At 38.8% G+C, this 136,213-nt stretch overlaps 2 protein-coding genes across 2 annotated transcripts; one reads left to right on the forward strand and one right to left on the reverse strand.

Annotated features, from left to right (window-relative positions):
• The first annotated feature begins 642 nt into the window (after nucleotides 1–642).
• On the forward strand, nucleotides 643–69,649 carry LOC124163855 (G-protein coupled receptor Mth2-like). Its single transcript, XM_046540959.1, has 7 exons — nucleotides 643–2,708; nucleotides 48,356–48,697; nucleotides 53,964–54,561; nucleotides 59,781–59,859; nucleotides 62,329–62,501; nucleotides 63,428–63,599; nucleotides 65,099–69,649. Exons 2-7 carry the CDS (start codon nucleotides 48,356–48,358, stop codon nucleotides 65,964–65,966), a joined length of 2,232 nt encoding a protein of 743 aa, XP_046396915.1. The 5' UTR covers nucleotides 643–2,708; the 3' UTR covers nucleotides 65,967–69,649.
• Nucleotides 69,650–74,922: 5,273 nt separating this feature from the next.
• LOC124164102 (mediator of RNA polymerase II transcription subunit 4) lies at nucleotides 74,923–85,602 on the reverse strand. Its single transcript, XM_046541273.1, has 6 exons — nucleotides 85,457–85,602; nucleotides 85,065–85,179; nucleotides 84,842–84,961; nucleotides 84,567–84,738; nucleotides 78,488–78,610; nucleotides 74,923–75,674 (listed from the first exon to the last, which is right to left on the reverse strand). The coding sequence occupies exons 1-6, from the start codon at nucleotides 85,525–85,527 to the stop codon at nucleotides 75,481–75,483; spliced, it is 795 nt and encodes a 264-aa protein (XP_046397229.1). The 5' UTR covers nucleotides 85,528–85,602; the 3' UTR covers nucleotides 74,923–75,480.
• Nucleotides 85,603–136,213: the final 50,611 nt, after the last annotated feature.

A 136,213-nucleotide genomic window follows, 5' to 3' on the forward strand; every position in this document is an offset into this window, starting at 1 on the left:
GCTGAAATTGCAGCATTGTTTAGTATGGTCATCATATCAAATTTCGTATAAGTAAATCAGAAAACATTTGGTGAAATTATGAACGATTTATTGCCAGGCGTTTATTTAATAGAGGTCTGAGGAACTGAGAGCTAGCCCCCACCATTTCGACATTAGGAAAGTAAAATTAAAAAAAAATAAAAAAAATTAAGTATCGTTCTCTAAATTCGTTCAATGAATCAAGCGGCTGACAGCGATAATTTTCCATTTACAGTATTATAATTCCTATTAATTTAAGCATAAAAAGTCTTGAGGATGACATGAAAATCCATTTGCGTCACATGGATCTGATGTGGAATTGCTCTTCAGCCGAACCAAATCCAGGTGATTTCAATGTTTCAATAATTTTTTTTAAATCAAAATTCCCCGCTACTTTCCTTCAAATGTCCTCCTATCGGAAATTCCTATCCGTTCAACCTACTTTGAGGTCAAATCCTTCGATTTTCCGTTCATGCAGTTCATTTTTTGCGATTTCAGTGGAAATTTTTGAATCGTTTCATTCGGTTCATTCCTATGAGTCGTTCATATGGAATGGTTCATTCATGAACGACCTCTAATATTCGGGCAACTTTCCCGTCGTTGCGGGAAGAGCTTCATCGCGTGTCTGCGGTCGAAGAGGTCGCCCCTCTTGACGGCCGATGCCTTCCTCGCGGACCTGCTAGTGCCAACCGGCGGAAGAGCCGGCGGAGCTGGACGACAGTCCGTCGCATCGCCCCGCCTTTGTTGACATTGTTGGAGGCCAGGATTTTTGAAACGGAGCGACCAAACTTTGGCGTTATTTGACGTGCAAATCAAATGTTCTCTATCTTCGGGTTGCGATCGTGTTTCTCCTCATCATTGATCCAGTTTCCGCATTGGGATTATACCCTGGTGAATGCCGAATCTTCGTCGTTGGTGCTATTTTTAAGTTCGTGCCGTGGAAGAGCGAGTCCATGTGGAAATGATTTCAAAGCTCCTGGATGTATGGTACATTGATAGTCATCATTCCGGCTTGCAATCGTGTACCTAAGTCCAGATTCCGGATAGGTTAACGTAGGAGTGAATGCTGAATGTACCGCGTTGTTGACATTGTTGAACATAAGCGTTGATTCCATGGGATCCAGCCTTTCGTGCAGTGTCTTAATGTGCACCCTTGTTTACATTGTTGACTTCGCGTTTGTGAAAGGTGGCTAAAATTGCTTTGAGTCCAAGTGTACATAGTTTCAAATCCATTTGATCAACTCTTTGGTGACAATCATCACTATTGGGAGAAATTGAGTTTCCTCCGTTCTGTGCTCCATCGATCGAGGGATTTTACACGGATATGCGGACTGAGCATCCACGCTTATGAGTTGGAGACGTAACACAGTATCATTTGCGCGATTCAAGGGATAAATCTTCTCTAATCTGCTGGATGTCATTGATATTCTACTCTTGAGCGTACAGTTGTGTACTAGTGTTCCTTCCTCTTCCACAAAATCATGCCCAGACAGGAACAGAATCATCAAATATTCAACGAACACATAGTTCCAAATCAATTATTTAGCACTTGAGTGGTGGTCAGCACTGTGGAAAAGTTGAGAGCTCTTGCATTCTTGCGTTTTTTCTCTTTCCCAGACCTGCTAAGATGAACGGGTGAATGTTGCATCCACGCCTTTGTTTACATTGTTGACGAAAAAACTTCTGGAGACAGAGAATCGGATGGTGGTTACCTACACCCATGACAGAAGTTGTAAGTCACTTGGATGCACTCTTTGGATGTAATAATCACTCAGGTAAAACTTTTTGACGCTGTTTGTGGCATAGACTCCATTTTTGACGTCGTATTTTGGAGACGGATCATTCAAACGACGCAATTCCACGATTACATCGTTTTAACAACCATCGTAGCAACTATTCATCATCATCACTTTGGAGTACATTCGTGCTTAAATCCGTCCTATAATCCTGTTCCTGGCCAGAGATTGTGGACGAATGACTGTTTGATCCCAGTAGTTGCAGATATCGTTGAAAACCTATTTAGGACGTGGTGCATCGGAACAGAAGTGCTTTGCGTATTTTTCCCCGCTTCTATTGGATTAGTACTGACATGGATTTTATGAAACCGACGTGCAATAGTGTCACAACTTTGCTCACTTCCCTGACACTGTAACCGGACAAAAGTTATGAACAGGTTCCTGACTCATCCGCATATTTGATAGTACCGGCACTATTTTATAGGAAATTCACTGTTTCAGTATTGAAGAATTTGAATTTCATTGGATCAACAACTTGAGGGAGATAATAGCTCTGGCGCGAAGCTGTGTTTTTGTTTCATCTCCTCAACGATTCCGGAAAGGGGTTATGGACGCGCGGAATTTTTCATCCACTCACCTGCATACATCGTTGATAGGAATTTTGGAAACGGTGTGTATCGAAAAAATGTGCCATTCCACGTGTAAATAGTGTTCAATCCATTTGTTCAACTTTATCCAGTGGTAAACAGGTACAGTGGTCCCAGCTTGAAATTGGTATTTTTTAGTTCCTTCTTTCCGCGTTCCGGACTGATTTATGGACGGATGACACCAAGGTGAAATCTTGTGTCCCTCACGTGTTTATTCTTATCCTCTGATGACATTTTGGCTGCTCGAAGGACCTAGCTGGAAGCATTGAACGCCGTTGAGCCCTTAACATCTCCGACTTGGAAATTGGTGAGTGATACCAACCGGTTCCACGAGTACTGCCGCTGTATTGTATCGCACAGAGTTGTATTCATTTTTTTTGTATATCATATATTTTGAAGATATAATATTTTAGTCAATGCGAAACCGGTATTGTAATAACCACGAAATCTGCGCTTGGAGACCGATTTTGGCGGCGTTCACGGACAGTTAGGGCTTGAATGATAGTATCGACTTTTTTTAGTAACTTTTATGCCGAGAGAAAATTCATCATTTTTCTCACGGCAGTTTTTTTTCCGCACGGTAAGCCATAAATGGGTGCCGAAGTTCTCAGAATTGTATGGACGGGTAAACTCCAACGAGGAATTTTTAGCGATTTTTTCAAATTTCGTCAATATTACGTATATTCTACTAAAATAACTAAAACGTCCGACCTGAGCTTAAGGAAGCAGCATTCGCTGCATGAAAAATTAACGCTATTCAAGCTAGCATTTGATGTTCAACGCCTTACTCCAGTGCTGGGCGTTTTTTCCAAATTATAGAAATTGTTAGTAATTTTACTGCAGTACGTAGGAAGTTAAAATAAAAACTTCCATGTATAAAACTCTACGATATAGTAAAATTTCTACGCGTTAACTCGTCTAGAGAGCAATTCTAAGTAGATATCCGACGGTAATATTACGACGGAAATATAAAATATGATCAAATTCAAACACGTAATTCTACGTTTCCCGCAGTTCTACGAAGTTTCGCGAGAACGTTATATTGCGTCATTAGCCCTCCAAGTGTTAGCCGTGTTTTCGGTCAGATTTAGCGTCTGATAACTCTCTAATGTTTTCAAAATAGATTTAATGTTTGCAGAATGAAATTTTATAGTTTTATCCCCCATTTAAAATAAAAATAAGAAGTTTGGTCAAATTTCTCGCAGTTGAATGCGACTTTGCAAATGTTGCCAAATTAGGGGGCACGCTATTAGGAAGTTGCTCCACTACGAGTGGGCGTATGTGCAGAATTTATTATGGCATGGTGGGCAAAGGACATTTTTAAACTGATGACGCTCAAGGGACTTTCCGAACTTTCGTTTACAGACGGCAGAAATCTTGCTCAGGTTTCCCAGCTCCACGGAATAAAGAAAATTCGCGGCGGTAATTTTTTATTACTCCACGCCCTACTGGCATTCACTTAATTTACTCACGTTGCCCAAGGTCGTTGTCAAAACAAGAGGATATAGCGACTTCCTGTCACGGAATTCAGCTCCAACTGGTTAAGCGATTAAAGAGGCAATATTTTATTTTTATTGCAGGCAATATGCAGGCGTAATTTTAGTTTGTTCACGTGTCCCGGAATATATTTCAATAGATTTTCTCGAACTCCGAAAGTACGAATGAGAGAAGATGAAGGTTGAAGATTTGATCCCGTTTATTACTTAATTTTTCTACTAAATACGAAAGATATGTATAAGATTTAAAGTGAGAGTCATCGATGGTTTTTTCAATTCGATTTCGGGATTTCACCGGTGAATAATGATTTCTACCCCCAATATATCGTCATATATCCATATCTGAGTCAACCTCAACCATTATTTGCAAGGATCAAATATATTAAAAGAAATTCGGCACCAGTTACTAACAGTGATAAACCGACATTCAGTTCAAAGAACCGGCAGTATTTCGATGCAGGCTACGCCAGTTATGGTTCTTGACAGCAGCTCCATAAATATGAAGCATCCCTACGCTATGTGCAAGAATGAATAGAGTTTTGGTATACGTACAATTTATTATGTTCCATTCCTTGATTTATAAGGTACAAGAATTTTGGGGATTTACATTTTTCCCACCAAATTCTTTCAATGCTTTGAGCGGACTATACTATACATTAAGTATTATTGTCTCGAATACAAGGATCAAGAACTTTGCTATTTCCACATAATATTTTATTAGCACCGACCATGGTTTCGTTACAGAGTAACATTATCAAGGTGAAGATTTAGGTAAATTGACAGTACATATATAGCAGGAGCCGTTGGTTAGGGGGAGGTAAGGGTTGGGATTGGAGCTGGGTTTGGCGTCACTGTAGGTGGGGTGGGTGGAGGGGTGGATGAGTAAGGGGGAAAGTAGAGGAGGGGGGAGCGAGAAGGGTAAAGGTGGTCGTTAACAAGGTATGAGTCCCTGTGGCTTAAAATTTCAATTCTTCTAAAGCGTCTAATCTCCGTCATTTCTTCTCAAAATGCAGAATGGTAGGGATGAAGTCACTAATGTGCCCTACCTAAATCTTTACCTAAATCTTCACCTTGATAATGTTACTCTGTAACGAAACCATGGTCGGTGCTAATAAAATATTATGTGGAAATAGCAAAGTTCTTGATCCTTGTATTCGTGATATTATGGATTTCCACCAAGTTACGCCCTCTACGATTAATTATATTATTGTCTTTTTGTTTTCTTTTTCTGTTTAATATCTGTTGTGCACTTTAACAGCCTTTACCGAACTAAAATTATATTTAAATGTGTTTGATAAAAACTGGCCAAATCATCGGCCTATACCCTTAAAAAGATGTATGCTGAGAGCTTGAAGGTTTACTTTCACATTTCCCCATTTCCCGAAAATAGTCATTGAACATATTTTTCAAAGGAAACCGAAATCTTAATTCATTAAATAATTCGTCGGGTGGATGGTATCATGGGTGTGGAAGAAAACTATCTTTCGCAATCTGCCATTTTCTCGGCATTTTATTACATTAAAAAGTTACTGCTCACTATTCAGTAGTCTGCGACGTCATTAGCGTTTCGGTTAATTGATTGTTCGAAGGGAGAATAGCTCATTGAGGGAAAGATTCGCTCGCCAGACAATTAATAAAAACGACCCATTCTAGAGTGATGATCGAATCCGAGGATCAAGGGGAGAATCGATGATCCGCTCTATAAAAGGTCTTGACGCCATCAACTTATCTGCAGGAAAGGGTGCCGAATTTCCTGCACGAGTAGCTCGAGAAAAAGTCGACGCATTGCGTATAAGATGCGTCGCTATACGCGTAGTTGCCCGTTCACCGCGACGCACAGTGGGCTGAAATCGAATAAAAACTGGCCAAAACCGCAATACGTTTTTTTTTTAAGTATGGAGGTTAAAATTCTGCACAGTTGCTGTGTTGTGTTGTAATAATGTTGAATGTTTGACCAATACGATACAAAGTGGCGGACGCTGATTTTTTCGAATTTTACCGTTGATGTAGGATTATAAAAAAGATCACAGAGTTACCTCGAGATATTTCAACAAAGCCAATAGAGTGTGATTTTAAAACGGAAAATTTTGGATGCTTATCTTTCTTTCGTAAACCCAAACTCGATTGATAAAAATGAACGAGCCCATTTACACTTTTTAGAACATTTTGTGACGACAGTAGCATCATTTCGGTTCGATTAGTGTATTTTCACCTCAGTTGTAGCATTTGAAAGGAAATGGCTCAGAGAAACGTATGGTGATGAGGTAAAAACAAATATGGTGAGGAAAGTTTTCATTTTATCCTGATTTTCATGTCATGACCAACTTCATATCGTTTTTCTGACCAAATGAAGCATTTTTTTACTGTTGTTGATCTCTTCATTATGTCCACGAATTAGCTCATTCTCTCAACGATTCAATCCGAAAGATGGTTTGGATAGGTATCGGTAGAGCTCTCCCCCAACTAAGCTACGTGCATTTGCATATCGATGATTGACTGTAAATTGTGGGTACAAATTTTTATTCACCTGTCAAATCCCCAAATTGAATAAAAAAAAACAATCGATGATTTATCACTTTAAATCCTATTTCCACACTGATTTAAACGAACTCAGGGTAGAGAGGCCGGTTTCTTTTGCGTAGGTCACCTCCCATTTCGGGGATTTGAATTTGGGTGACCCAAGGCTTCACCCAGAATTTGAATCCGGGAGCCCGTAGATCAGCAGCCAAGGGCTCTTCGCATAGACAAGCGTCGCCATTAGAAACTGCATAAACTTTTTTTTCATTTTTAAATATACAATCGAAAAGATGGTGCGTGGAAAATCAAATTTTTTGCGTAAGTCGTCGAAATATGTGGAGGAAATTATTAATTATCTTAAAAAAATCAATATTTGCGATGGCGAAACTTACATAAAGGATATTGATCATCGTATAGGGGTATGTAGATGGCAAGAACCGAAAAGGAAGATCGCATAAAATATATGGAACAGGTTATGAATAATGTGAAAGAGAAGACAAATTTGGTGTGAAATGATAAGCTGATAGAATTATTGAGTGGAGAGTTACGTCAAACCATTATTAAGATTGTTGACAAAATGATGATGTTGATATCATTTCTCACCCAAAAAAAGCTCACTCATTCGGTGAAACGCTGAAGTCGACTGATAGGTAAATAGGTATCAGTTTCAATGTTAACGTGCAAGATAACTTCTCGTGCTATGGACGAGGAAGTGATGGGAATAATTAAGTGCCATAAACGTGCAGCACCTGTTAGTTCGCAATCATAATTAAAATGGACCATCTTGGTCATAAATACGTACAACCTTGGAGGGCACCATATTAACGCGCAACTTTGGCGTTCATCAATATTGACGCACTTCGGTTGATGTGCGAACCAAGGTCAGCGAGAAACTTATGTCCAAATTAATCCAGCCCATCAATTTATCATTAGCACTGTTCAAAAATCATGAGATTGATATCGCAGCTCTCCACTCATTTCTCGTCTCAGGTAGTTTCTTCACACATTAAGATTCCTTTTCTTACACATCCTTATTTACCAATTCCATACATTTTATCCGAAGTCTTCCTCTTTCATTCTTGCCAACGACTTGTTACTCGACGCATGTCTTCTACAAGGTACCGTGCATCGGGTGGTTGACACGGGGTGATTCCACACCAGGCATGCAGCACTTATCCTAGCCTTAATCAGAAACGCGCTCATTCGCCGAACACAACCCAGGCACTCAGGACAACGACACGCGGTCACACAACAAGACTAGGAGAGTACTAACGAACGAGCTCATTATCATCATCATCATCTTGAGTCAACAATCCTAAGATTGGTTTTACTCAGCTCTCAATTCCTCTCTCCTATCCGCTAACCTTTTCACAGCTACGTATTTCTTCTCTTTTACATCCTTTATAACAGTGGCGTAACTAGGAATACGCTTTGGGAGGGGGGATGATCGGACTTTGGGGGGGAGGGTATGAGAGGTGTTAGTGGGGGCTAGCCCCCGAGGAAACAGGGAGGTCAGCATAAATTTTTAAAAATAAAATGCCGGAATGTGCATTTTGCGTCATTTTGGCATGTTAAATTGAACTTAAAGCAGATGCAGATATTATATATGAAATCCAGACAAGATTTTTCAATATTTTTTTGATTTCTCTGAGGCTTTGGGGTGGGGGGGGGGATACATCCCCTCATCCCCCCATAGCTGCGTCACTACTTTATAACCTGCCCTATATAATAACTCATTCGGGGCCGTCCCTTGCCCTTCTTCCCTTCCACCTGTCCTTCTATGATTATTTTCATTTGGCCATCATGCGTCATAATGTGCCCAACTAAGTTGTCCCGTCTTCTCCCTAAGGTTATTGGAAGACTTCTTTTTTCTTCCTCTCTTCCCCCATTAATATTCCGGTCGATCCATTTTACCTTCGTCATTCTTTGGTAGAAGAACTTTTCGAATGCTTCTTTCATTGACATCTCTGCACCTGTCAATGCCCAAGTTCGCTCTCACAGGGAAGCATTCTCCAAATATAGGGTCTGATGAATTGTTTCCTTATTTCTATCTTCTATATTATTTCTAATGTATAGATGCCTTTTTCTCAACTTATACGCAACCAAACTAAAAATGAGGTTCCAAAATGCACAGAATTTATCAGAGAACATGCGACGGTATATCTTACTTCCTAAATATTGCTATTGTTTCCTAAAATTGGTTTTTAAATAATAAAAAAAAAACAAAAAAAAAAACAAAAAAAAAAACAAATACCGGTATATATTCCTGACGTTAACGGCGCACAAACTGATACATTTGTTCATTTGCAACAATATCTCGCATTCTTTAAATAACTTTTATCAAAATGCGGCTGATTCCACATTCAAGTCTCCTGTTGATACGTAAGTATGAGTCATCATGTGCGTTTAACAGAGGATAGTGTAATTACATCCAATATAGTGTTTAAAGAGGTCCTCTGACCTCAATTTGTACATGAACATTCCAATTAAATTTGTGAATAAGACCCTGCCTTTTTTTCAACATGTTAAAATTAGTAACGCGCCTATCCCTCTGTGGACCTGCATTGCAAAGAGCGGGGGAAGCCCGCTGGGAGCGGGCGCAGCACGCTCGTGAATATCTTATTTCAGCTGTGAGAAGATTCTATTTGTAGGAAGCCCTCTTTGTCTGCGCTCTTCTACTGACTCTTTCTTTCTTGCTTCGTCCATCGAACATGCTACCTTGCAAATAAAATAACTTCTTATTAATGGAAAAACGGGCATTCGGCGTAGAAGGAATTGATTCATGAGCTGTAACATGCCAAAAGAATTCTTGCAGATAGTTTTTACAAATGGAGTAAGTTATAAACTACCCATTCAAAGCCTATTTCATCCGATTATCATGCATTTAGACAGGGCTGATAAAATTATTCCAACTTGTGAAAATTATCATAAAGCTCTTTTGCCCTCATGCTCTTAAATTGCTTCCTTTTATTGCATATTGTTCTGTTGCAAGAGCACACTTACGGAGACACACATTGCGCAAACATTAATCCGCTGAAAAACTTTTTCACCACAATTTATTTTTCTTCTATATTACAAGTCCTTTCAATAAATTGCAATTTCGGGTCATGTTGAACGACTGAACTGTTCTGATGGAGGCTTCATTTACTCTATTATTCGTTTCAAACAATAGAAATGTGGCCTTAAACCTGTAAAATTCCTTATTTTCCTTGCGATGAAATTCACACCACTCGCCACTATCTTTGCCCAGTTGCGGAAAATCGTCAGCAAAAATTGAGTTTCGCAAGCAAAGCATTTTAAGAAAAAATAATCTTTTCCCTCGCATAATTACTCATCGTGGGAATGGGAAAATTTTCGTTGAAACCTCAGGGGCTCGTGAAGAGCTGGGGAGTCGTTAATCCGAGCTCTCAGAAAAGATAAGCACATGATAGTGACCTTGAAACAAAGAATTCTTAAGACCTTCCAAATCGAAGAGAAGACTTAAGGGAAGCCGGAATCACAATGTGTAACTAGTGGTTGAAGTCATATCACATGCGATAGTATTAAGTAAGGTCATTCATCGAAGACAGAAGAAGCGATAATGGAGACCTTGAAATAGCATTATAAGTCGGAGATGAGCCTTAGATTGTGATGACAAGAACACAGTGAGGGACTTACGTTGAATCATTCCTTTTGTTTACCAAATGCTATCGGTCTTGTAATAGTTATGACATATTTTAGTGGCCACTTAGAAATTTGATTTAAAATGTCCAGAAACCTGTGTCCAACGAGCGAACGTGTGTCTGATTAAGTCTATGAAGTGCTAGGTGGTAGTTTGCACCGCACCTCCTAGATGTAAATGAAGCAAACACTAGTTTTTGAATATTTGATCAACGAGCGACACATAAAAGCATCCTGATGGACAAACGCAAGATAATAGTGTCACACTGGCTACATGGCATATTGATTTTGGGTGAACGAGGCCTTAAACGCTGATTCACGGCAATATGTATGGAAATTAACAGCAGAGGATATAGGATGAAAATAGAGGGGAAGAACTTTACTACTAGTACTCATACAGGCAGGGGTCTTCAACCTTTTTTAATGCCCAAAATAGTTTATTTTTCTTGTGGGCCAAATATCGATTCCACATCGTCCGGAGGGCCGCAATGCTCCACGTCACTTTAACACCAAATCAATAAAATAAAAAGTAACATGTAATTTCAAAGTGCAATAATTTTTATTGGTTGAAAATTTCACTCAACCAATGTGATTTTTGACGAGTGAGTCGATATTTGGTTTTATTATTGTAGTTGCGATGCAATGAAATGTATTCTTTGTATTCTAGGTGCCGCAAGAAATAGGGTAGTTTCCTTCATCAAAGAAAACGAAAGGCATTGATTGCGATTCGTTACCCACCATCTCCATCTGGGAGCTCAGGGAATAATCTCTTAAAAATCACCTATTAAAACTGCTTATGGTCGGAAAGTTTTCTTCATTTGATAAGGTATTACTAATCCTTATTTAAGCCAACCCCTACCTGCTAGCAGGGTACTCTGCTACCTGCAAGCAGCCTGCATTGCAACGGCACATATATCCTCGCCCCAAGGTCACCTCTTACGGCGGGATCGGGAGTCAGAATGGCGTTACACGGGCTTCTCCCAGCATTTATACTTAGCCGTCGCGTTTTCGCGCGCTTGAAAAATTTCACTTTTCATTTAATCGCGAAAAATAGATATCGTCATTTAAAAATCTAAAAGCGTGAAATGCGTACTCTAGGAGTAATAATCTTTCGATTTACGCAATAAAAAATATTAGGAAACCACCCTATTAGCCAGCGGGCCGCATGCGTTCTGGGGGTTGAAGACCCTTGCTCTAAAGAGAAAAGGACGTGGGTAGGAAAATATTTCTGGGTAGGGGGTATTTCGCCTGGGGAAGCTGTAAATTTCGGGGGTGGGGAGGGGGATTAAATCATTCTCCTAAATGGAATCCCCTTGCCCTTTGGTTTGGCTGTCGAGAACTTTAATCTGCCACGAGAAACGTCTAAAAAATCTCAGAGAAACATCTAAAAAATAGATGTTTCTCTGAGATATCAATTCCGCCCTCCCTTGACCGGCTCATCTGTACTACAGACATTATATCTGCCTCGGTGGATCAGGTTTTTTCTTTTTTCGCGCGTGAAACTGAATAACAGAATGATGAGGAGACAGTACAAGAAAATGTGGTTGGTATTACGATAAAGGTTCAGCTCAAAGCGGCAACAGAAAACAAAATGGATGTCATCATTTTGAAACATTCGACAAAAGGATTAATTGATTAAAAGTGTGTTCTGGCAGAGTTATAAATCATATATGATGCTGCAAATGTATCTGCTGATATGAGTATTTATTACAACGTTTAAAGAAAAACTATAAATATAGATTTTAAAGAATTGAATCGTGATCAGCGTCCGTTTTCCGCAGAGTGCCCAAAGCTGTCTTGACCGCTACTGTCCGTACTCCGTACATTACCCTTAACCCAACTTTCCTGACTGCGAGCGTCGAAACTTCGCATTTTGCTGCTATGCCAACGGCAAGAAGTGGTCTCTCAGAACTTAAGTAGGTATATAGCTATTTATGTCTATAACCTATAGGCAGAAAACATCTTGATCTGTGGTGAAAAAAGTTCTTAGTTTGATGGTCGTCATTGGCCAAACCAAAAACCAACGTACGCGATCAAGCTCGTTGACTAAGCCTATCTCATGATGATCCCATACACTGGCAGCGTTCTCATAGTGAGAAATAACTAAGGAAAATTATCCCGTTTCTCTTACTTAGTCTTCGCATTCCCAGAAAATTCTGTCCGCAAAACGAACAACCAGCTACTGGTCATTTGCGGAATACAGACGTAAAGATTAAAGGACCTTAAAGTTAATGGAATAAAAAACTTTGTTGTATTCCACCATTTTTATTTTTAAATGGCACATGAGGAAGACGCCGTTGCGTCGAAATTAGTTGTACCTAAAAATAAATTGACGGAATACAACAAAGCTTTTCGTTTCGATAACGTTAAGGTATCATATACCTAAGGATGACGCGGCTGTGTTGAAATAAGTCGCATTTAAAAGTTAATTGATGGAATACAACAAAGTTTTTCGTTTCATTAACGTTAAAATTAACTTCTTCAAAGTTGAGCCTGATACGATGAAGATATTTGGCGGACCTTTTCTCGATGGTTTTCGACGGTCATGAAATGTGCTGAATACGGAAGCGAACCCCTGAACTTGTACGTGAAAAATAATCTTATGATCCAATCTTAAGCCTAGCACGTTGCCCCTGAGTCTCTGACGGCTACCAGCCTAATTCGTTTAAGAGCTGTAAAACGTGGGATGCGTTCTCTTTTAAAAAAAAACGTCTCCCTGTCTACTCGCATGAATGAATGTATATTGCCTGCGGAGAGCTTCTGCGAACTCATATCTCAAAATGGTGGTGGACGTTGTTTTGGCATTCACTCATACGACTTTACGCGCGCCTCCAGTCATCAAGATCGAAATCTTAGTCATCAGCGTTGACGAAAATATCGATCGACGGGACATGGCGAGTACAAAGACCACCCACCTGTCCGCGAGGGCGCCATGAGTGAGGTTTCGACGGGCAACAAATTTGCGGACTGAAACTGCGCCACAAAAGTCTTTTAAACGTCCGGTTTGTTTTCTGGTCTGGTTGAAAGAATTGTAGAATGTTTGTACTGATATAAAAAAATGCTAGTCGATAAACTGTTCCATCCCATTGAAAAGGCGTAACTTCGGAAACATAAATTTTTTACGGTTGAGAACACAGCACAAAATTCGTATTTTGCCCAGTCATTTGTTTGTCCTCCATTGATTTCGACCTCTCCGACGATATACGTAATGTGGTGGGCCCAGAAATGTATTTTTTTTCTCGGGATCAAATTTTCACCAAGCTGGAAAGTTTAATGCTCTAATTAGGGTCTCATGTAGGATTATTTTTCAAAATCAAATTATATTCGGCTCCTCTGCTCGGTCCATGAATTTAAAAATTTTGAGAAAATTCAGGATGTAGATGGAGGCAAAAACCTATGGAGAAAAAAATCTCTGCAGCTAAACCCATTTCCGCAGTAAATTAGGAATGAGTATAACGTTTAGTATTATATTTAAGAAGTTTTTCTAATGACTTTTTCTTATTATTAAAAATAATAGCTGTCGCTAACTCGTAGTTGTGTGCAAGTCCTTCCATGTCTCTCCTCCATGAGTATTCAGTTTTATGGGACAAATTTATCGAAATAGAAAGGTCTTCGACCATACACGTAAAAATGATATGCATTATTTTTCACCCTGTACCATTGAGGTAATTGGTCCCAAAATCAACCTGAAACACTGACGTCACGCTAGGCCGGTGCTAATACTTAAAAAATATCCGATTTAAAAATTCTGATGATAATAAAATTTATTTTATAAAAATCTAAATTATCTCTCTTGCTTCTACACCACAGCTAGTTACACCGCTTCCGATGAGAAATTTATTTAACAAAATTTTTCCACCCTTTAAATCACTCAGATTCCGCGGTAAAATACAGAGATGTGTCCCTTTTTGAACGTGGGAAGATTCAACAAAGTAAGATCTTCAACATACGAGAAGTCACCCGAACATTTGGGAATCTACCAGAAGCCTGACTGCTGATTCCCTAAATTGCTGCAGCGCACCATACACAAATGTTACAAAGGTGTATCCTGGAGTCGGCCTCTAAATGTGTTGTCACACACCGCGCATTTAATGGTGTTTACTTAAGTCGCCACGTGCGTCGCTGACTTACAAATCGATCTGAGTTTCTCGGATACATAAGATATAATTAAGGATTTAAATCGACATTTATATATCCATGGCGAAACAAAATCCAGTTTTAAATTTGCGGCCCGTTGGACTGACGTACACAACTCATCACATGTCAGGGTATAGACACCGCTTTTGTCTTCAGGATGCACTTCGTTACTGTTACTGTTTTAAAATCTGACTTCTTTCTTGACAATCCTCCTCTTCACCCCCCCCCCCCATTAACCTCGTTACCACCTGACCCAGTGGCGTAGCCAGGGGGGGGGGGGGGTTTCGGACCCACCCCGAAATATAAAAACACAATCTTTTTCCTTCATAAAAGAAAACAAAATATTGAAAAATCATGAATTTAAAAAATATTTCAACAAATGAAGTTTATTTGATTATGAAAAGTGTTAAAATTAGTTTAAAGCCCATTACTTAGTACCCTGTTTTTCAAACCTTATCCCCCCTAGTTTTGTACCCCCCCCCCCCCCCCCCGAACTGATTCCTGGCTACTCCACTGACCTGACCTATCCGCCTCCTCCCCCCTCCAGCTTTTATACTTTATGTTTTGACCCTCCATTCAACCAGCAATACCCCTCCTCATCATTTGCGTTCCCCCCCCCCCCCCCTCATTCCCTCTCACCATTGTTGGGTATATGTAAGGCTGGACGTTGTGCGGTATAAAAGTCGAATCTAGCGATTTGATCGATGGATTATTCTTCCTCATAGGATAATCCTCTAAAATCGCTGGCACAGTAATGGCTTTACCTGGTTTCGCTATTTAGTGGGCCCTTTTCGCTTCTATAGCGTTAAGGTGTTTTTCCCCGTCCCGTCTCTTTCAACCCTTTCCCCAGAGGCGTCGTCGGGCTCCTATCGTGGCGGCGCCTCATTCCTTTTCCCTTCCTCTCCCACCCGCCCCGGGTGATCGGGCGTATAAGTCCCTGACTTGGTTCCTGGCCCCGGTGGTTGTATCCTCGAAGGGCTCCCCTGAGCCCTCACATCTTATAAACGTCGAAACTAGTTGACAGCTAATAATACAAAAGTTTGTGGAATAGTACCTACTGGGTTTTGTTCCACTATGAACATCATCGTTCCACCAAGTAACGCCCAAATCAGTTGACATTTATTTACATGATGACGTGATCTACCAAATTCATAAATCTTCAGTCCTATTCATCGTAATAACAAATATCATGCTCCAAAATATTGGAAAAAAATTGCATCTCATTGCACTCATCTCCGCGCCGCGGACATTTTTGAAAACCGATTAAAATGCGACCGAAATGCTATAGAAATCAGCCTTCTATGGGATAGAATTTGGTCTTCTCAATGCAATTCCTTTGGCCCCATATATCGAGGACATTTAAGTAGAACATCGTTATTCCCTGCTTCCCCGGAAGCATAAATTAAAACACAGATGGTTGAGTTCGTATAAAAATTAATTGTTTTGATGAAATATTTTTGGGTTATCTAAGTCGCACAGATTACTAAGAACCCAATTCTGGTGATAAATAATATTAGCGTGCGTGGTCTCCATTCTCGAGAGTGGCAGACAGCTTGCTCCCAGCAATGTGTCTTTCGATGGTGATAACCTCATAGGGGTCCTCAAAAACTGCTGAAACGCATGAATGTTTCGTCATAGTGATGATAGTGGCTTATCACATGAAAACGTGTAGAGGCCCAGAAAAATCCATCTGTGTTCCGAAAATAAAAAAAATTAAAAATTCGTTTAAAAAGTTAAATTTCATTCTAAATCGACCCTCAGCACTAGAACTAGTAGTACGTATATATTAGTAGGTAATTGGATCATCCGAGTCTCAAAGCTAACAGCAAGCTATTGGAGGAGTACCGGAATATTACTCGTAGCGTAAGTGATTTAGCACCACCTTAATCCTTAGAATTTCTGGCCGATTAGGATGCAATAAATGCATGCAAAAGCAGCGAAATAGTATCTTAAGCTTTCCCGGCAAATTAATTACCTGAAGTAATTATTTTCGTGTTCTCCACCGGTTGAAGTTTTACATGACCGACGTTTCCGTAATCGTCTCGGGCGACGTCTATTGGGCTGATTAGAGTGACTAAGTCAAGATCACTTTTGACAGTGCCAAAAAGTCGGCCGTGAAAACTGACCCGGTGGAGAACTTGGGATATATTTTCACATGGCTATATAAAGCATTTCATATGAAAACAGATGGGTGTGACTCAGCTACGCCACGTTATCACTAATGCTGCACTAGATTCGATTACCGAAACGTTGGTTTTCACTAGCTCGACCCGGGGGAGAACTAATGAATAATGAATTCACTTAGCTATACATTTCAAGAAAGTATTGGGGAAAGGTAAGAGGCAATTTTAGTTCGTTTAGGTGAAATAAACTTCTCTTTGGTGAATACATGATTTTCTACCACCGCTACCGATTGATAGACACCATTATCCAAAGATGATTTATACCTGATAAATTCATAACAAAACGGATATACACGAAAAAAATATTTTCAAAAATTATTTCCTGGGGCTTCAGAGGTTTTTTTAAGGTATACTAATGAAAATATTCACTCAATTTCGACGGGAACATCAAACTCAAGAAATATATTTAACTGGTGCGTCACAGACGGGTAAAAAATTAAGGATGGAGGATGATTTATTTTCTTTACGTTCCGACATCATCATTCATCCGAAAGCTGTCCATTATCCTCCTCTTAATGTTGGCGCTCTCTCCAATTTCACAATTCAGATTTCGGGAAAGATTTCTCTTTCGTCCCTACATGCCAATTACGTTTGTGGATTTTTAAACTTTGAAGCCTTCAACTATAGGCGGGATCGTTCACCTTCTGTAGATACGGGTTTCGAAATATTGGCGAAAATACAATATAATTACAAAAAAACTGTATAATAATCGCTGCTGGTAAGCTAGACTTCTCCATATATTGATGTCATAACTTTTTTCTTTTCCTTTTTTCCACTTATGGAGTGTAAAAGAACAAGAAGTAAACATTAGTGTGGTGCGGAAGTGTTTTCCCTTTTTTTCAAAGTTGCTACAGTGCGGAAAAGGCGAAAAAAGTAAGCGGAAAAGGATCAAATTCGCCATTTTGGGAATATTCAAACGTTTTTAGCGATCGGAAGAAATTATACCTTTAGAATAATTTTTTATCGTTTTTTTTAATTATTCACCTATCACAACTTTTCAACTATCTTGCAGCTATGAGGTAAAAATTTAAACTTTTTCGCACCACCCAGTTACACTGAGCGTTTAAGAATTTCAGTTATAATTGTCTCGAAAAATTTAATATTTGAGCTTAATGAAACGAGAGCATTTATACCACTGTAGCTTCATTTGACTACAAATCTCCAGGAAGTGCTGTAAATACCTCAAAGGAAATATCTTTAAAAGCACGAATTGGCTTTTTAGGATGAGAAAAAAATTAGAATAGCAAAAACGTAGATAACGTGTTAATCAGATGGTTCCGATTGGCTGAATACGACGATAGCGCTGGTTTTAATGTTGGTTATTTAGATTGCAAATTTAATATCAACGATAAAAAAGTAGTAAGATTTTATATATATTTTTCACTTTGGTAACTGCTCCCACTTTCAATGATTAATTTTATCCTTTTGTCGAATTTCAAGCGTCTACTTAACCACTATAAAACACATTGTCATCATTATACCCGTGAAGTCAATTCTTTTCCCTTATTATGACGTCGGATACATAGAATTCATTGAAAATAAGTTTCCTTCCAACCACCATCTCGCTTTCTAGTACACTTAGATTACTCCTCAAAAAAGGCTTCTTTGTTTCTTGCAAGCTAAATTTTTGTTTATTACAACGTTATCCATATTACTCGTTTTTTAGTAACTCACGATAAAATTTCAGAAAACGTGCTTTTCAAAAATATCTTTGTTTTTCAATCGCGAATAACTAAATAAGTATTTATTTAAAAAAACTTCATACAACAATTTTTGCTAAAAAAACAGATTTTCAGGCTTATTTTAGAAAAAAATTACTCCGAGACGGGGTGGAAAACACACTGTAGATGATAGCACAAATCGGCGCTCTAGCAATAATATTTGCTTACACATTCTCTATTTATGTACACTATTTAAAGTCATTTGGCTTTTTTTCCAATAATTTGGAGGTTTTATCTAATTTTCAGCTTCAAAACTGGACTTTAATTGTAAAGGGAATTGATCAAGTAATTTTTTTATGATTTTCGTGCAAGAGAGCAAGTACCTTTTACAGAGTCAGAAGTAAATAAAATAAGTTTTCTCGTAGTTACCAAAAGTGAAATAACTGCCCACCCGCTTCAAAAATTGCTGCGAAAAAATGAATGAATAAAATGGCGTTTTCCTCGAAAGAACGCCGTAATTATGTAAAAGCTCGCCTTATGTTACATTTAGATAATTTCTTAGAAAGTTTTCTTTTTTTCTTTGTAAGATACAGTTTTCCATATTACAACGCTATTGATTACTAGTTCTTTTCTAGTTCTTGGTGGAAAAGCATCATAAAACGTGTTTTATAGTTACCAATTATACAAATACGTAAGTAGTTCTACCACCACTGTCAGTTACTATAGCAATGTTACTTATTGTCACAAGATTTTGGGTATGAGAAGTAGATAAAATTAGTTTTCTCTTAGAGTTATCATAAGAAAAGCAACTGTCGTAGGAGCGTCCCTTCGCTGAAAAACGTGTTAGCGCGGAAATAAAAATAAAATAAGAAAAAAATGGCGTTTTCCTTGAAGCAACGCCGCAGTCAGATAATATGCCTTACGAGTGAAAGTTATCAGCTAGGTTGCGAAAACATAAAGGGTAAACAAAATTGGAATATATGTACTTACCTTATCCTTTTCTTGAAGTATAGCGGTTGGAAAAGCGAGTAATTTAAGGATTTGCAGAACAATATTCTCGTGAAATTATTTCGATAAATAGCATACCGGAGACAGACCTTTTATTTACATCCACCAACATACAACAGGCCTTATTTTACCCACTTTTTTACGGTTTTCAAAACTACTCCATCATGTGTTAGAACTTACAATAGTGCATTAGGAATTACAATTATTAATTGGCTTGGAAAATGTTGAACAAAAATTAAGATTAAGAGTCTTTATCGCTTATTTTTTAATAAGGAACATTTACGTAGGAAATCCTTAATTTTGAAGTTAAATTCGCAATAATTTCGAAAACAAATGAGTCAAAAGGGAGAAAATAAACTTCGTTGATAAAACACGGGATGAAATTAATGATGGCGTAGGCAGTGGAAGTTTCGGAAGGCCTCACAATTGACTCCGCCAAAGCAAGCGAGGCTAGCCTTGACCTTCTGGAGACCCCAAGGCGAGTGAGTGGACGCCAGGAGGTAGGAATTCGCAGTGAAGCAGAGGAGTCAGAAATCTCACCTCTGCGCCTGATGCGCGTGTCGGAGGTAGCTGCCATAAGAGCCGCTACAATAAAGCTTGAATCACACGATCTTTGTTCCGTCCCTCTTAATGATCACTCGAGCGATCGCTTTTCGCGACCGGAAAGGTGATCGCTTGAGTGATCATTTTTCTGAATCACACGATCCCTACCGCCGTCGCTTTTCGCATCATTTCCGATATCACAGCTCGTTGTCATAGGAACCGCATCACGTAAATATATAGCGTTTTTATGTTAACCTACTCGCTTTTGCTCGACGGGGGGGCTCTGCCCCCCCAAACCTCCCCGAAAAAGGCCTGCAGTCTGTTATAGTAACTGTGGGAGGACTTACACTTTTTGTTTGCATTTGTTACTCGAGGATAGTTTAATTTTAAGTTGCCTATTTAGATATAAGCAATATTTCCACTTTCATTCTTTCAATGATGTTCTGCACTGATAAGATGTAATTAATCAGCAAACCCAGGAATTTATCATCAAAACTTACCCGGAAATTGCAAAGATCGACTTGATGAAACCGGAAATTAATTGATTGGTGATCCACTTGTTTTCGCTCAGTGATTCATGGGTCATTTGATTCATTCGGTGATTCGATCACTTTGAACGAATCAACTGCGAACGATTCATCACTAGCTGCTACTCATATCCAGTTAGACGCGTTCCAAAAGAGTGCCAATACCACGAATATTACATCGGAACGTTCTCCTGGCGGCCACTAAATGTGTGGTCATACACCGCGCATTAAAATAGGTTTACAAAGGTCACACCACATTCAAAATTATGGCGTGGTTACGTGATGAATTTATCCCCGTGGATACATGCGTAAACACATTCACCATCATAATTGTACCGTGTAAACGACCCAAATTGTGCAAATGCGCGAACGCGTGTGTACAGGAAATAGCCCCTGTTCCAATTTCGTGCATTAATTCGAGCAATTTCTCAGTCACGTCCTAGCACGATCATTTCCCAGCATTGAGCACGCTGCCCACGGGGATAGTAAGATGTTTCGAGTCGGAGATAAGGACCATCGGAAAGCTAGACCAGATGAGAACAGCAACGACTATAACTTGATGCTGGGGGAGTGCGCGGCAGATAAAATAGACGGATAAGATAAGGAAGTAGGAAGTCCTGCAGGGAAAACATTTTTGAATCACTGTATAAGGAAGAAAGACAGAAAGGATCAGCCAAATTGGGTAGGCCAAATTATTATTAAAGAAGTACACCGTTTAGGGTAGATTTATGGAAATTGTTGCATAATACTCCGGCCTGCCTCCCCTCCAAAATAGGACTTCCCTCTTCAGTGCACAGGAAGGCCTTATACTTTTCATTCTATCATTAACCCTTTCGAACCCAGAGCTACTTTTGGGAGAATTCAAATTTCAAGATTTTTCATCGTGAAAATTTGAAAATTTTGCACTCAATCAATATCGTAGTAGCTAAATTTTTAGTCATTACAATTAACACCACAAAATAATGTGTAGTTTAGATATTTCCTGAATAGAGAAGATCATTTATACATATTAGTTGTTGTTCAGAAGGAACATTGGGTTATAATGGGTGAAATATTATTCTCTTCCCTACCCTCTATTGCTTACAGAACCATCTTTCCTCTGGCACCGTTTTTAACATACCCTCCCCGATCAGTCCTCGGTAGGTCCATACCATCTGTCTCCTCCGTATCTCATCTGCAAGCTGCCTCTCCTCACCCATCAAGTCCAGCACTTCATGGACTTACGTCTTCATTTGACAATAAGACACAATGCCTTTCATTCTATCTAAAAATCCTATTCTCTCCCTTTCTCTCCCTCGTTTACCTAACATTCTACCCTCTAACACTATTTTCCCCTCATCTCATTTTCATCTCCATCATTTAATATATTTATGTATAAAATATCAAATTCCAAAATGCTAATAACAGTTGATGAAGTTATTTTGTGGATGGACTTGTTCTTTCAGAAAGTTGCAGACAGAAAGCAATTTTTATCTCTCTTTATCAAAATTTCCCGCATCCGATTTTCGATTCTTAGATATAAACAAAAAAAAAACTCGTTAAATATCTCGTGCTCATAAAGGTTATCATTAGTTAGGTTGGCACAAAATAGATACGGTTAAAATTAACTGTCTGCGAGTGAAAAAATCGTAGAAAAATCAATAGCGATATTTTATTAGTTCCGCAGTATTCTCATTCATCGCGAGAAAAAACTATTTCGTGTTCATACATTACCAACCCGTATTCTAAAATGGTACTTCACAAACTGAGGATTCGGTAAATGGGCCTTCAATTCCATATTTTACTTTTAAATTTTGTAATTTTAGTAGTCATTATTAAATGATGAGGAACTTCAAAACCAAAAGAACTTCAGATAGTCGTTCGAACATAATAATATAATTTAATAAAAGATAACTTCATTCAATTACTTTAATTAATGTTAAATATAGAGTCGTAATTTTGATTTTAAAATTGCCTCAAAATAAATATTCCCAGTGGCATTTAAAGCGGACGAATGAGCCTAGAAGGGTAAGATGGTGAAATATGCCGCGAAAGCCTATTGAAACGAGACTCGTACCTCTAGAAAAAGAATCAATATATATTTTTCCAAAGATTTGTTGACTCACTACGTGTTTACGTGACCTCTAACAGGCCAATTGAAAGTCAAGCGGTTTTTGCAAACATCCCCGTGACCGTATAAAAGAGACTATACATTATTTTATCATTGTTATTTTATTATAAATTATATATTTCACGACATAAAATCGATCCTCATGGGTCTCGTGGAATGATATACATTTTTGAATTATGAGTGTGCAATTTAAATTATGATAAGCGAATTAAAAGTAAAAAAAAAATCGCTGCTCCTTCGATTTTAGAAGTACAAATATTTTACGCATTGCTAAATGTATATCAATGTGTCCGTAATCACTTTGAAATTTTTATCGGTGGTAGTTAACGAAAATAAAAATTAAAAAGCCACTTTTCCTTGGAGGTGTCTGAAATATCTAAATAAAAAAAGCCTTCTCTGTGGTGTTGTGTGTGGTTAATATTCACATTGGAATCCACGATATGCAACGACAAATGACTTTGGCCACATTTCACTACAGAGGACTCTGGCAATCTTTTGTAATCGGAGGCTAGGTGTCGTGAAATAAACCTGGAGGAACTATAAAATAAACGCATACGGAAATGCGCAATGTCGCAATGCGTCAGATGCTCTTCGCAGTATTTAAAATCACTTCTACCGGGTCAAGTGAACCATTTTAGGGCATTGAGGCCGTAAAAATTATCGTTTTCTGCTCATCAAAATTCCTTTCTGCTAGTTTTTCAAAGTGTATACTGGGAAATATAGCTCAGAAGTCGGTTCTTTGGAGACATTAGAGTATACGTTTTGATGTAAAATGATGCATTAACTCTTATTTTTGCTCAACATTCCTAAAAAGGTACCTTTTTTCAACCTTTTATTTTCCACAAAAATCCTCCTTCGCTTTGTTAATTATGTCAACACAACTACGAAAAGAAAAAAAAATTCAGCGCTAAAAATGTCATCCTTTTTTCACCCATCTGAAAATCAAAAATGAAATCCTTCAATCAAACTTAATCTCCAATAATCAAACAAAAATCAATATAAAAACTCCCCGGCTTTTTTTTATAAAAGGGCATTTCGCGACACTCAGGATGTTGCGGAATGAGAAAATAGAGGCATTTTGTGATGAGGATATTTTGGATGTACTTGACGCCAATTGAAAAAAATGCAAAATTTACCCTGTCGTGTTACAGCTGCTGTTGAAATTCGAGGAATCATGATTTGTGAGCCACTCAGTGATGGGATTGTCAGAAAACTACATCATCATCGTTTCTTTCTTTGTAATTCCATTCATTCATTAGCGGCCCTGTAGATTTTAGATAGGTATACTGCAGTTCTTCATTTTCCCGTTCATAGGTCATATCCCCAGTTACTTGGCGTTCTTCTGCCATGCGTCCTTCATGATCTATCTCGATTACCTATCTATTTGCCTTGCTTTGGGGGCTTTTCCTTCAAGTTACCCCTCCATAGCATATATATCTCACGGAATCAATTTGTCTTATGATATGGCCCATTCGCCGTATTCTTGTTGCATATGGTGCTCCACAGTTCCCATCCTACGACTTCGTCTAAATAATTAATAGCAAAAAGTGGTCATTATGCAAAATGAACGGTATTTCTTGAACAATGGCAACAACAAGAACAATCGCAATATTTCGGCAACAAATAATTTTGGGGAAATTATGCACCCCGAATCCGATTTTAATTGTTATCTTTTGTTACCAACTAGAATTTTGGATCCCAAAGAAAAAGATGGCAGCCAATACTGAGACTATTTTTATCACCAAACCAGGCTTTTCCTCTTTATTCAGAGACTCATGATGATATTATCTTCCTTGACTTTTACCTAAATATGTACCATATATCTGAAAGTAACCATTGAGTTACTTTCGGGAGCTAAAAAAGGGCCAAACTCTAATGGAAATTCAAACAATGGCGATAAATAAAATTAAGGCATGCTACTATAGTGTGCGGAACGCGTAATATGCTTTTAGGGTCGAAGAAAACAATAAAGAGGGATCGAGAAATACGTAACAACTATTTACAGTCTAATGTGAATGTTCCTCGTAAATATAGGGTTTTGCGTTTACATAATTTGTGTCACAATCAAAAGGTTTTTCGTAGTTTCTGGAAGTCACTGTAAGAAGCACAAAGGTTAAGAAAACACTTAGCTGTTTCACAAAATAAAATATATTGCGACCGGTTTCGATACAGCGTATCATCATCTGGCTCGATGATGATACGCTGTATCGAAACCGGTCGCAATATATTTTATTTTGTGAAACAGCTAAGTGTTTTCTTAACCTTTGTGCATCATGAAGGAGTTTCACCATGTTACGCCAACCACCATCGCATTCACTGTAAGAAGATTCCTTTTCTATTTGTAAGATATAGATCAAGGTAATCATTGAGTTAAATTGCTTTTCAATAATGAATACAGTTATTGATGAATGAGCACTTGTAGTCTAAACTATTGCCTAGATACAGCACCAGATTTCGAAGGTTTTCAAGTTTAACCTGGTCATTGTTTCCAATGGCCCATGTTTCTGATCCGTACACTGCCTCTGCCCACAAGAGTGTTTTCACTCACGTACGGCGACGATCTAGAGCAAACATCTCCGAAAAATATCTTACCGAAAGGATGCTTCTTATGGATGAGTGGCTTCCTTTTTCACTCGCGGTTGTTCGCTCCGCCTTCAAATGACGGCAATCGGCAGCAACGTGGTCGTAGTTCCCCCGTAGCAAGGTCCCCCCCGCCCCCGTTCCCCGCCTAAAAAAGTGAGAGGACACATATGTGAGCATGATTTTATGATAAGCAAACAAGGTAAACCAAAAATTTCAATTTACAATTCAAATTAAGTCTTCTGACCTCAGAGCAAATATGTGAATGATTTTATTTTTGTCAATCTTAAAGCCTAGCAGAATTTCTATTCCCAGCCTCGGTGGTGGTGGGCAAGAGATAGGGCAACTGCGCATCCTCCGCACCACACCCTAAGTCATTTCTGACCGGAAGTTGTTAGTTTAAGGCTAGTGGCAATCTCATTACCTGTCAGTACGTTTACCTTTCTGTACCTTTCAGTACTGCTTCAATTGATTCTCCCGCCATGTGTGCACTGCGTAGCGACAGCCAGAAAACTCGCCGAATGCCTTCAACATTGACTTGTTGTGACCTTTATGCCGATAAAAGAGAATTTTAACGGTAATGCACCTGCCCATTTTGGAACATTACGTTCACTCCCATTCAAAATAAAAGAAGAGACATGCCGACTTCTGGAAGAGTTGTGATCTATGACGACAGCCGTTATCTCAGCGCTGATGCAGCTCAACTGCTCCTGGAGCAATTTCAATGGGACATTTTCGATCTCCCGCCGTGCAATGCCGACCTAGTGCCGTGTGACTTCCACCTTTACGCTGAAATGTATATGTGGGTAGTAGAGAAGCGTTTTCAGTCGGGCGATGAACTTCAGGACGAAGGCAAAATTCATTGGAAGTCATTGGTGGCTACATCCTAAGAAGAAAGTACAGTTAAGCTAGTAAGCAGGCACGACCAATTACTTCATCGCCGAGGCGGTTATGTCGAAAGGACTCCACAAGTGTGTTCAATATTTGACAATGAAATAATTTTAAATCAATCACTTCTTCTTCTGTTATCGGCTCATCGGAGGTTGAAAAAACAACAGCTCCCGTAGTATTCTGCGACTAGTCCCAGAAGAACGGAATTGTACCGAATTGTGAGACTTTTTCTCGATAGTGCGTTCCCACTGGCAGAAATTGAATTCTCCGATACTTATCGCCCGTTCGTATGTCCACTTGTTACCAGGAATGGCAAGTGAAACGAAACGAAAATGTGTCGCTTCGACCCGGAGGGAAACGAAAATACGAGGCCTGGGTTTAGTTTCGTTCCCGCGCGAAATTAAAATCACCAAGGAGTTTAGTTTCGATCGGGGACGAAACTTTAATCCCGGGAACGAAACTAAATTAATCAAAACTCCGCTGCTCATGATTAAAATTCTATCCCAGAAGTTGAGCGGAGGGGAAAAAGAGGGAATTGTTTCGACCCATTACGTTTGACTTATGTTTAGAGAGGTTAAAGCATTGAGCTTAAAAATCGAAAGGCCAGTTTGTGTTCACCGTTCTCCTGTTAGTGGTAAAAATATGAGTGCCCATAGCATCTAATGGCGGTGGGCCGAACCTCTACTTCATTCAACCATACTTCGTAATCGGTGTGTGGGTCGAAAGCGAAGCGTTCGAAGGCGAATCACGTGGTCTCTCCGGCGCGGAACATTATCTGCGTTTCGTTCCGTCCCAGAGTTTTAGTTTAGTTTCAACCCGAAGCAGTTTTGACTCTGATTTCGTTTCGACCCTGAGTTTAGCTCCCAGGGTTTATTTCGTTTCGTTTCTACACTTCACTCCCGGGAACGAAATTATTGAAATTTTACTGGTTTTTGACTTTCGTTTAGTTTCTATTGCCATGCCCATAGGCGGATCCAGGGGGGGGGGGGCACGGGGGCACGTGCCCCCCCAGACCCTCAAAAATATGCAAGATTTTTAATACGCTCCCATTATCATTGCATTCGTTTTGTATTACGAGGTATCCTTGTGCCCCACCCAGAACAAAATCCTGGATACGGCCTTGCTTGTGCCCCTCCCAGAAAAAAATCCTGGATCCGCCCCTGGCCATGCCTGCTTGTTGCCCGACTCTTGAGACTCAAACTTGAAACTTGACATGAGCTCCCACTCGAGACGTATCTGAAGATTAGTGTGACCAGGGTCTGTTTTTAGCGGTTAGCAGAGTAAGCGGCCGCATAGGGCGCCGAGCAAAAGGGGGTGCTTAAGCGCTCAGTCCAATGTTCAGTAATATGTGAGTAAATAAGCGGTTGAACATCTTGAAAGCTGACTTTTGTTGTATTTATTGATTTATTTACATTTTTTAATCCTGAATTGTTACGTATAAGTTATTTATTTTTAAGTTAAAAAAATATCACATACAATATGTAAGAGCAAACACGTTATAGGTTAACGCTGATATTTAATCCTCGGTCCTTATTCCTTTAGTCCTTGTATTTATTCTAAAATGCATCCAAAGATAATCCCTACTACCTCTCAGGTTATTTTTGAGGGGAGGAAGGCGGACTGTTGTTCGCTTGCGCTATAAAAACGTCTACAACCGGCCCTGGGTGTGACGAAAAACTAAACATCCACCCTACTATGTGCTAGCTTTTTCATGGTTATTTTAATATCCTAAATAACCACGTGTAGTATCTGATGAATTGTTTCCTCAGTTTTAAATGCTTATTTTCTACTGTTAGTAGATTCTTCCTTATAGAAAACCCCTCTTCGCCTGGCCTATTCTACTGATTATTTCTTTTTAGCTTCTCTCATCGCTGGTAACTCGGATTACTAGGTAACAAAACTCTTTCACCTCTTCAAGTTTCTGTTTTCCTAGTTCTATGTGTGTCCTATCCTCCTCTCTTTTACTGCGAACTCATGTCTGGTCATTATCTTTTCCTATTTGCCATAGCCCTCTTCAAATCATTCTGTCTCGGCTATGAATGCTAAGTCGTCAGCAAATTGCAGTGTACTAATTCTTTCTTCGTGAACAGTGTCACAAACGACATATGTGTATTACAGTAGTAATTTCAGTCTAAAGAAAGGAATAACTGCGGAGTTATAGTCGATCTTTTCCCTTGGAATTCCGCATTCAGACAGTAAAATCATAACGACATGTGAGTATTAAACTAGGAATTTCAGTGACGTGAAAGAAATAACTCGGGAGTTATAGACTTCTCTTTGATTCATTTATGGTTTTTCTCGAAGTTAAAATTGAAAATTACGGGGGACAATACACACCCCTGTCTCAATCATTTTCCTATTCTTTGATTTTTCACTGTTGAGTCCAGATTTTATCACAGTTAATTGGTTTTTACCTAAAATTTGCAAAATTATTATACGATCGTTGCAGAGCACTCCAATATTTTTTTCCGAATTCTAAGCATTGAATTCTGAGCGTTACGTTGTGTGGTCAAAAGACTCTCGATTACTCTCGAAGTCTTACCTCGTAAATTTCTGAAATGGATAGGCTTTAAATGCGGAGGAGTTTTTGGGAAGCGTACCAATGATCTCGATCCACTGCGTTTGCCGATGGAACTTTCTTATTTTGTACTGTGCTCTCCAACTGACCCGGTTCATTGGGGGGACATTTTTTTTGTCCTCGATGAAAATAAACCATTTCCGGCGCTACGGAGATCACTCATTTTTTTATGTCTAATTAGTCGTAATTGCTCTCGAAATCTGAATTTTATTACTCCTTCGCCCACGAGCGCCTCATAAAATAACCTCCGCCTAATTGGGCTAATGACTGCCGGGGACCCCACCCAATTCTCCTGAGTCACGCCATACTCACCCGACATGTAATTTCCCGCAAAAATTGCATGCTGGAACGCACAATTTTTTGATTGTTAAAGCATTCAAATGCGATAAAAATCAACTCATCCGTTAATTACACTCCCATATCATATGACCTTAGCGGAACATGAGAATACAAAAATGAAAAAGTCATTCCTTTCAGTTTTGGTGCAAGACTACACGAGGTACTGTATTAACTGACTTTGCGTGTTTTCCAGACGTGGCCTTTTATTTTATTCCATGACGGCATATGTGTTTCTGAACGTTTGACCTAGTCCGCGGAATAAAATTGTCTCAGTTTTATGAATGAGATGCGCGAAGGAAAAAAAACAGCTTCCCCAAGAATGTTTACAATAAAAAAATATATGTCAATTTATTGAAATTGAGTTTCCACGGAATGTAGTTCATATAGATAAAATTTAATTCCTTTAAAGACTTAAGGGAAAGAACGAGCAAATAAAATACTTACTGGTTTTAGTTGCATTCGGTGATATGTATCAGTGATGGAAAAATAAATGATGTAATTCTGCCACGTCGGAAATTGGCGATTTTCTTGATGTGTTTAGTCTTTAACGGTGACGTTGGAGGAACTGTAAATTATTTAATTCAGCATATAGAGAGATTTTCATTAGACAGAGCTCTTGCTCTTAGAAATATGTACTGCTGCAAGGTACTGAAAATATTTTTTGCAAGAAGTGGCAATATGTCTAAAGAAATGGACAGACATATTATGTATAATCGACATAGAGGCTAGTGGGTCCGTATGCCTACAGTGTGCCTCATGATTATAAAAAGATCTTTTTGGGTCATGGGACCTAAAAACTACCAAACAAAATGACAGAGGAGATATTTTGTACACAGTTTGTTAGTTTAGCTGAACAATGGTTAATTTCTTGGATGAAAATTGAAAATGTTCTTCGTTAAGATTTTTTTCTTTTTATTTTATTTGCAGAGTCAACTTGTACGTTCAAACAAGTTTGTTTGTTTATTTCTCATTGAATATTCTTACAATTAATGAAACATCCTTCCACCATTTGAGTAATGTATGTAAAAATCTGCTGTTACCCTAAAACAGGCCTTTTGCCCAGATGGGAACCTAAATTAAAAATATGTTTATTAATATAACCTGAATCCATTTGATTTTTAGTAGAATAAATCACCATTATTATTATCACTACAATGTGCATGTAACACCCTCTCTTGGCCATTGGAGGGGAAAGAGTTAAAAAATCTTGCATGCGGACTGCATCAATAACTCAAGCATCCTTCATCACCAACAGGTCCTCATCTTTGGCGTTGAGCTTCTGTTTTTCCCCCTTTCTGGCCATGCAGAGGTCACGTTTGGATTTTTTTAAATACGAGGGCAATAGGAAAATAACTTCCGAATCGATGTAAAAAAAAAGCCATAAAAGAGGAAAAAAAAGAATTATTTACATGACAAAGGCACAACTTTCCTTTAATTTTCAACGTACTCTTCCCAAGCATTCAACCACTCGTGGTACCATTTTACCAATTTATCAATTCCTTCTGCATAAAAATCGGTCACTTGAAATTTGAACCAAAGTGTCGCAGCGTTTTCAAGTTCCTCATCGACAGCGAAATGATGTTCCCCGAACCACATCTTCATTGCAGTGAAAGGATGGTAATCAGAAGCCAAGTCCCGGCTATAGGGAGGATATTGAAACACATCCCATCTGCGTTTGCGCAAAATCTCCCCTGTTCTTAAAGCAGCGTGAACCCGGACTTATCTCCTTCTGGCGGCCGATTTTTATGTAGAAGGAATTGGTAGAATGGTACCACAAGTGGTTGAATGCTGAAGAAGACAATGTTGAAAAATAGAGGAAAGTTGTGCCTTTGGTATTAAAATAGGTAATCCTTTTTTTCCTCTGAGCTGGTTCAGTTTTTACGGCAATTAAGAGGTTACTCTCCCAATTGCCCTCGTACAGAAGTGGTTCCAGCGATTTAATCAAGCGAAAACCCCCAGGATTGGCATTCAGCTGAATAAAATGAGACTATTTTTCCATATATATTTTCTTTAATTTAAATCCCATGAGACAAAATTTGGAGATGGGAATTTGTCCACATTATCAGGTCACAAGGTAAAAGTTGTAATAGTTAGTTCACACTTAACAATAGGAGGACGGGAGTTTCGCGCTACCTAGATGGACGGCTAGGGGTCATTTGACCCCTAAAATGTATTTTGGAATAAAACGCCTAATTTTCAACCAATATTCAGTTTAATCGTATTAATTGTTAAATCAGTTCATTAAAAACACTTTTTAACATTATTAAATATTATTTCCACTGTCAAAAGTTAATAACAATTATTTTAAAGAATCATGAATTAAACCGTATGTAGTAGTCGATTGCAAATCAAATAATGAAAATACATACACTCAATACAAAAGTTGGTTACATGTTTAAACAATAGGGGTACTGGGTTTACAAAATTTGCATAAAAATTTTTAAAACTTATTACTTTGTTGTAAATCTGAGACAGACAGTATTTTTTCAGCACTGTTTCCACAAAATATTTTTTTGCGCGGAATACGTTCATTGGACGATTTATTCATCTACATTTAAATCTTCACACTAACCAGCAAGCCGCTTAAAAGCGTGTGGCAGGGGGTGTTAGGACACCAGCCATTTGCACATGAAAAGGAATTTGGAAAATGGAAAGGAAATTGGTGCAATGATTCAATTTGATGGTATTTGGCACCTTTTTCTTTTTTGTGCCCGTGGAGATATGGCTGTTGGATTTGGGGACGTGTAAATCAATTGATACATGCTATCCGTCATATCTACTCCCGCTTTGTTTTTGTTATGAAATAGGATGGTCTCTGGTATTCTATTATTCGTTTCGGAAATAGTGTCGTCTGAGATCATGCTGCTGAGTGAAAGTACATTATTGTTCCAGTTTGCCTGATTCTACGTAAGAGTATGGCCTAAGGTATTTTTGAACACTCGCGTTGAAAGGATGAAATGGCTATTTTAGGAGTCATGGATATTTGTGCGTCACGCCTGTTTTTATCAGATGGTCCATGCAAGAGAAGTTTTCCATTTTTTTATGACTTCCTGCCAGCTGGATGGATGGATAATAATTGTTACAAGTTACATTTATTCCTGAATTCTTGTATGCTACGGTTACTTTAGTAACTATTTATTTCCTCAACACTTGATTTGATGGTTAGTTTACAGTGTACAAAACATGCGGCTGATGCCGAAAGGTTGATTAAAATATATAATTGATGTCCCCCGGCCTGGATTTAAAATTATTAATCGGAAGGGATATAAAATTATTTTGTTTTTGGGAGTTTGTGGGCATTTTTATTTATTATTAGAGTATTCTACCGATTAAGGTAGGTTTGCATGGAGTACTAAAGAAGTGATCTGGGAGCCTTCCTTTCCTTCCATTACCGCCTTCTTCAATTCTCTGTAAGGCCTACTCCCCTTCAATCTATCCAAAAATCCTACTCTTTTCCTTCCCCTCCCTCGTTTACCTAACATTCTACCCTCTAACACCTTTTTCAACATCCCCTCCCCGCTGAGTACTCCCTCCATCCATACCTTCTGTCGCGGACATAAATTTACTTAATCTATTGAGATGGAGGAGGAAACGAATGGATTCATTTAGGAATAATTCTAATTCTACTAATCTTGCGGATAGTTCTGTCGTTGGGAAATGTTTCATTAGCTTGTAGCAGTTTCTCACGAATCACACCATCTTCCTATGTGTTTCAAGGAAGACCATAGATTTTAACCATTTAATGTGAGTATAACGCGTTTTAACCCACTTGCGATTAACATTATTGCCCATCTATCACTGCCATAATTTATGTTTTGGATGGCCGTATTTGTATTATTTTGGAAGTTAAAATATTACGAAACTCCGTATTTTTACATAAAATTCGTCTGTTAATAGCTTCGCATGGACTAGTGGCGCCGCGGCGCGGCCGGCTCGAGCAAAGGTATCTCGGCGAGGTGCGTTGTCTGTCCAATGTGTTAGTTTCTATCACCGTGGAGTCTGCCAACTTGTAATTTTTAATTTTCATGGGCATTCCGATCCAAGTACTCAGGAACTTGCATGGCTACTCAACAGCTTGTCTGCTTATTCAAGAACCTGACTGGGTCTTGAATCCCATCTGGGTACTCGAATACCGGTATTTGAATACATTTGGTAGTCTCCTTCCATGGATTCACTCTTTCTTCGCAGGAACTCAGGTTCCTACCGCGTATATGTTGTGCAACCTGACGGGTATTAATTAGCACCTCAGTTTCATTTTTTCCGATCACCTTCCCATATAACTCGCTTGACAAATTCCATCTCCTTTAGTGCTCTGCCACTAATATTGAATACATATGTTTCCAACGATAGGTTAGAAATCATCGTGCTTAAAGAAAACGAAATAAAAAGCACCCATGTGTTCCCAGGGTGTCAACTAAATAATTACTGCTAGGTAACGGCATAGCTTAAATTCGGTGATTGGATGGGAACTGGTGTTTACAACATGGTATGGAAGTGTGGAAAGTTATCATTTTCTGGATCTAAAGTTGCTGACTAGGACGATAGCGTTTGATAAAATGCAGCTTATTCGAAAGGAAATTCTATTTTCAGTAAATTTCAATTCTCTTAAAGCAGGCGAAGAACCAGGATATTTTTAAAAATTGCTCTCATTTAAAAGTATTTATTTGCAAACCTTTTCTGATTCCCACATTGAAGTGAAGGGGTTTCGATGCTGGCCTCGATTTTGTTATCTTGCGCTCCCGCTACGAACGCCGTCGTTTACATTTGCTCATAGGGAGACACCATGGTTACTTTAGAGAGGCATGGACGATGGCAACACTATAGTGAAGTAAGAGAAGGAGGCATTCAAAATATTGTGAAACAGAGGAATGATGAAGATCAAACGGTTATGTGAAGTGAGTACTGAAAAAGTCGTCAGAAAAGTGGGAGAAATTATTAAAATCCAAAGATATTTTTCTCTCGGATGCAAAAAATGATAGGATGAGTCGATTTCATGGGTTTTCCATAAGTAGGACATGCGTCTCTGATTATTTTCCGACAACCCACGCGTATAAATGTGAGCATATAAATGAGAAAAAAAGGAGTGATGAATATTCCTCCTTTAGATATTGGTTATGGTCATCCAAGGAGACAATGTGGTTAACCTTTTCCTGCGTCAGTGTAGGTTGACGCAACCGAGAGAGTTTTGCATTCTTTTCATTCATGTCATGCCTAAAATAGATCCTGTTCATTTTCTTTAAAGCAAACTTACTAATCCAGTAGAGAAAAAAATCAGGAGGATTCGGAAAAAATTATCAGCTGCGATTAATGCGCTTCAAATACAGTATTCAAAATTGTAAAAACAAGGTATTGAAACATTATTTGCGGTAATGAGTTATTATGACATTTTTTCCTACACTGAATTCAAATATTAAAAAAAATATATTTGGTGAGACTACCTTGGCTCCATTGTTGGTTTCAAAATTTTTCAGACTAGTGTTTGGAAACTTATATCCGAGTAAAAAAATAATTTCCCGAAAATAACGTATGCATCTTACATTTAGTTAGATAAGGTATTGCACCATTGCCAATGAATTTATTTTTGTATGGCGTGTTCCGTTGTTACAATAACATACCAGCGAAACACGTAGTGCGAAAATAAATTCAGTACAAATATTGCAATGTGTTAAGTTAAATAATATAATAAATTCTACCACGTCGATCCTCACATCATACAATATATGCATCATAGAAAAGGCTGTTGTTCTTAACGTCACCACCTGGGCAACCTCCTTATGTACGCCCCAGAGTTTATTTCCAATGGTTTATTAGCAAATTTATCGTAACAATAGCTACGTTTGCAAAGATAAAATATGACGGCGATTGGCAATGAAAAAATAATTTTATTTAATCGAAGATATTTGTACGTGAATTGCAGTAATATTTCAAGGCTTCTCTTTAGTCTTCTAACAGAGTCGCGTCATCATCCATTCATCGTATTTTTCCACTTTTAATGGTGCATAATATCGGGTAAAACTTATCTCGAAGGATTTTGTGCTGCCATTATCGGCCTTCATGAAAAATTTCTTTCCTTCCTGTTGGCGTGTAACTCTTACGGAAAAATTCTGATGCGGGAAGTTCGAACTTATGTCATCGACCTCTATTACACCGAAATGGAGACTTGGGTGCACGCAGATTGCCTGCCCCGTGAGTAATTTGCGCTGTTTCCTGCATCATACAATGTGTTTGAAGAGTTGGACCCACTGTGGTAGCCAGGGACTCGGTTCGGGGTCGGTTAGGGTTCAAAAGCAGGGGAAGGGCAAATTTAAAAAAAACAGGATACTAAGTAGATGGTTTTAAACTAATTTTGCTTCTCTTCATGATCAGAAACTTCAATTTTCAAATAAATCTTTTGTAAATTCATGATTTGTAGATATTTTTTCTTTTATAATGCAAAGTAATTGTGTTTTTTATACTTCGGGGGGAGGGGTAAGAGGGGGGGGGCCCGAACCCCACGGAACTCTACTCTATGCCACTGATTGGACCTTATCCAGGTGCAAGACGTAAATCCTGAATCGCACGATCATTTTTTCCGCTCCTCAGAGTGACAGCTCTAAGGACAGGTTTTTTGGGATCAATATAGTGATCGCTCGACCAATAATTTTCTGAATCACAAATTCATCTCCACTGTCCCTCATTAAGTCTCTTTTCGTACTTTTAACTTTCGTTCAAATCAAAGCCAAGCGTTACAATCGCTCGTGGCTGCCGTCTGTCTTGATTGGCTGATAGATGGTACCAGCGATAATTTCACCGACGGAAAAAGGGTCGTGTCGAGTGATGCAAAAAGGATTTCCATCCCTGGAGACATCGCGGAAAATTATTGCGTGAAACGGTAATTTTTCCGCCATCATCTACATCTACATAATACCCTGCGAGCCACCTCTAGGGTTTTTGCTAGGGGGTGACCAATCACCAACATGCAGCATACAAGAGGACCGCCACATGCACACCGCACGGTCATAGAAATATTATGCATGCTAGCAAAATATACATGCAGTAGTGCAGCATAGTCATAAAAAAACTTTCCAATGGTTAGTAATTCCTAAAGCAAATAAATGCAAGGTTAGAACTATGGAAAAAACATGCAATGAGTCATCCTATTAATTGAGATAACGTTGCTATCCTTAATAGTACGAGGGAAGAATGACATTTTAAATCTATCCGTTTTGCAGTATATTTCTTTTGTTTTCTTCTCATGACCACGTCCACCATAGTACGACGGTAAAAGAAGGATAGGATTCACGTCGTCTGAGAAAATATCTTCTTCGAATTTACGAAGTAAATTAAGCCTATACTTCGATCTAAGCTCCTTCATTGGAGCGATCGCTAGAACTATCGCTTGTAAGGGACGGTGAAAATGATCAAGTGATTCAAGGTTAAGGTGCTAGGCATAGGGTTTATGCATACAATATTTCTATTGCTAGGCATTAAGAAAAACTGACGGAGGGAGAGGAAAAATGAAGGTTATTTTCGGCACGAGAGTTTTTCATATAAGAATAGAATTTTTTCATTTTCATGGAATATTTCAAAGGCATTTAATAAGGATTAACCAAATTCGCCACCGTTAAGGCGTTCTGCACGAATTTCATTCGGGGATAGCAAGCTGCGCGTAATCCGTCTCTGACATTTCACGGTGAACAGAGGATGTTGATATTTGTGTTTGTATTTCCCTCGTCAGATTTGGACTCAGAATAGCACGCCGTCAGAAAGGCAAAACGGAATTACTCCTCGCGAACCGACAGGGGCGGCACAAACTCTGCTGGGTTACATCTACATAATTCCTTGCGAGCCATCTCAAGGGTGTTTGGCAAAAGGTGAGTATACTTTCATTACGCAACTTCTACGCAGTCATCAGAAAAATTGCCATAGCACATGCTGGCACGCAGTGTGAGCTCTCACCGATCATGTATTGCACCATGCAAGTTGACGCCAACCATGAAAAAAATACAAAATGATTAAAGGGGAAAATATTGATCCAGCTACATAAAACTAGTTACAGGCCGAAAAGGAAAACAATAACCTACAAATCCCAGCCAGCAAAGGGAAAAAAATTAAAAAAAATATATATCTATTTGGTGGACCTAGTAAGTGCAGAGGTTAATTACGCTGACGGCACATCTGTTAATACCCCTGATGGTCTCATGGAAGGACGAAATCTTAAATTTATCTGCTCTGCAATCTATTTTTTATACTAGAATACTGCAAGATACTTTATTTTAACTTAATTCTATTGTACTCAGCGTTTTCAGCATAAAAGAAAATAATATCGCAGTAGTTGTGCCGATATTGCATGGAGCCGAGTAGGAACTGAAAATCCATTAGGTATTGAATAACGAAACTAAAAACCCGCCTGTCGGTCTCACAGGTAGTCGGGCCCTTGCAATAATGCTGTAAAAAGAATTTGTTGAGTTGCCAAAAGAATTTTCGGTAAATGCCACAGAAAGGTGACAAAGACAAGAAATGTGTCTCTGGTAAGGCCTCATCATGAATCTTCTTATCCCATTGCGCAATCTTTTTCCACTGGTACATATACAATGCATCTCCTTTTGCATTCCTCATCTTCCTCGTGGCCCCACCACCGTCGCTTCCCTGGAGCCTTTTCCTTCTTCCCGGACAAATCCGATTTCCTTTTGGACCGCGGCCATTATTTCGCGTATTCCGTCGTTTTACGGCCAGCCATAGAGTCACAAACGAAAGCAGGGAGGAATGAGTGATGACCGTACCTTCCAGGATTCCCCGTCATCCCCATACTCTGCGTGAGGGGGATCCATAATTATGATCCATGACGTCGTTGCTCGGCTGGCGACCTCAACGCCTGCCTGGACGAGTGGCTGTGTAGCCATTCGGAAATTCCCAACAAATAAACAAGCGTATTTCGTTTGACAAATGACGAGCATGTGAATAAAAGATGGATGTTACTCGGTTGATGAATAGTGTAAGAGCCACTATCGCAGTGGCGGATACAGAAAAAATTCGATGGGGGGCGTAAAAGATATTTTTAGCTACCAATACTTTTATAAAATCGTAATTAAACATAATCAAGTTACAAGCGAAGTTTAAGAAAGTTTTGTTTAAACTGATAATACGCATACATGTACAAGACAATGCCAACCTAAGATACAAAAAGGTACAATTGTGGTTGTGCAATACTGGGTACTGAAGGCGGCCCCGCAAGAGGGGGGGGGGGGGTGCGCGCTCCCTGCACACCGCCCATTTCTATCCGCCACTGCACTGTCAACGGGGGTGTGGCGAAGCTGGGGGCAACGTGACCTCTCGTAACATACGAGAAGTATGCGGGAAAGCCAAGCGTAAACTGGGATATGGAAAATTAATAGGGTAGTTTCATCAAAGAAAACGAAAGGCAGCTGCAACACCCGCGAAACTGTCGTCATGAAGATGAAACGACGCGGAGGTCAACCCGAAAACCTTGCTACGCATGCTGCACCACCCCGCGAAAGGCTCCATCAACATCAGATAATTAGTACTTACAGATATAAATATCGCGTCTACTTGATCTTGCCTTTCTCAAGAAGATAGAGAAGCGAGAGTACATCTACATCTACATATTACCCCGCAAGCCACCTAAAAGGCGTGTGGCAGGGGGTGTTAGGACACCATCGTTTACAGCTAAAAAAAATGAAGTGCTCTAACGAAGTTGGGACTAGCGTTTATTAAAGTCCTTTATGGTTCGGGGGAAAAACGAATTCCCATATCTATCCGTTCGGCAAAACATCTCTCTTAATTTATCGCTTCTATCGGACCTGGAAATATAGTGTGGCTCTAATATTATGTTCTCTGTGTCGCTCTTAAAGATATCCATTCTCAATTGTTGAAGCAATCTAAGCCTAGCGCGCAGCCTCCGAGTCTCCAGCGGCTGCCAGCCTAATTCGCTTAACATCTGGGTAACACTGTCTGTACGCGCGTAGCGGTTTTTGACGAACCGCACAGGAGGGTGGATCGGAAAAATCGATTTTTTTCAAATCCATCTGGCCCAATGAAAAAAAGTTGTGGGACCGATCAAAAATAAGGCCTGAAAATTTTGAGACCTCTAGGTCGGCGTGAGCGAGGGTCAGGGGTTCACGTAGAGGTCTCAAATTTTTCAGGCCTTATTTTTGATCGGTCCCACAACTTTTTTTCATTGGGCCAGATGGATTTGAAAAAAATCGATTTTTCCGATCCGCCCTACCGCAAAGCCTTCCTTTGTATTTTGTTCAGTTCGCGGACTAAGTCTTTCTGGACCGGATCCCGCACGCTCGCTGCATATTCAAGGTGCGGTCGGACGAGTGTGAAATAGCACCTTTCTTTTACTTTCTCATCCGAAAATCTTCCCACAATAGTAGTAGTAAAGTCATGTAGAAAGAGGGCTGTATAGCTTAGTCTCGCTCGACATACGTCTTCGGAAGCTATGCTGATTCTGACTTAACAAGTTTCCGCTATGTAAATACCTCATTACTGAGCTATCGACTATGTGTTCTAGTATATTGCATGAGATAGACGTGAGAAAAATAGGTCTGTAGTTACTAGGATCTTCTATATCACCACCCTTAAAGATTACGCACACTATTTGCCAATCATGAGGGACACGATTCGCCGCGAGTGTTTTAGGCTCACATCCAAGAGAACGGTTCATTTCCATCGTGTCATCCATAATGCCTGAGCAACCAATTAATGGCTCACTGAACGATTCGTTTTAAGATCCAAAATCTATCCGAACGTGATCGTTTCTTTTCGGATGTACAGAATAACCCCCTGATTGTCGCGGTGAGATTCAAGTGGAGAGGGAACAGCGAGTGAGGAATCCATTTGAGTCTTCGGAGACCGACCTCAAAGCGAAGACTAGGAAACTTCAGAGGATGACCGATGACGCGAGTTGCCCAACTGGTTTTTTCATCGGCGTCTCCGAGGGTTTTGTCCCGAGAGCTAAGACCGACGGGAACCGGAAAGAACTGGAAGCACCGCGGAAGATATTACACAGGCGGACGTGGAAGTGATGGCTCAAATGATGGGAAGGAAGGTCTTTTCGTAACTGCCGCAAAGGAACATTCTTGTCCATCATAGGCGGATTTGGGGGGGGGGGGGGAGCACGAGAGCACGTGCCCCTCCCCCCAGATTCTTGAAAAATAGACAAGATTTGAGATACTGTCATCATTACGTTCGTTTTGCTTTATGTATTACGGAGCCTCAATCATTTAATATCATATTAATAACTTTCACATTAAAATAAAGAAAATATTTCGTACAGCATTGTTGTATGTTGTTTATAATCTCGATTAGATATCGAAAATTGGCTTAGTCCTCAAAATTCGAACCCGGATACCCCGATTTCCGGCTCGGTAGGTATACTGGCTAAAGAATTCGACCGGAAATCGGGGGAGCCGGGTTCGAATCCAGGTCAAAGCGAATGATTTTTTCTATCTGGATTTTTTGCACAATCTGTGCATTGCGGGTAGGTAACTCCCGTAAAAGTTATCACCGTGGCATTCCCAGTGTACTTAAACCTGCCCTGAATTGCGTTTTCGAATTAATTTCAGAGTTCCCCTTACGTAAACCCTTCCACATTCCTCGCTCCATATTCCTATCCCTATACTATCCCTTGCAAAGCGCTCATTTGAATGCCCTTTTGAGCAAAAATTACTGTAACTGTGCCGGTGAGATAAAATGGAAGGACGTCCTAAGTTAACGAAAAACCAATGACCTTTTTCCACAAGTTTATTGTCTACCTTTCAAAGCGTTTCGACCGTTAGGTCATTCTCAAGTACGACAATGCACGTGTACTTCATAATGACCTAAATGTCGATACGTGTTGTACGGTACGCAATAAATATGTGGAAAATTTTCACTTCTTTTTCGTTGGCTTAGCCCTTTCATAACTCCTTGCCCAACCCTATTGATCAATGTCTTCTCTTCTCTGACTCATCTTCTTCAAACATGCAGAATCTAACTTCTTACAGAACAACTGAACTAATACAGAATAGGTTTCATTTCATCAGTTTTTCCTTGGCGTTCCCAAGAAAAACTGAGGATATAGAAAAATTTACATGCAGACCCGAAACTAGGACGGGGCGGGAGGGGCACTTTCCCCGGGAGGCAAAATTTGAAAAGATTATAAAAAAAGATTGCCTATTTAATCTTTACAATGAAATAATTTAACAATATTTATTAATTTGTAAATTATTAAAGAATAATATTAATAAAACTTTCACATTCGGTGTGTTATTTCAACTCGCATCACAAATTAATAGCTAACGATTTATAATATTTTAGGCGGTGGAGGGGAGAGAAAGGGAGCTAGGGGGATGAGGGGAAGGGGGTAAATCATCCCCCCCAAAAAAACTCCTAGTTCCGGCATTGTGTCCACATTGCACTTGTGTATTTTTATGCTCTTACAGTGTATTCTTGTTGTGCTTGCGATTTTCTTGATTTGTTTTTTATTACCAATTTCTTCTACCGCTGTACAAAGCCAGAATTGCTGTATGTGAGCATATTATAAATAAATGCATAAATTAATTTTCGTTGTGGAATGTGACAAGTGAATTTAGTTTTCTTGCTTCGTTTTTTCCACATTGCAAAGCCACGAACGTAGAAGAGTGTTGAGCTACAATCGTGATATTTCCTTAGTGTATAGAGTGAAAACCATTTCCATCATTTTTCCGTATCGAAAAATTGGAAAATTCTCCTAAGCATTCTCTCATAAGTACAATTTTTTATATTTACTTCAGTTAAATGTAAAAAAAGTCAAGTATTAATTACCTGAATATTTCTGGGATGCAGCTTAGGTTTCAAACAAATAAAACGTCACCAAAAAAAGAGAAAATGCGACAGGACTAGGGAACAGGATGCGTCCACTTTATTGAGAATGGTGCATAACGAGAATGAAATTATTTGAATTTGAAAACTGTTCTTCCAACCAGGCCCGGAATTATGGCGGGGCAGAGGGGGCACGCGCCCCGGGCGGCAGATTTCAGGGGGCGGCAAAATCTGAAAAGTTTATTTAAAAAAAGTAATTTAATTTTTCTCATTAATTTATTTAACAAAAATTATTAAAGAGTGGTATTAATAAAACTTCTAAATAAAAAACGTGCAGTATGCAACTCCAAATAACGCATCTCAAAAAAAATAGTCTTCAAATATATTATATTTCAGTGATGAGAGAAGGGGGAGAGGGAGCGAGTGGGTATCAGGGGAGGGGCAGCGGAAAATTGATTTTCGCCCCCATCGCATAACTTCTAGTTCCGGCCCTACTTCCAACTGCCATTTCACGTCTACTTGCGCTACTAAAACATGAACTAGTGCATTTTAAATTTTATATCCAAGGGAAAACTGCTATTTTTATACAAAGATACATAGCAAAAATTCATGGCTCGAAAATTACATCGCTCTCCTGTTTATGAGCGGGAGAAATACCCATTCCTTGAGTCTCCCTTCTGCATAAAAAAGTCAAATATTGTATCATAGGTAGAGATACGTGAAAATCGCACTTTCATTTTTATTTTATCGCACTTTCAATAACAGTTTACCGCATTTTCTAGTAGATGACGATAAAATGTAGTGAAACAAAGTTATATGACAAAATACAGAATATTTTAAATAATAATTATATTTTAAAGAACAATAATAAATTAAGGAATAAAACATATAGTGGCGGAGGTGTAGCTTGACCGCGCCCACTTGTAGTTCGCGGCCACGTAGAGTCCCAGCCAACTAGCAGCTAGCAAGTCGCTCACATGCTTTAAGGGGTGAGTGTCGGCGGAGCATTTAAACTGCGCTCGGCACAAAATGTACGAATTTTGCCGTCGAAAAGGCAAATTTGCGTAAAAATATCATAAAACTCCAGTCATCGCATTTATTTGCGCCCATCGCATCTATATCGCATTTATCACATTTGCGATTTTCACGCATCTCTAATCATAGGGTATAATGGCTGAAGAGAGCATAAATCTTAAAGTAGGACCTCTATATTCATTGGGGGTGACATTTTATTGTTTAATTTAATCTATTTTCATGTCTCCTGGAGAAACGATCACAGTGTCTCGCAAATAAATGCTTGGACTTCGTCAAAACTTTGACAGGGTGATGGCCGTTATAATACCCTCCTTTGAACCCAACAGGGTAGTTTCCTTAATCAAAGAAAACGAAATGCATCGATTGCGATTCGTTACTCACCATTAGTGTATTCATAATATACAAACTATTTGGTTTTAAAAATGCAGTTTAGACGAATGGCAATTGTCAATTTTAAACCTCATTTGAAAAAGGCCAGATAGGCGTCCATGCGATTCCACTCTACATGACGTCACAGGGACCTAGTTTCTATACGAGTAGATAGGAGTTATGCATCGTCTGAGATTACCAATGCATGTATGAGGCACAGAGCTCATGGAAACATGCCTTAATAATCACCTATTAAAACTGGCTAAGGTCGGAAAGTTTTCTTCGTTTGATAAGGTATTAATAATCCTTATTTAAGCCAAGCGCTACCAGCTAGCAGGGTACTCAGCTACCTGCTAGCAGCCTGCGTCGTATCAGCGCTCAAGCCTCGCCCCAAGGTCACCTCGCACGCCGACAGCTGGAACCAGAAATACGTCACACGGACTTTTCCCAGCATTCCTACTTAGCGGTCGCGTTTTCGCGCGCTTGAAAATTTTCATTTTTCGTTTAATCGCTAAAAATAGATAACGTAATTTGAAAATCCACGAGCGTGAAATGCATATTTCAGGAGTAATAATCTTTCGATTTAGCAATAAAAAAATAATAGAAAACCACCCTATTTCACAGAGTATGTTTCATTGTATTCGCTGTCATAAGCAATTATAATACTGCTCATATTAACACATTAAATAAACATATTAACTGATTCATTAAAATACAAACTAAACTATTAACTACAATATTTACTACTGATTCATTGAAAATATTAACCAAACGGAACCCACAATTTTGTCCGATCTGTCCGATTTTTTTTCTGGAAGGTCATCGTCCTTATACGCTAAAAGCTTTGCATGGCCTTCGAGATTGTGACCTCTGTCGACTGCGAAGGTGACAACGCGGGATATGATGGAAGTTCGGCAAAAAAGCGACAACTTCCGCCTTCGAGCAATGGGTTGGTTTTTCAGTTGTCTCTTTCTTCTTTTTCGTAAATTCGCTTGCTAGTCTCATGGAAAATTCTTTTTTTTTTTTGCTTCTTCAATCCTGTTTCAACGAGGAAGCGAATATCCGAAAATGTTTTAGGAGCGTTCATCTATAATTGGCTGTGAATGGTAAAAAGTTATCGAGTAGCTGTCGGATTTTAGGCGGTCCGATGAAATTCTCGTATCGAGGATTGTAAATGATTTTCGGTCGGTAGACACCACGCTGTAAGAACAATTGAAGATCAATCAGAAGGCAATTCGAGAAGAAGGCGGATGATAATAGTAGACTGCATTAGAAATGGCCGAGGTTACAGGCGAATGGAATAAGGACCACTTGCAATCTAGGGAATCAGTTTATTACCAGACGAACCAGAAGACACATTCCTCCATGAAAGAGAAGACCTGAAAAGTTCCGAACACGCCAGTATAAGAAAGCAAACAATTTTTTGCTGCGACTCCGAAATTCCGCGGAAAAAAATAACTCGTTTCCTCGGTTTCCTCATAGGATGACGCCACCGTGCAAGATGGCGTTCATGGGTTTGTGTAAGTTGTTGATACGGCGCTATCAAGACTTTCTCTCTCTCTTTTAAAAGGTAAATACCTCCATAATAATACCAAATGACGGATTTCATAAGATGAGCTGAGAAAATTCAGAAATAAGTTTTCCGATTGGCGATATCTCATTATGAGATTTAAGTTACCAAGCAGTTTTTCAGAGTTGTTAGCACTTTTTTCCCCTTCTTGCTACGCTTCTTTCGCTCGTCCTTTGTTTGTACATTAATTTGATGGCCTAAAGTAGCGTACGTGAAATTCTAGCTTGGAATAGCGGAATTCCGTGTGGGGTCAAAATGACCTCTTACGCCGCAAAGGATGTACAGCGTAACCTGGATTATCCGAACTTCTTAAATTCGAAATATTCTTTAATTCGAATATTTCTCTTGGTCCCTAGCATTTTGCATTCAAACAATGCTAAAAAATCGTGGATAATTCGAATTTTTGGTGTGTCAAATTAAGGTATAAATTATAACCTGCGACTCAAAATAATTGTGAATCCATTGAAAAATAATTTTTACTAGCGCTATTGTCAAAAGGTTTGTGTTAGGCAAAATGGGTGCCAGCGTATAGTCTGACGACTCACCCTTCCCCTCCCGCCCGCCGCGCCGACCGTTGCAAACCAACTTCTTAGTTTGTTGAAGTAAATATTCCTGTTTTAAGGTTACTTTAATCTTGTAAATAATCATTTATATTTCAAGAGTGTCAATTTAATAAAGAGTTTTGATTGGAAATCAGAATTTTATTGTTTTGGACCTATTTATTAAGGAATAATATTTTAATTCGTATTTTGGGATAATTCGAAGTTTTTAACTGATCCCATAATGTTCGAATTATCCAAGTTCCACTATTGAACATCAATTTTCCCACGCGTAACCATCCGTGATGGACCGTGAGGGCATAACAGCTAGTACCAGTGGCGGGTACATTGGGAGGCAATGAAGGCGGCCCAACAAGCCGGGCTGCCTTCATTGCCGAACATTGCAGAACCTCAATTGTAACGTTTTTATGCCATAAGATGGCATTGTCTTTTATATGCGTATTTTCAGTTTAAAATGGATTAAGGGCTCAAGGGGAGCCATTCGAGGGTACAACACACCGGGGCCGGGAACCAAGTCAGAGACTTATACGCCCGATCACCCGGGGAGTAGCTGGAGAGGAAGGAGAAAGGAAAGAGGCGCTGCCGCGATCCATTTTTTTTTTAGATTACGTCAGTTTAAATAAAACTTTCTGACGTTTTGCCTGTACCTTGATTATTTTTCATCACGATAAAAGTATAGGTAGCTCAACATATCTTTTGCGCCCCCCAATTGAGTGTTTTCTGAATCCGCTACTTGCTAGTACGATGTGCCTCGGTACAATTGCCATGGGACTTAATGAACCTGGATAGCTTAGTGGCCTGCGCAGTGTCCCGGAAAATCAAAGGTCCGTGGTTCAATACCCGGACCAGGGGAATTTTTTCTCATGACAATAAATGTATATTTCACTAAATGAAATTTTGAAATAAACGCATCACACGTACATACATGCCGACTTCGGTGGCGGTGGGGTGAAGTCTTCGCTTGGCAAACCGAAGGTCGTGGGCTAGGGGACTCCAATAAAGGGACTGATGTAATTTTCGTAGTCATGGGTTTGAGTCCCGCCTAGGCAGGTTACCCCAATCCAGGGCATGGTTGTTTGTGATCGTAAAAAATTGTCATTCATTTGATTCCCCTGTTGTAAAGGCCTGTTTTTGGGGCAGTGAAAATAAATATAAAACAGATTCAGAAGCTAAACGAGGATAAAACTTTGTACGAGTTGACACAATCACCTGTCATGAAATAAAAAAAAACTCTAATCCGCAAATATGACAAAAAAGAATTTAAAAAAATAACGTGAAAATGCAAAGGAACCCAATTTTGACTGGAACGCAGCCGTATGCGAAGATCAGGATGGAATAATAGCAGGAAAATATATGGATCAGGAATCAAAATGACAGAGGAGAAAGGCTCCTGGAATAATTCAGCAAATAAGTGGTGTCCAAATCGCTATTTAAGAATCAAATGCGAAAAAGATATACAAGGAAATGCTGGGAAACATACGAAGATTTCAACCAGACTATTTTCAGTTAAGCAGAGTTTTAGAAACTAGATAAATGACAGCAAAACATACCTGGAGCAAATATCGACACTGATCACGATATAGTGATAATGAATTGCGATCTTAAATTCAAGAATTAAATAAATCAGTGAAAAACTCATGGCAAGTGGAAAAATTAAAGGAGCCATAACGTTTCGCGCCTTACAAGAAGTAGTGGAGAGCAAAAAAGGATTAGATCTGACTGAAAATCAGCTGGAAAAAATATTAAAAGTGAAATTAAGGCGGACGCAAGTCAAGTTGTAGGGAGAAAAAAAGTTGTGAAAAAAGCCATGGAAAACAGATGAAATCATAGACCTCATTGAACAAAGGAGAAAGTATATGAGCGCGAAAACTGAGGAAGGACTGGTTAGCTACAAAAGAATAAGTAATGATACGATATTTGTAGCAAAGCGGGGAAAGCAAGAAGCGTAGATGATGGACCTATGCGAAGATGTGCAAAAAAAACCTTGTACATGGGCAAGTGGAAGCGGCTTATAGAATAGTGTGGAACCATTTCAAGGAACCTAGTACAAGATGTGATATCATAAGGATAAAGTATTGAAATATTTTAATTGGTAACGATGACAATGTAAAGAGATGGAAAGAATATCTGTCTATATAAATATAAGTATTAGCGACAATAGTTTCACGAGCACTGCTAATCACGTCTTCAGGTCAAAGATAAAGATGCCGGTTCACTACTTTCCTCATTACACAGGCCGTCCTTCTACGAGATGCTTTCTCATTGGTTAGAATTTACTCCGAAACGAAATCGCAATTTATTTCATTAATTCGGCATATTGTAAGTTTGATATAAGGGACGAGGAAAAAATCTTCCTCTTCTATAAACTTTCTCATGATTTTAAAATGAGAAAAAAATGCCAAAGTTGCCGCCCACTTTTCATGAGTTGGTGACGTCATTGGAGTTTTGGCTCAACCACTCGTTCAGAAGACCCGAATCTTGAAGAAAATAATCGCTCACTAAAGATTTCATGAAAACGAACCTCTTGAAACGGATGCGCAACGCCGAGGTGTATCGCAGAAGCAGTGAGCTGCGCTGGAGCAGAGTCCTCTGGATTGTTGATAATACACTTCAAAGTTGACCCTATGAGGGAGTAGTGTAGAGAACTGCCATCCAGAGGACTCTGCGCTGGAGTAGTCAGTGACGCCATCTACTTATCTGCGAAAGGCCGTCGATTTTTCGCCGCCAATATCATGAGGAGTGGGCGACTGATCGTGAAGCGGGAAAAAAGATCGTCATATTTATCATACTTTACCGAAACAGACATTAATAAAACATTCTGAATGAGCCCTTTCTCCCCACTAATATTCCACGTGACACCCTTCGTCTAAGATGAAACTGTCGTTTTGATGCTATCTCAATGATAATTTCTGACAAAAATTTTGCATACAATTTGTGCACAGGAATTCTTGTGTACATTTGTGTACAAAAAAGTTTTGGAATGTAATTTTTTTCAGAAATTTGGCTTTACCATAATTTGTGTAAAATGCATACCTACCTACATTTTTCGCAACTGTAAACAGTGATTTCAGCAAATATTATGGATTATAGCGTCCATGCCACAATATATAGAAGATTACGCTCATAATGAAGAATATGGTTTCTTTAAAGATATCAATAACTGATTTGAAAATTGGAAACATTGACGAAAAGAAAGAATCCAACTGTGTAAAATGGATATAAAATTTATACAGTTTATAAAGCTTTAAATACTTGTTTACAAATGTATATCAATGTACACATCCTATACGTAAATTGCATACACAATTTCCATTGGGGTATGCTAATAACGTGGTGGAAAACCTGGAGGAATTCAGCGTGCCGTGAAAGCATTCTCTCATCCACTGTTTCCTTTTCATCCGCAGATGCTCCCCGCTGACGCCAAAATGCCGCATCGGCTTCTTCTGGCGTCTATTGCCGTGCTGCTGCATTGCTCTATTGGGGGCGAGTGCGCGGAGGGCGGCCCCGGGAGGAGGGGCGGGGGACGGCCCTGCCCCGAGGCCCTGCAGGAGTTCATGCCGGGGTCGGTGGTGAGGGAAGACGGAAGCGCTTGGGACCCGGAGACTTCAACGCTCTACCCCAACGGAACCTTCTGGATCGTGCACGACGTCGAGACCAACGAAACCAACGTGTTTGGCTGCCCGTGCAACCTCGGAAGACCGTGCCTAAGGAAGTGCTGCCAGATGGGCATGGCGTTGGACTCGAACGTAAGTCGATGCTACATTCATCATCATTAGTCAGCGTACGATTAGGGACCAGGATAGCTTGACTCGGACTTGGTAAAAGAGGCTCTGCGTATGTAGATCAGTGGCGCAGCAAGAGGGGGTTTTGGGGGATAAACCTCCCCCAGAGCTCAGAGAAACTTTTAAGTTTAATCCATTTTACTTAATTGGATTGATATTACTAATAGAATAGTGCAAGAATCCCTCAGAAAGCCGTAAAACTCACCATTTTGAACCATTAATCTTAAAATTCTGCAGTTTTCAATCTCACACCTACCACTTATCCTGGTGGGTATTCCATACTCCCACACACACCAGTATTAGTTGCACCTTAACTCCCCCCCAGCCTTAATTTCTAGCTGCGCCCCTGATGTAGATAATAACTTATTATATCAGTAAGTACTCGTTATCTGCATGCATTTAGACACATAATAATTAATGCGTGAATCATATTCTATGCAAGCCTTTCCTTTTTCTATTACAAACTGGTATTTTTATTTGCATGACAGGAAGTTCATGTCCTTAGCTTTCTCCTAGTTTCTGGTCTGACCTAGTGTCCTGAGTGCCTGGCCTGTGTCTGGTGCACGAGAACATTTCTAATCAAGGCAAGGATTTCTGCATGCCTGATGTGGAATTACCCCATGTCACACACCCTGGTGGTGACTTGCACGGTGCCTTGTGGATGCAGTCAGCAATGCAATGAGCGTTCCACATTTAGTTGACAGTACGGGCCTTATGGATAACAGTGTTGCCAAGCTTCCGCTCCGCCGGCAGGCATCCTAACAGCGTATGCAACCACACATAATTTGGCGCCAAAACGGTTTAGTTCAAAAAGGAGTTAGGGATCGCACGAAAGACTGCGTAAATTAAGGAATTTTGTAGCATATATTACAATACCTTTGCTGCAGTATAAAAGGAAAAGTCTTTTGTTATTTCATGTACGTACTTATTCAATGCACAAACTGAATAATGAATAATCTGTAATGTAAAAAATAACAATAAATTGAAGGATAATAAAAATTATAGCCGCTCCTGAATGAGACAAAATTTTTATTCCTTCCATATTATGCAATATTTTTTGGCTCTAGCTAGTATTACATGAAAGGCGATGTTGTAAAAGACATCATCAATCTTTAATTTTTCAAAATTTTCCCGTACTTGGTTTATTGTAAATTAAAGATCTCTTTTCAAGCTGACATCTTCAAAGCTAATTTCCTTAATGTTCTCTTTCCTTCACCTTGTAGTAGGCAAGGATTCCAATTTCCTTGAGTAATAAGAGGCATTATCTACCACTATAATTGATCCTTCGGGTAAGTTTGCAAGAAGTGAGTGCTCAAACCATCTCTCGTAACACTCGCCACCCACTTCTTCATGCTCATCCATTGAGTTCTTTTTGTACAGAAACACATGTGATGCTCCTTTTATGAACCCATTTTCCGTTCCTGCGTGTATAATTGCAAATCGTCCTCCTCGGGAAGTGGGGGCCAAGCCCAGTATTTAGTCCAGCAAGGAAAGCTTGACGCGGATTTTCTAATTGTTTGTTTCGCAAACTAATGTTCACTATTTGTCCAACATTAATCCAACTTTCGCCTGTAAATACACTCGTCCTGTGTTCGCGACGATATTTTTTTAGCTACCTTAGATATTTAATTGTGCCACCAACTAATAATATCATCCCTTTCGATAAGGATGATTTTTTCCCCCCTCCGTTCGTACACGAAGCCTATGTCCAAAAGAAGACGATATAGTGTTGTCCTTTTGTAATCTGGGAGAATACTATCCATATTCACCGGGTTTCAGATGGATTTTAAAGTCGGAGGAATATTTTTCACGAAGGATTCATGTACCTTCCTTCTAATTCCCGATCTCACCAAACCGTCGAAAATCACTGCTCTCGAATTTTTGTAAGGCTGTCTAATTTCTTTAGTTTTTGAAGGAGTTACCAATGGACCATGGGAGCTTTCCTTTCTCACTCTGTAAATAGTGAACTCCTAGCACCCAGTAGCCTTCGAAGCGTCTCGGCAGGCCTCACTAATGCTGAGAGATTTCCTTATGTACGAGAAGACTTTGAGCACCAATCGTCTTTCGCGGCTTATGAGCTTCTCACCTTTTCTCCTCTTCTTTGTATCGGACATATTGATTGGGCGTGTTACAGCAAAGATAAGTGTAAAACACACTTCACAATTCTCATGTTCAATGCACCACACAACACTTGTTCACTCCAAAAAAATGCAATGACAAACTGAACGCCTTCGTAAATTCTTCCCTCGGCCCCTTCGGCCTGGGTCGCTTTTGGGGCAGGTTTTATGGTACCCTATGAAAGGAACTCAGAAAAAACCCAATCCCCCTTTTGTAAATGCGTGCACTGGATGGGGTAGTGTTTGGTACAGATTATGAGATATTCTTTTTCTTGGTTTCCCCGATGGGACCTAAACAACCAAGGCGAAAGAGTCTTACTTCCAAGCCGCTTGCTTACTTTCGTGTATCAATGTATTCAGATAAAAACACTGCTGTTACGACGTATGAGTAGGTATTCTCTGTTTAGGATATCAAACGAATACATAAATACATTTCATAGTATGCATTGACAAAAAACTCCTTTTCCGCCTGAGAATTTTCCCTCTGCGCGCAAGAAAAAGCAAGAAGCCCGCCCAGCGGCACCGTAATATTTTTTCTTAAGATAAAAACCTTGTAATTCGCTTCAGAATTGTTGTAAGTTAATGATTTTTTCACCAAAAATAACCTTGTAGTTTTCTTCACATTTGGTATGCAGCATATAGGGACCTACGACGTAAGAAACGTAAGTTAGTAAGCGACTACTTTTTACCTTGCAAAAATCATAATTTTCTTGTTCTAAAGTGTGTTACGTCGGCATAACAACATTAAAACTCAATATTTGTACAATTGGTGAAGACCTTCAAGCAGAAAATAGTGTGAAGAATTTTTTGCAAAAAAATTCAATTCAATAAAGACAACGGTCAGGCAGAAATTGCGAGAAGAAGATGAAGTAAAAAAATACACGTTTCTGACGGAAATTTACGGAAATGTTTTTTATAGCTTTTGCTATAATTTTTATCGAAAAACTATTGGTGCCAATGAATGCAGCACCTTTTTCTACATTAGAATAAAATTTTTAATCAGTGCATAACGCAACTTTAATTTTCGTGCTGTTGTTGACAACACCGCGCTCCTGGCCTTATGGAGATTAACATGGGAAACGATTCTCCATAAGAGCCCATACTGTCAACTAAATGTGGAACGCTCTATAGCACTATTATAATAACTTCAGGTGTACCACAGGGAAGAATCGTAGGACCTGTTTTGTTTCTTCTATACATAAACAATATTAGTACTGCTGTCACGACCAAGATTAGAATATTTGCTGATGATGCATTTTTTTTACAGAGAAACTGTTAAAGAATCTAGTGAATTAGAAAAGATCTCTCTGCCATTAGCAAATGGTGTTGTAAAGCCCATCTCTTCTAACAGAATCTACAACATCAATGGGATTCAAATATCAATTGACGAATCTTTCAAATACCTAGGAGTCTCTTTAACATAAGGACCTCTCTTGGGCAAAGCACATGCGCGAAATATGTGGAAAGGTCAATGGTACATTGGAATTTGTTAAGAGAGTTCCCAGGAAATGCATAAGAAGGTCTAAGAAAGAAGCTATGTGCAGGGCCGGTTTGACATTTTTGTACCCAGTGTAAGCAAACAGCATTCCGTCCCACCCCCTCAAAAATAACTGAGGGGTGGTAAGGATTCTCTGTGGATACCATGGGCGTACCCAGAATCAAAACTATGGGGAGGGCGTATTATTTTCACTTCTAGGGGGGTAGTTGACCACCCCCTGGCCCCTCACTGGGCATGCCCATGATGGATACATTTTAAAATAAATACAAATACTTTAGGAATGGGGTCAAGACTTATATACCAGCGTGAACTTATTATGTGCTTGCTCTTGTATATTGAATATGATATTTTTAGAGCTTGAAAACCAATAACTTATGTATTTTGTTTGGCACCCTACGTTGCCGCGTACCTACTTTGCTTACCGCTTAAACCGGCCCTGGCTATATGTCTTTAGTTAGGTCTCATCTGGAATATGCAGATAGTATGCGGGACCCATTTGAGACTGGGCTGATTGAGGAAATCAATAGGGTACAGTGGAGGGCAGCTAGATTTTTAATGGGAAGCTACGTTAAACAGAGCAATTTGAGTGCATAGCTTGATGAGTTAGGCTGGGAGTCGTTACATGAGCAAAGAATGAAATAAAGGCTGAACCTATTGTGTGAACAGATTCAGAGAGGACATGTTTACCGATGAAATAAAAAGTATACTTCACTTACAGTCGTATTATGGTAGATTGGATCACAAGAGGAAGATAAAAGAAATGCAGTAGACTCCCGATTATCCAGGCTAATGATGGGGAGAGACGGCACGACTAATCGGAAAACACGGATAATCCAAACTTTCACTTAAATGTCTAGTGATGTTCGTAATTTGCGTAAAACAAGCAATATATTACTATTCGTGCAGTTATTTTGTTATTTAAGAGTGCTTCCGGACTCATTGAGAGCTTTCTTAACCTGTTCGCGATTTTTAGCGGCGATACCATGGTATACTCGTGTTATTAGTGCTCTATGTAAGGCCTGGTTTCGAAAACCACACATCCGAGGCTATATGATCACGAATACTGAAAAGTGGTTAGCACGAATGCTTCAAAACCACTTCTCGACGTTGGAAACTGCGCTGTCAGGCAACTCGCTACGTAGTCAGTTGCCCGGGTTTCAACTGCTGCGGGACGTGTATCCGTCATCACGGAGCGCGGTCGCGCACTGCGAGGCTTGAAAAACAGGAACACGGTGCTCCCGTAAATGCAGCTAGCGCGTGATCGCTTCCGTTTTTCGATGGAGATTCTAACGGAAATAATAATCCCGGCGTATCCCAGCAACAAGTAGTAGCAATGCCGTAATTCCGATGATTTTGCGTGCGATTTTAAAAATAAAGATCGTGGAAAAAATTGAGCGAGAGCGAAAATCATGCACGGATAATCCGCAACCCGGATAAACCGTAGCCGTATAATCGGGAGTTTGCTGTATATTGCAGAACAGAGAGATTTAAAATGTCGTTCTTTTTTAGGACTATCATGGATAGCAACAGATATGTCATCAATGTAATTTATCGCTGCACTCTAGTGACTGTGTCAGGTTTCAGCACATTAAAAATTATCACTCTTCTGTTCTAGGGAGTTTGTGTGGAGAGGGAAAATGCAACCCTAGCAGATGGTGGTTCTTGGTTCAAACCAGTGCTGTCTGAACGCCACGGCAAGAATGTGATCTCCGTGGATGGCAATGCATTCCGTTTGGGCCTCCTGACTGACAAGCCATGCAGACATGAAGAATCTAAGGAGCTGAGGCTGTTGAACGAATCAGAGTCTTACATAAGGGCTTCAGATGCTAGCCTTTGCATCATAGGAGAAGAAAAGGAGGAATGCATGAACGTCACTAACTTCTGCCACGACTACATCGTTGATAAAGGAACCTACGAGAGCATATTCTGTCCCCCAAAGAAAAAGAAAGACAAAGGATGGAGTGTCAAATTCCAACACACCAAAGAAGAGCACTTTATCGTTAATGTTTTTAAGTATTTTACCCAAACTATCTCATCCATTGCCCTGCTGTTCATGGTGATATTATATGCTGCGGCTCCTGAGCTTCGCAGTCTGCATGGAAAATGCCACATGAGTCACGCTATTTCACTGCTCATCTATTACTCTTTGCAAAGCTTGCTGATGTATGGAAGTGAATCCCTAAGAACAGCAAAGGGAATCTGTTTCCTATTGGGTGAGTTTATATCGATTTCCCTTTTTGTAATCACTTTCACATTCTTTTCCTCATCATTAATGTCACAACCACTTGTTGGTACATGAAGTGGAATATAACCTCACTACATCAAATTACATGCACCAATCAATCTGTACATCATCAGCTTTGACTTGTACTGAAATTTGAAAACCAATTAACAACGTATTTTTGGTAGAACTGCAACCAAGAATTCTGTTCTACAACATGTGCTCGGTTCATAAAATCAACCTTACCTAATGAGTAAAATTCTAGAATTTATAGCTTACCAGGAAAAATTCTTATTTATCCAATGTTAATAGTCGATGCTGCAAGTACCAGAAAAATACTTTTTAACCTTGACTAGAAGTGAATATGAAAAAATGGGTACTTTTTACTTTCTCACATATTCAAAGAGTCATCGAAAGTTTTCAAATTTTTATTGGTATTTTAAAATGAAGAATTAACTGCAAAAAAACTTTGGATGCATGGTGTTTATACATAGACAATGATTATACTGGGGAACAGACATTTTGCTGTCTTAGAGCTGAGACTTGTTTTTGACTAACTTTTGGCCTTTGGATAAGAAAATAACCTCAGTTATTATCTATCACATAAATATATTAAGCTACAGGATACCCTCTTTTTGTCTCATATGCCATACAAAATTTATATATATATGTATATAGTTACATTTCATAATGCCTGCCAATAACCAATGATGAATTTAACTATCAGCAATATTCAAACAAAATTTATGTGTGACCTGATAAAATTGATGGTTTATTGATGAGTACGAATTGACAACAAAATTTGAGGGTATGCAAACCACTCAACATTGAGCAAATTTAGGACTATGTGCCTGCATCTCACCATAGTGCCTCCTGAATAACTAGACAACAATGCACCTGTCGCTGGCCTCCTAGGGCGTCAGTCGTCTGGCAATAATCGCTTAAGGTCAATGTCCACCAATTGGAGAGCAATGATGCCTGTTATGAAAATTCAACAATTCAAAACGAAAAAATTCTCCACAATCTTTGTAAAGGGAAAAATTTGGACTTTCTAGAACATTTAGAAATTTAAGAGCATGTTGCAATAAAAATGTACGTGTGGTAAAGGACCTTATTTGTACCCCTCCCACTCTTCTCCTTTATTATGAGTTCTCCTGGACTCCGCAAATAAACCCACCGACCTTGAGGAATCCATTTCCTCATTAATTCTTCCCCCTCCCACCATCACCACCTCCTCCTTGCCTCAACTTCCACCCCCTCCCTGGTATAAATAAGCTCGCAAATTTGTGTATCTTCACCTTTGAAAATGATAGAGTGCAATGTCAAAACCTGGGTCGGGCGAGTAAATTTCTGTGGAACATACAACACTGAATCTTTTATTACGTTTCCTGTCACCAAATTCCACAATGTATTGCCATCCAGACTTAAGTTGACGCCTGTTATGACCGACGCTTAATCAAGCAGAGAGTGGTCACAAGGAATAGTAAAAAAACTGGACAAGTTAGAAGAAAATTAACTACAATTATGAAATAGCATGCCTATTTCACCCTAAAAGAGCTCAAAAATCGAAGTCAGCCAAAAATAAGTGAAAAATTATTCCCCCGTGTTAATGCCACCGAGTTTCAAACTCGAAGACACATTATAGAAACTAAATCAAAAAGCTTGTATGTGGTGGAAGGCTCCATTCTATCATTACCAAACACTTTGTTACTTCCACAAAATATTTATAAAAATTTCTATTTATGACGGGTTTCGGCTATTACACCATTATCAAATATGGAAAATATATATATATTTTTAAATTTGGTGGGGACAGGTTTAAATATACATAAAGGTATGTTTGTTAATGGAATGGGGTTGGTTCCGAGCTGGGATTGGCAATTCCTGTAGGGGTAGGATGGGAAGACATTGTCATTCGGGTTGTGGGTGTGGGGGATTTGGGAGGGTGATGAGTAATAAGGGGGATGAGTTGGGAAAGGTTATGTCATTAACCCTTTTAGTGCGGCACGCCAATATATCGGCTTTTACGCTCGGCTGAAAAGTGCGTCGCGCCGATATATCGGCTTTTACGTTATTGTTGTTAAATTTGAGGACATTGAAAGAAAAAACTTATACATCTGAAAACATATAAAAATGCTGTGATTATTGTCCAATTTAATCTCATTGATTAAAAAAAAACTGCTTAAAAATATCTAAAAAAATAACTATATAATGTTTATTTCTCCTAGTTGCTACATTTTATTAAAATACCCTCCGAATTTTTCGACTGTACCCTGGGAAGAAGGATAGCACTATAAGGGTTAACAAGGTTTCCATTTGTTGCCATCTCCCAAATTTCTAAGGCATCTATCCTCCTTCCTTAACTGTTAAAATGGAGTATTTCTGGATCGAAAATGCTTTGGTGCCCCATTTCCAAGAGGTGCCCGGTGAAACCTGACGTATCATCCTTGTTCTTCCAGCATGCTTTGTATTCCTTCACCCTTGTCTTGAAGTTTCATCCCGTTTGGCCAAAACAACGGTTTGGCTCCTAACAATGGACACTAGACCTGCCCTTATTTTTCAGAATTGCGAAAAGTTATGTTTTCCTGGTCTCAAAATGATCCAAATGGTATTCATATTCACGTGTTAAAATTTGGTTACTTTAAAATAATGGCAACCTGTGCCCCAAGGGCCCTAAGCACTAAGGACCCTCAATTGAGTTTTTTGGGGCCGAAAAAGCACTATTTCTATGTAAAACGTATAAGTAATGTCCTATGATTTACTGTTTGTTTTGACCTATCTCTAAGCGTTTAGGAGATATTGTCCGTCGTAATGCAATCCCCCCCCTAGGGCGCCACCCCGCACCGTGGCACCGCTGAGGTATGTCCCGCACCACTTACTAGAGACTTCCCCTCAACCCCCTCCCCTCCCTCGGTAAAGACTTTGCTCCTGATGACAAGATTTACATGCTAGTGGTACAGTATTGAATAGGTTGTTCCTCTTGTGTCATGATTAATGTTGTTAAAGCCTATAATGTCAATTTTAACCCTTCAATGCAGTCCTATGTACTGGGTACCGACCCCTTAAACCTTGATTTTTTGCCGCCAAACGGCCGCGAACCATTCCAGCAGGCTGTATTCCAAAGTGCTTTTTATGTACAAAATATTATAAGCATGTGATAGAAATGTGTCTATGAATAATAAAGGAATGAAGGGAATGAGCAGGGCTTCCAGGGCTCCAACAGTAGATAGAAATATTCAAGGAAGAAGAAATGAGGCAGTCAGTTCACGGATGTAGATCACTGTAGATAGATAGAGATAGTTCTTGTGTATAGTGTGCAAAGGACAGGAAGTGCTAAGTTTTTTTAGGATGTAAGGAGAAAAGTGGTGAAATAAATACTTTATCATGAACGTGACGTTCATTTTAAGAATAGACCAGCAAGGAAAGGCATCAAGACTAAATCCAGGCATTGAACTGGTTGGAAAAGAAAGTGAAGAAATACTCGGCTCAAATTTACCGACAGTGAGAGAAGTACTATGTGTTTTCTCTATCACCTAATGGGTTCGAAATTTGTAAGATTTAATGCGAGAAAAACCGTGAGAAATGCGTCTCGTCCATAGAATAAAACTAGAATTCCTGTTGTTACGGAAAATAAGGCGATTGAAAAGTTAGAAAAATGACGCAAAGAATGGATGAACGTGCAACAGCATAAAGAGAGCGCGAAATACAGTGGAGATGGAGAGAAGAGAATCTTTCATAACAAAACTTGATTATTTGCTTAGCATTGCAAGGAGCGGTACCATTGAATTTTTGACGCGCGAGGAGGAAAGTGCAGTTAATCACTCGGATAAATGTGCTTGGGCTGAAGAAATAAAGTTCTTACGCAAATAAAGAGGAGAACAAAATGCAGTTACTGGTTGAATAGATTTCAATATATTCAAGAAGAAATGAAAAGATGTGCTTTTCCGCTCCTTTTGTTGCATTAGCTCCCATCAGTGACCCACAGTTCCTACAAAGACTTGTTAATTACGAAAGTGTTAACCTAGACATAGCGAAAGAAGCACAAAAGAGGTTTTCAAACCACTTGTGGTACATGAGTGACGAGTTGGTAGGCCTGTCATTCTTTGACGGATCCATTTCTAGGTGTGAAAAAAAAACGTGATATGCCGTACGTGGTCTTGTGTAGGAAAATATGATCCACCGAAGAAGGCATTCTATAAACGTAAAGACATGACTAAGGTATCTATACCAAATTTTGTCACCACTAATTTGAGAAAGCTATTTAATGTATTGTAAATATGCATTGCATTCTTTGATGTGAACATGAGAGAATGGGATGAACATACAAGAACGATTTGCAAATTATTCGGGGTCATCAAGTGTGAAATGATTGTGCAGCGAGAGGAGTTAAACTAATTCAAGATTTTTAGGCAGTCACATTTGAAGGAGGAGAGCTTACAAAATGTATTACTAAGTGTGACTTTTCATCGCAATACAACCCTAATGTGCGGAAAGGCACTTTCATTGCCAAATATAGGATGTCAGTGAAAAATTAGAAATACAATGAAAATCTATTTTATTTTGGTTAATGTACCGAAATTCATGGACAGAGTGAAAATAAATTGATCTCTTGGATTGTAAGTATTGTTATGGCAATTAAATTCTTTCTAAGGTAAGTATACTTGTATACATTTCTTCAGAGGCTAGATCTTGACATCAGGAGCATAGTATTTGCCGAGGGAGGGGAGGGGGTTGAGGGGAAGTCTCTAGTAAGTGGTGCGGGACATACTTCAGCAGTGCCGCGGTGCGGGGTAGCGCCCTAGGGGGGGGATTGCATTACGACGGACGATATCTCCTAAACGCTTAGAGATAGGACAAAACAAACAGTAAATCATAGGACATTACTTATACGTTTTACATAGAAATAGTGCTTTTTCGGCCCCAAAAAACTCAATTGAGGGTCCTTCGTACTTAGGGCCCTTGGGGCACGGGTTGCCGTTATTTTAAAGTAACCAAATTTTAACACGTGAATATAAACATCATTTGGATCATTTTGAGACCAGGAAAACAAGACTTTTCGCAATTCTGAAAGTAAGGGCCGGCCTAATGGACACGAGCATTTGAAATTTACTAAAGGAATCATCAATTTGGTTTATACAAAATTCATAATATGTTTGTAACAAGTCATTAGTTTTATCTCGTTCATTAAACACATTGCAAATATTCTTCCAGGGCCTGGAGAGATCTACTTCTACCTTGCTCCTCTGACGTGGCTGAATGTAATGTCAATTGATATTATGATGGCATTTTTGTAAGTTGATTTTATTTTATTTATGGAAATGAGTGGAATCCATTATCTGCCTAGTCAAAGATCACTGCTGTGGAGGTTCGATAATTATTTTCTTTTTTTTTAATGGAAAGGACTGTACAAATGGAAAATCAAAGGACATGGGATAATCCATTCATGATCATTTTTATGGCAATTTTGGCCTTTGTTTCAGTGTTGTAGTTTCATTGCATCTTTTGCACTCATTCCATGAAAGTAATAATCATTTTAATTTGGGGAAGGGTAGGAATTATCTTGCATTTATTTACCTAGCAAAATTAGTCCTGAAAAGCCCTATCTTACATTGAACTAGTTTGGACATGTACACAAAAAAAACTCTGGAGGGGTGATAACCCACCCAGGTAGTAGTCACCATAACCTTCTGATTAGAATGTCTGGACTTTACCGCACTGTCCACAAGGCTGGCATTTGAAAGAGAAGGAGTATGTTTGGAGGGATTGGTAAGGAAAATACATACCTCCTTAGGTAAATCAACAAATGGTTGATCAAAAGATGGATGGTTATATAAGCTACATTTAACACGTTGCGTACGGATGGTGAGAATTCTCGTCATTTTTTTCCCTAACATTCTGGACAGATAATGAAGATTCTCTTCATTTAGGCGCGTCAACCTAAACAATTTTAAAGCGTACAATATGTATTTGTTAGTAAGTTTTTAGTTGTTGTTCGTTATTCATAATGAATCGTTGCATCATAACGTTTGATTGGGTAAAATTATATATTCTAAATATTAGCTTTTTAACCATGTTTAAACCAAAGGCATTACGCCCTAATAGGTATATATTTCCAAATCGGCATTCCGAGGAATTTAAATACCCTGGTATGCAATGTGTTAAACCTTTTAGGCCTATGAAATGTAGACTCAAGCTATTTTCCACCACAGATTAGAATCTCTATTTTCAATGAATCATTCACAATACACACAGCTTGCAGTGCTTGCGTCATTGCATCTCGATTAGGTTGTGGTGTCTTTCACTTAGATCTGAAATGACAATTCTCCAAAAGAATTTCTTTGATGGAAGAAAAAGGGAAGCAAGGATGTAAAACTAAATTTTCCTCATTCAGCAATTCCTTTGTAATTTGCAAATGAGAGAATGTGAAATATACCGCACCCTCTTCATGAGTTTGTGGCATCACGAGAATTTCAGTTCATTATCTATTTCAGGAAGAGCCACTCGTTGAGGGAAAGAATCCTTCACAAGAAAATTAACAACAGAGAACCACAGGCCAATTCTGTAGGCCAACGAGTGGCTGAAAATCATAGACCTGCTCGTTAGAAGTCCGAGTTGCCATTAACTTATCTGTTAAATGATTTTAGCACGTTTTCAAATGGTGCTGAAATAGTGTACATGTCCGCCATATTTGGTAATGGACAGTTTTTGTATCTTTCCATTTCCTGCTAGTTTCAATGCATTTTATACAGTTTAAAAATATTTTATTCCAAGGGAAAAATGCTTGTAGCCATGTTTAAAACACTTTGAATGATAGCAGGAAACATTTTTTTCTTGTGCTAATTAATAATTAATTTACGAACACACTTTCATTTAGGACAATTTTACTGGTATTTCCCAACCATCAGAAAAATTGATAATTCAAACCATGCCTAATTTTAGCCATTATCATTTGCAAACAAAATTTCAAGCATCCATCATGCATTCTGCATGGAACAAGATGTTTAGCATAAGTGATTTTGCTAAATAGAATACCATATCTTGAATGAAGAGAGAACACAGATGCTTATTTGGAACTTAAAGAAATTAAAAAAAAGCAATGAATATTTGATGGTTTGTAAAATGTCTTTGTTTGATCTTGAATTATTTCACTTTACAATAATCAAGTCTTGTTCACTCCAATACAACAAATAAATCATTAGTGAGGAACATGTGCAATTTTGAGATGGTTAATTTTACTTAAACTACTTATCATCATCTATCTTTTACTTTCAAAATGAAGTATGTACTGAGATTTAAGAACAAAAATAGCTTGAGAATCTTACCCCTGCGAAGGGTTGGTGGACAATAAAAGAGCGGTTTACAAAACTCAATCTGTCATGGCACACACACAACACCGGAACTTAGAAACAAAACATTCTGCCGATCAAACTGCCCAATGCACTTTGTAGTCAAGCTGGTGCTGCACCTCGCAGCCATAACTGCACGGTGAAGGCCGTAAATTTTTCGTCAAGAATAGATCAAGAAGTGGGTGACAGATCAAAAAATGTAAAAATACATTTCTCTTTATTTTTCAAACTCTATCACATTTGAAGATGATATAAAAATGGTGTACGAGAAGGAATGGTTAGCTGAGTGAATATAATCAAGGCTCTACCACATTTTTATGCAAAAAGTCAATAATGATGAGCACCTAATATTGTATGTATGTAGCATGGGGAGATGCAGTCGGAAACATCCATGCTATCTTTCTACATTCCAGATGCCTAAGGCCTATCATGCCGGGTGGCAAACATGAAGATTTGCGCAAGTTCATCCTGTATTCATCTTATGCATGGGGTGCTCCTATGCTCATTTTATTGGTCACCGTAATCAAGGATTTCACTAAGGAAGTAGATCAGCAGCCTACAGTTGATGACTGGTGTACAATAGGGAGTGAGTGATCAATTTCTTTCTAGTTGCATGCACTTTATCAATAGTGATATTTGAATATTTCTTATATGCATATACATAGATGTACCTCATTGTACCCTTCAGCATTGAGGCATTTTAATTCAATTTTATACATTACAGTCAATTGTGAACAAGTCTGTAATATATAAAATACAACTTACGTAATACATTACTTTCAGTAGCATGAGATTGATTAATACGTTTTGGGTTCTAAAATGTGTACGTATTACACAAATTGCACAAAATCAATGTTTGTGAACTACGTATACATAAATTCAATATATGTACTAATTTTAAACAAATTAAAACAGGATTTCCTGTATGCATTTGTTCATAAATTAACAAAATATTTTATTTAATTAATTTTAGTTAATTCCACGTCGACTCATTTTTGGCAGACGACAGTTTCGGGCACGTTCTAGCTCCCGTCTTCGGGTCCAACTGATCTGCAGAGCAAGCTGCAATTCTTTATGCAAATATAAGGCTAGTCAGGCACACGCTGATTTGATCGGTTTGAATTCCATTGTTGAAAGAGCCTTTTGAATGACGAAACTAAAGGATATCCGTCCTCCCTCTTGAAGTTCTTTTCATGATTCCCAAATTCGGAACTAATCCGGAAACCAATCATCAATTTAATCACCATGGAAGCCCCCGTAATAATAATTTACTTACTTTTACTTAGTTACATCATGGGTTAGTTGGTAGCCGACGGGCAGAACACCTCAAGGTGATGATGATCACATCACTGCTAATATGTTAAGTAAAAAAATGATAAACAAGAATATATTTATGATGTCCAACCCCATTTTTCCATGAAAAGCATCAATTTAAAAATGACGAGGCATACTTTACATATATGATCTTCTTTTACTAAAACCTACACTAAGCCTCTTTTTTTTAATTCACAGCTTTCCGGAACTGGAACTACAGGAAGTACCCCATGTACACTCTGCTGTCCATCAATGGACTTATTTTTGGACTGACAGCCTTCAAGATATATTCTCTGAAGCGGGACACTTCAAAAAGCATGAGTCATGACAGCCGACGCCACAGCAGAGATGGGGACAATGGCAATGCAAGGTAGGGGAGAAAACACTATTACTTTGGTTGGAAAGCATGGATAGCTGTAATAATTACACGAACTCCCTAAATTACCAACAGGTGTTCCAAAGACTTACCAAGGAGAGAGGTTTTTCCGAATACATACTATACTTTGTGTACAGTGGGGACTTTGCCATTATTTCTGTATGAGGAGGCTAATGAAATAAAGAGGTTTGATTGGCTGACATTAAAATGTGTGAGGACAGAACAAAGACAGTAAAGATTTTGAAAATGCAGGGTAATGCAAGGTGGGGGGAGGGGGGAGATTTTGATAAACAGCACCTTATTACGGCTGGCATGCACTCATGGCTGAAATAATTTTGCTAAAACCAGAACAACACAACGCTTGAACTTGCCCAACTCCAAGAATTGACTAAAAGATGCAGTTTCCAGTGTAATATGGTGGAAATATTTGATAATTAACAAAATGAAAAGTACATATAAGAGTATTTCCACACTAATTTATTGCAATAGGCCCAGGTTTTTGGCACATACATAATGTCATTTTGAAGTTACGTTTTGGAATATGATGCCATTCCTTGAAAGTGGTATTATTTGCTGAAACTTTATTTGGTTGAAATAAATTAGTATGGAAATAATGATGAAGTACTTATCATTATGAAAGAATTGATTTATGATAAGAATTATTTAAAGAATCTACCAATCAACTTTGACTGGAACTAGTTTTCAAATTCCCAGAATTCGATCATTAAATTCCTTCCTTTAAATTCTTTCCACGGCTATTGCATTCCTCAGATAAGTGAAAGTTTCACTATCTCTTATCTATTGCAGCATAGGATTCCAAAAAATGTTTTGAAAACAATTTTTTAGGCTAAACCATCCTCAGGTAGCAAAGTTAATGCTGGTAACCATGTTGAAAACACTTTGAATGATAGAAGGAAACATTTTTTTCTTGCGCTTATTAATAATTATTTACGAATGCACTTTTATTTATCTTGAATGAAGAGAGAACACAAATGCTTATTCAGAACTTAAACAAATTAAATAAAAAGCAATGAATATTTGATGGTTTGTAAATTGTATTTGTTTGATCTTGAATTATTTCACTTTAGAGTAATCAAGTCTTGTTCACTCCCATACCATAAATAAATCATCAGTGAAGAACATGTGCAATTTTGAGACGGTTAATTTTACTTAAACTACTTATCATCGTCTATCTTTTACTTTCAAAATGAAGTACTCTGATTTAAGAACAAAAATAGCTTGAGAAATTTTGAGAATCTTACCCCTGGTACCTCACGATTGGTGGACAATTTAAAAGTGTGGTTTGCAAAGCTATAATGTTAGTAAAGTTTGTGAAAGTGATTGTATTCTATAGCATAGATAACATGACTTCCTACTTTCCACCACAACAAAGATTCAAAATTTAATTTTTATAGCTCCCTATTTTTCATACAAATGACTCCAGATCTCAAATAAATACAAAGTAAAGCCAGTGATAATTTTTCTCTTTTCAGGACAAAAATGTATTTCAGGCTCCTGCTACTGATGGGTTTCCATTGGGTTCTGGAACCAGTGACTAAAGCACTCCATACACCGTTTCGACTCAACAAGAAGTGGTACCTTCGTGTCATTTGGTACTTGTTTGCCCTCGTCAACAGACTGCAAGGAGTATTCATCCTCATCATGTTCATGGGAAATGCAAGGCTCACCGGCTCTGTTTGGCGCAAGCTGTTTAAATCTCGTCTGTGGGCCAATATAACGAGCAAAATCATCGAAGTATCGTCATCCTCCAATAAAACTTCATCAGGAATTGAACTGGAGGAAGCATCATCAAGTTCCAAGGCGGGAAATCCTTCAAAGAGAACCAGCAATGCTACACTTGTTGATATGGGAGACTTTTCCCCAGGCCCAACAAAAGGAACTAGGTCTCAATCCATTGATGCAGGCCAAATACCTACTGTGTCTGGCCTCGTAGAGAGCAAAGTAAGGAGATGGAGTACTGATACGTGCTGTACGGATATTGAATCCGATACATTCACCACTTGCCCAGATGCTTCCACAAGGAAAAGAAAGGAGTCTATCAGTGTTTCCTTCAAGCTTCAAGATGAAGGCCTGCCTGGATTGTCGGTGCAAGAAGGAATAGAAGAGGAGCATGGGGGTGAATCAATTAGTCTTACAGATGAGAGCAAAGAAGATCAAGAGCAGAAAGATGCATCAAGCAATCCGCAGCATAAAAATGAATCCGAAAATTGTGATATACCAAGGGATTCAATGACTCCAATGCCATCCAATCATACAAAAGATGATACAGGCGACATTTCCTCAGTGACTCAGGATAACAGAATTGGAACAAAAAAAGACACGGAAAATCTCGTTACTTAATGCACAAGATTTTAAAGAACTACTTGCGAGCAAGAATTTCTGAAAATAGCACGGCAACTAATATGAGAGATCAGAAAAAAATTAACAGCATCGTGTGGGGAAGACAACAAGAAGATCTGTGAGTCCACAAGTGCTATGACGATCTTGAAAATTTTTTGTGCCCCATTTTTTCCATGCAATCGTATTTATTACACATCAAATGCCAATGGTAGCTTCATTATTTCATAAGCAAAGTCATCACCAAATTCGGACCCAAGAGATGACTGCAGCATAAAAGTTATAGTCTTACAGCAGCATTATGTTATAGTCTTTGGACTGGCAATTTAACAGATAATTTGTGGAAGCAACAATTGAACCACAAACTCTCTGCCATAGCAAGAAGGCAGGATAGTTTCAATGGTAGGTCAAAATTTTAACTTGGCACCCATATGGATTTGGATATTGCTCCAATTCATCAGTAATATTCCTCACTACAAAGGAAAACCAGCAAGATATTCATGATGATTTTCTGCCGTTTGCAGCACTGTATGATATAAATGATACATAAAAAATGTGCATTGTTTTTACTAAGCAGTATAAAGGAAGGGACTTGAGTTTGTAAGGAATGAATGATTTTGTATGATGTAGCACTTGCACAGTGAATAACATGTAAGAAGCACAAAGGTTATTCTTAACCTTTGTGCATCATGAAGGAGTTTCACCATGTTACGCCACCACCATTGCATTTAACATGTAAGAACTTTTCTCAGGTTTGCCAATGGGTAAAAATATCAAAGGCTGCCTTTAATTCTCTTGTGAGTGAAATGCTGTGAGTTCGTTATTCCATGCATTTTATTTAAATGATCATACATTCGTCAGGGACTACTCAGGAACAACATCATAGTCAGGTGTACGTACCTGTGTTGTCCATTATGATGACGTTCCACATCAAAACCATATTGACCGTTCTTAGTTGGTTAAATAAATTATGGGGCATAAGAAAGTCTTAGCTTTTCATTGACAACCATTAGCAGATTCCTCTAGGTCATGCTGGAGACAACTATGTATGTACTTCAAATTTTCTTACCTGGTGGTGAAACTGAGCAAGTTCACATTATGAATGATTTTAAATCATTCTCCTGGGATCATATTGGTGTTAATGCATACAGAAATAGAAAGGCTCCTCATATTATTTTTAACTGTAAAAGATACATGTTGACTTATGTAGATGTGTTTTCAACCATGACAACTAACCCCTTCAGTTTGTTACCCAAGGCCATAGCTAGAACAATTTCTTGGGGGAGGGTCAGCCAAGCTAATGGGAAGTAGACATATTTTGCGACGGTTGGTAATTTGGATAGGGGTACACGTAAAGACATATGTACCTCCTGAACATTTTGGGGGGGATCTGAACCCCCAGAACCCTGCTTTCTATGGCATCATTTTTAATGCCACTATATGGGAATATAGATGTGTATTTCAAACAAATATTACAGGCAGCTAAGGCTCTGGTTTCTAAGACCCACGCATCCATGGCTGGTTGATGGGTAATGGCATGATCACATACTAGTTGCCTTTACATCAGCTCTGTGCAGCTCTGGTTTCCACATATAGAAGATGGCGCAAGTGCATGATTGTGCTCCATGATCACGGACCTGTCACTCAGTAGTTGCCTCCCAAGCAACTTGTGCACAACAAAACTAGCGTGGCACAGTGTCCATAATGCTGCTTCCATTGTTGCGCTGTGGTTTGACACATCCTTGTGAAGCACTTTCCTGGATGCAGCTGTGCGGGCAGAGATTTTTTTAAAGGCCAAGTGAGATTTTCTTCTATGCAAGAGATTTTTTCCACTGGAATTCTGGTCATTTCTATTTTTCTATTAAAAATATGCTTTCCATGCCAAAATGTAGCCATTTATTAGTGGTAAATATCTTCAAAATTGAGCTATTTATTAATGGTACATATCTCCAGGGCATAGACAGTTTCAATGTTTAGCATTTAACTTAAAAACATTTAAGTATCATTTGCCATCAAGAATACAAACTATGCAATGCGTCAAGGATTAATAAATAAGAAATAAATATATAATTTCTATGTAGAGAATTCGAATAATACAACAGCAAAGGATTATAAATATGTATAAGGTGCGATTCTACTGAGCTTATTTTCAGGTGAATAATGGCAATTGAATGTGGAAGTGTAAAAATGGTTTGAATGGAAATAACTATTCGATTCTTCCTAAGACTTTGCGGCACAAAAACATCCAATTTAGCTGGACCTTATTTTAGATCTAGAGCTAGAAAAATAACCTTTACAGCTCATAAAGTACGAAATAATCCTTTCTTGATGCTATTTTAGATTTTTTAAATAATTTGTCTGGGTATAAAAACAAGGCTTATGTTGGGTTTAAGAGTGTGATCATGCAAAGTGTTCCTGGATAATGAGCAAAGAAACATCATTAAGTGAATAATTTTCCATTAATCTGGCACAATATTCTGCATGTTATACTGTTTTAGGATCTATAAATAATGGCTACCATAGGAATAGCTCAAAATATAGAAAATAAGAGAAAATTTTCAATTATTCGACTTATGTGAATTACCTACTCCCAGTGGGTGCTACCGAGCTCCAGATATGGATTCAATAAATCAGCTTAACTTTCAGCGTTGCATGCAGTTTTTTGATTTTTCATCAGATATCTCTTGAAAACACGATAATAAATCCCTGGTATGATTTGATTTACAGATATATACATAGTTAAACATTAGATTTACTGTATTTCAAGTCAAAAGTCACTTTAATCGAGGCCCAGCCTTTTGTACAAGGACATCCAAAACCAGTTTAGTTGTAGAAATTTAGTAAAAATAAAATTATCTTATTAACACAATCATTTTTCAACCCACAAAAATTTTTCAGTAGCATCAACAGATACTTAACCTGCAACATTTTTCAAGAAAACTGCTGTTCCTTAGAAAGTTCTATCATGCCTACATGTAGACTACAAAAAATACATAAGGTCTATGCCATCTCATCAGCATCAGTAGTTTCTCAGTCAATTGCTTCACAGCATTGAAGACAATGAGATATCATTGATAAACATCAGAATTATTGCATTACGCAATTGATACAGTTAAGACCCTAAATGAACACCTAAAGGCCTTGATTGACTTACTGTGCCTGTGCTAGAAGTGACCTATGTTCATAGAAGCAAATCTTGTGCATCCATAGTTAGTAGGCTCTATGTCAAGGCCAAATCTCCGCTATATTCTCGATTCTTGGCCTAGAACTACTAAAATTCTTAATTATTTTGTGGGACGACATCATTTAATCATGTCAAAAATATACAGGAATGTTAACTTAATATGTCACATGATACCGCAAGGCCCAGAATAATTACATCCATGGAGATGGAGACCTCGAGCCATAACAAGACTAGCCTGAGAGTCTGTTTTCCGAGCATGATTACCTTGAAATCTAGTGGGAGTTGAACATTAATTTCATCTGACTGGAATCTCAAAAAGGCACTCACTTGCACAGCCTCAATGATCATGCCACCACAAAGTATAAACCAAGCAGCCACACCTCTTGGAGACCAGTGCTGAAAGTAGGTATTTCATTTTACTAATACCAATTTGCTTCTAAGTGAATGTATACAATGTTTCTAATCAAGTATTGTATTTAAACTACAAAGCTTCAATAAATTTTTTATAAAAAAATTCTAACTACATAATTATATTCCATTAAATACTAAAAAAACTGATACTGTATATTAGCAAGGATTAATTATGGAAATTCGCCAATCTTATACAAACTATTGCCAATTTTTCTAATTATATTAATGAGAAAAATTTGTTCTATAAAAAATTAACTACTGTTGGCATCAAAATGATTTGCCACTGTACTTTACTACAGTGGAACCTCGTTAAAGCGAGTACGGGCTATAGCGACACCCCCGCTATTACGAGGGATAGCCGATGCACCGTCAATTGACCCTATAATAAGCGTGTTAAAAAATTCGTTTTTACGAGACCCTATGGTGTTGGCTCTCGCCATAGCGAGGGTTTCACCGCCGAAAGACTTTCATCAAGACTCCTTAAACTCTGTAATTGCCAGCGATCTGTAAGAAATGAAGTTAATGGAGTGCTCAGTCTCAAATTTATGTGGTAAACTGTCGTTAGATAAATATAATGATTGACGAAACAATGCTTTGCATGATTTTTATTCAGTGTGGCGCTTATAAATTGTTTGAATAGTTAGTCGTTATTTGAGTAAGGAAATTTAGTGATGCAAAAAAACATCGCCTTTCTCCTGGATTTATGCTTACGTTTATCGGATAGATGTTTATCTGTCGCCGCACCACTCCTGTTCCTGTATATCTGTTCGCAACAGGTATATTGGCTATTATTTGCTCCACCTCCGGTAAAGCGACAATTCGCTATAGCGAGTGTTTATTAGTACACCGTGGGGTGTCGTTATATCGAGGTTGCACTGTAATTTATATCTGGACTTCAGTGCATGCCATAATAATGAGTAATGCATCATTTTAAAGGTACTTTTAATTTCAATTCTAATTTATTTTTTGTTTTATGAAAATTTCAAAAATCAAGACACGCGAGTGCAATGCAATAAATGACTCCATGCATCATAAAATTAGCCATTTGTCAACTTCATGAACTTTGTAACTCAACCTATGGAAAACTACTACGTCTACAACCTTCATCTTCCACAATAAGTTGTAAGCATTAATGTAGATTAACAAAATGGCTTTTGTGTATTTTAATATTGCATATTTCGATGTAAAATAACGAAAGTGTTTAAACAACCTCTAGTCCTACAGTTTATCCAGAAAGAAAAAATAAATTTGATAGAAACATTGCTTAATTTATTTTCATTATTCTATGACCCATAATCTATAAAAATATTGATATTTGTGAATGTTAGTAACTACTATTAATATCATGTTCCCAAACGGGGCCGCGCTGGGCCAGTGCCGGTTACCAGGAAGCTGTTTCGCACGCAAGACAATGCAGCATTCGTTTACTCCGCCATATTTTTTAATGCCCATATATAACCTATACTACATAAAAATCATGTATTTTCGGATCATGGAAAAATTGAAAATAAATTAAGAAGTGTTTCAATCAAATTTATTTTTTCTTTCGAGATAAACTGTAGGACTACATAGTGTTTAAACATTTTCATAATTTACAACAAAATATGCGTTCTAAAAATATTCAAAAGCCATTTATTATTCTACATTAATGTTTGCAACTTATTGTGGAAGATGAATGTTGAAGACGTAGTAGTTTTCCCAGGGTTGAGTAACAAAGTTCACGAAGTTGACAAAGCGGCTAATTTTATGGTGCGCGGAGTCATTTATTGCACTCGCATGACTTGATTTTTGAAATTTTCATAAAACAAAAAATAAATTAGAATTGAGAATAAAATTAACTTTAAAATGATCCATTATTCATCATTATGGCATGAACTGAAGTCCAGATATAAATTTGCAAAGTACAGCGGCACATCATTTTGATGCCAACGGTAGTTGAAGATGAATCACCTCAATGAAACTAAATGATGAGTGATTCCTCTTTTGCAGCAGCTACAATACCTAATATGAGGTACATACATGCTTAATATTTGCTACTTGCCCAGCCAAAAAAGTATTTACAGAGACCTAAGCGATATGAAAAGCATGAACCATACGTGGGTGCATAAAAATATGCAGGGCAGAAATCATGAGCTGTGAGATGGTCTCTCCCAGAAATAAGAAGAAATTCTGAACGATGTTGAAACCTAGACATGCAGCAGTGTCAAAAGTAGCAGCTTTATAGATTAATATGGTCTGAGAAAGTTTCTCAGAATGCATGGAGAACATTTCCACCAAAAATAAGCTATGCATGTTTACTGCAGAGCTGAATATCCCTTCCCTGTTCCAGATTGTTGTGGGACCAACAGGTGAGTGCCGAGTGAACGTTATTCTGCAAGGTGAGACCCACCGATGGGTCATGCCTTTTTTTCACCTTCTTGCTACTGCTTGGAGGTGGCAGCGTAATCGGTGGCCTACTGCCAGTGAGAGCAGGAATGGGGCAAGTTGAGAAAGACAGGAAAGTAACAATAGGTAGGGTCCATTGTGGAAGGGGAGAATTCTGGAGACCTTCCATGAGGATCACAAGCCAGAGGGGGGATACATCAGCTGAGGAGATTAATACACCTCTCCAGGTGCTTCATCTCCAATCTCAGTCGCTTCATCTCGGGTTCCTCACGTGATGATGAAGCCGAACTTAAGTAAGACGGGCAGCCAAGGAAAACAGAAGGTACTGCACCAGCTTTCAGTCTAGGTGTTGGCAATTTCACTGTAATTACCTTGCCAGTCTTCTCATAAAAGGTGGATGTTTCCGAGGAAACATCATGAGTCAGGAAATGCTTAATGCATACCTAAAGTACAAGGGAAAATAGTATTGCATGATTACAGTATACAAATACAGAACCTCTTTAAACTAAAAACAAGGGGCCATTGTGAGAGCCTTCTACAAACATTAGTATTAAGATATTTCAGCAAAAAACTAAATACCAAAATATATTATAATATATCTCGTCATTGCCTGGTTACACAAGATGAATGAAAACATAAGAGATAACGTACGAGTGCACGTTCCAACAAATAACAACAACCTACACGAATGCATTGATTATGGATGGCCATAAAATAGTATCGGTTCAACTTTTGTCCAAACCCTCGTATATTAACTCGTAAATATTAATTAATTCTACAACCAGGCATTAAGATTGTTCACACCCTTGCCAACTTACCTTAGAATATGCCGTAGGTATGAAATTCTCCCTCGGAATACTCCTAATCCATTTCTTCTTCAGCTCGTCATCTTCCAGGAAACAAAAAACGGAAACCTTCTCACCACCCGCATAATTGCCTCGGCAGTGAGGTACACAGCACTTATTCACCATTATCCACTCGTTAACTTTAAGAACTTTTTGATTGAAATCACCGAAATCCGCGCAAAACTTCACTGATACACACAGGCACGCACGCAGGATACACGTTTTCACTGTACTTTTCACGTTATTTATTATTAGGTCTCGCTAGCAACGAGAGGGTTGCCAGACTTTGCTAGGCCTCTGCCTCACGACGTCAGAGGATTTCAAACCTTCAGCACTCAGGCCTTAGTCTAGGTGGTGTTGCCCCAGGTCACCTTTCCTTATACATGCCTTTTTTTTCGATTTACAGCAGACTCCCGACTATCCGGCTGCGGTTTATCCAGGTTGCGGATTATCCGTGCATGATTTTCACTCTCGCTCAACTTTTCCGCAGTCTTCACATAAAAATAAAATCAGACGCAAAATCATCGCAGCTTATTATTTCCGTAAGAATCCTCTACGCAAAATGGAGGCGATCGCGGGCTAGCTGCATTCACAGGAGCACCGTTTTCTTGTTTTTGAAGTCTCGCAGTGCGCGTCCTCGCTCCTTGATCACAGATGCAAGTCCCGCAGCAGTTGCAACCCGGGCAACTCATGCAAGATGCGACTACGTGGCATGGTGCCTGACAGTGTAGTTTCCGACGTCGAGCAGTGGTTTTGAAGCATTCGTGCAGACTACTTTTCTCTATCGGTGATCACACAGCCAACGATGTGTGGTTTTTGAAACCAGGCCTTACATGGAGCATTAGCAATACGAGTACAACCATGTTATCACCGCTAAAAAGATCACAAACAGGCGAAGAAAGCTCTTAATTAGTCCAGGAAGCACTCTAAAATAACAGAACAACAGCATAAATAATAAAATATTGTTTGTTTTAGGTAAATTATGAACATTGAAAGACAATTAAGTGAAAGTTTGGGTTATCTGTGTTTTCCAATTATTCGTGCCATCTCTCCCCATCACTAGCCCGCATAATCAGGAGTGTACTGTAGCTGAGCTAAGCCATTCACAGCCAACATCACCCATGATACAAGTTACCGAGGGGAAGACTTTGTGCATTTAGCACTCCAGGTTGGGAATATTTATTTGTTTCATAGTTAGCTATGTTCTTTGGAAGAGGGTGCACTTAAAGAGGGGGGTGGTGTATGGGCTTTGAAAATGTCTTTTGATGCTGGTTTTGTCGCTACGCTTATCTGCAGTTTTTTGTTTCTTATATTATTCTGCCAATAAAGGCAGTGACACTCCTGTGTCACAATGGAACCAGTAGGTTAGGGATCTAGCCATTTGAACAATATTCCTCACTGGAGAGATTCGTGAATAGCAGGCAAGGGTCTCACTAAAGGGCTCACTAAATGTACTCTTGATACGTAGCAGTAAATATGTACAGTGGAACCTCGTTAAAGCGAGTACGGGTTATAGTGAGACCCCGGCTATTACGAGAGATAGCCGATGCACCGTCAATTGACCCTATAATAAGCGTATTAAAAAATTCGTTTTTACGAGGCCCTTTTGGTGTTGGCTCTCGCCGTAGCGAGGGTTTCACTGCCGGAAAAACTTATACCAAGACTCCTTAATCTCTGTAATTGCTAGCGATCTGTTAGAAATGAAGTTAATGGAGTGCTCAGTCTCAAATTTTTGTGGTAAACTGTCGTTCGATAAATAAGTAGTTAATTTTGGTGAAAATATTGTGGCATTAGCATTCGCGAATACTTGATCTTCTTTTGTTCCTCGGGCGGCAGAAAGCAGTCGTCAGCATACCCGCACGTCCATGAATTGCATGAATAGAAAGCATTTGACGGAACACACCATGGCCAAAAAAACACCAAACACTTCTAAGCGAGAAAATAAAAATTAAGGAGTAATATGAGGTATATTGGCTATTATTTGCACCACCTCCGGTAAAGCAACAATTCGCTATAGCGAGTGTTTATTGGTGCACCGTGGGGTGTCGTTTTATCGAGGTTCCACTGTAGTAAATTTCCCCACATTTACCGAGTGAAGTATGAAGTACATGTTTATCAGCAAAGAATAATTGTGTAATTTCTACACTTTTATTTGCCAACAACGGTGTCATTATACTTAATGTTTATATAAGCATAATGAGCACTGGTCAGAATAAATTAAAGTACGGACATTGTAACAGTCTTTCTTAGAAAACAAGAAAATTTTAATTTCCACTAAATTAGAACCAATACCCAATGAGAAAAAATGTAATTACAATGATGACATTCAAAATAAGAAATGTGAAACTAAAACTTCACAACATTCCCGATTGGGGAGATTCATCAATATCAGGCGAGGAAAATGATTTTACCTCGACTGCAGCCTGATGCGCAACTGTAAATATGTAGTAAATTTGTCCACATTTACCTAGTGACACATCCATTCGTCTTCCTCATTCATCTGAGCATAGACAGCAACAAAATTCCTCTTTATATTCAAGCTGATGCACTCTTGAAGCCATCACTGTTAGGGATAACTCATCTGAGTGCTAAAAGTGGACAAAAACCAAAGTCTCCACTAGATGATGACTCAACATAGAAATAAGTCTCTGGTATCACAAGATGACGATTAATGCGATGCCACATGTACGGATCATTGAGAGTCACTCGACGAACTGCTGCTCGAATCCGTGGACATGACCTCCACATCTTCCACATTCTCCTTGTGGCCACGACCAGTTTCCATGGCAACAGTAGCTCCCCCTCCACCGGGGCCACCCCCGACAGTCATGTGCAGATCGCCGGACGGATGCCATGAGAAGGTGCCCTGCTGCGAATTTGGGGGCTCTGCAAACAATAGATACAACACATTTAGCTAGGCATGGAATGGTTCAGTTCTTCCGCTCTTGATACCAATGGTTTTCGAGCTTAGAACCAGATTCGGATTCAAAGCACCAAAAAGAATTGGTAACAACATTTATTTGTTGAAAATGCACATTTTTCTGGTTGCTACAATGAAGCACTGCATTCACGACTTCATAGCAACATAAAGATTGAAAGATTAATATTTCTTTTCTATGAGTTGTATCTGAGGACTCTCACAAGTAGCGCCATCAAGTTTAATGGCATTACTCATATCAGAATGTCCTTAATTGATGCAAATATAAAAACTCACAATTTTCCAATCTGCGCACTCAACAAAATCACAATTTGAACCATCTTCTCTCTCTAGAGTTTATCATTATAATGATGATAATCATTATGAATCTGCTAATGACATCTTTCAGAGATTCGTTCTGTACATGAATTCCTGAGGGAACCAGAAAAATGTGCTGAAATACAGTTTCTTATAGTGCTCACAAAATTTCTGTGCACTAGAGAGTTTCCCTGAGCGCAATTGCCCATGGTAGAGGCATTCCTATTGGCTGCCACCATCCAATTCCATATACCGGTTCTTGACTTAGTGTGCGCCAGGTGCAAACTTTCGAAAGTGGCAGTATGAAAGAATCGCCAAAAGCAAATGCAATGCCGCTTGAAAAGAATACATCCACAAATTCCAGCTAATTATCATAAATGCTAATATATTTATCACTGCACAAGAATTAAGAATTCATCCATCTACATTTAATTCCATAAAAACAGCTTTTCACTCGTATTGACATCATTTAAAGTGAGCTCTAGTTCTAAACTGAATGACATAGCCATTTGAAAAATTGGTTGCAGTATTTAATATCCCTTTTTCATTGGTTATGGTGTTTTCAGTTAATTACAGATATTGCAGTTACCGCTATGAAATGAAAACTTACTCATTTCCAAATCCTACGAAGTTCTAAAACAGATGCTATTTGTCATACTGAAATGGACTCCCAATGAATTCTTTAACACTTAAAATACATGCAATATTTTAATTTCTTTCACATTTTCCTAAAATGTATTATTTGTTTTCACCCATGGTTCATTGATTATAAAAATTCAACACTGATTCGAACGCATGCATTCCACCAATTGATAGTCTGAAGTTAGGTTTGGGGGGGGGAAAACCCATGGAATAGAAATTCTACCTCGGCAAATTTTCACCCCCTTAGTTTCACCACCAAAATGACTTCTTCTAAGAAGCGGCCTTGTCCCGTAGTCGCATGAAGCTCCAGCACTTCAAATTCTGGGAAAAACTCTTTAGCAGGTAATGTATTTATGAGTGCCATGGGCATGAACCCTTGAGATACTTGCGTACGCCCGTGAAAGGAAGGCTGCGGGGTGCTCCGCAGGGGCACCCAGAAAGGGCTTCAAAACGAAGTTAATCTGCCCTGACCCAGTTTAAGGAAACCAGTCCATTCTGGGGGTCATTTTTTAGTCCATAGATTTTCAGGTTTCTACGAATTTTTTTAATAAACTTTCTGCGCCTTCGAAAGACGAGCCGAGTCAAGAACTGGTAAACAGGATTGGTTGCCTGTAGCCAATCAGAAGGTCTCTACCATGGGCAATTGGGCTCAGAGAAACTCTAGTGCACAGAAACTCTGTGAGCACTATAGCTCACAGTGAAAAAGTTATTGGCATTAAAATAGCTATTGAGTCATCACTGAACCTAGAAATACACCAGTTATAATTTGATGTACGTACGTTCTTTCTTTTAAAAATCAAATAAGTAGTCTATTAGACACTGGTCATATAACTTAAGGGACAGATCTTAGCTAAAGATAGTAGCAGAAACCTCCTTTAAAAATGCAGCAATTGCTCATTAAAATTATCCATTGTACCTATACTACCGCTGAATGGAATGCAAGCAAATTACTAACATGCTATGTATTAATGAATACATGCTATACTAAAGAATAATATTCAATTTTTAGAATGCTAGTCATTTTTTGCTCTCAACATAACTTAATATCCATTAATGACTGCATAGTATGTTCTGGGTAGACAAACAAGCTCAGGCAATCAACGGTTAAGAATTTACCGGAATGAAATGCTAAATTCACAGCACAATAATCTCCATTGTAATTTCTACTATTCTCGGAATAACAATGGCATAGCCAAACGCACACCTATGTCATCACGAAAAATTGCACATTTAAGTCCAATGATTTCATATACATATATTTTACAGAGGAAAAATTATTTGCCTTGAATGGGATTCCAAAGCTTCACTTAAGATTTAAAACTTTACACTTTTGAATACCAAAGATTTTGATGTACTGTCAACTCCTGATTGTCCGTGATCACGGATGAAACGAGATGTCCGTGATCACGGATAAAACGAGAGAGACAGATAATAAAAATCACCGATTATCAAGGATGTAATAATTTCAGTAGCGATATCAGCATTATGCTTTGCAATGAGAAAAATATTTCCCATTACCACAGATAACAAATTTTCCTTGGAGAAAAATCAATACTATAATATAAATCCTTTAATTGATCACGCATTATCAAAACAAACAACAGATTATTAACTATTTTGAAAATTGGAGTACGTTCTCCCCTTCCCTGATAATGTTTGCAAATTGCTGCATTTAAAGGACACACACCTCCCACTGGACTAGTCATATTGGGTCTTTTTTGGTGACGGATTACTTGCATAAAATGGATATTTGAAATTTGGCAGCAACAGTATTTTATTATTCCTTTGAGCTTTCGCTGAAGGATATCAGCAACACACTCACCAGTCGGCCGATGCAAGCCATCAAGCCCACCTTGCTGATGTTGCTGCTGCTGCTGGACAAGAAGTTGCCCATTTATGGGCAGGTCACTGAGACGACCCAGAAGTCCAAGACGCATCTCTATATCTGAAAGTGACAAGGCACACATGAAATCCAACGACAACATTATTCACCAAAACTAAATTCCAAAAGTAGGAATATAAAGCCTACACTATCACAATGATTATAGTGCACATTCCTTCCACGGAAAGTGCAATGCTTGGAAAGTCATGCCACCAATTGGTACTCTATCTTTAAATGAAAACTCTAAATGGTACTGAATTCATGATATAAACAACATATGGTGAAGAATATTTGAGAACATACTCAGAGCTATTTTTTTCACAAAAGTGTAAAAATAAGAGCTAAAAACATGAGTTCTTATATTCCATCACATCACATCATAAACACTATGTTGCACACTGCTTCTACACATATGACCAATGCTGCAGCTAAGAGGGTTGTCTGGTAAATAAGGTTTGCATACAGCTACAGTCCGGAGGAATAATGCGGAATCTGGTGACGCAGGCATTTAGCTTGGTTCCTCCTCCCTCTGTCTCCGGCCAGGCAAACCGTCTACAATGATAACTGTAATCTTGGCAACAATTGATGATGGACTGTGCAAAAATCCACAGGGAAAAAATCATTCGCCTTGGCCAGGATTCAAACCCGGATCCCCGAATTTCCGGTCGAGTGCTTTAGCCAATTAAGCTAATGAGGCATCACTCTTCCCTGTGGAAATTTGAGGACTATTCCGGGAATTCCACAGGGATGACTGATGCCTTGTTAGCTTAACTGACTAAAGCACTCGACCGGAAATCGGGGGATCCAGGTTAGAATCCTGGTCAAGGCGAATGATTTTTTTCCCTGCGGATTTTTCGCACAATTTGTGAATTGCGGGTGACTCCATAAAGATATCACAGAGGCTGGTCCCACTATTCAAAAAATGAAAAATGGAGCTTTCACTCACTTCTCCTGCTAGGTATGAATCATCATTTCAAAGCAAAAAAAATAATGTGCTGGTTGACACTCATTCCGAAATGTGTGAAGTCTATGGAGTATTGTTCAAGAGTGAACAAGACTTCCGTAATTTCTGGAGAGAATTCAAAGACAGACGAACAGATGACCATTACAAACAGCACACTGGACGGTTTTGGACAAAACAATTATGAAAGTGAAAGACACAATGCTGGAAACTTAAAAGAGTGACTTTTCAAGAGTTCTGCAGATTGATCCCTTATGTCAACAAGATATGCAAAGTCAAGAATTTCACAGACCTTTTATGGCATACAAAGGTTTGTGTACGGTGGGTCCCAACAATGCCTACAGAAGACTACAAGACAACAGAGGCCCCACTTTGTAATTGCAACAACCGATATCATCAACAAATTTGGATGAGATACTGTCACATAGCTGCCAAAAAGCCCAGAAATAGCCCCAACTGACTATCATCTCTTCCATAAATTGACGAAGCACCTCAGCGGGTAGCAATTCAGAATCGGAGAGGAGCTGAGAGAAGAGGTTCTAAGCTACCTTTGCGGTGCAGCAGGAGAGTTCAATGAGTCAGGAGCAAATGAGATGGTACACCATATTTTAAGGCAATAGTGCTGAAAATAGGGAAAATACTAAGTTTTCCAAAACTGCATTATTCAATTAAAAAAACTTGCACTTCACTGTGAAAAATCTTTGAGAAACTCATTATATGGGCAGCCCTTATTTCAAATGGAATGACTCATCATTCCATTTGAACTCAACACACCTGCCAACCTGACCCTACTTAATTTTCATGAAATTTGGTGAGTTCATTACACATTATAAGTACCACATTACAGAATTTTATCACAATTTATCAATTTACAGACGGTGTAAAACTCCTGACTACTCGTATAGCATCTATGTCTCTGTGACGTCACATGGAGTGGCATCGCATGGGTGCCAATCTGGCCTTTTCCAAATTGACCATTAACATTCGTCTAAACTGGGATTTTTAAAATCAAATAATTTGTATATCATGAATACATTAATGGTGGGCAACGAATCGAAATCAATGCGCTTCATTTTCTTTGATGAAGAAACTACCCTATTGCCTGCTATAAAAGAAAGTAATAATTCAACTTTCTTCTGGGTACATATAACTAAAGGAATGCTTTTTAGATTTTCATATACATTTTAATATTTTTACAAGCTTTAAACTTATTATTTAAAAACAATAATATCTTTACATTTAAGGATCTAAACTGTTACACTTGTGTTTGGAAATTAAAATAGGTTTCAATCTTCGGATAAAATATCGACTAAATTCAAATTTTCCTCACTAAGGTTTCCCCCAAAATTCTGTCACTTTCTCATCGCATACTGACTTTTGTTTCACCCACAAATGCTTCAGATTGCACATGGCATGCATTGGTTCTCCTTATCTCAATAAAAATATTTCTACGCAATGAGAGACATTTTTATCAGTACACGTATCATTAAATTAAACAGCAACTGCGCAATCTGCAACCCAATTAACAATGAGGAACTTGCATGGGTCGTAGATTGCTCTGAAAACTATTTTGAATAAGTCAAATGGATACATTAGCTCGCAAAAATACCTTCAGTTTCTCCATTCAACATCAAAAGAAATAAAAAAATTGCATTTAAAATCGAGAAAAATTTCTCTGAGCCGACCACTGCGCGAAGACACCCGAGCGTTGCCGAGGCCAGGCGTGACGTCATAGGTGCCTAAACAACCGTAGGGAGTAGGGAAATACGCTGAGCGCATGGTGTAAAATTTGTTTTGAGGGAGTATTTAGCCGCTCATCGTCACTTTATTTTGTTCTGTTATTCTTGGGCAAGTTTTCCTATTACTATTGTGCCTAGATTATTACTTGGGATATTAATAATGCGGCATCGGGATGATGAAGTACAAACGTTTCACTTCGTGTGTTTTGGTTATCAGAAAAATGGATGATAACGTTGCCACTCGTTCGAATAGTACACCTGAAATTCATCTACGTCTACATAATACCCCGCAAGCCGCCTAAAAGGCGTGTGGCATGGGGTGTTAGGACACCAGCCTTTTTTTAGGACACCAAAATTTGATGCCACGACCCTCATGGAATTTGTTAAGACAAATTATTGCTATACGTCGGCGGCAAATTGAGTTGTAAAAGAAACTTGTAATACTGGAGGATAACGATCGTAAGCTGTGCTGTTCACATTAGAGTAATCTGTGCTGTTGAATTTGGCAACGCCGGATTAACGGAGAAGGTAGTCCTATCCGCCCTACGGTACGAATTCACAGCAAAACAGTCTGCACACAATCCACATGTGAGATCGCGAATCGGTTCCGCTGCCAACACACACACAAGCTAAAACCTATTTCAATAATATAGGTAAATCCATAAACAATACCCTATACTAGCATATACCATAAAAATATAGTGGGAAATAGGCAAATACTCTTATCAAAAACTGGATGTCACTATCACATTCTTATATTCATCACGTACAACTTACAATAACAGAACTCGTTATGATGAATACAACTATTTATTCACTGATTTAAACCCTTAAATTAGCCCACACAAGTGACACAGGTGACATTTCTCACTACTATTCGTTGAAATAATGGAATAACAAACTTCACACACAGTTTTTATTTCAATAGCGTGATCGTGAAATGTCATATCTACGGTGAACAACGGAGATTAGCACGCCACTGACAATTTTTACACTACTGTTAGACATTTATCGATAGCGTAATAGCACTTTTTACAATTCAATCACGATGGAACACTGATAACTCTTGGCCGATATTTTTCAACCTTGTCAAACTTTGTGCATTACAACCACTGGCACTGTGATTATAATCAGTAGCTTAACGGGAGATGTCACGTTGAAAATAACACTATTTTGGCACAAAAATGTTCCTAGATGTCTCCAATCAGCGAGCAAAAGTTGCATTGACTGGAATTCACCTCATAATACAAGCACAGACAGTCCTAAACGACGAATTCTCCGGTACCTATGAATAAACGGATGAAGTTATTGTATATAAAAGCTAAGCGGGCATTAGTAAACATCAAAATCGTTCTAATTACCTACTTAAATGAATGATATGCCGTCGATAACATCAACTTACAATTAACGTATCCCCCTTCCAATGGCCGTGGCTCAGACTCCTACAACGATGTTATTTAGGTATTATCAAATTTTTGGTTTAACTGCTCCAGTTTTATATTTTATGGCCTTACTCAGATATTAATATTATAAATAATGCAAAATACGAGGGCTTCCAAGCCTCTATCGTCGGATATTTATCTTTAAATATAAAATAATCAACACATCTAACAAACGAAGCTCTCACAACTGCTGGCAACCATTACAAACAATCACAACAATAGCTTCGCGTGATGTTTAGGCACCTTTGACGTCATCGAGGCTTCGTCGGCAGTGGCTTGGGGGGTGAGGGAGTTTTTCCCGCGCTTTAAAATTCGTTATATTTATCATTAAATAACTCGCGAAGGAAAACTCAGATTTACATGCGGTTTTCTTTGTTGTATTCAGCAAATAATTTTCTGTCCGCCTATGAAATAAAAAAAATTCATGCAAGTTCCCCATTTCAGAACAACATTAACATTACGTGCAACAAGATGAATGAGACAACAGAATGAGACGATGAGTGGGGTATGTATTATATATTATAAGAAAGTATTACGAAATTACAATAGGGTAGTTTCCTTCATCAAAGAAAACGAAAGGCATTGATTGCGATTCGTTACCCACCATTAGTGTATTCATAATATACAAATTATTTCGTTATAGAAATACCGGTTTAGATGAATGGCAATGGTCCATTTTTATCCTCATTTGAAAAGGGCCAGATTGGCGCCCATGCGAAGCCACTCCACGTGACATCACAGGGACCTAGTTTCTATACAAGAAGATAGGAGTTATACATCGTCTGAGGTTACCAATGCATGCATGAGGCGCAGAGCTCAGGGAAACATGTCTCAATAATCACTTATTAAAACTGGCTAAGGTCGGAAAGTTTTCTTCGTTTGATAAGGTATTAATAATCCTTATTTAAGCCAAGCGCTACCAGCCAGCAGGGTACTCAGCTACCCGCTAGCAGCCTGCGTCGTATCAGCGCTAAGCCTCGCCTCAAGGTCACCCCACAGGGCGGCAGCGGGAACCAGAAATACGTTGTACAGAGAGATTTCCCGGCATTCATACTTACGCGTCGCGTTTTCGACCGCTTGAAAATTCTCACTTTCAATTTAACCGCGAAAAATAGATATCATCATTTAAAAATCTAAAAGCGTGAAATATGTACTCCAGGAGTAATAATCTTTCCATTTAGGCAATTAAAAATTATAGGAAACCACCCCATTCTATTTTTGTGCTTCAAATGCAATTTTCATGAGTAGTTTATATTTTGTACAAAAATTGCAATCTTTTGTGAGTAATTCGTATTTTGCAAAATTAAAATGTATTTTACTGACCACTGAGTACTGTGCATGGTTGAATGAAAAGCTATCTTCTACTCACAAACCAACCTTTTGGTAACATGGACCCAAGTCATACAAGTGAAACATGGACCCAGGGCAGGCTCGCTGGGCTACTCTCCCGAGGGCCGGGTCTATAAGTCTGAGACTTCTCACCCGCACACCTCAACAGGGGAAGGTCAGTGGAAGGAAAAAGAATAGGTGTCACTGCGACGTGAGCCCAACGACACCTCCAGGGAGAGGATAGGGAATCCCAACAATGTCATTGGGCCGATGTGGGCAACTACTAACGAAGCCATAATTCAATGTTTCTGCAGGAAGGATAGATTTCCTTACGAGGAAGAGAAATCCTTCAGTTTTCTGCAGATACCAAAGTAATACACCGAGAATGTTTATTTATCTAGCTAAGTGTTAACTATCCATAATAATTTCCCTAAAATGGGAAGTTGCATGAGCTCTTCATGTACGACTATGCATTTTGTGCCTACATTACAGATGTTTGGGAACACATGAGGTTTTTGTATTTTAGATTTGTAGACCAATTAATATACCTGTGGGATACGGCCTTCGAGGATCGCCTTGCTGCCAGGACAGAGGCGCGCATACAGCATTTGAGGCACTTATACGATGGGCAAACTTGATTAAGTCTTCCGAAGCTACGGGCCTTTTGTTTGCTCTTGAGATGGACTGAAGTTTTTGCTTGGCCTGGTAAATTGCAGTAGACTGAAGCATTGGAGAGAAATATATTAAACCATCATTCGATAATACCCTCACACAAGGAAATAAAAAATTCATTCATTCAATATAATAAATTCAGTATACCAACCAGAATCTGCTCCGCTTCCTTTAATTGACGCTGCAATTGCCGAATTTCTTGATCTTGTCTTTCAACCTCTGCGTTCAAAATATCCATCTTCTGATTTATTTTAGCTTGCTCAGCAGCTAACTGAAATATTTTTCAACAATTATCCCTAAATAAACTTAAGTACTTGGCGAAGAGCATGAAATTGTTAAAAAAAGAATAATTATACATTTATTAACTACCAAACCTTAAGAGTAGCCTTCAGTTCTTTGTCCTTTGCCACCAAAAGCTCCGTCAACTGGCCATGCTCTGTGACTGATATTTTCTGATGCTTCGGGGCAACAGTGTTTTCCAATAGTTCCCTGTCAATAAAGTGTCGAGAAAACCACAACTGAATAATTACTCCCAATAATATATAAATTTTGTACAACACTAATTGACACGGTGGGCAGTGCATTGATGGTAAAGAGAGTGCGCAAATTACAGAATTTAGCAACTTTTCGTAATTTGTGTTTATTTGGAGTGATATCAACGGCCAATTTTGTATTAAAAATTGACCACTAATACCTCTCCGGCCAAATGTCCTTCCCGGTCAAGGAAGAAGTCCCTAAACCATCAATCCGCAGCTATAAAACTTACTTGGCGATAAGTTCAATGTCATCAATCAATGACAGCAACTTTTCTAAGGTGCTTACGTTGGCTCCAGTCATTCTGGCATTTATAAACACACAAATACACAAACGTCAAACTCTGACATAAACAACACACTTCAGATTTTACGATTGCGCTCAGCCGTGCGCATCTATTCCGTTACCACAGAGACATCTATGTGCGACAGATAGAAGCAGAACGATTTTGAGCGCGGGAAAATTCAAGTTTGACTTCTTTCGTGTTTCGAGTTAAAATAATTATCACTTCTTTAAATGACTTAAAGCACTTAATTCTGCTTTTAAAATTAGATTCTATCTATGTGGAAAATATCTGATGATTTACATGTGATTGCATAGCGTTGTGAAGCAATCATTGCATGACTTCACTGATTTGGATTAGAATGACCATCAAAGAATGGAATCAATAGAAGTTGCAATCCTGGATATCATGTTTTGTAATTAGTAAATATTTTAAGAGCGATTTTACATAGAACCAATAAGTTTACATACGGACGTATATACAGATTAATAAAATGCACCAATGTATATTCATTGGCTAAGGTACTCATGGAAAGGTGAAGTCAAATGCAAATGAATAGAGAGTGATTGCGTTGGTGCAGCCAAGGGCAGATTGGGGTAGTTTCAGAGGGGGCAGTCCACTTTCCACAGAGTCTTAGTGGCATGAATACCTCCCAGTGGCAATGCATCTGAAGTCTGATAGCTTGTGAAATAAAAATTTAATTGAAGAGTCACCTTGAGGATTGCCATTTATTTAATTTTTCCATAAATTATGTAGGAGGCATCCATCTTCCTCCTTAATCTGCCACTGAGTACAGGCAAAGTACCGGATAAAGGTTTGGGCAGCTTCCCTTAAATGTAAAGCTGTGAATACATTTAATTCACAACCAGCTAAATTGGCCCATACCTAATTCATTGCCTCGCAGGTATGATAATGGAAAAAAATCTGGAGGTTCATGATAATATAAACATGGAATTCAATTTTCCCAATAAGTCATTTGCTTGAAGTCATTTTAATTGTATCTTTAGTTTTTTTTCATGAAAATGGTGTGGCATACTGACAGTATTTTGTGGGAATGACACCTAAGGGCAGGCGCGCACTAGCACGGCCACGACAGATCTCTGTCACACACCTTCCGACCAGAGCACGACCACGATAGCAAAACACTTTCACCACTTGCTCAATTGGTATGGTCGTGTCGGAGTGAAGTCGGAGTCAGTGCGCAGCGCGCCATTAGAATGTGTGTAATTTCTGGCTGCAACGACCACTGAGTTGGGGACGACCAAATTCAAAAATTTTGGTCGGACGACTTGGGTCCGACCATCGAGTCAGACTTGGCATAGTGCGCGTCGCTCCATTTGTTGCAATGCTAAAACTGGATGTGGTCATGCCAGTGCACGCCTGCCCGAAGCAATAACAGTGTACCCCCAAAAAAATATACCTATACTGGTTGGACATTAGCAGCATGCAATTTAAGACTACCTACGTCTTGACTACTTTCCTCGGATGGGCTGACGGTATGGATTCTACAAGGCTCCCAGATAGATTTTCTCTCTATGAGAGTTGTAAAATTAATGAAATAGGAAATTGTAATTAACAGAGATGATAAACCTGAAAGCCTGTCTGAGAGCCTGGCGACACCAAGAATGACATCAATGAAACATTTTTCATGTGCATAAGCTAAATCAGACATTTTATATTTATGAGGAAGTAGGAGAAAATGACATATCTTCTGATGAGAATGTTTAGGAGCAATGGCGTAGCGAGGGTGGAGGTCTGGGGTGCCCGGACACCCCCTCACAAAATATAAAAACACAGTTACATTCTTTCATAAAAGAAAACAAAATATTGAAAAAAATCATGAATTTACAAAAGATTTCTTAGGCAAATGAAGATTTTTCGATTATGAAAAGTGTTGAAATTAGTTTAAAACCCTTTCTCTATTAAGTACCCTGTTTTTTAAAAATTCCGCCCCCTAGTGTTGGACCTCCCCCTAAATGAAAGTCCTGGCTATGCCACTGCTTAGGAGTATGACATTTCAATGGCCAAACCAAGGGTGTGCCCAGGATAAAAAAATAAGGGGGGCAAGATTTTGCTTGGATTTAAAGAAAATTTGTTGAAAACATTCGTTTCAATCCAGACCTGATTTTCCTAAAAACTTATGTGATATTTGCCTCTGGGGGGGGCGGGGGGGGGGCAGCTGCCCCCTCCTTCTCCCCTCTGGGTATGACCATGGGCCAAACCTAGCATGGTGAAAACCTGCCCAACCTACTACGCCCAAGATGCCATTGGTGGAAATGGTATATGTTGGGTTTCAATGCAGAACATACCAGAGACTCATTACGGATATCCATGTTTAGTTGTCAGTAATGTATTTGGCAGAAGTGTAATTTATACTTTCATTGGAGTGGTAGCTTAGTGCCTCATTTGTATTATGATGCTTAGTTATAATGGATTTTGGTTAACCCCTCAAGCGTGTGGGACACAGCATATGCATCCTCGCTATTCCGTCCCTATACGGTGTTTTAATCGTAGGCATTTAAACCACCCAGGGTGCTTTAATTTAGAGGCACTTCAGATTTTGTGCAGACATGAAGTAAAATATTTTTTTGAATCTTATTACTATGCAAAAAAGAATCCAAAAAAATATATTATATAAACAATTGTTTGAATTTTATAATTATGAATACGTACTTACAATTTTCAGACCCATTAACTTTTTCCTGCTCCTCTTATCCGATGGTTAATAGTTGACCTGTGTGTGATACTGCTCAAAACAGGGTTCTAAGCAGAGTGAGGGTGTTCCTGGGCAGTTTTTGCATCTATATCTTGTCTCTTTTCTCTTTCCGTTTTTTGTGCACACAACACACTTTCTTCTTCCAACCTTAAATGTCTCAGTTTTCAGGTTTTGTTGAACAAAATGCTGCCCGGTCAATCGCGTACATTCCGTATCGATATCAGAGGGCCGTCCTTTGCACTGTTCTAAATTCTGTCAGTGATACTTAGCAATTATTTTGTTCACTAAGCTCATTCTGAATGCTAGGTGATCTTTGTTATTACCAGCCTTACGGTATAAAATGTACGCATTTAACACAGCCGTATTAACTAAGTGATTGAATAATTTCTTGTACCACACTTTTGTCCTTTTTCTTTCCAGCAGGAACGATTCTAAAAGTTGATCTTTTAAATCTACACCGCCCATATATTTATTATATTCTGTTACACACATAGGTTTTTTTACACATTCTAGCCCGCCCTTTCGACCTACGGGTTGCATTTGGTCTGAATGCTTTGTAGTCAGCAATGCAACATCGCGTTTATCCTTCCACTTCAAAGCAACCAATTTCCCACACTTTGCACTAACAACTTCTCCTTTCTTTAGTTTCTTTTTGAGGTTTACTGGCATACCTTTACGCGTGATTTTCATGGTTCCAATAGCATCTGTTGTCCTCTGAACTAACCTATGGAAAAGATCGGGACTACTGTAAAAATTGTCCATATAAACACATCTACCAGAGTCTAATAGTTTCTCATACAGACTTAAAACAACTTTAGTTGAAAAAAGATCTGTGTCCTTTGTGATTTCACAGCCCAATTTTGTCCCTGGGCCACAGTAAATAATAAAATTCCATAAATACCCTGCGGAGTCACAAAGTTCAAACAATTTTATCCCAAACCGGGAAGCTTTCATGGGAATATACTGTTTCCACGACAGTCTACCTTTCCACAACAACAAAGACTCATCTACACTGATTTCCTTACCGGGTATATACACTTTTTGGAACTTATTTTTCAAATATTCACTAATTGGTAGAATTTTATACAGTTTTGGATCCTTTTTTACAATATCCTCATCGGTATTATCTACAAAATGGAGAAATTTGGTGAGCAATGAAAATCTTTGCTCACTCATTACATTGGGAAAAAATGGAGTCTCTAATAAATGCTTTCTGCTAAAATACATTCTGAGGCTTGGTTTCTGAATTATTCCCATCAACATCAGTAAACCTAAATACACCCTTATTTCCCCCAGAGTTGTGGGGACCCACTTTTGGAAGCGCGATTTTTTTTGCTTCGTAATTTTCTCTTTCTCACGAGCAAGAAACTGTGCTGCGTAGCGGTTTGTCTCAGTCACTATAATTGAAATTATTTCATCATCAAAAAATAACTCAAAATATGCCAAGGGATCATCTATACACGGAACGGGCAATATTTGTTTTCCCACTAATTCACAGCAAAAGGTTGAGGAGGGTCAGCACTGTCGATCTCTTGCCAATTATTTTCTTGAAGATTCACAGAAAAATGAGAAGGTCCTTCGCTCTCTTCGGAACTGGAATCCAGAGAGTATCCAATTGAAATTTCCGAAGTAGTATCTGAGCATCCTACGCTCTCTTCTTCCAAAGTGTCAAGCACTTGCTCATTGCACAACTCATGTGAGCTAGAAGCCATGGTCAACTAAAGAGGGGTACTGATATGGAGTGGATTCAAGGCCGAAAAAAAAGCACCAAAGCAAGCGTAGGGATGAAAACACCCCAACCCTTAGCCTCAAACGTCGTAAATAAGATACCAAGATGCGGGGATACTGGCCAGTCTTTGAGGCTCCGAGAGGCGTTGAGTGACAATGCCTTGACGGTCCATGCCTACATTATCATTGCCTTAATGAAAGAGGGAGGAAACGATGAGGCAGAGAAGCAGATGATAATGAACCAGAGACGAAAGCATTCAGCATCCCCACACGTCACACACAATCGCTAAGAAAGCACATAACCAGAGCTTGAGTGTAAGGATATCTTTCATTAGCATCCACCAGACGCTGACCCTAGAGGAAGCGTTTCTTTCCTGACATCAGCTAGAAACAAATATTCTAAAAAATACGAGAACGCAAACACAGACCACACAGGGGCACAGAGCGATAGCAGGCAGATGTGTCTCACATATATACTCACTAAAAGTACATATATGGAAGCTTAAGAGATAGGAATACCTAATGAAACATTCAGACGCATAGGGTGTGTCGCACACGCTTGAGGCATGGCAATCAGACAACACAAACGCTGTGTCTCACACGCTGAGAGAACGACCACGGGCATTTAGAGTCACGCTTGAGAGGTTAATTTGAGATTTCATAACTTACGTTCATAGTATGATGACTTGAGAAAATATCACTTTCATATTGTTTTCTTGCATATTTTAAGTTCTTTGCTCATTATTTAAGACCTTAACCCTTTTGCGCCGAGTGTCAGGTGGAGCTGACCGACATTTTCATACGCAGAAGACCTAAAGTCAGGTATAGCTGTCGAGCATTTTTCAATGCAAATGACCAGACGTCAACTCTAGCAAAATGCAAGGGAAGGGAAGAGACTGCTGAGGTAGCAATTGTCGAATGCATTCAGGCATGACCTAAGACCCATTTTAACAAGACCCTCGGGCCCCTCCTTGGAAATTGAGCCAGACCCTCCAACTCATTTATGATCCTCCTCACAGCAGGTCTCTGTTGCGAAGTGATTACATTGTCAATGGTTTTTGCGATGATATATTTTGTTGCATACCACAAATTTTTTATACTTTGAAATGAATTCTACCTTTTGTTATGTGAGTAAGCAATTTTTAAAAGAAATTTTAGCATAAAAAATAATGGACTTTTGGACTTGTAGTGTTAGTACCTTGTGTTCACTAACTTTGTTGTTATTAATGCTAGAAATCCATTTAAAATTCCACAATGCCTAAAAAAATGTCAGCAATTCTATTGAAGAGTAAATTATTGAAAATCAAATGCAATATTTGGTTGAAGTAAACATCAGTAACACAGTGAGTTGACCATAGATTCAAGCTAAGATAAGGTTAGATGGTCTAGTCCAGTGGCTGGGGTAAGCATTGAGTTGGGTAAAAAATCTGAGGAATGAAAATATGTACTACGGTAACTCCACCCCAAAAATGAGCTCTGAACAGAGTGGTTTCAAATATTCTTATGCTACTACAGTAGCACCTTTTTCCATTGTAGGTAGGCTGGCTGGAAAGGATTAACATAAGGCCCTACATTTTTTTTAAATTACTACTTATGTAAATAGACTAAGAGCAATATTTTTATATGAATGTGAATAGAAAAAGTTTTTCGTGACAGCTGTTACCCTTTGTATGTTTCTAAATGTTTCCTCCTCCAATAGTGGCTATTGTACAGCTTTGTAGGGTTGATATGATATAGGTATATATGTATTGTTATAGAAACTCATTCACTAGCATTATAAGAGGCTTATAAATCATTATTTCCTTTTATCCTGCATTTTTTCAGTTTATTCCGTATTGCTTTTCCCATGGGCTACAACCTTGTTCTGCTGGAAAGGCTGGTATATTCCTGTGACCCCTAGAGCTGCACTGGCGGGATTAATTATAAATTACTCCTGGTAGGTCCACCCATGCCAGATAGGTCAAAGGGTAGGAGCCGGACGAAAGGTAGCCCTTGTGATGGTGTCAGAATTAAAACACTGTTGGAATGGAAGTTGGAAAGAAGAAGTAGATGCAAAGAAGAAGTAGATAAACCATGCAGAATTTTGAAGAAACTTGTTATGCATCACAAACCTGTGGTTCAATCATCATAAAGAGCAAAGGTACACAAAGAAAAGTCCAGGGGATATGGGGAGACATCAGATAGACTACATCATGGTTAGACAGAGGTTTAGGAATAGTGTGAGAGACTTGCTCAGCTTCCCTGCTGCTGATGAGGATTCAGACCACAACCTAGTACTTATGAAATGCAATCTAAGATTCAAAAGACTTATGAAAGTTTTGGACTGGAGATTGAAATCTGTTAAGCAAGGTGCACATTATTAAATAAAATGAGATAAAACAGTTTGCATGAAAATGTACTGTTTTATATATCCCCTCCTTATAATGTACCTACCTATCCCTCCTTTAAAATGCATTCTTCCATCATCCTGGCCTTCAATGCATTCCCAACTCCAATGTAATCACGCCCTCTGAGTCTCTCCCTAACCCTCTTGCAGTCCCCTCCCTCTTTTGTGTGTGGTAAGCCCCTATTTTACAATGATTTCTGCATTCGATCTGAGCTAATTGTGTGCACTTTTTGAAATTTAAAGTTTCATCGATTTTATTTCCATTCACATGACGTCATCAATTATGTAGTTCCTCATCTTCCTTGGTTACAAAAAACATTGTTAACATGGTAACATCACATGTGCTGGCTGTTATAAAAATGATTCCTAATGCAGATTCCACAATGTAGATTTAACATATGAAGGTACATATTTGCTTCACAATTGATCCTCCGGAAAAAATTCATATTGTTAGTGAGGGTATAATGTGCAGGTTTGCCACTGGAAGAATGCCAGAGTACATATCCTTGAAAATGAGATGACAGTGTCAAAACCAGTAGGGTTTGATATTTGTAATATAGCATGAAAAGCAGTTAAGTTTTTATTTAACCATGTCACTTTCTCACAATAATCACCAGACTGGATCCAATTTATTATATGAGAAACTCTCATTAACAATTCCAAATAATACTTATAGTCTGTACCTCCGCAACACTGTATATAATTCTGCACCCATCATCAGGAGCAGATCCAGGATTCTTTAGTGGGGTGGGCAGACAGGAAAATGATCTTCTAATACTTGAGATTAAGACAAGATACAGCAAATACTGTACGACATACTCTTTATTTTAATATGAAAGTTATTAATATGAATATTAAATTATTGGTGCTCTGTAATGTACAAAACAAAACAAACGTAGTGATAACCATATGAAAAATTTCGCCTATTTTTTGAGTGTTTGGGGAGAAATGGGGGGGCTCGTACCCCCTTACACCCCCTCCCCAAAATCCACCTATGCCCATCATTACCTTATCTGCCCTCCTCATTGTCCTCACATTCCATGCTCTTACAATTAGATTCATTGGTGCATTCATCTTCCCCATCTTTCTTTACTTCTTGGATTCTGCTACTGATGATAATTGCCTGAAAAAGTTTCTCAGATATTTTTATTTTTTTTTTATTTTATTCTCAAACCACCGGATACAGCTTATATTGGCCATTTTACACCGGGGTGTTCAACAAATTTAACAAGTAAACGTACACAAACAACCATGCCCTGGACCGGGGAAACCTACCCAGGCGGGACTCGAACCCGCGACCTCTTGTTTGGCAGGCGAGAACGTTACCCCGCCGCCACCGATTGTTCTTTTCCGCTGCATAATGCTGGTGAGGTCTTCCTGAGTTTTCCACGGGGTGAGTTCATGGTAGACCGACGTTTTGATGGCTACCTCTGCCATTGTCTTAAACAGCGCTGAAGACGATGGCAGAGGTAGCCATCGAAATGTCGGTTCGAAATGAAATCACCCGGTGGAGAATTCAATAAGAATTCACCAGCAAATTTTCTCTTGATGGCAACCTCATGGAACTTGCTGACCTTGCTGCTGTGAGCAACACCCATCCTTAAGGGCCGGGTCCCAATGTCCCATTCGATTAAATTTCTGAGGCCCATTTGATTACTGTGGCGGAACTCTTAATTTCAAGCGTCGTCACTAAGGCCAGCCACCTGGCTGAGGTCGTTGCCCTGGGGCCCTGAGGTCTCTGCTGCCGCCACCAGGGTACGGGGAACCTAGCGCCAGGAAGGCACTGCGAGAGAGAGAGAGACGATGACGAAAGGGCAACGGAGAAGGACTATCGCGGGTGAGAGACATTGAGCAAGTGTATCGCTTACCATCGCAATAAACGTGGTCGAATTTACTTTCGTTTACTTTATTGAAGTGAGGTTAATTACCGGAGTACCCTGAACCCCTTCAATTACTATTTGATTAAATAGTAGAATTAACCCTACTTCCTATCAAACTCTGGTATATGAAGGATTTTTTAAGGTTTTCAGCAATGAAGGAGAATGATTTCAACCTCTCTGATCAATTTAAAGTCATGCCAATGTGGATTCCAAAACCAATGAGGCCAGAAAACGATCTGTCTGTTTGAAATGTATGGAATAATCCTCATTAGAATAATCAGCATGGCTAGCAACAGATTAAAAGCAAGTATGTATATGACTGGCATTCTGAATTGCTGTCACAATCACTCTCGGCAACAAAGTGTCTCAGTAGCTGACAAATAGGGGACGTGATGATTGCTGGTTACCATGATTTTGGTAGTGGTTCAGCGATCTGGGGGTTTTGGGGGATAAACCCCCAGAGCTCAGAGAAATTTTCAAGTTCAATACATTTTACTTAATTGGATTAATATCACTGATGTAAAAGTGTGAGTATGAATGAAATCTCGCTCAGAAAGTCGTAAAACTCACCATTTTGAACCATTTACAGTACACTCCCAATTATCCGGGCTAAAGATGGGGAGAGACGGCACGAATAATCTGAAAGCACGGATAACCCAAACTTTCACTTAAATGTCTTGCAATGTTCTTAATTTACCTAAAACAAACAATGTAATATTATTTATGCAGGTATTCTGTTATTTTAGGGTGCTTCCCGGACTCAATGATACCTTTCTTCGTCAGTTCGCGATCTTTTTAGCGGAGATAACTTGGTTGTACTCGCATTATTAATGCCATATGTAAGGCCTGATTTTGAAAACCACGCACCGGTGGCTGTGTGATCACGGATACAGAAAAGTAGTTTGCATGAATGCTTCAAAACCACTGCTCGACGTTGGAAACTACACTGTCAGGCACCACATCACGTAGTCGCGTCTCGCTCAAGTTGCCCGGGTTTCAACTGCTGCGGGACGTGTATCCATCATCACGGAGCGCGGTCGCGCACTGCGAGGCTTGGAAAAGAGGAACACGGTGCTTCCGCGAATGCAGCTAGTGCGCGATCGCTTCTGTTTTACGAAGGGGATATAACGGAAATAATAAGCCCAGTGTATCCTAGCGTTAATGCAGTAATTCTGATGATTTTGCATCAAATATTTAAAAATAAAGATCACAAAAAATTAAGCGAGAGTGAAAATCATGCACGGATAATCCGCAACCTGGATAAACCGCAGCCGGATAATCGGCAGTCTGACGTATCTTAAAAAATTTCTTGGGGGACGGCCCTCGCACCACCCTCTTTAACTAGCGGGTATTCTATACCCTCCAGATCTTCCTGTATTAGTTGCGCCTAAAACCCTTCCCCTAACCTAAATTCCTAGCTGCACCCCTGGATTTATGCTGTAGTTAATGTCAATGTCAGTATAGTGGTGCAAACGCTCTGCTAAGTGAACCCAGTAATTCTGTTTGATGAGCAAGGAAATTAATTACACAAGAATTTCAGAGAATGCAGGTGTAAAAGGATGAAGCATTAGAAGGTACAGATTAAATCTATTGAGGATGGTGATAATTGAGCTTTGCATATTACTGATGGGAAATAGGGTAGTTTCCTTCATCAAAGAAACCGAAAGGCATTGATTGCGATTTGTTACCCACCATTACTGTATTCATAATATACAAATTATTTCGTTTTAGAAATACCGGTTTAGACGAATGGCAATGGTCCATTTTTATCCTCATTTGAAAAGGGCCAGATTGGCGCCCATGCGATGCCGCTCCACGTGACGTCACAGGGACCTAGTTTCTACACGAGAGGATAGGAGTTTTACATCGTCTGAGGTTACCAATGCATGCATGAGGCACAGAACTCAGGGAAACATCTCGTAATAATCACACATTAAAACTGGCTAAGGTCGGAAAGTTTTCTTCGTTTGATAAGGTATTAATTAACCTTTTTTAAGCCAAGCGCTACCATCCAGCAAGGCACTCAGCTACCCGCTAGCATCCTGCGTCCTAACAGCGCTCAGAGCCTCGATCAAGGTTACCTCACAAGGCGGGAGGGGGAACCAGAAATACGTCACACGGAGAGATTTCCTTACCCGTCGCGTTTTCGCGCGCTTGAAATTTTTCACTTTTCATTTAATCGTGAAAAATAGATATCGTCATTTAAAAATCTAAAAGCGTGAAATACGTACTCCAGGAGTAATAATCTTCCGATATAGGCAATAAAAAAATAATAGGAAACCACCCTATTGTAAGGTAAAATTTTAAATACCATTCACGAGCTGGAGCGGCAAACTAACTTAAAAAATTGTTCAAGGTAAAGAAGTATTTCCTAATGAAGTTACTTCTCTTTTCTGAAAACAAAATTTTAACATGGTGATACCTTGAGTACTAGTAATTAGTACTCATAATTCAAAAAACGTAAAAGACTTAAAAAAAATATTAATCATGCATATTTGTGTATCATTATAAGCATTAATCCTTTTTATGTGCCAAAGTATCGTATAATAAATTTTGCGAAATTTACTGTTGCGGTGGATTGAACTCGTTTTCTGGATTTAGCCTGGCTGATGTGAACAAAGTCATCATTGAAAATTGATGTAATGATAAAAAAGTTTGAAATTCCCAAGCTGAAGTGCTATTAGCCGCAGCTACAGAGGGGGAATCGGGTGATCGTTCGACCATTCGCTCTCTGGATTTAGCATGGCTGATGTGAACAAAATCTGTATTGGAAAATTATGTGATGATCAAAAAGTTTGAAATGCGCAAGTCGAAATGTTATTAGCCGCAGCTATAGAGGGGGAATTAGTTGGTCGCTCGCTGAAGATAAAGCTAAGGGGATGGTCGAATTCGCAGTACGTTGACCACGTGATTTCTGTGACGTCCTTCGTGGGTGAATAACACGGCGCACAAAATTTATGTTTTCTGCCACGAGACCGTATCGGTTGACAGATACTGATAAGGGAGGGACTGATACCGTTCATCTCTACTTGGGAATTGCGATATGAAGCGTCTCCATAAATGCGCACGTGATTATGAAAATCGATTTTATCGATTTGTACCTTGGAGTGGTATCTTTGTCGCGAGAAGAATATGAATCGGGAGAGGAAATGTTGTCTGTTGAGCGCATCAACTTCACTGACGCACAAAGACAGCAAAAGATCTGGGAATAGAGAATTACGACATTTTATTCCTAGAAGTAATCTCCAAGTTACTTACTTAGGTTAGTTTTTCTTGTTGAATTGCTAAATGGAAAATCTCCACATGACATATTCCGTTCAATTTAGCTACCTACATTTTCAATTTGCTCTTTAGCGGAGGACCAATTTAAAAGATACAATAGAAATTCTAAGTAAACTCAAGTAGTAATATTTTGGAGCGGTTCATCTGTGCAGCGAAAACTGCTAAAATTTTGTGATATGCCTTTCCTCCTGTAAGGGTTGCAAATTTAGCAAATTTCGTTTCAGCGCTGACCTTCCAAACATTTTAAGACCACTTGGCATTGGTTTGAAATCAACTGCCAGCGATTTCACCAAGGTTTCAACTGATGTTTTCAAATTTCGGATGTTGAGACACAGTTTCGGTCACCTCTATAGCGGACGGTTTTCCAACTCTATTCTGGGCTGTTCTTTGATTTGCAGTTTATCTTTCAACTCCTTTCGTATCCAAAGCGCAGGGTCAAACAGCTTCCAACGTAATCCAACGATTTGATCGGTGGGGTTTTCTCTTTAATAGGAAAATCCTTCAAAATCGTTAGCACATTAACCCTTTCTAACCCAGAGCTGCTTCTGGGAGAAATCAAGTTTCAAGATTTTTCGCTATGAAAACTTGAAAATTTTGCTCTCGATCACCATCATCGTGGCAGCTAAGTATCTCGTCATTGCAGTTTACATCACAAAATAATGCTTAGTTTACATATTTCCTAAACTGAGAAGAAAATTTACACATTTTTGATACATTTTATGATATTTCTTGGAGTTTAGGTCAATGTAAAACAAGTCATAGCCAACGTTTCGATTGATTTAAAATCATCCTCAGGGTTCTTAACTTTGTACATATTTATTGATGCTGTGACAACAAACACAACATCAATAAATATTTACAAAGTTAAGAGCCCTGAGGATGATTTTAAATAAATCGAAACGTTGGCTATAACTTGTTTTACATTGACCTAAACTCCAAGAAATATCATAAAATGTATTAAACAAGGTCAAGAATAGAAGAGGAAAAATAATAATAATACTAATTATCTAATCACATTTTTGATGTTGCTTAGAAGCAACATTGGGCTATAAAGGGTTAATGGCTGATGCCGGGTTTCGCCAGTTAGTGGGCCCTTTCCGCTTCTATAGCGGTGAGTTGTTTTTTCCCGTCCCATCCCTTCCAACCCTATCCCTATCCCAGAGGCGTCGACGGGCTCCTATCGCGGCGGCGCCTCTTTCCTTGTTCCTTCCCATCCAAACCCTTCCCCGGGAGCGCGGGGTTATAAGTCTCTGACTTGGATCCAGGCCCCGGTGTGTTGTATCCTTCAGAAGACCCACCTAGGAGTCCTGATTTCTCAAACAGCGTCATGGTATTGTACGTCAGGGAGCGTAAACCATCTTTTCCTCTGATGCCACCAAAACTCCGCAGACGAATAAAATACCTCGATTGGTTCAGAGCCGTAAACCATAGAGATGACTCAATTTCAGAGTACTGGTCCCACAAAGAGAGCTCTTCTCTTCGGAACGCGGTCCAGCTGGATCATATGGCAGAAAACATGACGCGTATTCGGGTGATATGGGTTTTAAAAGGCAGGTGATTTTACTGCGCGAGGAATTTTTTCACTGTTACGGGTATTCGCGAATGACTCCGTAAAGGTACGTTATCGGCTTGCCTGCGGTTTTTCCTCGAATGACGGTATCTCGCATCTCGTGGGGATCGGGTTTAAATCCCGGTGGCGGTGGCAGAGAATTTTCAGACTGCCCGATCCCTGCTTGAATGTTGTTTGGAGGACATTTCAAGCGTAACACTCCGTCCGTCGGATGGGACGTTAAGCATTGGTCCCCTTGGCGCCTTTCGTTAAGAGCAGGGTAACGCCGACGCCGGGTTTCTCTCCACCTTTCCTTCCATCCCCTTCACTCATGGTGCATATGGCCTCAGCTGTCGGTCGCCTCCTCCAAATGCCAACCAACCATCGCATCTCGTTTCATATTATTCCTTGTTTCTGCCATCTCGAAGGTATCTTGTGTCATTCGGGTATGATCGCTTTCTTGAGTTCGGGGTTAACCGCTCAAAGGTTATTCTGCAATGAAAAATCTTATAACATTCTTTTTTATCTCACCTGCCGTAATAAGGGAATCAGTAGTCTTAATCTCGCCCGGGTATGGACGTGTTATTATTTTCGGTGTTCACAGACGTGTTTTTAATTCCCTGCACATGTTTCTTTTCGATGCATGAGCACATTACTTCTCCGCAATTAAATTTGGTTCCCAACATTGTCCCTATTTTGCCTATATTTATTTCGTAATTTAAAGTGTTCCAATTGAGGCACGTCAAAGAAACGAAAAAGTCAAGGGTTCCACATGCCAAGCTCTCCTGGCGTATCATACGGGTCAAGTTTTCTCGGGCACCCTACCAATTGAGTTGGTTAAGTATGGCTGACGTTTCTACGAACAACTGAGTGCAGAGTCAACACCTTGTGAACGATGACAGAGTAAGCTATCGCGACAATGGTCATGTGTTCACAACTAACATGGTGGTGCATCCAAGAAAAATTTACCAACACCGATTACAACATTGCTGGATGGCCAATTTTCTCTTTTTTCACGTTTCCTTAAATTTCAAGACTAGCTGTATGATAACAAACCCACTTTCTGTTTGAATCTTTTTGTTGCCATGATATCTACGGTTTTGATTGAAAATGCTTTCTTTTGTTAGCAGAAATTGAGGAAAATCAACCGTATTTTGCGAGTCCCCTGCAAGATACCACGGGGACGAGGTTCAATGCATAAAGTCAAATATGGGATACAAAATGAGCAAACAATTTGTATGTTATTCGGTTTAAATATGGCATTGGGTTTTCATGCTAATATTCATCATATATGATGTTCATTTACCGTAAAAAATGGTCATTATGACAGCCAGTATTTTTGCCGACATTTCGAAATATTGTAGCAAAAATTTCGAAAAAAAACATTAATCTTTACGTAAAAATCATATATGTAATATCGGTTCTAGTTCCTAAGCTTCACTAGGTACTACTGAAGCAGCAACCAATATCCCAAAAACATCCACACAAAATCTTTGACGATAAAAAATGACATCCATATTAATCCAATTAATAAAATATAGATACATATCTGTCGAATAACCAAAGGACCCGGCGAACAACGTTGCAGCGATGTGCAACGGTGGACATGGAGGTGAATATTACAACATCTCTTAGATATCTTCGCAAAATCTAATGAGCAGATAATGGATGTGCTTATTATGATTTTTTTATCCCCAGACATACAAAAAAAACATTTGTGCTCTTCAATTCCACACAAAATATATGCTACTTATGGATGCTGTTTAGAATAGAAATTTTTAAAATATCACTGATATTGCAACTTGGATACCTATGTGACATCATTTTTACAACTCATGAATGTTACCATTAGGGTATCTACGTAACGTTGTCGGAATATCCATTGTGTAATAATAACGTGATTTGGATATATCAGCCTTATTCAATTATCCAATGGATATCGTCTTCTGCTTGGATACGATTCGCTTACGACAATTGGGGAATATGGGTGGAAAAACGAGGAACCTTAGTGCGCAATATTCTCCTTTCTTAAAGTTCACGCGGTATCTTGGTTCTTTGGGCCTGAGAATATGCCCGTTGCCTTAATTTTACATTTGCATCTGTTGATGACATCATAAATGGATTTATCATTGCCAGTTCACTCTTTTCGTCAACTTTGCAAAACAAAATCGCAGAAGTTAGGCGCACACCAAAGGATTTTTTTAATTATAGTAACAAAATGACGAGACTAATATTTTTCCATTTGCGTCAGCCTAAATTCCCGCAAAATAAGTTCCTGGTTATCTGCCTGCTTTAAATAGGGGTAAAATATTTGCTTAGGTGGTTCAAATAGCTTGCCGATGATTTACTATGGTATACGCGTGTGATTAAGTAATTACCGGAATTCAGAAAATGATTTCCCGCTCTGAACGGAGAAAAGCCGCTCTCTTTCCAAAAATATTGAGTTCTCTTTCAAATTACTATACAGATATAACTAAAGGTGATAGTCTCTAGCCCTTTCCTATCGGTGCTTACGAGAGGGAAAAGTTTTCCATGCTACGAGTAGCATGTGGATATTTTAAACCTCTCTGAAGGGAGTTCTATTTTGGGGAAGAGTTTCCCTGGTAATTTCGTTCCTCAGATTTGAGAACCAAATCAACGGGCCACCCGGCCCAAATCAATCTGCCACTACCCCGGCCACGGGACTAAACCCTCTGACGCTATCTTAGCACGAGTCCATAGTCAACTTATTGAATTACCAGTATTTTTATAAACCAAATATTGCTTTTGATTTTCAATAATTTACTCTCCTATCATAATACATTTTTTTAAGCACTGCGGAATTTTAAACGCATTTATAGCGTTTATAATAACTAAGTTAGTGAACTGAAGGTATTAAGACATTAAATCCAGAATTCCGTTAATAGTGATGCCAAAATTTCGTTTGAAAATTGCTTACGCACAGAAAAAAACGAAGAATTCTACTCAAAATACATAATATTGGTGTATGCTAACAAAATGTTTCTTTACAAAAACGATTGACAATATAACCACTTCATAACCGAGTCCTGTTGTAGGGAGGATTACTAATGAGTGGGAACGTCGGGATTAATTGCTGAGGAGTTGCCCCAAGGTATCGCTATCGCAAGGTATCGCTGAGCTGGGTATCAGGCAGCGCCTGAATATCTTCGACCATTGCTACCTCAGCGGTCACTTCCCTTATCCCGCGCCGGCTGTAGCCGACCCCCGCCTGGTAGAGTGCGTTGAAAAATCTACGACGGCTATGCCCGACCTTAGATCTCCGGAGCATGAAAATGTTCACCCGACGTTCGGCGCGAAAGGGGTAGTTTGCAGAATGACCTTTCCGCTTGGTCGCAGGGGCATCCTTTAAAAAATATTTCCAAGTGTAGGTTCCAATTGATTGAAATGATCGCGGCGGCGCCTCTTTCCTTTTTCCTTCCTCTCCAGCCCCTCCCCGGGTGATCGGGCGTATAAGCCACGGGCTTGGTTCCCGGCCCCGGTGCGTTGTATCCTTCGAAGGGTTTCGCCCAGAACCCTCATACTCTCTGATTGAAATGATATGTGAACAGTGTCCAAAACCAAGGTAGTAACCAGCGGTGAGTGACCGGGGAAAATTATCTCAAAGAAATGACGAAAAAGTTATAATTATTTACTCAACCATTGTAGCACTTTAATATAAAACATAATTAAAAGAGGTTATTTTTTGAGGAGAAGCAGACATTTTGTTTTGCCAAAAATCATGAATTTCCTTGCGGTCGGCTGAATGCACCCGAGTCGAAAATATTTCTCTCCGTCATGACATGGGAAATGCAATTCCATAGTATCCTGGAACATATGTGTTTACAATCCTTTTGTGTACTAATGGTCGCGGAAAATCAGGCGCTCTCAGCATGGGCAGAGTTTCCAAGTTTAACCTTTCAAGGAGGCCATTTTGTGCTGATCATTTTTGACCATATTCGTGCCGCAATAACTGAACTATAGCTTTCATCTTCCTCGAAAGTATAAGCTCCTCATCGGGCTCTTTATCTTAGACTTCTAGTCATGGGAATCTGATAAGTGAGCCATTTAGTAACCTTCTTTCTGTTATCTCGTAACGAGGCAGGTGTCTTTGGACACGCTCGCGATAGAATTTGATAAGGGACACAAAGGCATCATATTTGAAGCAAAATTGTGCTGAGTTACTTGACTACTGTGGCCAATGAGGTGCTCATACGTGGAACTGAGGATAAATCCACTACGGTAGGATTCGAACGGATGTACCTGATAATCAGCCAGGGGACCTGGTGAAATTTACACATTATAACGATAATTATGATAATTAATTCATTCCTCCTCGCGACCATAAGGAACCGTCACTGGATGAAATCGGTTGAGTATACAGGGTGCATGCTACTAAAGGGTGTGAAATTTACTGCTTTTATTCTCGTCATTGGGTATTTAGATTGGTAAATATATACTATACACCCAAATTTTTTCAAATAATATACTAAAAATCTTCATGAAATTGTTATTTAGGGCGTTATTCACTCGATCAAATAATACTAGTTTATCTGTTTTCATTTTTATGCTATTTTTTCCAGGTCATAGCATAAAATGCGTGAGTTCATTGTTCACTCGACTGTCCTCCATTTTATCTTCTAACATTCCTTTTAACTTAGTACAATGAAAATTATATTGAAGGTTTAGCGCAATAGATCAACTGAAATGAAGTTCATGATAAACTGGAAACCTTTTTCCCTCAAATAATAACAATGAAAGTCTTCTTCAATAGTTTATTTCTTTTATGAAAGTTTCTCGGGCGAGAACATTAAACGCATCCAACATTGCGACCTCGTCGCTCATTACCAAGGCAACTGATGTTAGTTTGAAGCCACCGTTGAAAATCGGCGTAAGAGTAAATTATTTTCCATTCATTGATACAGATAATATTCGAAAGCGCCACTAACTAATTTAGCTTGTTTTTCAGTTCACTAAATGACATAGGACAGCGACTCATATGACAATTCACGACCTACCTTCAACGGCAGAGACACCTGGAGGTAATGCACGAGTTTAAAAATATCAGCGTCTAATTTTGAAATGTACCCAAACCATAGATTTTATATTACTGAAAGAGGTAGTAAATTTCTGGAGGGGATACCGTCGGTATCGATCGTGGAGTGAAGTGTGGCCAGAATGGGGGTGCTTGGGTATTAAAAGCCACGCCCACTTTGACCAAAACATTGAAAATCCCATAAGGGTCTATTTGGTGAAAATTTTGGTCATGACTCGTTACAATACATTAAAATAAACTATGAAGCGCACAATGTAAACCTTTTTTCTTACTTCATTGCTAGGCTTCGCGAAGTTAATCTTATCCCAGGGAAAACTTATTATCAATCGCCACGGTTACATTCTACAACCAGCTCAGCTGGAAATAAAATTTTACGACAGTAAAATAGTCATTTACCTGCACTTATACTGGAATTTAATTTCATTATAGCCCACGGAAATGAAAAATTACAGTAATAAAGTATATTTTCAAGGATATCCCCACCAGTGAAGTGGGCAACAGACACAGAGTTTACACATTAACTGAAGTATCGCAAATGATGGGAAAAATTGGATTACAATTCCCGGCGAAATACTAATGATTATGGTAGCATTTTTCACTTAATTTAGTTCATTTTCAGAACAAAACTTAGCCAGCTCAAAATATCAGTCGGAGACTAAGTCCAAAAATTGTCAAACTAAGATGGCGAGCTTTGACCACGCCAAAAACTTGGAAATAGTCCTCCAGATATATATAAACTCCTTGATATTACTATTAGAGGCTCAAATAGGGAGCAGTTACCGCGTTACTGTGAAAACAGTGCCCGCGCATTAATTCAAACTCCAACTTTGGTCACTGGGGGCTCATGGATCGGTAGCTATCAATGTATTTGGATTTGAATTCCCTTCAGAACTCCGTGAGAATCAAACACTGTCGTGGCCCAGTAGCTACGATTTGACTCCCACGCTGATACTTTAACATCCAGTCACGTCTGTGGTACTTTTTTCAATATTTCTTTCTACTTTTTCTTTTACAGAAGCCTGATTTTCACAATTATTTTCATACTTTTCACTGAAATTTTTACTTTTTCTGTGCGAGGATTTTTTTGTGCTCATGCGGCATATAATGCTTTCCCAATTATTCTCTTTGAATTAATTTATTTTCTTGTCACAACACGACGTATTTTTAAGAAACACATGTACTTGGATTCCTCTCATATTGCAATACGGTATTGTGGACTCAAGCCTAGTTTTTGAGTGGTTGAAAAATAACCGTTGAAATCCAGATAGAGCGAGCCAGGGAGGGAATGGATTTTTCCTCCGGAGTTGGGGCCGGTCAACCATCACTTTACTCAATGAGCTGTCACTCATCTAACAAGAGTCTCCATAGAAGCGTCTTGTTGGTAAATTCGACTCTTTCCATCAAGAGAATTGTCAGTTTTAATCATCAAAGAATATAACTTTTCTGGTTATGTTTTTTCCTACTCCGTATGGTGCTAAAAGTTCAACTAATAACGAAATACTATTCGAAAACTAGGCATGAATAGTCAGAAAAAGTTCACAATACCATATTGCAATATAAAAACAAATCAAATACATGTGTATCTTAATATGGACGAACGTAACGAATAACTAACTGAGAATGATCAAACCGGTTACGTCAATGTGGGCCTCTTCTGTTGGGAGGAATCGTAGGGAGGAGGTCATCATTACTAGACTGAGAATCGGTCATTGCGCCCTGACACATTCCTATCTCTTCACCCAAGAGAAGATCCCACCTCGATGTGGCTTTTGTGGCTGCCTTCTGACTGTGAGACACCTCTTGACGGAGTGTGAAGAGTATCAGCTCACGCGAGACAGGACAGGCGTCAGGGGCAACCAAGAACGTATTCTGGGTGATGACCCTGACCGCCTAAGCCGTGTCATAGAATTCGTTAAGAAAACTTATCTTGTGAATTCGATTTGATTGGCTTGACGTGTGCATCAATAATGTCAACAGTGCCGCACTGAACTGAAATTATAGTACTATATTATATTATAGTCTATGCTTATGTCGGAATTTGATTGCGCGTGGTGCTAATGTCCTTAGCTGTCGACGCACCCGTAACGCCAAATCTATTACTACTACTTAATAATGCGTCGCAGCTGCGTCTCGAAAATGAAATAATTACAGGAAGCTTCAGTGTGAAAAAATGGGAAAAAGTCATACGTCGCAAGTGTACAAAAACATTTCCTCGCACAGGATTAAAATTTTCAGTTTAAATCATGAATATAATTGTGAATAGCAGGTTTCTGTATAAGAAAAAGTAGAAGGAAATCATGAAAAATACCACAAATGGGAATCGAACATGGGCCTTCATAATGGCATACTAGAAACGTAAACACTGGACCACATTTGCACGTGCTTGCATGTTGTTTTGAAGGGAGTACATTTCACTTATAGTGTTTAACTGCAATTTTTAAATATTATATATGAAAATGAGTTTAATATTAATTAATTGAGCTTGAGTTTGAGCAATGAACGATTACATTCAACACGTAACGTATCTCTTGCGGGATAATACGTATGTTGACTTATATCCTAGCGACTGGAGCGCCGCTATTTAATGCGACCGGTGGGAATCAATGGAACCAATGGAAATGGATAATCCTGTGTAGGGTATTTATGACCAAACTATTGAAGTCTCCAACGGTGGAGAACCCGAGATACATTCATACATACTATTTGCCGGGAGAGTGATATATTGTACATAGAAATACTCTCTCTTTACTGAATTTTTCCATCACACGGAAAGTTAAATTCTTACTCAGCCGCCACCATTTTGTTTTCAATCAACCGCAATGCCTTCCATGAGGGTGTTTTGCATTTTTAGAATAATAAATTTAACACTTTTTTCAGGGATTTACCATTCAAGGAGAAAAGGCCCAGTTTCGCTCATGTTATGATTTGAATTGCTTTATAAGTATTTTCCTCTGCAATTATTCGCATTATTAAAGCGATTAATACAAGTTGATTTCTAATTGATAATTATTGACGCAAGAAAATGTTGTACCGAATGATTTCCTCAGCAGTTTTTAAGGAGAGAAAATTCAAACAATTTTATCAAGTGTGATATCATCCAATGAATCAGCAAAACTTTCCAGCGACATGAAATGATAATAAAACAAAGGAAAATGACATATCTTTCCGGGTCCAATGGACCAGTTAATGCAATTCGCAGGAAAATGTAGAGCTTGAACTAATCCCCTGAAGTAAGAAGAATGTCTTATCCTTGATTTAATTATATTTAAGAGTTATACGTATTCCAAAAGGAATGTCAAAGCAAAGAAAACTTCGTAAGGGGTAAAAGATGATAAGGCAGCTTAAGTGTTAGCACGTGAAGGAAAGTGCCTGGATGCAAGGTTTAATCATGGTGAAGGAAAATGGTTTTCCCTTTGTGAATTTTTCACGAAATAACTGAATATAAGAATATGGCCTGAGAGATCGACGTGAAAAAATTTCTCAAAGGTTGATTTAAGATATCGGTGGAGTAGTTCGACAAAAGGGAAGTTATAGCTGCAACACGTCCTAATATTTCCCGTAAAATCATACGGAATATTTATAGTATCAAAATTGGTTTAAGTATTGTAAAAATATAATTAAAAGAGTGAAAATATTGTAAATATTTCGACCTTTTGAGGATGATTGCAAATGAATCACATGTGCATAGTTAATATTTGCTGTGATTCACGAATGCGGCAGTTGGTATTTAACCAACCGTCGACAACCAGTGGGTGATGGGAATATCGCATGCGCCCCGATAGACAATATATATCTCCTGGCTTGGTTATATCACCCTATTTTTGACATTTTAATGCATTCATTTCGAAATTTGGGAAAAATTTATGGAAATATGTAATGCTTCATACAGTGCCGCATGTATTCATTATTTTTTATAAATATATCACGCGAAGATGCAAGGTTTTATCATCATCACATATATACACAAAGGATTTCGTCGAAAGACGATGCGTGTAGCAATGGTTAGGCATTACTTCTGTAAACGTCGAGAAAGAAACTAATGGATTCCAAATCTCCGGAAACTATTTTTCCCGTGTGTTTCTTTTAAACTGTTTTAACTTAGCGCTACTGACTTACAATAGTATCTAAAATGATTCGCTATAATGCTATGGCATGATTCTAAATATGAATAAATTATGGTGATTGTTTTTCGGGTTCATTCCTCTTTGACTCATATTTTGCGGACGACAGTTTCGGGCGCGTTCCAGCTCCCGTCTTCGTTTCCAAAAACCCCGAAACCTTTTTTTTTCTTTTTTTTGGACCCGAAGACGGGAGCTGGAACGCGCCCGAAACTGTCATCCGCAAAATATGAGTCAACGCGGAATGAACCCGAAAAACAATCAACACACCGCGGAAGTCTCCGTTATAATTAATAAACCATAACAATAATAATATCTCTTTGCTTTCTTTCTTGTATCGTCGTCCTATACTTCTCCTGCTGGTGAGTGGGCTTCCTAAGTGCTATTGGTCACCATGGTGGGCCCAAGCGAAGCGGTTTTCTGTCCTATAGACCCCCGTCGGAATCATGGTAAATGTAAACATCCCAGTTGCGCAACTGGTCGAACATTCGCCCGGCAAGAGAAAGGTTTTGGATTCCAGTCACAGCCAGGCCGCGTTTTTATCCCCTGATTTTTTGCTTTTTCCACCTACTACAGCACCTTTGTCTATAAACATTATATGCTATTTGCTCGTATCTCTTTCTTCCCTCTTCTGTGAATATATGTTCTACCACTATAATGGGCATAAGAATAAAATAGGACTACTTTCATTTCCAACTCCAACAATAACCCTTGTAAGGTCACATGGGTGGTTATAACTGAGGTCAAAGGTGTAGCAAGGGAGTAGCTTGTCTACTAAAGTGTCGAACCTTTGGTTTTCAAGGGTGCCTAAGTCAATGGCACGGTCCACATACTCATATTGCCAGCTTGTAGACCTCCAGGGATCATGCTCGTGTCACTGAGTTAAAATACCGCTGTTTGTTCCGCACTATCTAGGCAACCAATTCCTAATCATAGGGTTTGAAGGTTCTCAAAATCATTGACGAGGTACAGAGATCTTTTGGAAGGATGATCATGGCAATGAAGATGATCTTAGACCACCATCAGAAGCCGTCTTTTGTCACCTGGAGTCTTGCGAAGGTCATAAGTCACTGGGATATGTATTAGCTTATTAAGGTTGTCAAAGACCATAACAACGTACTTATTATTAGCTTCAAATTGCCCTCCAGAAGACCAAATTAATAGTTGGTTAATTAATTGTTGGTTAATGCGATGGTGGTTGGCGTAACATGGTGAAACTCCTTCATGATGCACAAAGGTTAAGAAAACACTATTTGGAGGTCATGGGTCATTGATGGTTTAGCCAGATTACAGGGATAACGAACTTGCATAGGGAGTATCTCAGGATCCTCAACTTTAAGGTAAAGTCTACCAATCTGTAAGGTAAATTTGATGACCTAAAGGAATTTTACGGGGACAAAAGTCACCCAGGTATGAGGTGAAACGTGGAGGGCATAAATTTTCTAAACCGTTAGTATCTAAATTTTGAGGTTGAGAATGCATATTTCGCACCATTCACGCAGCAATATGCGGTGATAACATGGAGATAAATAAAAGATTTGTAATGTTTGTGGGGAAAAATAATCAGAGAATAGCGCGAGAAGACCCCGGTAGAAGTCAATTCTTACTAGTAGTTTTATTATCGTCCCCGAGTGTACCAAGTTTTCCTATTTAGCCATACCGATCTCTGGTGAAAGCCAAGGAAAGGTTTTCCAAGATTAGAACTTAGGTGAGATGAGTTTCGAGTTGATCGACGTGAATTGGAAAATGTATGATGCTATAATGACTAGTTTGACGAAACATAGAACGCACCTAGTGATTGAAGATATGATTTCACTTTTAAGATAAAAATCTTTCCAAGAAACGTAACGGCATTCGAGATTTCTTTGAAATTGCAAGTTTCCAGTTAATGGTACCAATAAAAAATCCCAAATCGGCACGAGTACTTTGTGCTTCATATTCACGTGAACTGACTAGAAATCAATTGATGATAGAGCTTAACTTAGACTAACGAGTACTTGCAAGTGTGTGAGAACTTATAAATTAAGGGTGAGTTCAGGCCAGTTATTTTCACTGAACCACATCGCATTTGAGCATTTTTGTTTTGGTAGCGGCAAAAAAACTTCTCCCGGGAGTCGAACACATGATCTTCGGTATGCGGCCTAGCGCTATAACAACAATCCTACCACGCTCTCTTTAAATAGGAATGATTGGGCTAAAATGTAACTTATAGGCTTTAGAATAGCAATAACTAGCACGCCACACGAGAAGTGGGAAACTTGGACCTTGGAATTCATGGTCACGTGACAGGATTTTTAGGAAAAGGAGCAAAGCAGGTGTGATGATGGAAAACATATGTAACAGCAAACAATGGAGAAAATGATTTCCGTAATCCGCGAACGGCATCTGCTTATACTCTGCTCCACAATATTCATCATTGTGTGTGTCCGTACGTGCGCAGACCATAAACGTCGTATGAATACATAGGTACCCCAGCAAAAAGGTTTGCATGTAGAGGATTAATAGTCAAGTTTAAAATTCTTTTAGTTGTATTTTCCCTTTGAACGTGTCAAGCGGTGTGCCTACCCGATAGGATGTCAAACCGAAGAATTTGTAGGACGTGGCGTAACAAACGGTAGCGAGAAAACGACGCAAAGGACGCATTGGAAACAACAAAAAGTAGCACTACGGACTTTGAGAGCATAATAGTGAAGGCTATTCGAATTCTCCACCTGGTAATCTCCTTGATGGCTGCCGACGTTTCGGGGTACGAGTGGTCAGAGAGACTCAGCCCTGAAGATGGAGTACGACTCGTACCCCGTCAACAGCCATCAAGGAGATTACCAGGTGGAGAATTCGAATAGCCTTCACTACCAGCATACGCCGGGAAAGAATCCGATCTTTTTTGAGATCATAAGATGCACCTACGTACAAAATTTGGTTTCAATCCGGGCTACCATATGGGAATTGTCAGCGGACAAACTGACATCGTCTTTTTTACAGATAGAAGGTTATATTTGGTTCAGTCAGCTTAAAAGGCTCAGAGATGATTTTCTGAGACAATCGAAAACCGGGTTCTGAGATACGAGGGCTGTTTTTTTTTAATAAGGGCCGTTATGCCGTACACTGTAGCAGTTCGCACGCCGTCCGCCTCCCGGCATTCCTTGCGAACGACCACGTGTCCGTTGCAGTACTGTAACTAACCTTTACGCTTTACTGTGGATATTTTAAATGTTTAAAGTTATTGAATCGCCCGCCGCGGGTGAGATTCGGTCAGTGATACGATTTTTGATTGCAAGAAACATGTCGGCTGCAGAAATTCACCCTCAGTTTTGTGAAGTGTATGCTGCTAATGTAATGAGCGAAGGTAAAGTGCGGAAATGGGTCGGAGAATTCAAAGATGGCCGCGAAAATGTTCACGGTGACGATGATTATCGCACAGGATCTATCGCCATCTTTGATCACAAACGCTATCGCGCTGCAAAAATCAAGGCAACGGTGTTCTGGGACAGGCGCGGTGCTTTGCTAGTGGACTTTATGACACGAAGAATGACGATCAACTCAGAAGCCTACTGTGCAACCCTGGCCAGGCTCCGACTCGCCATTCAGAGCAAAAGAGGCGGCATCTCGCGTGAACTCCTGGTAGTCAGGGTCAGGATTCAATGGTTTCAAAACTTAGTTTTAAGGTAAGTGCCTAAGCAAACAAGGTAACTATGTGGAAAAATAAAGAAAAGTATGTAAATTCTAAAAATAAAAGAATTTGGAAAAAAATAGTTTTGGTTTATTTTATATAAAACGGCCCTTACTTAAAACTCGACCCTCTTATTTTTCCCTCGTAACTTTAGTTGGCATTTGGATATCCTGACTCTAGACTAATTTTAAACGAGCATGGTTTAAAAAATTTAGTTCTGTGTGAATCGCAATTTTGCACTTTGAATACTTATGCTTCCGACCTTTCAGCTTCAGATTTATCTACTTGAAGATGGTCTTGATACAAATTAGATATAAAAGAAAAAATCGAGGTATTTGTCAGTGTCAGATTATGAGATTTAAAAATACTTCACCATCAATTCTGATTTTTTTTCACAACTGATGCCTTTTTTTTGGCAAATGTAATTCTTGTTATCAAGTCCTTCAAATCATCTTATCTCGCACGAAGATGGGATGAAGCGCTTGGTTTTGCTAGGTGCTTCAAGGATCAAAAGAAAATGGCGGCAAAGTATTTGATAACATGCATTTCCATATAGTAATTTCTGTTGTACGAGACGGTTGAGAAATTGCTCGTGAGGGCAATGGAGAGAAACGTAATTCAGATGATGAAATATTTATAACTAAGCTTTAGAATAGGAGCCAGTGGGAAAATTGATCTCTACTGCGCTTTCAGGGGCAGAAACCAATTTATATTCCTATATCAATGGTCATTCATCATTCCATTAAAATTTATATGCATGATAAACGGCGAAATCTAACAGTGTTTCGGCAGGATAAGGATTGCATGAAGCCTCCCACTTTCCTTCCTTTTCTTAGACATTAAAGGCTGAACCGCCTTTCACAAGCAAAGTATTTCGACAAAAGAAATACGGATCAAACCATGGTTAGCATTCATTTTACAGCATTCAAACAGCCGAGTACGGCAATGAGATTAAGATAAATAAAAGATTTGATATGTTTGTGTGGGTAAAAATTAAAGGTTAGTGCGGAAAGACGCCAGGTGTAGTCAATTCTCACTGGTAGTTACTGTTTCTTCTATGCTTGTATTATCTGGTGTAAGAAGATTCTTCTTACTAAGCAGCTCCTCCTCTCCTGGGCCATTCTACTTGAATTGGTGTCAGACATAATGAAATGCAACAGTATAGAAAAACGGAGTATCAGAGGTGCCCATGGTCTAGCGATCTCCTTAGGGTACTCGCATAGTGAGGAGGTAAGAGGTGGAGGTGGAGATAGAGGTAGAGGTCGCGGTACCTCGAGGAAACACTAATGCATTGTGTGTTACGGGCGCGCGCATAGTGAGCAGGTCGAGGTAGAGGTTTACCTCGCGGTTCATCAGGAGGTCGCGCGGGACCGCTTTCAAAGACAAATGAGTTTGTCTTTCAAGCGGTGTGTCGCGAGGTATATCGGGAGGCTTCTCCGTGATTGGTGCGTTCAAGGCCCGTTTCATGTGACATCCTAAAGTTTTCCTTAAAATTTTCTGGGTAGTACTTAAGTTGCAAATACAGATGGTGATATTCTCCCTGATCATGTCGCGCTTGATTTATGGGATGAGCACTAAATTCGCGATTACTTAACGACCGGTCAGCCACCACTTACATGCTGCTGACATGTCGTCACCATCACCATTACTATCGCTTAACATTGTGGAAATGTTTCAATTAACAAATAACCATTATACTTGATGCCACACGGTGAAAGACTGGCTCGTGGTCGAGGCTATGGGAAAGCTATGTGCGTAAACCTCTTTACTATGCGATACTACCTCTACCTCCACCTCAATCTCCACCTCCTCCTCGACCTCCTCACTACGCGAGTACCCTTAGCCGATGTATCGCGGGCGGTCGCCTCAACGGAAAAGGTTTCGGGGGAAGGGGGACTGAGGCCATCAATAAATCAATTTACATCAATCAAAAATAGTGGACTTAAGAAAGTGTATTGTTTTTATTCCCTATGCAGGATGCACCAACTAGTAGCTTAAGCTTAAAGCCAGTAATGCGTCGCCAAAAATCCTCTCTCCCCGGAAGGGATGTCTCTCCACATGGATTAAGGAGCTAAACCATTGAGGGCCCTCAAGCAAATTGCATTAAGTGAAATTTGAATATTGTGATTTTTAAACAATCCATTTTTTAGTGAAATACAGTAATGAATTAAACATATTTAATTCTAAAGCAAGGTTGTTATATGTTTCATTCATAGTCATATGCAGTATTTTTTTATTTGAATTAAAAAATATGAATAATTCTTTTTTATTATAACTTGTTGTAAAAATAAAACCCCTTCTATCATATCAAATGAATCTTTTATTCATAATTTTTCCATTTTTTTGATAATTTAGGTTCCTATCTAATGTTTATAATATTTTTAAGGGAGTAAGTAGCAACCAGCTGCCGTTAATGAGCCTTAATTATTATTTACAAATTCCTGCAGTAGTCTTTCAAGTATTTTTTCCCTAACTGATGGGTTGATCCTGGTATTTAAGAAACAAAAGCATCTGAATTTTTAGAGAAAAACTTTCTTGGTCGCTAATGGGTGATAAGGAGGCTTTAGAAATGCTTTACACCATACCAATTGCACGTGATGAAATTCAATCAAGATGAGTTGTTAATTCTGGAGGAGCTATCGACCATCTCACGATTTCTCCCTATTGACTGATGGCTGATCCCAAAGAAGGCAGCTGTGGTTTCGATACTCAAGGTGCTTTTAATTGTTTTGTTCTTTTTTGAGTGCCGCTACACTCGCACGAGTGTTTACTCATCTCATCGACCGATGACGCAGCTCTTAGTCAAACACTTTGAAAACCAGCTTTGAGAAAGATTTTGGAGAAGCTCAAGATGATAAGTAACTGCTCCTGATAACGGCCCAAACAGAAAAGTAACCGAGGAAATGGAAGGAAACTAATCAGATCTCCGCGCATGCTAGCGTTCAGAACTTTGATGCAAACTGACCATGCAAAATTCAATATTTTTATTTTTTCTCAAACCACTAGCTCTTATTTGCCAATTTATACCGGGGTATTCAACAAATGTAACAAGTAAACGTACACGAACAACCATGCCCTGGACCTACCCAGGCGGGACTCGAAACCGCGACCTCTTGGTTGGTAGGCGAGGACGTTACCCGCCGCCACCGAGGCCGGCTGACTGAGAACTGAGTTCTTTTACACCATACTAGCTCTAGCAGACGGCTGGAAGTATGCGTTCGTGTTTCCGCGGTATTTCGCCGCGTTTGATGCTTTTTACGCCGTCAAATGTTTTAGTAAAACGTTATTCAAATGATACGCACACCTCAATCACTATGGTTAGGCAAATATCCAGTAATTAAAATGTTAAAATTCAAATTTATTCTCATGAAAATCAATCTTGGCAGTCGTGAAAGATAGAATTTATAGAAAGATTTAGTGCTTTCCCGGCGAATAGACTTCGTAAAATGTTCTCGGGATTGCTACCGGTCAGGAATTGCATATGATTTCAATCTTCTAGGTTATGGTTAATTATATTGGTTATTTTTATTCTTAATAATGGCCGAAATTAATTGAGGGTAGTTCGAAATTTATTGAATTATTAAAAGTTCATTCTCTCTTTGCGCCAAAATTCAGTGGTTCACTACGCTGGTGGAGCGTGTGTAAAGTCTGAATGACACGATACATGATTTTGCACAAGTCCGGGTTTACGAAAGATATCCATCCTGGACTTACGCGCGATCTAGCATCGAGTGCTTGAGAGCTAGTAGGCTGTAAATCCTGCATTATTGCCGGCATCAATCCTGAGACAACCTCATTGTTCAATAAGATGAATGTTTTGTAAAACGTCAGTGGTGTCATGGTGCCGGAACACCGTTGCGGTACTGGTTAACAAATGACGTACCTAACATTGAAATAACGCGATATGGTATTTGAAGGAGGCGACCGACAGCTGAGGTCATTTGCACCATGAGAGAAGGGTAGGTAAGGAAGGGTGGAGGGAAATCCGGCGACGGCATTAGTCTGGTCTTAACGAAAGGCGCCAAGGGGACCACGGCTTAACGTCCCATCCGACGGACGGAGTGTTGCGCTTGAAATATCCTCCACACAACACTCGAGCAGGGATAGGGCAGTCTCTGAAAATTCTCTGCCACCGCCTGGATTTAAACCCGAGCCATTGGGGTGGGAAGCCAACACTCTAGCCACCACACCAACCCGATCCCCGATTCAAATGACGCTTTTATCAATTTTGTTGTCCCAAAATTTCTAATTTGATTCGTAACCAAAACAAAAAAATGTTGTAATAAAATTTAAATAATAACTAGTAATAAAAACACATAGAGTAATATTTCAGTCCTAAAAAAAGTTATGTAAAGTGCATTCCGGCACTGCTAATTTTTACATGACGTCACTGATGAACAACTCATGGTATCTACTAAACTACTAAAAAAATAAGAAAGAGGAAACCTAATAGTATGCAAGTAACGATTGTAATAATATGATAATGTGGAAACATTATCATATTATTACTAACATCATTATCGGTTGACAATAACAAACTTTCCCGTCAACTCTCCACATTATTTCCTGCCATAATTTTCAAATGAATGAATTCATTCTCTACTCTAAATACTTTACCGCTGGTTAACTGTATTTCACACAAGAGCTTTCCTTGTTGCATTTTCCGCATCTGCTGGGATATGGAATGTTTTTTCATCAAATCATATCTCAATATGTAGCCTAAATTATTTTCCATCTTTTCCATTTACACATGCAGGTTCAATTTATAATTCTGATTCTATGGACCCGATATTTTCTTGCAAAGAAGTTCTCGATGTGAGGAAAATCAAAGTCTACATTTTATCTTGTGAAAGAGACCCAGAAGCCCTGTTTAAGTTCCTGTATCACCATACAAGGTAATAATACAAGTTGATGTAGGTTTTTTTAGCATACTAATCAAAATAAGTAATAAAAGTCCTGTTTTTAATTTGAATTATTAGATGGCTAAACGAAGAAAGTTTGAAGAATATTTTCCTGGTGAATAGCATGGATGAAGTTTCTTTCTCTATAATTTTTTTCATGTACAATTATTTTTTGCCATAATATTGCGTTTTTTACGCTATTATCTCTTTTTAATTAAAGAAGAGAAGGAGAATATAGCAGCAGGAGAGTAGAAGGTGAAGCAGCGGGATTGATTCCTTCGCAATCTATAGGCTTCGAAAAATCTGCACTTCAGGTAGGATAAAATTTGAGCATGAAATAAAAATATAGCGTCCACTAATTGATGACTCCGTCAAAATTCTTAACAGAGTTTAAATTGAAATCAAAGCATCACTATGGTTTAAGGTATTGGTCAACTAATAGCTGACAATGACGTTGCTGACAACGATGGCTAATTGCAACATTATTGTGAAGAGGTACGCCTAAACCGATCTAAAAAAAGAATGATAATGTTATAAAATAAGTAAGCACTGAATTTCAGGCATCGATTCAATTTTTATTTTACACAACATGTATACAACGTTATAGTACAAAAACTTTTTGTAATTTTAGTCAAAAGAAATAAAACTGATTCGAAGGTCAGAACTCAAAAATTCGTCCCTATAAAATAGAAAAAAATTCTCGATGGTCATTTTTTTCAGAAAAACACCTAACTTATTAAATAATAAACTAGTTATTTTTTGTTTTCTCCAATATATTTTGCTGAATAGAAAACCGTAAGAGAGCCGTGAAAGGCCAAGCAAGGCAATGGAGGAGTCAAAAATGTCTGCATAGTTTGAAAGCGCCCACTCTCATGTATATTTATGTGAGTTTGTATACTTTATCACGCGCGGCAGAATGCAGGACGATAAGTGCAGATAACGAATGAGGCAAACACTTCTCATCGTTATCAATCGTAAACGGCCCCGATACAGAGCAGCGGGATAGATTCCTTCCCAATCTATGGGCTTCGAAAAATCTGTACAGCGGGTAGGATAAAATGTGAGCACGAAAGAAAAATATATAGCGTTTAATAATTGATGAATCCGTCAAAATTCTAGTGTAGTTCACAATTTCCAATTTTTTATTATTTTCTGCGGGAGAATTCTGCGAACATACTAATGATGATTATAGTATATCATTCCTAAGATGCGGTAGATTTGTCTAAATTATTAAATAAAAATTTGATCCAATTCTCAGCTAAATAATTTGAAAAAGTTAGCAAACATTTTTTGCTCAAATAAAACAGTAATGGGAGAGGAGATAATAAACTTTGTACATTCAGTGTTTCACGCAAGGCCTTAACTTTATAATAAGCCATGAATAATGGTTCTACGACAATTTGGTGGTGACATGGAAGGAATAGAGTAGTTTCCTTTATCAAAGAAAACGAAAGGCATTGATAGTGATTCGTTACCCAACATAAGTGTATTCATAATATGCAAATTCTTTGGTTTTAGAAATCCCAGTTTTGACGAATGTTAATGGTCAATTTGAAAATCACATGAAAAAGGCCAGATTGGCACCCATGCGATTCCAGTCCACGTGACGTCACAGGGACCTAGTTTCTATACGAGTAGATAGGAGTTTTACACTGTCTGAGATTACCAATGCATGCATGAGGTACAGAGCTCAGGGAAACATCTCTTAATAATCACCCATTAAAATTGCCTAAGCTCAGAAAATTTCCTTCGTTTGATAGGGTATTAAATAATCCTTATTTAAGCCAACCTTTTAGCTGGGCACTCTGCTACCAGCTAGCAGCCTGCATCGTATCGGCGCTCATAGCCTTGCACCTAGGTAACCTCACACGGCGAAAGCTGAAACCAGAATGACGTCACACGGACTTTCCCCAGCATTCATGCTTAGTCGTCGCGTTTTCCCGTGCTTGAAACATTTTACTTTTCATTTAATCGCGAAAAATAGATATCGACATTTAAAAATCTTTAAGCGTGAGATACGTACTCCAGGAGTAATAATCTTTCGATAGGCAATTTTAAAAAATAAGAAACCACCATATTGTGTGATTTAAGGAACGTTATTTTGGCAAAATGTGTAAAAATTCTTGACTTGGATATATATCCATACAAAACTTTTCATCAAAATCCGAGACCCAGAGGGATAAGGGTTTGTTAAATTGAGTTGTAATGACTCTTGTATTTCCTGGCAAATTTCGTCAAAACCTTTAACGGTAGCCAAATGAAAATTCATTTTAATTTCCTAGTCACTTTGCAACTAACTTTCAACCGCTTATAGAAGTAGATAGAACCGAATTAGATAACCGCTTATAGGACTGCATAGAAGCGAAGTTTAATACTTCGCTTCTATGAAGTTAGGTGATATATTTTCCAGAAGTCACGGGAAAGTTTAGGAAGGTGCTATCAAAAGACATAATTATCCCTCGGTGAAGAGAAGATAATCTATCATTGAATTTTACACTTTCCTATATATGCCACCAAAAGTAGCAGTCTTCAATGGAAGGACCATTGCCAATAAATGTGAAGCTCATCTTGATCAAAAATGAAACATTGAAATTAATGTATTTATAAGGTTCTTGATATTCAAAGTTTACCCTCTTAGATCCAATAATTCTTCGCAATCGGTGTTTTTAGGTGCATGGATTTTAATTGGAAAAAAGCGGAAAATTGTCCGATTTCCACAACCATGTTGAATATAATCAAACAAAATGATGTCTACATCATGATGTGTTGCACATTTATGTAAAAATGAATGTCGTTAGGCCGCTTTCAAATGATCCGAACCGCTGTGGATGGCACGGTGTACAATAGCGAATTTCACCAAAATACTGGAAAAAACATGATTGTATCCACGTTTACATAACGAGCAAAACTTTCCATACAATACGGTCAGACCTATGAATTTTTCTATCACATGGTGTCCTAAACCGCGGTCCAACAGGCTGAATAAGAGAATGTGTCCAAATAGATCTGAAAGGCAAAAGAAATATATTTTTGTATTAGTGTACAATGGTTTAAAAACACGTTGACATGCTACAAATTTTCTTTACAAAAATTACCTTTGCAAAAAGTATTGAAGGTGAAATTTGATTAATTTTAATGTTGAGTTACTTAGATGCAACGTGGAGGGGGAAACCAGACTAAAATTTTCCCTTTGAGCAAGTCATATTCATATATCTTGGAAAAAAACAAACAACATCAATCTTATTTGATCTCCAAACGAATGAAGGAGAATTGTAACGTAAAAACCGAATGCAAATTCACTTCGATTACTGCATCGTTTAGCTTTTTACACAAACATTAGAGCTGTGACGTGCCTGAGTAATTTTTATCGTTTTTTAAGGGCATGGAATATTTTATATCAGTTTTTTGTCAGAGTAACTCCTGAATTCCAGATAAAAACCACATTTTTAAATGCTCAGTGCGTGAGTAAACATATAATTTTGGAATGTAATTTCTAGAAAAATTGCGGTAATAATGAATTTTGCTAATAGCCAGTTGATGATGAACAGAATATATTTTGAATATTTAAAAAAATAAGTATTTCTTTGGATTTCGTAAGTATCTCCTCATGATCTCTATTTGAGTACGAAAATTGACTAATGCTATAGCGAATACGTTCCGTAACGATGCGTTTCCAATGTCTTCATTATTTCAGAATACACTTCCAAAGAGTCTTCGTAAAGAGATAAGCTGATGATACAGCCAGATCTATATCTTTGAACCAATTGCCAACTCGCCTCTTGCGCAAGTCCTCTAATGCAGTTTTTTCACCGCATTATGTGCTCAAGTATTTCGCAAGCCGAGATAAAATTTGATAAGCGCTATGAGAGCTTTATTCGTACCGAGCGAGCTTACGCAGCACTATCGTTCGTTATATATCTTTAAGAAAAGAAGAATGAAAAAGATATTCGAGTACATGAAGGTTTTATCTTCGGAGGAAGGTAGAGAAGTCAAGATATTCTTAAAAAAAAGAGCTCTGCATGATTCAACTCGAATGTTCGGACGAGTACAGTTGTTTCCAGTGTCTGGAAAAGCAATTGGATATCTATATGTAGCCACGCCGTCAGAGAAAACCGCACTGAAAACGGATATCGTAAGGGAAGAAATTTCTCCATTCACCATATTTTGTCTTTCTTGGAGACGGATTGCTTGCATAAAACATGTATCGCGTTTTCAACTACTAATCGTGGAGTTCTCTAAGCAAATATGTAAAGAGTTGACTTTTGTGAACATTTTCCTCGTTCATAGTGCGAGATAAATCACTAAGTAATGTTACGCAAAACTCACTATCTGTGGCGTAACTATGAGGGGGGGATGAGGGGATAGACCACCCCCCAAAGCCCCGAAGAAATTTAAATAATATTTAAAACTATCGTCTGGTTTTGACATTTGATAACCGATTCCGCTGAATGTTAGGCGTTTTGTGTCAAAATGATGCAACATGTATTTCCAAGCATGTAATTTTAAAAAAAAATTTCCCGGACCCCCTGGGAGGGGGATCGCTACCCTAAACCATCCCATTCCCCCCCCCCCCCCAAATCATATTCCTAGTTACGCCACTGCTCACTATGATACAGACAATGATTTATTACACACTATAGGTAAGTTGTTCCACCAAGTGAAGCCTGATCACTCGCTATATATATATACGAGTCGATAGTCGCTTGAACTCATCAAGCGGGTAATTAGGGGGTTGGGGGCATTGTTGTGTCACGTGTTTCCGAGTTATGTGCCCATAGGTTGCTTAAAAAGGAAAAAAAAACTCATAATATCGTTTAAATGGATGAAATGTACGGAGAGTACGCTTTTTCGCCGTCAACAATACTTAAGGTCGTCTTAGTAACCACGATGGTATAAGCGTTGAGTGATTGTTTAGATTTTAATATTAACGTAATGGGGAGAAATAAATTAATAATGACCGGTAAAGTTATTTAAAAAGGCCGATTTTTTGTAATTTAGACCTTTCTCTATGATTGTAGCTACTCACACTCTGATCGTAAGGGTTTTAACCCAATAAACTTAAGCAATTTATAACAGATTTAAAAAATAAAAGATCTGAGACCAATTAATACCAATACCCAGCCGCATATTTGACATATTTCTATTGGGCATTGTGAGGAATATACAGATGTACCCATTCACAAAATTTCTTTGGTCCAAATTATATAGTAATCAAGTTATGCCAATTTTCGTATTTGCTATAATTATCGAATCGATCTTTCGATTATACTGACAACTGTACTGTAAAATCTGCAACGATATTGATTTTATTTTCAGTCTATGGTCATCTATTACATAATTCCTGGTCAACTATGCCCTTGGATGTAAAATACTACATGTTATAGCAATTCGATATATTTGAAGAAAAAGCATATTCGATATGTATCGAACGTGAGACTACATACAAAACATATTTCCATTGGGCATCGTGAGGAATACCAAGATGTGCACATTCGCGAAATTTCATTGGTCCAACGGATATACTATTCAAGTTATGCCAATTTGTGTATTTGCTGAAATAATCGAATCATTTTTTCGATCATACTGACATCTGTACTGTAAAATCCGCAATGCTATTGGTTTAACTTACAATCTACGGGTATCTACTATATAATCTCTGGTCAACTGTGTCCTAGGATGTAAAATCCTATATGTTATAGCAATTCGATATATTTTAAGAAAAAGTAGATTCGATATATATCGAACGTGAGCCAATAAAGGCTCACGTTCGAGGCAGTAAAGTAAGTCTAATTTCGTTGACAGACAGAAGTGGCACCACTGTGTCTTTTGGAGAACATTTTTGAGCCATAGCTTATTGTCTTTCATAACTGTCGCAATAGTTAACAATAGTCATGTTAGAAAGGATGACATCTAAACAGCTTTTTTGAATTTTGAGAAATATTTTAGCTATAATCGAATAAAGTTCTCTTAATGAGAAAGAATAAAAGGGGACAGCTGCTTGGCACGGCCGAAAGCACAAAATTACAACTTTCATAATTTTTAAGTCAAGAAACAGAATTTTGTCAAAGTATATGCTCATTAAAAAAAACAAGAAAAAACACTAAATATCAGTTGTTATTAACTAGAGAATTATTACATGAAGAAACCAAGAAAATATTCATTTTTTGATTTGCGGGTGCTCCGTAAAGACATCACCGTGACTAATCCCGGTATACCAAAAAAATACACTTATCACTTCACTTTGTAGTTCAATGTATCTCAATATGGTCTATTGAAAATAACCATGCTTTCAACTGTCGTAGAAACAGCTTTCCATGCTTCACAGAGGCAAATTGGAATGGTAGGCGATTAACAATTTATTTTGTCACAACTTACGTAAGATCATCTTCATTATTATGTTTTCGAGCACTCTATTTTTTCAAATCCTATTTTTGTTACAGCAATGAAAGCAAGCTATGAGTTAGAAATGCTTTTCAATGCTTGATTTATGCTATCGATGGCTTGTGATAAACAACCGCGAATTCTAAATTTTAATGCATAATAAAGCTGATGATGTATCGATCGTTCGCAGCTGCTGCACCAGTCAGTTTCATGCTGCAACAAGATCTGCCATTGCATCCTCCAAACAAATTATCTCGTTGGCATGCAATAATACAGCCAATGTTTTGCTCCTGTTTGGTAGGCATGATTACGTGAGTCACACACTGTGTGCAAGTTTAGATCTAGAGAAATTACTCTGTCAGTTCATGCTGGGACTCACTAAAATTAGTGGTATAGCTCTAATTTTAATATTTTATTCCTCGAAAACGGTTCCTTGAACGTAAAAAATGAGTGAATTTTAGTTCCGAAAAAAGAGTGCCAAGTTTTCAAGTTTATCTTAGAAATGATAATACTTGGTCTATTCATGAAAATTAATTGTTATTGCACGTAGTGCTCTTGATCGACTACTAAATATTAAAAATATCTTTTTTGATATTTAATGGGTAGCTGCCCGTATATGTGCATCATGTATTATAATAATGAATGGATAATAGCTTTCATGAGAACACCAAGGGCACGACTTCCTAGGCCACTTTCTATTGACTGGCACTGCGAGCCCTAGTTGCTTGTTCGGTGTTTGTAGGCCACTAGGACATTGTGGAATTGGTCCAGGGCTCGTAATCTGGGTCTGTTTGGGGGAATGTTGACTCTTCTAGCATTCTCAGTTTTGAGTGATAACGTCAAGTGATAAGAATTTATTATTTTTACGACTCTTTTTATTTTTTTTACGTTCATCTCAGACAAAGATTTGGTCATTTCTTATAGTCCAAAACCAGTCAGTTCTAGGGTTCTATTCTCTAACTCGGAGCGCGATAGCTTGCTGGTGAAGAGATGCTTAATTATGCTACTAAAGTGCTCGCAGAGTTTCTGTGCACTAGAGAGTTTCCCCGAGCCCAGTTGCCCATGGTAGAGGAACTCCGATTGGCTGCCGGCGTCCAATCCCGTTAAACGGTTCTTGACTCAATGCGCGCCGGGTACGAACCTTCGAAAGTGGCGACCTGAAAGAATCGCCGAAAGCGAACGTAATGCCTCGCCGACGCGACGGTCTTTAACATAGAAATTATGTTTATGATTAACTACAGATACACTATAGATATCGGGTCTAAACTTAAAGTGATCCCACTATTCATCGTTGGGTGTTGAGAAGATTATTCTCATCGGCACGTCTCCATGACTACGCAAAAAATAAAGCAGAACATAAAATTCTTCACCAATCAATTAAAAAATTCCTGATAAAAAGCTGAATTTATACAGCGGAAAAGGAATCAAATTAACACTGTTGGATATATACCTTTATGGTACATATCGAGAAATATTCGACGCACTAAATCCTCATCGAATCCGTCAATTTTACTCCGATTCGGATATGGCCCTCTCTTCTTCCTCTCTGTTTCTTTCCCGATGTTCTTCAGCAGCGAATAAACGTAGCGGGTGGACACGCTACATGCCGTGGCTGTTTTTTTCACAGCTTCGCCGTTCTCACTGCGAGAACATCCAACGTTGACAGCAGCGAATTTACTCCGATACACCTTTCCACGGTTGGGGACGTTCTGGTCATTTTCACTTTGAGTTGATGCCGTTGGAGATGTTGCGAGTGGATATAAATGCATTCCAAGGTATTCATAATGCTCGCTACCCGACACTTCATCCAAACACAGTCTTGCCCGATCCACGGTCTTGACGGTATTATCACCGAGAGCAGCAGGGCGAGTTGCCACTATTTCCTTGCAAAAGAATTTGTAAACGCAAATAACGCGTTCCCTTAGCTCTGCAGAAAATTCCTTAGGCATGTTAACACCAGAGAATTACACAGACCACTGAAGTTGAGATTTGCTCGGAAGGTTTTGATGGTTTCGATGGACTGACTCCAGCAGTGGTTTAGCCATAGTTCGACGTTCGAAGGCCCAGAAAGCTCATGTAAAATTTTCTTAGAATCCCGTAAATCTATAGAATAAAGAAATGACCACCGAAGCGGACAGATTTCTGAAAACTAGGGTCAGCGCGGATTATCTTCATTTTGAAGCGCCCCCGCGGAGCGCCATGCATTCTTTCTTCCACGGTCGTACGTGAATATCTCAAGGGTTCATGCCAACGGCACTTGGAAATAACTGCTAATGAGTTTTTCCCAAAATTTGAAGCGCTGGAGCTTCATGCGACCATCGAACAAGGCCGCTCCTTTTGGTTGGTGGCACTACGGCTGCGAAGAATCACCATTGTAGAATTTTCCGTTGCATGGGTTTTCCCCCAAAATCCAAACATCAGACCATCAAGTGGTGGAATGGATAGGTTCGAATCAGTGTTGAAATTTTATAACCAATGGACTTCAGGTAAAAACGAATAATGAAAGAAAAATGTAAAGAAATGAAAATATTCCGTGTATTTTGGAATTCATTGGAATAAGTTCAATTTGGTATTAAGAATTTCTACATCCGTTTTAGAGATTCATAGGGTTTGGAAATGAGAAAGTTCTCATTTATAACCGCAAAGACGATTAACCCATACCCAATTTCAATCGATTTTTTAAATTGGTGGTGAAGAGTTTTATGTTCTGTTTCATTTTTTTGCGTAGTCATGGATATAGCCGATGAGAATAATCTTCTCAACCCCCAACGATGAACAGTGGAATCACTTTAAGCTTAGACCCTTTAGCTTTTGTAGTTGATCATAAACAGAATTTCTATATATGATCTTGTTTTTTCTCGGCGAATATTTCTTATAAATATTTCTCGGGTTTCTAGCCGAGTGAGACTTTTTTGTTCTAACGTTTCGACGGAACACTCTTCCATCGTCCTCAGAGAATGAATGTTCATTGAAAAGACATTCATGAAAGACATTCATTCTCTGAGGACGATGGAAGAGTGTTCCGTCGAAGCGTTAGAACAAAAAAGTCTCACTCGGCTAGAAACCCGAGAAATATTTATTAAAAAAAAAAAAAAAAAGAATTTCTATGTTAAAGACCGGCGCGTCGGCGAGGCATTACGTTCACTTTCGGCGATTCTTTCAGGTCGCCACTTTCGAAGGTTCGTACCCGGCGCGCATGGAGTCAGGAACCGGTTAACGGGATTGGACGCCGGCAGCCAATCGGAGTTCCTCTACCATGGGCAACTAGGCTCGGGGAAACTCTAGCACTCTAGTGCACACAAACTGTGCGAGCACTTAGCTCCCACTTGTATTCTCTAACGTAGAAGCTCCGGCTAAAGAGCAAGCAGAAGCTACCGTTAGCTTATTTGGCTCCAACTCGTATTCTGTATGGGCTGAGAAGCTACCTCCGTAGCTTCAAACTAGGTACCACGGTAGAATCACTACCCTTGGGTTCTTGCGCTTCAGCTAGCATCCATCAAAATACGTAGAGAATCCCCGTGAACCGCCGTTAATCAAGTGGCGCATGTCGCTAATATTTTTTTATATCCCGTAACTATTTGTTCTTGGCATGGCTAGCGATGGACTGGCAAATAAGAAAGGTGTTGACTATATTTGTAGTTAATCCGTAATTATTTTCTTTGATGAGGTCGCGTATGCTGCGTAAATGTTTAGTCACGAAATTTATCACTGATTCCCTCAAATTTGTTAAGAAAACAATAATTGAAGGCTTTAAATAATGTGTTCTTAACAAAGTTGATGGAATGAGTGATAAATTTCTTGACTAAACATTATGTTTCGGAGTGAACTACCGATCGCGCTAACATGTTGATTTCATCATTTGGAGAAGTTGAATGAAAAATATTGTTTTTCATAATTTCATTTCACGTGAAATCTTATTTTGCATGAAGTTATTACCAGTGTGGAGACAAAAATCAGATTCAGTGATTGTTATTGATGTTACGAGAGATAGTGTGTTGTAGTGACGCCGCAAATTGATGCGTTGAAGTGAGTACCAATGCCAATATATCCACTACACAAAGGTGGATGCCTTATTGGTGCAAGTGCCTATACTTTTATGGTTAACTTTCCCGTGCATTTTCTGCAGCGGTCATTCTAAAACGATCTTTGTTGTGAAGTGATTGTGTGAAAAGAGTTTAGTGCTACATAGATGCGGAAAGATGGACATATTATGCTTTCTAATGAAATGTAAGGTATTTCATGATATATATTAATAAATTTCTTGCTCATCCAATGAATGAAGGTGTTCATGATCCCATTCTGCTTTCATTCATGTGTCTTTGGCCTAATAGACGCATTTAATTTCAGTGCCGTTAGTTAAGTTAGTGTATTTGTTTTGAATTTTGAAAAAGTGTAGCCATCCCGAAGCCCACGGAGGAAGTCATCACAAAATCAATAATAGTACATGGCTTTCATATTGAGAGAAGGAACTACGAAGGCTGGTTTATCATTATGATGGTTAAGTTATAATGAGTCGCCCTCGCAAAAGAGTAAGGTTGTCTGTTGGCATGTAATACTGATTCAGAGAACCATTTAGATTTCACTAAGCCGCCGTGAGATTGGCACGGCAAGAGAGTATTGTGTCAATATCGTTTAAAGCATATTATGAGCCTTAAATGATTGCTTAGGCCAATCTGAACTAAACGGCGTGATTTTCAAAAATACTTTACTCCACCTTCCCATTAACTTTGTTGAAGATATTTCCGAAATAATACTACTTATCGAATAAACGTGTAATTACGAACTTCTTTCACAGTGCAAAATGGAACAATCTCTTCTCAGAAACTTAAAATTTTTTTTGTATTAAATATGTAGAAGCATAAAAAGTGATGGGTCGTGCCTAGCAGACGCATGGGCGAAAAATTCTCGGACATTAGCGCGATAATTTCTTTGCATGGGTTTTATGTGGTTGCAGTTTAACCTGTATTTTCTCCTCACGATATTTACATGACCTAGTGACTATGATTAACATTCGTGGCATAAACTGCTACATCGATCGAAACTATTGAATTTTTACATGCCGCATAGCCTAATATAATTATTTCTACGTATTTATATAACAATAAAAGCAAAAGGCACTCAGAATTACGTAATTTACAAAGTATGTTAATTTCAATTAGAAGCAAAGGTCAGCCGAGAACGACTACATTATAATTTTCCCGCAGGTAACACGATGAAACAAGCGATTTCATCGATTCTTAAAGTAAAAACTGAGTTTGCAGGAAATATTTCTCATACCCCATATCCGGTCTGAGAAAGTTACTGCCAGTTTGATAATACGGTTGGTAGCCAATTCTGGTAGCTAGTTCGAAGCTACCAGAACGGGAGCTTCGAGTTAGAGAATAGACCCACTAGTGTGAATAAAACAGTTTTTCTGAAGTATAGCTCATGATTATCGTTTAGCATTTGCACCTTTAATTTGAGGCACCACGAAATAGGAAATAGCAAATGATCCTTTTTCCCACGCAGACTATCTTTTTGTCTTCCAATCATCGATTTCTCGTCTATACCGGGTCCGACTTCACCTGTTCTCCACGGCGTTTTGCCGAAAGGTCGCCATGTCGCAACGACGCACAGTGGGCTGAAATCGAAAAAAGCTGGCCAAAATTCACTGTAGCCTTAAGTATTGCTAAATGAATGAAACATTTTGCGAATTGGGAATTGTATAGACACAATGAATCTTATTTACGAGGATTTAGTCCATAACAGTGTTTATGAGGGCAATAAAATTTAAAAAATAGGGGAAAGTTATGCGGGAACCATAGTTACCAGGGGCAAGTCGAAATTATGATTTGGGAATATCAAGGGAAATTCAGAATTTCTTCCATATTCAACTATGTTTAAGCTACTTAGTAGGTTCTCATAAGGTATATGACGATTGAAAATTGATAGTGAGTCTTTTAAACCTGAAATTTTGGTCATTGAAGAGTCATAATAAAAATGAATACCATTGACAAATATTTTTATTGCAAATTTCTCAAAACAAAGGTGTGCCACATTAAATTCTATTCTGAGTTAGAGGATAAAGACTCCTCATATTCTAAAATATTTTCGCTCTTCACCAGAAGATTTTTCACCTCCTCTGGTAAATTTTTTACTTTACGGGGAACACTCGCAGAACAAGAAGTGGAAGGATCCGACGTAATCAGAAGCTTAAGGAATAGGTCATAGTTTGTGGCGATTCTAGAAATTTTCATGGTGTGTTTTTCGCGAATTCCATGGAAGTTGCTACACTTAATTCCTCCAGTGAATTAGGACTTCTCAGTTATATTTTTTTCTTAGTTTAGACCTCTCACTTGCACTGTCGAAATGCAGTGACGGTATTCCATGAGGAGAGCTCTCAGTTAAGCCTAAAACAATGGCAAATTACTATGAAATAATTACAATTCATGGACTATGGCAACAACGAATGAAATACTCGCGCAGTTGAATATGCGTGTAGTACATATTATCATTTATCCGTAAACATTAGCATACACCCGAAGGATACGAAAATAGGAGATATTTTAGCACAGCGTCAGGAAGTGTCATTGGCTGTTTTAACCAAATATGATTCAACTTCAGACATCTACTGTTAACTCTGGTGAACGCATCTCACTTTAGAAAATTGATGAAAAATACTTTTTGACTGAAGGTCGCAAGCAAAGTTTTTAATTTCTCATCTCCTCCCAAAAATAGGTTTTAGTATTAAAAACTCCAGTAGGTACTAACAATTTCTTCTGCTTGACGGCCCCCCTTCTATTTGCCAATATAACACTATGCAAATCTTGGCGAGTCACTAATGCTGTATCTATAACTGGGGAATTGAACTGTGAACGTCCTTCGGCACAAACTTCAGCAAGGAATACTGAAGGGAGACTGATACTGAGCACTCGGCTAGAAATGAGCGTGCCAATCGCATAGACGGCATATTTTGGGACCTACTAAACGGATGGTAAAAACCTAATTTGTAGAATGGAAACACTTGCACGTGTCCATAGTAAGAGAACAAATCTGGGTGCATTGGGACAGCCGCCGAGGACAAACGGCTTGGAGAGCGCGCGAACCGTTAGGTTTTTACCATCCGAACGCGGTTCCCGCGGTAAGACCCAGGGATATAATCGTCAGAAGAGGTTACAAACCATAAATAACAGCAAATAAGAAGTAGTTGAGTACAATGCACTCACAATTAAGGGAAAATCCAGTCTCTCAAACGGACTACGACGCATGTCATCCTAAGTTCCCGAGAGCATACGCCGTGTATTGCGGGTCACGGGGAGCGACAACCGCCCGACATCATTTTGCTTTACCACAAAAAAATCGGAGGGGAGCAAGTTGGAGCAAGATTTTTCTTTTCCGTCTAATAATATAGACTTCAGTCTAACACCTGGTGTAAATATCTTAGGAGCGGCAAGCGGCGGTAACTACTTTTATCCTAGCATTAGGTAAAAAATTAACGAAAAACAGTGATATTTTTAGCAATTCATAAAGTTAATAAATAACAATTGACTAAAACAAAAGTTCGGTCTTAATTAACTAAAAGAGTGGTACAATCAATAAATATTCTCAAAAATTCCGAATTATTAACGGTATTCCATTGCATGGGGAACAAACGTTGAACTTTTACGTATAAATCGCGCACTCATAATTTCATAGATTTTTATTGATTTTTGGCAGGCTATAAAAATTAAACAAAAAATTTTGACAAAAAATTAAATTCAGTTTTACATGCCCAGGACCTTCTAAAATGATAATCTACCATTCCCGGTTCGAAATGAAAAAGTCGATATTTTGATTTTTGGCCAGCTTTTTTCGATTTCAGCCCACTGTGCGACGTCCGATCTTTGTGCCGCCAATAATATTAAGATGAAGGCCTATGGATTGATGACTTCATAAATACATGCACTTTTGTATTTTGTACAATAAATGAGCGAATGAATAATACATTTTATGCGAAAACAAAGGGCAAAGGTTCGTGGGACACCATCTGTTGACTGGGATTTGACTTGACTTATGCTTTATTTAACCTGGCCCGGGTGAGGCCACAAACACTCTTCCCCCCTCTTCCCCCGGGCCATGGCTCTTTTACAGAGTTTTTAAGAAGAATTCCGATAAAGAAGTCGTATAATAAAGGCATATAAAAATGATTCTTTGGCTGGTTGCTTCTTAGAGTCAAGTCTCCAACTGACGCTCCAAGAGTGGTTGGCGGTCACCTGGGTCTAAAATCGTTAAATAAATAGAGATGAATTAGTAAAAGGAAACTGGCACTGCGTAGAGGTAGACGTGATGAAGCCAGGCTTCGTCAATAGTGTGGCGGGAAAGCTGTCGGACGAAAAAGTGAAATGGAGTATCAGAAACAGAGTATCTCAAGCATCCGGCAAGTTACGGAACAAGGATATTTTCCGTGTATAGACGATGGAAGTATTCACAGCTATTACTTCCCTATTTCTACATTTAAGGGACTATAAGGGACTATATCCTGGAGCAAGATTTAGAAGAAAATCAGACTAATATCTTAATTCGCCGGCCACGGTGGCGGCGGGGTAAAGTCCTCACCTGCCAAACCGAAGGTCGCGGGTTCGAATCCCGCCTGGGTAAGTTACCCTTATCCAGGTCATGGATGTTTGTGATTGTTAAATGTTATCCACCCTGATATAAAGGCCGAACAGTGCTGTTTTCAGTGGCGTGTAAAATAAATAAATAAATAATATTCGAATACCTAATAATCAATCAAGTTTAAGAACAAGTAAGATTTATTTTCAACTCATTCGGCTACCTGAACAGAATGTATTTTACAGAATATGTATGGCTTCCATGCATGTAACTGTAAAGACTATTTTTAGGCTACATTATACCTATTTGAGTGTGAGCTGAGGCTGAGCCCTTAATCAGCTCTTCAGGTTCATTTTTTTTATATGCCCTATGTTAACTGAATCTCGTTTAGACTGTATGGTTTCTAATTACTACTATGTTATTTCTAAACCCTTTTTTCTTGCATATTATTTTTAATGGATGCTGTCTATCCTCATTTTGGAATTCTATGAAATTTATATACGGGGGAACACGGGGCGGAACGAGGTGGCTGGTCGGAACGGGGTAAGCGATTCTTTTAAACGCGAAAAAGGTGCTGCGCAAGCGGCAATAACTATATTTTAGCCCAGGTTGGTGTTGCTTATATGTTAAACAACAACAATTTGGACTGGTTATATTTACTCCTGCTTTATTTCGCACTTAAAATCGCTTACCCCGTTCCGCACCGGGTTCCCCCCCTCGGTTTTACCAAATATATGAACATATTTTTCATGAATGATATCAAAAGTATTTATTTCCACTCGCAGGATATATCATTTCTACTGAAAAAGAGGAAAGATATTTGGACGGCCTATTGTAAATGCAGTTGTACAGTTCCCAGAACTAATCGCAAAAAACTGAGTAGTACATGTTTTGTTTTTTGGTAATTGCACGGTGTGTATTGCTGTACCTTACTGTTTCTTTAGAGGATTGAGAAAACTTTCAATTTGATGTTCTGAATCAACTTCTTTAATGAAAATCTAAATTTTTACATACTTGTGGTAATTAAGAATGTAAATTTTATAGTCTCCTTTGATGAAGTGAAATTTGATCTTCACTTATGTATTCAAACCTTGTTTTCCATTGTCGGCAATACATATTCGAATGAACTTTATTATCTGAGATGTTTTCATTACACCTCCAGTGGACGTATATCGTTTAAGGTTTCTTTAATAAACAAGAATTTCTTACTAGTACATGTTGAAGCATATTTAATCATTTTATGCGCACTGAATTACGTACGACAGATGTTCACGTATAAAATTTCATAAAATCAATGCTGGCACTGTGAGAATTGCGGGTACTTTTGTTAATAAACATTCTGAGGAATCTTAAGTTGTATTTTCATCAATTTGCTCTGAGCAACGAGAGATAATTACCAGATAGGAGGGATAATCAGCTGGTTCTTCTCTGGCTTTGAAAGTCATGCAACATTGAAAGTGCCTTTCCTTAGAATTGCCTTTTATCCATTCATGAAGCCCATGGTTAGTTGACGATGGCATTCTATTAATGGCGTATTATTGATAAAAGATAGTACCTATCATTTGTATAAGATTAATTATTATTGCACTGGATTGGTGGTTGAAATTCATAGTCTATGATTGTGTATACATTTTTTTCAAACCATGTAATCTTCCTCTGTGTTATTGCTAACTGCTGTCAAATTTATTTACGTATAAAAACAGAGCCTTTGCACGCAGGTGATCCTCTGTAAAGGACACAAACGAAAACAAACATGTATTCCTATAGGCTGCTTCAGTTGCGCATAATTGGGGAAACTAGTTCTTCTTATAGCTGAATTGATATTAAATCTATTTTGCTATCAGGTTCATATATAATAAAGAAAAACGTATATAAAATAAATAGCAAAATAGACACGTACTTCCCTAGTGCTGTAAGTAAAAGTAGCATGTCTTTTACCTGATCGGGAACGATATTCACAACAGAGAATTCAAACGCCGCCATTAATTTGGCCCGAACCACGTGACTCCAAGAGCGAAAGGGGGGCGGTATGTTGGTTACGCGCTCCGGTCGTAAGGGGCTAGGGGAAAGCGCCATCTACCGTATAAAAGATCTATGGAACAAACAGGGATCGGGAAGTTTCCGAAAATTCTCCCAGCCTACGAGACGAGAAGCTAAACCTCTAACCACTCCGAATGGGAAAACGGATTTTGATGGCGACAACAGCTGTGAAAACTGCATCAAATAGGGAATAGGGGGTGGTAATGATAGCGCTATTAATTATTTTCCACTCCATTACGTCACATGATAAGAGAGACCTACTCCCAACTTACCAGTAGAATGGTTGTCGACTTTTTAAAAGAAGGCAAGATATATTGAGAGCAATAGGAATAGCGTTTGCGTAGTGGAGCTGAGCGAGTTTGCAATGATTCTAATTGACGCACAGCCACTTTCCCTGATGGATAAAGCGGGTTGCTGATGCCTAAAGATTGAAATTGGCGCGAAAGATTACGTAAAATGGCTTCATGGCCTATTTAGATATCGGATTTTAAGATAACGGAAAGAGTATAGAGGGAAAATATCTTGGAACGCATTATGGTCTGCAAAGAAATACGATAATGGATAAGGCGTATCAAGAGGTCTTAAGCGGTACAAAGTGATTCAATTGAGATTAAGAGGCCATATTACTCATATAAATGTATATATGAGTAATATGCCCTCTTAATATTACTCATATTTATTTTCCGTAGGTTTTCTGCACCAGGAATCAACCGCGGCCACTAAAGCACAACCAATCCCCGTCAACCGTTTTTCCTCCCTCCATCTTTACCCTCTCCTTTGCACCCTTCCTTCTACCCTCACTTTTCTTCCTCTTCTCACTTGAGAAAAATGGGCAGCGTCCCATCGAAAATTCGAAAGAAATAACCATTTCCCGTAAGTTCTCTCCTTTTATTTTTATCTTTCACGAGTTCACCTTCGGCACCGTAGATAGCGGGTTGAAACGTTTGCTAGTTTTCGTGAGTGTCTCTTTTCCATTCTATCCATTCCATACACCAAATTGAGGATTAGAATTGAGCAGAGACTCGTCCGAGAATGGATAGACGGAGAATGGATAGAAAGTGGGACACCAAAAGAGTTGGGAATTTCGATATATTCTAAAGATTCGGTTCATATGATATGTTCCATGGCAATGATTTGGTTCTTCAAATCGTGAACAATGAACGAAATCATAGAAATTCACGACTCATTAGATTGAACCAAATCCACGAATGTTAGAGGATCCAATTGATTTTCATTTCGTCGTAGATAAGACGCAAGGAAATCACTGCATTCTATTGTAAGCAGTGTCGATCATACCCCAAACTTAAAATAAGTTCACGGTGATAATAATTGATTCCTACCGTAAACAAACCTGTATTTCGAACATCGAACCCGCCTTACAGTGATGGCTAACAATGATAAACCTCTAGTGCCCATGACACATGGACGTCTAGTAATGGGGTGCTCTAATAAAATTAAAAAGGTAATTATTTTACATATTTTAGATGAGTAAGTTAAATTTATTAACGTGTGCGAAATATGACTTCATAATTCTCAATACTCTTGTTGCTAGAGAGCTTCAAAGTTCGCAAAAATTGCTAAATTCTTTTGCGCTACAAGAACGCCCTGTGACGTCAGAATGCGAGTAAGCAGACTCGCTCCATGGTAATAACAAAACATTAACGACGATAACAAACATCTACGATGATACTGATTCATAACTTGAAGGGTGTTTGAAAACAGTTTTGAATAGTTTAATAGTTTTACGGTGCGTGTATTGCTCAATGGTTGACTCCCACTTCGAAAAGACGCATTCTGGGAACATTCTGAAGGTAGATTAATTTAGTAATTTTCTTATACTGTCGAAATCGCCGTAGATAAGGATGAGGAAAAAGTAATAAGCGCTATTTGTCAAGACTGTGCTGTATCTTCCAGCATTCATACATTTTTTAAACCTGCCAATTATTCAGGATAAATATTTCACATGACTGATGGTGAAATTAACATAAAAAAATAAATTGTACAGAGAGATACATAGGTTTTTATAAAACTGGGACAAATAGTCTACTCTCTACTGGAACCACGTAAACGAATTGTTTACTGGACTCTGACGTCACGATCAGCCAACATGGCGATGGGTCGTTTGGAGCGCAAGATTAACATACAATTTTCCAATTGGAATTTTACGAATAATACGCAGGTCCGAGAAGAACTGCTTTCACTGTAATTTTCAGCGCGAAGGATATTTTTTTATCGCATAATCATCCATTTTCAGTGGATTTCCCCATTGAGCTCTTATGTCAATGGATGACGAAAATCGGCGCCAACCAATGGGAAGAGGCCACTACTATGGTAAAAGTATAAATACAGGCAACGAGTATCGTTATTTGATGACGATGAATTGTGTCGGATCTCGAAAAGCTGGAGAAAACACACCGGGAAATGACTCAAT

This window comes from Ischnura elegans, chromosome 8 (genome assembly GCF_921293095.1).
Source record: "Ischnura elegans chromosome 8, ioIscEleg1.1, whole genome shotgun sequence".
Lineage (NCBI taxonomy): Eukaryota > Metazoa > Arthropoda > Insecta > Odonata > Coenagrionidae > Ischnura > Ischnura elegans.

Excerpts from the sequence above, each read along its gene's own strand:
- LOC124163855 (XM_046540959.1), top strand. The coding sequence starts at position 48,356 with ATGCTCCCCGCTGACGCCAAAATGCCGCATCGGCTTCTTCTGGCGTCT. Across the intron at positions 48,698-53,963 it reads GCATGGCGTTGGACTCGAAC|GGAGTTTGTGTGGAGAGGGA; the intron begins GTAAGTCGATGC and ends CTTCTGTTCTAG. Across the intron at positions 62,502-63,427 it reads TGACTGGTGTACAATAGGGA|CTTTCCGGAACTGGAACTAC; the intron begins GTGAGTGATCAA and ends TTTAATTCACAG.
- LOC124164102 (XM_046541273.1), bottom strand. The coding sequence starts at position 85,527 with ATGACTGGAGCCAACGTAAGCACCTTAGAAAAGTTGCTGTCATTGATT. Across the intron at positions 85,180-85,456 it reads GACATTGAACTTATCGCCAA|GGAACTATTGGAAAACACTG; the intron begins GTAAGTTTTATA and ends CTTTATTGACAG. Across the intron at positions 84,962-85,064 it reads AACTGAAGGCTACTCTTAAG|TTAGCTGCTGAGCAAGCTAA; the intron begins GTTTGGTAGTTA and ends AAAATATTTCAG.